At 41.9% G+C, this 122,087-nt stretch overlaps 2 protein-coding genes across 9 annotated transcripts; both read right to left on the bottom strand.

Annotated features, from left to right (window-relative positions):
* Window positions 1–55,350: 55,350 nt before the first annotated feature.
* Window positions 55,351–78,396, bottom strand: LOC110526548 (brorin). 2 transcript variants are annotated; one of them, XM_021607603.3, is made up of 4 exons: window positions 77,750–78,396; window positions 66,373–67,133; window positions 64,521–64,650; window positions 55,351–57,820 (listed from the first exon to the last, which is right to left on the bottom strand). In XM_021607603.3, the coding sequence occupies exons 2-4, from the start codon at window positions 67,051–67,053 to the stop codon at window positions 57,669–57,671; spliced, it is 963 nt and encodes a 320-aa protein (XP_021463278.1). In that variant the 5' UTR covers window positions 67,054–67,133; window positions 77,750–78,396; the 3' UTR covers window positions 55,351–57,668. The 2 variants fall into 2 exon arrangements, with proteins under 2 accessions (XP_021463278.1, XP_090039551.1); XM_090183425.1 differs by lacking the exon at window positions 77,750–78,396 and adding an exon at window positions 67,733–67,869.
* An 8,494-nt stretch (window positions 78,397–86,890) lies between these two features.
* LOC110526533 (poly(rC)-binding protein 3) lies at window positions 86,891–101,722 on the bottom strand. 7 transcript variants are annotated; one of them, XM_090236926.1, is made up of 13 exons: window positions 101,174–101,710; window positions 99,897–99,939; window positions 98,474–98,596; window positions 98,286–98,342; window positions 98,004–98,120; window positions 97,646–97,777; window positions 96,875–97,003; window positions 96,535–96,639; window positions 95,350–95,391; window positions 94,808–94,883; window positions 94,036–94,088; window positions 93,508–93,677; window positions 86,891–88,353 (listed from the first exon to the last, which is right to left on the bottom strand). In XM_090236926.1, exons 3-13 carry the CDS (start codon window positions 98,549–98,551, stop codon window positions 87,987–87,989), a joined length of 1,326 nt encoding a protein of 441 aa, XP_090093052.1. In that variant the 5' UTR covers window positions 98,552–98,596; window positions 99,897–99,939; window positions 101,174–101,710; the 3' UTR covers window positions 86,891–87,986. The 7 variants fall into 7 exon arrangements, 4 of the variants coding, with proteins under 4 accessions (XP_090093052.1, XP_090093060.1, XP_036838097.1 ...); XM_036982202.2 differs by lacking the exon at window positions 86,891–88,353 and adding an exon at window positions 90,325–90,728 and having other exon boundaries at window positions 101,174–101,722; XM_036982169.2 differs by lacking the exon at window positions 86,891–88,353 and adding an exon at window positions 90,325–92,991.
* Window positions 101,723–122,087: the final 20,365 nt, after the last annotated feature.

Genomic DNA, 122,087 nt, shown 5'->3' with positions numbered 1-122,087 from the left:
ATTAAATAGTCACATGTATCTAAAACGTCAATTGGAAAGTGAAAAACTCTTTATTTCAGAGTAAATTAAATTCCCCTCGGCACACTAAAGCATCACTTTCCTTTTGGTAATTATCTGCTGGAATGGATGTGTCACTAGAAGGAGTCAGGCAAGCTTGACATTTAGCCTCTGTATAGAGAAATGAAGACAAAAAAAATGTACATGAGGATAGAGAAATGAATCTCCTGGCTAGGCAGGCATTGAGGAGATTCTGAATGATAGTGGGTGATTCAGTCATTGTGTTTGTAACCCTGTTTTGAAAATGGGACCAATAATGAGATTCAGTCCATTGGCAACCTTGTGGGAAAGGAATGTTGTTTTTATATCTAAAGCACAAATATCAATATGCTCCTTGGCAATGAAGAGGCATGTTGATATTATTTTTTTTTAATCTACATTTTGGAGGGCTTTTATTATCTCAGCACACAGCCTCTCAAGCATGCCTGGGTACATGAAGCCTTAGGAAAGTTGTAGTGTCTGCTGCTAAACTGCTACTATGGCGGTTGGTAACAAACTGCTCAGTAAAAAACTGGGGATGAAAACAGAGTCTAAACTCATTTAAACTTTTCATTTAAAACTTTACATTTCTAGCTGTGAAATTGTGATTGGAAAGCGGTTCTGTCAAATACAAGTAAGACAGACTGATACTTGTGACATTGAGCTATATTGATTAGTCAAAGACGCCTGGTCCCAGGTCTGTTTGTGACAATGACCATAAGAGTTGGCGAGACAAACAGATCTGGGACCAGGCTAGTCAGAGACATCTGATTCCCTCAGTCAAAGACAGGAACAGAGCAGAATCCTACAGTTGAACGGTGGTTAACACATGTCAATTACTGTCCAGCAGACAGGCCCACACCCAGAGTGGCACAGCTATTAACTAACATCAAGCACAGAAGACTGCAACAGAGGAAGACTTTTGCTTTCGCTGTCTCAGTGATCTCTGGCGGACAGACTAGGTAAACATTCTGGTACCTTAATCGAGCATCTGACCAAATTCTGCAAGATCTTAGTTCTGGGTTAACCAAGATTAGTGTCTCAGTAACAAGTATACACAAGGGTGAATGGGGAATGTTGAATGAAAAGTCTATACAGAAAAAAAGTGCTTGAGGTTGGTCAAGCGGTTAAGGCCCCACCCGTCTTCACACTAAGATACATGCGCTACCTCAGTGTGAGCATGATATAGACCAGTGTTTCCCAACCCTGGTCCTCGAGTAACCCCAACAGTACACATTTTTATTGTACCCCTGGACAAGCACACCTGATTCAACATGTCAACTAATCATCAAGCCCTCAATGAGTTGAATGAGGGGTATTTGTCAAGGGCTACAACAAAACTGTGTACTGTTGGGGGTGCTCGAGGACCAGGGTTTGGAAACACTATCTCAGTGAGAATGAAAGTCTTTCCTGGTTGAGGGTTGAGGAGAAATGGACTACTTCCCCTGGAATATTTTTGAAAAACATTTGTGTGTTGAAAATCCCTAACCACTTGTAGAATCTATTTGCATACAATTCAAACAGACATACCCCATCAGACATGACATCATGGAATGCTCGGCCACCAGAGGTTACTCAGGCAAAAAGGAAGTTAATCTTTAAAAAAACCACAGCACTTGTATCACAGCACCTATCCTCTTTCTACACATCTAATAATGTATGAATGTGTTTATATGAATAGTGTATAAGACATTTGTTGTTGTTCTGTCTTGATGCCTTGACAATATACAGTACACTGAGTATACCAAACATCAGGGCATGGACTCTACAAGGTGTCGAAAGCATTCCACAGGGATGCTGGCCCATGTTTACTCCAAGGCTTCCCACAGTTGTGTCAAGTTGGCTGGATAACCTTTGGGTGGTGGACCATTCTTGATACACACGGGAAACTGTGTGCGTTGCAGCAGCGTTGCAGTTCTTGTCACACTCAAACCGGTGCGAGCTGGCACCTACTACCATACCCCATTGAAAGGCACTTAAATCTTGGGTCAGAAACTCGGGCATCATCCTAAAGCCACGACTTCTCTGACCTGAAGGACACCGATGTCAAGATTTTCCCCAGTCTCATCTCGTTTGTTTTCGTTTTGGCTGTGGCATACTGCATAATTTTATAAACATTACGTGCTAAATAGTACGTAGTACAATTAGTACACAGTATGCAGTTTAAGTAAGGAGTAGGCAAGCCAGATTTCGGACACAGTCTGTATGTCACTATGATGAAGGGAAACAGAACAGTTAATTGCATTGAGGAAGTTGGTCTGGTATGACACGACCAATCAATTTCAGACTTACAATGCCACCTCTGTAGTAGCAACAGGCTATGAATCAGAGATTGTGGGAAGTGTTTATAGCCATTCCTACAGTACATGTGGCTAACCATATTGGTCAAGTGTTTTTGCCTACCTACGCATACATTTGAAACATACACTGAGTGTAACAAAACATTAGGACCACCTTCCTAATATTGAGCTGTACCCCCTTTTGCCCTCAGAACAGCCTCAATTCGTCAGGGCATGGGACTGCAAGTTGTCGAAAGTGTTCCAAAGGGAGCTGGCCCTTGTTGACTCCCATGCTTCCCACAGTTGTATCAAGTTGGCTGGATGTCATTTGGGTGGTGGACCATTCAAATCACATTTTTATTTGTCACGTGCCGAATACAACAGTGAAATGCTTACTTACAAGCCCTTAACCAACAATGCAGTTTAAAAAAAAAATAAGTGTAAGAAAGTATTTACTAACATAAACTGAAGTAATAAATCAAGTAAAAAAAATGTAAAATAAGAAAATAGAAAAATAAAAAAATAATTAAAGAGCAACAATAGAATAACAGCAGCGAGGCTATATGGAGGGGGTACCGGTACAGAGTCATTGTGCGGGAGCATAGGTTAGTCGAGGTAATTGAGGTAATATGTACATGTAGATAGAGGTAAAGTGACTATGCATAGATAATAAACAGAGAGTAGCAGCAGCGTAAAAATGGAGGTGGGGGTGGGTGGGGGGGGGGGGGGGGTCAATAAAAATAGTACGGGTGGCGTTTTGATTAGCTGTTCAGGAGTCTTATGGCTTGGGGGTAGAATCTGTCAAGAAGCCTTTTGGACCTAGACTTGGTGCTTCGGTATCACTTGCCATGCGGTAGCAGAGAGCACAGTCTCTGACTAGGGTGGCTAGAGTCTTTGACAATTTTTAGGGGGTTCCTCTGACACCACCTGGTATAGAGGTCCTGGATGGCAGGAAGCTTGGCCCAAGTGATGTACTGGGCTGTACGCACTACCCTCTTTGGACCATGATACTTCGTTGGTGATGTGGACACCAAGGAACTTGAAGTTCTCAACCTGCTCCACTACAGCCCCGTAGAAAGGGGGGATGTAGTCCACGAATAACTCCTTTGTCTTGATCATGTTGGGGGGGGGGGGGGGGGGGGGGGTGTTATGCTGGCACCACACTGCCAGGTCTCTGACCTCCTCCCTATAGGCTGTCTTATTGTTGTCGGTGATCAGGCCTATCACTGTTTTGTCGTCGGCAAACTTAATGATGGTGTTGGAGTCATGTTTGGCCATGCAGTCATGGGTGAACAGGGTGTACAGGAGGGGACTGAGCACGCACCCCTGAGGGGCCCCCGTGTTGAGGATCAGCGTGCCAGATGTGTTGTTACCTACCCTTTCCACCTGGGGTTTCAACCCGTCAGGAAGTCCAGGATTCAGTTGCAGAGGGAGGTGTTGAGTCACAGGGTCCTTAGCTTAGTGATGAGCTTTGAGGGCACTATGGTGTTGAACGCTGAGCTGTAGTCAATGAATAGCATTCTCACGTAGGTTTTCCTTTTGTCCAGGTGGAAAAGGGCAGTGTGGAGTGAGATTGCGTCATCTGTGGATCTGTTGGGGCGGTATGCAAATTGGAGTGGGTCTAGTATTTCTGGGATAGTGGTGTTGATGTGAGCCATGACCAGCCTTTCAAAGCACTTCATGGCTACAGATGTGAGCGCTACGGGTCGGCAGTAATTTAGGCAGGTTACCTTGGTGTTCTTGGGCACAGGGACTATGGTGGTCTGCTTGAAACATGTTGGTATTACAGACTCGGTCAGGGACAGGTTGAAAATGTCAGTGAAGACACTTGCCAGTTGGTCAGAGCATCCTCGGAGTACATGTCCTGGTAATCCGTCTGGTCCTGCTGCTGAGCTCTTGATCACACAGTCGTCCGGAAGAGCTGGTGCTCTCATGCATGCTTCAGTGTTGCTTGCCTCGAAGTGAGCCTAGAAGTAATTTAGCTCGTCTGGTAGGCTCTTGTCACGCGGCTGTGCTTCCCTTTGTAGTCTGTAATAGTTTACAAGCCCTGCCACATCCAACGAGTGTCTGTGTGTGTAGTACAATTAAATCTTAGTCCTGCATTTATCAAGGCACAAGGCGAGACCCAAATGCAGACACAGGAGGCAGATGGTTGGTCTTACAATGTTTATTAATCCAAAGGGGTAGGCAAGAGAATGGTCGTGGACAGGCAAAAGGTCAAAATCAGATCAGAGTCCAGGAGTTACAGAGTGAGAGACAGGCTCATGGTCAAGGCAGGCAGAATGGTCAGGCAGGCGGGTACAAAGTCCAGAAACAGGCCAGGGTCAAAACCGGGAGGACTAGAAAAAGGTGAATGCAAAAAGCAGGAGAAAGGGAAAAAAGCTTGTTGATTTGGAAACATAGAAGACCAACTGGCACAGAGAGACAGGAAACACAGGGATAAATACACTGGGGAAATTAAGCGACACCTGGAGGGGGTGGAGACAATCAAAAGGACAGGTGAAACAGATCAGGGCATGACAGTATTGAGGCTCTGCCTGTTTTATGGTTCATCGGAGGGCATAGCGGGATTTCTTCTAAGCATCTGGGTTAGAGTCCTGCTCCTTGAAAGCGGCAGCTCTAGCCTTTAGCTCAGTGCGGATGTTGCCTGTAATCCATGGTTTCTGGTTGGAGTACCTACAGTCACTGTCAGGACGATGTCATCGATGCACTTATTGATGAAGTCAGTGACTGATGTGTTGTACTCCTCAATACCATCGGAAGAATCCTGGAACATATTCCAGTCTGTGCTAGCAAAGCACTCCTGTAGCTTAGAATCTGCGTCATCTGACCACTTCCCTATTGACCGAGTCACTGGTACTTCCTGCTTTAGTTTTTGCTTATAAGCAGGAATTCGGGGCATAGAATTCTGGGGAGAGGGCGAGGGAGAGCTTTGTACGCATCTCTGTGTGTGGAGTAAAGGGGGTCTAGAGTTGTTTTTCCTCTGGTTGCACATATAACATGTTGGTAGAAATCAGGTAAAACGGATTTAAGTTTCCCTTTATTAAAGTCCCTGAACACTAGGAGCGCCGCCTATGGATCAGCATTTTCTTGTTTGCTTATGGCCTATACAGTTCGTTGAGTGCGGTCTTAGTGCCAGCATCAGTTTGTGGTGGTAAATAGACAGCACTGAAAAATATAGAAGAAAACTCTCTTGGTAAATAGTGTGGTCTACAGCTTATCATGAGATACTCTACCTCAGGCGAGCAAAACCTTGAGACTTCCTTAATTAGATTTAGTGCACCAGCAGTTATTTACAAATAGACACAGACCGCCAAACCTTGTCTTAACGTAGGCAGCTGTTCTATCTTGCCGATGTACGAAAAACCCAGCCAGCTGTATGTTATCCATGTCTGTGTCGGTGAAACATGTCATGTCGGTGAAACAAAAGATATTACCGTTTTTAATGTCCCGTTGGTAGGTTAGTCTTGATCGGAACTCATCCATTTTAATATCCAATGATTGCACGTTGGCTAATAGGACTGATGGTAGAGGTGGATTACCCACTCTCCGTCAGATCCTTACAAGGCACACTGACCTACGTCCCCGATATCTCCGTCTCTTCTTCATGCGAATGACGGGGATGAGGGTCCTGTCCGGTGTCTGAAGTAAATCATTTGCGTCCGACTCGTTAAAGAAAAAATCTTCATCCAGTACGAGTAATCGCTGTCCTGATTTCCAGAAGCTCTTTTCAGGCATAAGAGACAGTGGCAGAAAATTGCGTACAAAATAAGTTACAAATAACGCTAAAAAACACACAATAGCACAATTGGTTAGGAGCCCGTAAAACGGCAGCCATCTCCCCCGGCGCCATTCTTGATACACACAGGAAACTGTTGAGCCTGAGAAACCCAGCAGCGTTGCAGTTCTTAACACAAACCATTGCCCCCTGGCACCTACTACCATACCCCTTTTAAAGGCACTTAAATGTTTTGTCTTACCCATTTACTCTCTGAATGGCACACATACACAATCCATCTCAATTGTCTTAAGTATTTTAAATCCTTCCTTAACCTGACTCCTCCCCTTCATCTACACTGATTGAAGTGGATTTCACAAGTGACATCAGTAAGGGATCATAGGGTTCACCTGGATTCACCTGGTCAGTCTATGTCATGTAAAGAGCAGGGGTTCCTATTGTCTTGTACAATCAATGTATGAATCTTTTATCATATTTAAATGTTTTATTTAATGTAATATTATCTTATGTTGTTCTTGTCTATAACTATTTTACTCTGTCATGTATTTTATGTTTTGTGTGGACACCAGGAAGAGTTGCTGCTGCATGTACAACAGCTAATGGGGATCTAAATAAAAAAACTATCCTTGTGTACTGTTTGATTATTGAATTGAAAAATGTTTTCATTTATTATGGCGCATAACCATGGGTGGTATTGAGGCAGAACATGTGGAAACTGAGTAAAATAATTTTGACCTGTAAAAGTGTGTTGTTTTTTATGGTGAGTTCTCAAATTTTTTAGGGGTGCGTTCCCAGTGATTTTCTTCAAAACCTTCCTACAATTTATTCTACCCCTGTGCAACAGACTGCTTTGGATGATTTGTACTACTTTGGAGACGTAGCAACATGCACATTCGAGTCACTCTCACTTAGTCAAATCCTGGCAAGACGATTTTAAACACAGACATACGGTAGACAATGGAGAAGAGACAGGAAAGCAGCACATCCCAGTTTCCTGTCAACACATGAACCTGCACCAGCACTCTGTCTCCTTTTCATCTTACTGCAGATCTAAGCACGCACTTCAAAAATAACCCCTATCCTTGTATCACTCTTACCCGAATAAGTGGTATGCCTGCATGATATACCCACAGTACAAGTCATCACTTTTTCATTGTAGACGACACACTTCCTAAAGAACTGATTCTTGGTTAGTGTTCTCACTATATATCTATATCAAGTGGTGTGAAAGGAAGGCCCGGAAAATTGTTAGAAGACTCCAGCTACCCAAGCCGTTCTCTCTGCTTCCGCACTGCACGTGGTACAGGTGCATCAAATCTGACACCAACAGACTCCTGAACAGTTTTCATCCCCAAGCCATAAGACTGCTAAATAGCTAACAAAATGGTATTAAAATGGTATCTGAATTGAATTCTCTTGTATTTCAAAGATGATTAAAAAAAAATAAACACGTGTTTTTTCCTTTGTATTATCTTTTACCAGATCTAATGTGTTATATTTTCCTACAATACTTTTACTTTTCCACAAACGTCAAAGTGTTTCCTTTCAAATGATATCAAGAATATGCACATCCTTGCTTCAGGTGCTGAGCTACAGGCAGTTAGATTTGGGTATGTCATTTTAGGCGAAAATTGAAAAAAAGGGTCAGATCCTTATTACGATGAGGGAGGAATATCATTTTTATTAATTAACATGGTCTTATTTCTATTACAGCATATTGGATGACTGTTATTAATATTCCATACACCCAGCTCAATGTAATATTGATAGGTTTAGGCTACTACAATTTTTCCCTGTACCCATTATGAGGTTGCTACAACCTAGCCTATGAATGAAAGTTTACAACGTAGGTGCACAGGTCAAGAGTAATCAAGGTGACAGACACATTCAGTACCGCCTTGCACACTCTTGCCTGCATCTAGCTGATCTAGAGTGTAATCCTTAGTCCAGCAGTTGCAAACGAGAGTTTCTATTGGACAAATTCAGGTATTTTTATCCCTGTTTCAATCCGTTTGTTTCCGTTTAAAAAGCATTTTTCAAACAGAATCGGCGCATCCAATGGTAGATAAGTAAGTGAAAGTGAAAATAAATATACTACGAAATAGGAATCTCTCTCTCTTTCTCAACATGTCAGTTCTTGCTGCAAAAGCTCTGATAAGTTGAAGGATGTCCTCCGGAAGTTGTCATAATTATTGTGTCAGTTTATGGAAGGGGGTGTGAACCATCAGACTCCAAGGTTTTGTATTGAAGTCAATGTACCCAGAGGAGAACAAAAGCTAACTCTCCTCCGGCTATACCATGGTGCTACCCTACAGAGTGCTGCTGAGGCTACTGTAGACATTCATTGCAAAACAATTATTTGGTGACATGAATATATTTAGTATACTTTTATCTAAAAAGGATAAATATTTCACTATTTTTATTTGTATGAAATTCACTGAGGAGGATGATCCTCCCCTTCCTCCTCTGAGGAGCCTCCACTGATATCCACAGTTTCCCTGCACATTGTACATATGGTATTGGAACTGATCCTATATGTAGCTTCTTACTTTTTAGTGTTCTTCTTATTTCTTATTTTTAATTATTTTTGTTCTACCTTATGTTATTTTTAATACTACATTGACATTTATTACTGAGTTGTTGAGTTAAGAGCTTGCAAGAAAGGCATTTCACTGTACTTGTGCACGTGACATTAACGTTTTTTTTCCAATTCTGAGTAGCTGTGTTGACTGTATTTTCTGGATGCCTCCTCCCTGATAGCTAAACAATTGTACCTTCTGCACATGTGCTAGTTAGGCTGCCCAGAGGTGGAACAGGCTACCATGGCAAATTTCAATGAGGTGTTAATCAATGATTCAGTGTTGTATGATCATTGAGTAGGGAAACAACAGTTGCATGTTATTTATGGTTAAAACGCAGATTGTTTTGCCCAAATGCAATGTGTAGACATGGCTAGGCTACATGTTACATGTGATGTTGTCATGATGTAGGCTAAATGTGTCTGGTTTCACCCCACAATTAGGATAAGGAAATTGCAACAACAAAAAAATCTTCCTATTCCTCTCTCCCTCGCTATTATTTTTTCAGACAGACAGACACACGCATTCACATACATACGCATTCACACACACACACACACACACACACACACACACACACACACACACACACACACACACAAACACACACACACACACACACACACACACACACACACACACACACACACACACACACACACAGGAATCTAAGAGGACAATGATAGCAAAAAGCTCACAGCCCTGAATTCACAAAACCACTCATCTAAATCAGGGATATTATGCCAATGAGGCCTCTCATTATTCTCCAACTCAGCCAGAATCAGTCATTTACATCACATCATTATAGATCTATTCACACATGCAGATTGGATGGCATAAAAGAGCCACTGACACCTTCCAAACTTTCTCATATGCTTTGTTAAATATTTCTCGTGTGTTCTTGAGGATGTATTAGATAGGAAACACTGGTTGCGTGGGGTGCATAAATGGGTTTCGTGGAGACACAGTGGTCACCATTCTGGACAGGGGTGCAGTGCGAGCATGAGCGGGAGGATTCCGTCGATCCTGAGTGGTCCTGTGAAACACATCAACACCGAGGCAGTTCGTTTTAGAGCATAAATAATATTAACAGCAGAATGCCAACACATACTCCCTTAACGGTGACTCTTTCTGACCATACAAAATAAAATGTTGCACAATTCAAGAGATAATCAATTGTTATGACGAACGGGAAGCAAAACTTCACATGGAGTTCATCTTAAGTTTTCAGTCCTCACTTCACCAACATTGGACATTGACGTCTCAGGTGTAAGGTCAACCCTGTGACCTGAACTGAACTCTAACGTGGTAAAACTATTCCTTTGTAATTCCTTTTCCCCAAAAAATCATATTGAACATCCAATAGTTAAATCAGTGTAAAAAGCAGGTGAGTTGGTTCTGCTCTTTACACTTTATCGTGTAGTTTTCATGAATGCATTTATGTTTTGTGAAGGCAACTACTGTACATTTTGAAAATGCATTTACTGTTTGGCAAAAAGCCACAGAGTTCTGTGTTTTGAGTACAAAAAAAATCGACAACATTGTTCACTTGTACGCAATTGAGCAAAACTGTAAAAATGAATTGGAGGGGAAAAGCACATCAGAACAACAGTATAGGCCAGAGTCCAGAGGCCTCTGAATGTTGGCGTTGACAATCAGTCATCTGATAACTTTTTGTGGGAAAAAGATGGGAAGCCAGCTTAATCAGTAGAGGAAACAGATCTCACAGGGTGTCGGGCACCAGGAAAATGGATCTGGGTTGTGAAAAAACCACCATTACCACGAGCTGCTCTGGATTCAACCATCTGGAGAGAGGTGCTCCAAAAGCCGGTAAAATTCGCTCAACTGGGGCCCAACTAGGAAACAGGTTTTACATCCTCGACAACACACAAGACTCCCTGACTTTGGGGGGATGGTTTTCCTCTGCTTATTTGTAATTGTAGCCTAAAGTGTGCAATACATGTTCCATTTGATACTTCTATATAGGTTCCAATCCTAATCATTATTTGTGTTCAGGCCTTCTTCTTTTTTCATTTGAGTACAGTTTAAGCTTGTGTACCTACCTGAGTTTCATGTTGATTTCCACATATAAAGTGCATACATGTTTTTGGTCACTATGAAAAAAGTTTGAAAGTATGTATAAGTATTCAAAAACGCTTAAACGTTTAAACAACTTGGATACGTTTGGCAGTATGATGAATGGTTCTTTCTTCCTGATTTTTCTCCCAGACTTCCTTCTTTTCGTGGTGTGGTTCTGCTCCCTCTGTGCTAATGTCAACCATTGTTTTTCCTGTGTCACAACTGTCGTTGTTAGTCTTTTAGGCGACACTGTCATGTGCTAGCCACCAACTGTATTTTCAAAAGCGACACAAATGCTGACAAGTGTTAACTTGTACAGTTGATCTAACAGAAACATGGGAAGCAAAGCTTCACATGGAGTTCATCTGAACAATGGACTATGAATTTTCCTGAAAGACTAATATAGACATTTGAGGAACCCACTTTTGTTTAGGAAATGTTGCAATCGCAGGTTTGCAAAACTCCCGGTAATTGACCATAGTTACAGGAATTGTCAGAAATTATGGTAATTAGCAGGCTACTTTGTAAATCTATTGGAATATATAGGCTACATCATTTTTCTAGATCCTTGATATCCTTTGGTATATTATGGACTGCCAATAAAAACCACAGGTTTTCAATGGGGTTCAAGTCTGGAGAAGGCTAAATTGCCGGTGCAATTTTAGATTTTGTGGTCAATTAACCCTTTCGTTGTGGATTTTGATGTGTGCATGGGGTTATTGTCTTGCTGGATGATCCTCTTGTGGCCAAGCTTCAGCTTCCTGGCAAACACAACCAAGTTTTTGGCTAAAATGTTCTGGTAATGGGTAACGTTCACCAGTGGAAACAAAATAGCCCCAAAACCTCAAAGCTCCACCATATTTTACAGTAGGCATGGGGTTCTTTTCTGTATATGATTCCTCTTTTCAACGCCAAACCCACTACTGGTGAGCTCTACAGTGCCTTGCAAAAGTATTCATCCCCCTTGACATTTTTCCTATTTTGTTGCATTACAACCTGTAATTTAAATTTCTTTTTTATTTGGATTTCATGTAATGGACACAAACAAAATAGTCCAAATTGGTGAAGTGAAATGAAAAAAAAACTTGTTTAAAAAACCTTTTACAAACCCCCCCTGGAAAAATGGTTTCTATAGGTATATTGGGGACACATTAAATGGATAGTGCAAGATTCTTGCAATTAAGCCATTTTTCTGCATACCCAGAGTCAGATGAACTTGTGCATACTATTTGTATGTCTCTGCGTGCAGTTTGAAGAAAGTTGGAGGTAGTTTCGATCCGCAATGCTAACTAGCATTAGCACAATGACTGGAAGTCTATGGGTACCGCTAGCATGCTCTGGATAAGTAGAACAATGGCTTAATTGCCAGAATCAAATCAAATCAAATCATCAAATCAAATTTTATTTGTCACATACACATGGTTAGCAGATGTTAATGCGAGTGTAGCGAAATGCTTGTGCTTCTAGTTCCGACAATGCAGTAATAACCAACAAGTAATCTAACTAACAATTCCAAACTACTGTCTTGTACACAGTGTGAGGGGATAAAGAATATGTACATAAGGATATATGAATGAGTGATGGTACAGAGCAGCATAGGCAAGATACAGTAGATGGTATCGAGTACAGTATATACATATGAGATGAGTATGTAAACAAAGTGGCATAGTTAAAGTGGCTAGTGATACATGTATTACATAAGGATACAGTCGATGATATAGAGTACAGTATATACGTATGCATATGAGATGAATAATGTAGGGTAAGTAACATTATATAAGGTAGCATTGTTTAAAGTGGCTAGTGATATATTTACATCATTTCCCATCAATTCCCATTATTAAAGTGGCTGGAGTTGAGTCAGTGTCAGTGTGTTGGCAGCAGCCACTCAATGTTAGTGGTGGCTGTTTAACAGTCTGATGGCCTTGAGATAGAAGCTGTTTTTCAGTCTCTCGGTCCCAGCTTTGATGCACCTGTACTGACCTCGCCTTCTGGATGATAGCGGGGTGAACAGGCAGTGGCTCGGGTGGTTGATGTCCTTGATGATCTTTATGGCCTTCCTGTGACATCGGGTGGTGTAGGTGTCCTGGAGGGCAGGTAGTTTGCCCCCGGTGATGCGTTGTGCAGACCTCACTACCCTCTGGAGAGCCTTACGGTTGAGGGCGGAGCAGTTGCCGTACCAGGCGGTGATACAGCCCGCCAGGATGCTCTCGATTGTGCATCTGTAGAAGTTTGTGAGTGCTTTTGGTGACAAGCCGAATTTCTTCAGCCTCCTGAGGTTGAAGAGGCGCTGCTGCGCCTTCTTCACAATGCTGTCTGTGTGAGTGGACCAATTCAGTTTGTCTGTGATGTGTATGCCGAGGAACTTAAAACTTGCTACCCTCTCCACTACTGTTCCATCGATGTGGATAGGGGGGTGTTCCCTCTGCTGTTTCCTGAAGTCCACAATCTCGCACTGTCCCTTAAACCAAGTGTCTGCGTCAAACTCAGTGTCTGCGTGTTTTTGCTCGTCCCCTTGTACTTGAATGATGAATTAAGGCCACGAATTACTAACTCACTCCTCTCACCTGGTTGTCTAGGTCTTAATTGAAAGGAAAAAACAAAAAGACGCAGAGACTTGGCCCTAAAAAAATCCAGATTGTGTTCTGTCAACATTACTGTGAAAGCTATAAAAACACCATGAGAACCATTGGAAAACGTTTGTAACATTCTGAAACCCAAACTCTCCTTTGTGCTAATTACTATGGTATAATAAGACTTGAAAAACTTGAGCCAATATACGAATTCTCCATTTGATAAAGAAGTAGCCATGTAGGATCCAATCTTGTGGATTCCAAAAAACTGTGTGATATGACTGGCAGCTAGCTGCTTAGATCCAGTGGCGTATATTCATGGATGCCAAGAGAAGCCAGGCTTCCCCCAAAAATTGACAAAAAAAATAATTCATAATAATAATGTATTTTTCATCTCTCTCTCTCTGTTTCATAATTTATCTTCAATTTGCAAGAAGTTGAATGTATCACAAGAGAAAGCATCCGAGAGAGCGAAACGGCTCCCCTCTGTCTCCCTACTGTACCTGTAGGCCATCTATCTGATGCAGTCTGGTCCAAACGAGTATGACATTGTTGCTACCCATAGCATTGAAGACAAAGTAAGCCAGCGAGCATCTGGCCTCCATTAACAAAACAAGCATAAAAAATTTGACAATCAGCGCTGAGCTGATTGGTCCTGGCACACTAAAACAAAAGTGTCAAGGGAAGCCAGCTCAGATTTGGCATCACTCCTATCAAATCCCATTGAGAGCATACGTCAGTGACAGAAACAGTTGAATTGTTGCATCTCGTTGTGCTGTTGTCCTCCGGTGGTTAACTAGCCAGCTAGCTAAAATTGTCCCTTTCCTAAATTAGCCATGGATGGAGAAAGGGATTTGGACTTGTGGTTTTACTTAATTCTCCGTACTGGCAAATGATTATAACAATGATTCTGATCCAACCATTAATTCATACATTGTTGTGTCCCTGGCCTGAGAGGATGGAAGTTCAATATGTAGCTAGATTTTGAGGGCTAATGTTAAATAGCTAACGTTGCCCATGAATGGAAGTTAGGCTAGCGAGCAAGCATTTTAGCCAGGTAGCCTAGGACAACAAATAATTAAAGCATGTACCGTATGACAGAGTGATAGACCGTTTCGTTAACATGAAAAACATGAAAGAGAGGAGGATGGCATTGGTGTTTCTCTACAAGTAGGTGGAGTCAACATGTTTTCTACTTTCCTGAACACACACACACACACACACACACACACACACACACACACACACACACACACACAGAGAGAGAGAAATCAGACCCATGGAGAGCCACATCATATTTAGCTTGTTTATGGTATCTTTTAGTTGTCACTGTTGTTGAAATGTTGAAGTTGAAATGGTACTGGAATAGTGGAGGCAGCTGCTGTCTGTTACTGTACAGGGTGCTATCCGGTTTTGTGATAAAACAAAGGTGTGGTTGAATTTACTCTGCCACTGTGTCTTCTTATTGTCTCTGCCTTTAGGCCTCTATATATATCACAGTTGCAAGGCATATGAATTAACAGGTTATAGAGCAAACAACGCAATTATCACCACACACAGGTTGTAATATGGCTTTTTTCAGATTAAAAGGAAGGCAGTAAACTCTATTTGAGACATAATTTCACAGTTCACTAACAAACATAAATGTAACTTATTTTCATTTCACGTTTGTTGTTTCTACTTTGGAACTAATTTGGAATCACACCTGTCAGAATAACCTACGGCAGTTATTCATTTATTTCAAGCAGAAAATGTATATATTTTTTGCAGGATTATTATTGAAATAAAAACATAATTTTCTGTTACTTGCTGTGGTTCTGAACTGATATAGCTCAAGGGGGAAACACAATATTAATTTGTGCAATAAAGGTACCATAGGTCCCTCACAAGCTGGTTGTACACTCCTAAAAACGTTCATTTTGTTTTCAAGGAATTGTCAGTGCAATCCCGAGCAAGTCCATGGATGCCCTGGGGTTTACAGTCATAGTCATAGCCTGAGGCACATTATGTTATTGAGTTTAGGATGCCCTCTAATGGATTATAGTGGTAAGCCTTGTCCAATGTGAATGGGGGGGAAAAATACACTTGTTTCACATACACTGAGTATACCAAACATTAGGAACACTTTCCTAATACTGAGTTGCACTCCCCTCTACACGGTGTTGAAAGCTGACCCACATTGCAGTTCTTGACACAAACCGGTGCGCCTGGTACCCACTACCATACCCCAGTCAAAGGCACTTCAATCTTTTGTCTTGCCCATTCACCCTGTGAATGGCACACATACACAATCCATGTCTCAATTGTCTCAAGGGATGGTGGGGTGGCTGGGACAAAAATGCTAGAGAATCAAGTTTTGTACATTTGCACATCATTCATGTATCGCATGTAGCCCACTGTAGGTGTATGCGCCTGTACATCATCTGTAAATAGCCCATCCAATCTTCCTCATCCCCATACTGTATTCATTTATTTATTTATTTATCTTGCTCCTTTGCACCCCAGTATCTCAACTTGCACATTCATCTTCTGCACATCCTACCATTCCAGTGTTTAATTGCTATATTGTAATTACGTTGCCACCATGGCCTATTTATTGCCTTACCCCTCTTATCCTATCTCATTTGCACATGCTGTATATAGATTTGTCTACTGTATGCTTGTTTATTCCATGTGTAACTATGTGTTGTTGTATGTGTCAAACTGCTTTGCCTTATCTTGGCCAGGTCGCAGTTGCAAAGGAGAACTTGTTCTCAACTAGCCTACCTGGTTAAATAAAGGTGAAAAAAAATATATATATATATTGGGCAGTGTGGTGTATAATGATCAGTGAAAGTACATCATGAAGATACATACTGTGCTGTGGGAGTGTATGGGGGCTAGGAGGTCTGCTGCATAGCCAGGGGAAGTCATTTCCCGTTTTATCTATGCTGTACAAGTTCTTGGGACCCGCCTCATCACAGCAATGAAGTAAAGAGGACCCACACCAAAGCAAGCCCAGTCACACTAAGAGACACATTCTCTATTCCATAGACACACTGATTTAGCCTACACATGAACCTAAAAACAAACTGAAAATTATACACACTACTGTTCAAAAGTTTGCGGTCACTTAGAAATGTCCTTGTTTTTGAAAGAAAAGCACATGTTTTTGTCCGTTAAAATAACATCAAATTGATCAGTAATACAGTGTAGACATTGTTAATGTTGGAAATTACTATTGTAGCTGGAAACGGCAGATTCTTTATGGAATATCTACATAGGAGTACAGAGGCCCATTATCAGCAACCATCACTCCTGTGTTCCAATGGCACGTTGTGTTAGCTAATCCAAGTTTATCATTTTAAAAAGCTAATTGATCATTAGAAAACCCTTTTTCAATTATGTTAGCACAGCTGAAAACGGTTGTACTGATTAAAGAAGTAATAAAACTGGCCTTCTTTAGACTAGTTGAGTATCTGGAGCATCAGCTTTTGTGGGTTCGATTACAGCCTCAAAATGGCTAGAAACAAAGAACTTTCTTCTGAAACTCGTCAGTCTATTCTTCTTCTGAGAAATGAAGGTTATTCCCATGCGAGAAATTGCCAAGAAACTGAAGATCTCGCACAACGCTGTGGACTACTCCCCTCACAGAACAGCTCAAACTGGCTCTAACAAGAATAGAATGAGGAGTGGGAGGCCCCGGTGCACAACTGAGCAAGAGGACAAGAACATTAGAGTGTCTAGTTTGAGAAACAAGTCCTCAACAGGCAGCTTCATTAAATAGTACCCGCATTGACCCTTTTAGCACTAACTTTTTTTTTTCATCACATATTCTGCTGCTACTGTTTATTGTCTATCCTGTTGCGGTTTAATTTAATTCCTAGTTACACTCACCAGACAGTTTATTAGGTACACCACCCCGTTCCACGACAATAGATCGCTCCTACAGACGTAGCCGCGGCTTGCTACATAAAGCAGGCGGACAGGCATCGAGGCATTCAGATACTGTTTGATTGAACGTTAGAATGTCAAAATGAGAGGCCTAAACAACTTTGAGCGCGGCATGATCGTCGGTGTCTTGTGCGTCGGATCCCGTATCGAAGAAACGGACACCCTTCTGGGCTTTTCACACACAACAGTGTCCAAGGTTCACTGAGAATGGTTTGACAAACAAAAAACATCCAGTGAGCGGCAGTCCTGTGAGTGAAAACAGTTTATTGATGAGAGAAGTCTAAGGAGAATGGCAAGAATTGTGCAAGCTAACAGGCGGGCCACAAACAGACAAATAACGGCGTAGTACAACAGTGGTGTGCAGAACGGCACCTCGGAATGCACAACCCGTCAATCCTTGTCACGGATGGGCTATTCCATACTACATGGAGTGTCTCGGGATAAAATGAAATGGTTTGAGACCAGGTTGCATAGCGACATTATAGGCTATTAAAGTGTGGGAAACTGTAAGCCTATTTGGCATAAGCTACAGTGAAATGTTGAATGTACATATAATAAAATCTTAATAACAAAAATAAATCAATTTGAGAAATCCTATGGGTAGGTAATTACCAGCCTTATAAGTGTACTTCACATTTAGCCTTAAATTTCTTTAAATTCAAATTTTATGTCCAGGACTGGCCCGAAGAGCTTCGTCTGAGTTCCATGTGTTGTTTTCTGACAGGTCGCATGTCCCTATGATGGCCTGACTGGGGGTGTCTGGGGCCTTTCTCTGGAACCAGGGGCGACCCATAACCGAGATGGAATATAAGGGATATCTAAAAATCGATGTCTTCCTTAAGTTGCCAAATCCACCTCAGCCTCTGCACATCAGCCCAATTTGTTCCACTAATTGGTCTTTTGATCAGCAATCACATCAGATCTTTTCACATTAGATATTTTTTAGAGCTGATCTGATTGGTCAGATTTGTGAGGAAAAAAAAGATCAGAGTTGGGCTGCCTGGGTAAACGCAGCCTTAGATGCCCATCGCATGAATCAATCAGCAAGACCTCATCTCGTAAAGGTGCCAAGAGAGCATTGTCGGCAGATGTCTGGGCCAGTGGGTTGAATTTCAGGAATGTACTACCCGTTTTTTCTAGTAAGCTGTTAAAGTCATATCGTCCCATCGAGGACAAGTTCCTTTGCCTCCGCATCCATCTCGCACCAGGTTAGTTTACATTTGATCAGTCGGCAGAGGATGGCGCAGATAGAACGCACACTCCAGGCATCATTCAAGTCAGACACCGGGTGACAGATCGACAGAAAACATGAATTAGTCCCACTTTCGCTTGAGTCACAGAGCCTTTGTTGGTTAACTATGACAAAGTCAAGGCAGGTATGGACTCTCTTGTTTCCTGGAGACTGGTATTGTTAGTTGCTGGGGTCAAATTACCGACTTGGAAAGATGAGCAGCCTTTCAAGTATTTAATGAAGTCAAGGATAAAAAATAAAAAATAAAATGTAACCTTTATTTAACTAGGCACGTCAGTTAAGAACAAATTCTTATTTACAATGACTGCCTACTGGGAAACAGTGGGTTAACTGCCTTGTTCAGGGGCAGAACGACAGATTTTTACCTTGTCAGCTCAGGGTTTCAATCCAGCAACCTTGTGGTAACTGGCCCAACTCTCTAACCACTAGGCTACCTGTGTTAATCAGAGAGAGATAATAACAATAAGATACAATTTATTTAAATAGTATAATAGTGTAGCTAAAAAACACTTTATAGTGAATTTATAGGTATGGTTTTTAGGCCTACAGTGTATTGGCCTTCAGGGCTGGTTCGAGTGGTGTGTGACATTGAACAAAAAGTATCTATGCCAAGGAAGGGGAATTGGGAGAAAAGACCTCCCCTGTAATTTGTTGGAAGAAAATATGTTCAAAACTAGGCCTGTACTACATGTGATCACATCAGTGTGTCTGCACACTGCACAGTGGGCCTTCTTATTGAATTAACTTTGACTTTGTGCAGCAATACTTAGAAATGATCACTAGATGGAGTCAGGAGCCTGACAGTACACGTCGGCCTACAATTAGGACTTGTGGACATGTGATACTACCAAAGCCCTTCCCTTGGACAAAACAACTATGGATGGGGACAATAATATAATACAGTTGAAGTTGTTGCATGTTGAATATTCAATCAAAGATAGTGCTGACAGTCTGACACAAGAGACTATATATGAAATAGCTGACTTTTAATTTGAAGAAAGAAAATGGATGTCAGTTGGATGCACAAGGATAGCTCATTTGTGAAGGACTTGATCTGGTAATGTTGTTGTGCTGCCTACAAAGAGCTGTTTCGTTGTGTGCAGTGGAGCAAAAATACATCGGATACATCACATACCATTTCAGGTTTGTGTAAATAAATTGAAACTCTTCAATATTAAATGGTATCTTATAAATTATATGGTCATCTCAATCACTATTGTTTATTGTGGCCAAATGTAGGCCTATTGATGCTCTTGCGAGATAATTCATTGTAATCTAGGCTGTCATAGTGATGATGGATGGTTTTTACTCAGACTGGATTTAGCTCATGTAAACACCCCAAGAACAGTACATGTTAAAAGTGCTGTTGATAAAAAAAAAATAGCCTCATTAGAGTGATTCTGATAACCGGTGCTGTGAAAATGACACTGCCTGTCTCTACCAGTGGGGTTCACTCAAGGGTGTCAAAAATAGCCTCATTAGAGTTATTCTGATAACCGGTGCTGTGAAAATGACACTGCCTGTCTCTAACAGTGTGGTTCACTCAAGGGTGTCTCAAATGACGCGTGTGACTTAAAAAAATACTGAATAGGCCTACCTTGATAATACTAAAACCCTTTCCCAGGTCGATATACATAGTAGTATGTCTTTAAAGGGGAAATCTGGAATTTCTACATATATTTCAGGAATTTCTTATTTGTTGTTGGTATAATGGGTATGATGACATATATATAACAATATAACTTAGAAATGCCTAATGTGCCTCATGTGCTTAGTTCAACAGTCGTACTCCACCAGAACCCAAAATGTAAGCTTGTTTTACTCCCATTGTTTGTAAACGACGTAAATGTCAACAAACACTGTGTAGCCCAAAAACATGATTAAAACTATAATTGTGATATCATGGATGGTCAGTCCTTTCATCCATAGATCTGTCAACGAATTTGAGAGTGATTACAATTCTCCAGTCTCATTCCTCAGCTGTTTAATCAAAATGGCGGGGTGGTGTCTTTTGAATCCCATAGTGCCCCTTTAAGGTCAGGTACATTATATCTGCCCTGGCATAGAATAATATTGAAGATTAGTGCAATGTCCATTCCTCCCGAGGTCAAATAATTAATTTCACCCACAGCCCTATTTAGAACTTCACATTCAACATTTCTCTTACATGTTACTCCGTCATTTATTTCAATGAATGTATTTTTTATTCCAGTTTTGGAGCAAGAAAAGCTGGTAATGATTTGAAACCCTCCCCCTGCCACAGGATGAAAGTCCTTTTGGTAGGGACATGGGTATTTCTGGAGTGAGAAATAGTTTCCTTTGGAGCAGTCAGAGTCCTATGTTATTAGTCAGCTTGTCTGCCTCTCTCTCTCCTCCTCTGCAGTCTCGCAAATGATTTAAATCTCACATTTATCTCATGGTGCCGGGCCTAAACACTACCACGCAGCGTTGACTACTCTGAACAGGCTGCATTCATCTGGAAGGAAATACAGCTTTGGAATGTGGAGATGTTATGACGCAGAGGGTCATTAAAACAAAGTCATGATTTCAGTGTTTTTGTCATAGGCAATGTGTGTGGGGTTGATTCTCCTCCTGGGCAGGGATTATTTTCAGCCAGCAGACAACTGGCTGAAGACTGATGTTGACACAGAATGACATCTACAGATCAGGCAATCCTGATCTTGATGCTTGGGTGGACTCCTAGCCATGGCCGGTTGTGACACAGTCTGGGATCGAACTCCGGGCTGTAGTGACGCCACAACACTGAGATACAGGCCTTAAACGCTGCGCCACTCAGGAGGCCCAAGCTAAGTGACTTTCAACGTGGCACCGTCGTAGGATGCCATCTTACCAACAAGTCAGTTCGTAAAATATGTCCTCTGGTTTGATGAATCACTCTTCACCATCTGGCAGTCCGACAGACGGATTTGGGTTTGTCGGAAGCCAGGAGAAGGCTACCTGCCCCAATGCATAGTGGCAACTGTAAAGTTTGGTGGAGGAATAATGTTCTGAGGCTGTTTTTCACGGTTCGGGCTAGGCCCCTTAGTTCCAGGGAAGGGAAATCTTAACCCTACAACATACAATGACATTCTAGGCAATTCTGTGCTTCCATCTTTGTGGTAACAGTTTGGGGAAGGCCCTTTCCTGTTTCAGCATGACAATGCCCCTGTGCACAAAGAAAGGTCCATACAGAAATTATTTGTCGAGATCAGTTTGGAAGAACTTGCCTGGTCTGCACAAAGCCCTGACCACAACCCCATCAAACACCTATGGGATTAATTGGAACGACTGAGAGCCAGGCCTAATCGACCAAAATCAGTGCCCGACCTCACTAATGCTCTTGTGGCTGAATGGAAGCATGTTCCCGCAGCAATGTTCCAACATCTAGTGGAAATTCTTCCCAGAAGGGGGACCGTTGAGATGTTCGGCGAGCAGGTGTCCACATACTTTTGATCACGTACATAGTGTACATAGGGGTAACTTAGCCGGATCATTCTAAAAAGCTGATAACCGAAAGGAAAAAAGGAAATAGTGGAGGAAAAGTTAATTCCAGAAGAAGATCTTGGGTCTCCTGATGGCCTGAGGGAGAAATCGAATCTACTATATAGCCATCCTTATCTTAAGTTTATTCTTATGCATGAGGTACATGCACCATAATTTAGGCTAGAACTAAAGACACTGTCCATATATGGTGTTTTTTATACTGCTTGCTTGGAGTACAGTATGTCCACATGTCTTTCTAAACTCATGAAAATACAGTATATGGCCATATATTTATAGGCTTGTGCTGTAGGTCATAGCTCTTGGGCTTTATCCATCAAACTGTAAAGAGGCAGTGAATTGATCACTGGCCATGTACACTACCAGTCTAAAGTTTTAGAACACCTACTCATTCAAGGGTTTTTCTTTATTTTACTATTTTCTACATTGTAGAATAATAATGAAGACATCAAAACAATGAAATAACACATATGGAATCATGTAGTTACCAAAAAAGTGTTAAACAAATATTTGAGATTCTTCAAATAGCTGCAGTTTTCCTTGATTACATCATTGCACACTCTTGGCATTCTCTCAACCAGCTTCACCTGGAATGCTTTTCCAACAGTCTTGAAGGAGTTCCCACATAAGCTGAGCACTTGGCTGATTTCCTTCACACTGCGGTCCAACTCATCCCAAACCATCTCAATTTAGTTGGGGTGAGGGGATTGTGGAGGCTAGGTCATCTGATATTAGCGTTAACTCAGGCTAACGTGGATGTAGCAGATTATGTCTCATGCTGTGTACAGTACCTCTAACCGTTTGGAAAAATCCTAACAGAATGCTGAGATGAAAACTCCCATGAGCACCAGGGGCAGTCGTGTCCTTTGAGAGTGGCCAAGGGATTTTTGTGCTACTGATTTCCTGCCCTCAGTCGCTCCTGCTCTATACTTGTCACACTTAGTTAGTTCAATGAAGTCATGAGTATGCCTCTGTACATTACAATTTGTAGATTTTTCATCCCCCTACCTCCTTCATGGAAAAATTGTTTAAGGAGGAGGTGGGGGATGAAAAATCTCAAAATTATAATGCTTTAAATTCAGAACTTTTCACACACACTCTCTCCCCGAGACCACCCTCTAAGGAGCTATGATGACGTTGCATGAGCATGATGGTTAATGTTCACATTCCCCAAGGCTGAATATAATTGAAAATCATCATATAGCAATGTCACACTCAGTGAAGCTGTCATTGACTAGAAAACATATAGCACATACAGATGAGGAATTCATGAGTAGTTAGAAGTCATGACAGCCCCCTTTTCAAACACAGTTAGAAAAGTAAGTAACCTACCTACCCAAACATAGGTGAACCTTGCTGGAGAAAATTGAGGAGTAACCTCATGAAGCTTCTCCCGTTCATTCTCATCACTCATTCAGTCTTCACTAAACATACTGCTAATTAAAGCTTGTTGTGGGTGTTCAATATAACCTGGATTATGCAACTGAAGCATGTTGCTCCAAAGAACAATGCACATATACTGTACATAAGCACTGTTCAAAGTCATCAGCAGAAAACCCAACATATTGGTTGATGTTGAGGCATTGTTTTAATAATAGAACAGTAATGACTGCATATGTATAACTGTTTAGGTCAATGGTCTATGACTGAAAAATGTAATTACATTTTTTGGCAAGCGCCTGATATTTACACCCATTTGAACTTAAATAAAACGTGTTTTTAATATGTAGACCATGAACCAGCATTACAAGGCTTCAGAACATATTACGCATAAATGATTCCTCTGAAACAAACAGCATTCAGATGGTTTCTCAAAGGAAGCAATAAGACACAATATGAAACAATCTACCCAAAGGAACAGGAGACACTACCCAAAGGAATTTCAGATTTTCCGTTATATTATTTTCAGAGTAGTCTTTTCCAGAGGTGAGGCAGCTGAAAGAAACAACTCTGGATGTGTCTATGCTCTCAGTCTTTTGAGCAATAATACAGCTCTGTTTTTGAATTAAGCGAGTAAGAGTTTGAACTGAGGGTAATGGACTTTCTCTGTTGCTCAGAGAAACAGGCTTGTCTCCAGAGTCCTCTGGTTCCATTATTAAACCACAACTATTGCATAGCGAAGCTGTTTTCACTCCCACTGAACAAAGTGGAATTACCAGCTTTTGAAACTTAAAGGGTCGACTGCCCCTAAAAAAACATTTATTGACTACAAAGTGTAAATAGGATAATTTTGGTCATAAAGTCAGTCTAGTCTAAAATGGAGTTTGGAACATCAGTGAACTGGCAAGTTAGGTTTGGAATTGGACACTTATGTCCACAAATCATGCCCCCTTGTGCCAAGCTCCACTTGCAAATTGCCCCTCCACCCACTTCGCTTAAATGGGGCTCTTTTGTTTCATCGCCCACAACACGTTCAAATGATCACAGGCATTAAACAGATTGACCATTCTGCCACAGCCAACATTCTATGGTTTGCATGCCCTGCCAAATGACCCTCGTATGCTGTCGAAATAGGTGCTTGGAGTTTGTCGGTCCACAAGTCTGCACCAGTGTCACGGTTTTCATCCTCTTCATCTGAAGAGGAGAGGCGAGAAGGATCGGAGGACCAATATGCGGCGTGGTAAGTGTCCATGGTTCTTTTAATAAGAAATACTCAACATGAACACAACTGATACAAAAACAATAAACGGGAAACAAACAAAAACCTAAACAGTACCGTGTGGTGAAACAAACACAGACACGGAAACAATCACCCACAAAATATCCAAAGAACATGGCTGCCTAAATATGGTTCCCAATCAGAGACAAAGATAAACACCTGCCTCTGATTGAGAACCAATCTAGGCAACCATAGACTTACACAAACACCTAGAATGAACACAACCCAATAAATCAACAAAACCCCCTATACAGTACAAACACCCTAGATGAGACAAAAACCATACATCACCCATGTCACACCCTGGCCTAACCAAAATAATAAAGAAAACAAAGATAACTAAGGCCAGGGCGTGACAGTACCCCCCCAAAGGTGCGGACTCCCGGCCGCACACCTAAACCCATAGGGGAGGGTCTGGGTGGGCGTCTCTGGCCAGGGTGTGACAACCAGTAACACTAGCTTTTGTGCAACAACCAGTCGTGGTGAGGATAACCATAGATACTGGAATATTAATTAATTAATCAATTATTTTACCAGGTAAGTTGACTGAAAACACGTTCTCATTTAGAGCAGATTGGGAATTTAGCCAGGACACCAGGGTTAACACCCCTACTTTTACGATAAGTGCCATGGGATCTTTAATGATCTCAGAGAGTCAAGGCACCCTTTTAACGTTCCATCCGAAAGATGCCTTGGGCTTTGTGATATTTTTTGACCCGAGAATAGTGTGCCACCTACTGGCCCTCCAACATCACTTCCAGCAGGATCTGGTCTCCCATCCAGGGACTGACCAGGACCAACCCTGCTTAGCTTCAGAAGCAAGCCAGCAGTGGTATGCAGGGTGGTAAACTGCTGGCAATATAAGGACCTTTCTGGTATAACTTAGATCGCCATATTTTGATAAAGCGAGGCTGGCTAGCTAATGTTAGCTAGCAAGGCAGGCTAGCTAAAGTTTCGGCTAACAGTAGCATAGCAAGCTAGCTACCTCATTACAACCAAGTTAGGTCGTAGCTCATACAAGATTATTTTGTATTGTCTATTGCAAAGAGAATTAATGGATGCAGCTATGGTGGTAGCTAACTCATGTCTGAGTAATACAGTGAACAACAATTTGTAATGGCGTCACTGGCCTTAACCTAATCAAGTCTGGAGCTACAGTCAGTCCACATATGTAAAGCATAGATTTAGGGTTACCACAGCCATGTGTCAATTAGCTATAGTGTAAAAATGAATGAAAATAAAATGAGATTTTTGGTCTTAATTTAAGATTAGAGTTAGGCATAAGGTTAGTAGTGTGGTTAAGGTTAGGTTTAAAATCAAATTTGAAAACGTGAAATTGTAGAAATAGACAGCCTTTATGACTTTGTGGCTGTAGTATTCGTGACGATTTACAATTAGCTTGACCCGACAACGGTAATGTGTGTTTGTGTTATGTGAATAGCTGGATTGAAAAATACCCCGGTTTGATAAACTAGTAGGTTAATTACCCAGCCAAGCAGAAATAAGTAGTAGAGTCCTTTTGGTCGTGAAGTGCATTTTCAAAAAGCTTTGTCCTTTCTTTATTACAAATGCAATTTACCACGTGGCTGTCTATTGTCTCAGCATGTCACAGTCAACACCACCTCATAAGATTAGGAAGCATATGGTTTACGAGGATTGCCTGCTGCAGTTGTGCGAGAGATGCCGAGTTTGCATCCAAAAATGCAACATAGAGAAGACCAGCAAAGGGAACCTCAGCATCACACAGACATGCCCTCGCTGTGAGTTTATAAATGGAGCAGGGAGGACACTTGAATCAAAGGTCAAAAAAGGTTTGAGTTTTGTCCCAATTCATAATCTAGCCTGGTAGAACCAGCCTGATCGCTGCGTTTACCATTTCAGTTCCCATATCTGAAGTGAAATAGAAAGGTGAACGCAGTGATCAGGTTGGTTCCACCATGTTAATCATAACCACCATTGATAATGTAATCAGTGCTCTGTGTGTGTGTGTTTGTGTGTGACCAACTAGTATCTTTGATGATGGTCATTTTCTCTAGTTGTGCCGTTATAGGCTCAGTGTTCTGTCACTCGAGCTGACAAGGTACAAATCTGTCGTTCTGCCCCTGAACAGGCAGTTAACCCACTGTTCCTAGGCCGTCATTGAAAATAAGAATTTGTTCTTAACTGACTTGCCTAGTTAAAAAAAGGTAAAATAAAAAAATAAAATAAATAAAACTCATGGGGACACTACATCACCGCAAAATCCACAGGGAGAACTCGAAAATTCAAGCCCTTTGGGTGCTGCCATAGATTTACATTAGGAGTGCCCAGTCAAGAAGGCTCAGGGTCATTGGCCACATATAAAATGACGTCAAATCACATATATACCATATATTTGATTGGACTGATGTCAACATCATACTTTCAAAAACTTAGCTAGCAAGCTAGACAAGCAGTCATCGTCATGATTGAAGTCGACAATCTACTGGCAAATCCTTTTCAATCCTTGTCATATGAAGAGAAATTGTGGGTAAAACGTGTTCATCGGTGTTCATCGGCATATGGACATGAACATTACACAACAAGTTGGAAGTCGCAAATTCAAAAATGCAACAGTTGCAAAGCAATCACCAGCCTGCTATTCAGTGGAGAGAGAGTGTGGTCCATGTCTGGATTTAAGACTCTCTTTTCCAAGCTTAAACGGATAAATACATTGGCCATGCTGTCAATCCAGCATGATTTATGCCGCGTTCAAAACAACTGAAAACTAGGTACTGGGAGATCTCAGACTTCAGTGAGTTCAAGACAACTTGGAGCTCCACAAGAAAGACAGCCACTCCACCTTCCTGTTCAAGTGAGAACAGCACAAGGTGAGCCCAAAAATGTATTGTTTCCTGCTGCATAAATTATGTAATATGCCAGGGAGATATGGATACTGTAGCTTAGAAAGTAATGCTAAGTGTATGTTGTGTAGAAAGCTGTTAGTAGCCAATGACCCTCACCCTAATAATTTAGTCCCTTTCCTCCTCATAACTTGCCTACTGTTCTGACTTGGTGGTGCACATGTAGCCTATAGCCTGTTTTAGAGAAATGTCATCATTGAATATTGTAAGAGCTTTCAATGTCTGCTTATATGTTCCCTTTATTTATCCTACGGTTCTGACTTGGTGTACAGGGAGAACCCTGTAACGATGGCCCATGTTCTGAATTCTGACACTGTACTTTTACCTGTACTTTCCCTGAACACAAAGTTATATTGACTACTTCTCTTAGCTCGCTCATTAATGTATTAATCGAAAATTACAGATTGCCTCCTATCCCCTCATCGTTATCTTATGCCATAGTTTGTACATCTCAATTGTCAGTAGAAACCACATTTGTTTAAGCACGTCAGTCATATCAGCTATGTTTTTTTAAAGGCAGTAAAAGAGGCTGAATTAATTGTTTCGCTGCCAGACAAGGCTCTGTTGATAGCCAGGTGTAGCGGTTGTAAGGTGTTGAGACTGCTGTTGGGACAGCTTTATGTAGGCCCCAACAGTTCGTGGGCACCGTTTGTCACCATTATAGTGCAATTAATGTATTGTTTAGCGTTGTGATGTGTAGTGGCTTTGCTGCGATGCATACATTTTTTTTGCGGGTAGTTTGCACCTCCAAGATTTACATGGTAAATCTCCACTGGACGTGATGAAGTCTAGACTGACAGATGGGCTTGATACTAATGTCTCTAAAGAGACCTGGCACTCGGCATAAGGTTTTTTTCTTTTTATTAAATTGAATGGTATCAGTCAATTTGGGGAGGGAGAAACCCTGTGTATTCTGCACCAGGATCAGGGAACTCCTGTTGTATACGGGACACCACACAGGAAGGTATGACCTCTCTGACATGTTCGAAAAGGTTGACATGTGAAAGGTGCACATTGTTAATATTAGCAGAACACTGTGTCTATGGTATTAGGTAAAGGGTTGTTTATTCTACATGGACCTGTTGCTATATGTTACTTTGTGTGTTACTGTCAGCGTCGTGTAGGTGGCAGGGAAGTCAGGCGCAGGAGAGTCAAAATGGAGTGTCAATGGAGTCTTTTAATAATTGACCACGTAACATGCTCCATAACACTAAAATGTACAGACATAAACAAACATGGGTACGAGGACCCGACGCGCACCTATACAACATAAATCTACACTGACAATAAAACAATCTCTGACAAAGACATGAGGGGAAACAGAGGGTTAAATACACAACAGGTAATGAGTGGGATTGAAAACAGGTGTGTGGGAAGACAAGACAAAACCAATGGAAAATGAAAAATGGATCAAAGATGGCTAGAAGACCGGTGACGTCGAGCGCCGAGCACCGCCCGAACAAGGAGAGGCAATGACTTCGGGACGGACGCAGGGCTCCAGCCGGGCGTTGACACCGGCCTCGGGGACAACCCGGAGGGCGAGGTGCAGGGCGATCCGGATGGAGACGGTGGAATTCTGATAACATGGAAGGATCTAACACGTCCTCCACCGGTACCCAGCAGCTCTCCTCCGGCCCGTACCCCTCCCAGTCCACGAGGTACTGAAGGCCCCTCGCCCGACATCTCAAATCCAGAATGGATCGAACAGAGTACGCCGGGACCCCCTCGATGTCTAGAGGAGGTGGAGGAACATCACGCACTTCCGCCTCCTGGAGCGGGCCAGCCAATACCGGCCTGAGGAGAGACACATGGAACGAGGGGTTAATACGGTAATTAGTGGACAGTTGTAACCTATAACATACCTCGTTCACTCTCCTCAGGACTTTAAACGGCCCCACAAACCGCGGACCCAGCTTCCGGCAGAGCAGGTGGAGGCTGCAGGTTTCGGGTCGAGAGCCAGACCCTGTCCCCTGGTGCGAACACCGGGGCCTCACTGCGGCGACGGTCTGCACCAATTTTCTGGCGCCTTATGGCGCACTGAGGAAACCTGGGAGGCAGCCCACGTCCACCTTCAGCGTGCCATAAGGCGCCAGAAAATTGGTGCAGACCGTCGCCGCAGTGAGCCAATTGTCCACCGCAGGAGCCTCGGTCTGGCTCTCATGCCACGGAGCCAGAACCGGCTGATACCCTAATACACATTGAAAAGGAGTAAGGTTAGTGGAGGAGTGACGTAGCGAGTTCTGGGCAATCTCTGCCCAGGGCACGAACTTCGCCCACTCCCCCGGCCGATCCTGGCAATAAGACAGCAGAAACCTACCCACATCCTGGTTAACTCTCTCCACCTGCCCATTACTCTTGGGGTGAAAACCTGAGGTAAGACTAACCGAGATCCCCAGACGTTCCATGAACGCCTTCCAGACCCTTAATGTGAACTGGGGACCCCGATCAGACACTATATCCTCAGGCACCCCATAGTCCCAGAAAACGTGTGTAAACAGGGCCTCTGCAGTTTGTAAGGTCGTAGGGAGACCGGGCAAGGGAAGGAGACGACAGGACTTCGAAAACCGATCCACAACGACCAGGATCGTGGTGTAACCCTGTGAAGGTGGAAGATCAGTCAAAAAATCCACCGACAGGTGCGACCACGGTCGTTGAGGAACGGGTAGAGGTTGTAGCTTACCTCTGGGCAGGTGTCTAGGAGCCTTGCACTGGGCGCACACCGAGCAGGAGGAAACATAAATCCTCACGCCCTTAGCTAAAGTGGGCCACCAGTACCTCCCATCAAGACAGTGCATCGTCCGACCTATCCCAGGATGACCAGAGGAGGGTGACGTGTGAGCCCAATAGATCACTCGGTCGCGGACAGCAGATGGAACATACAGACGACCAGCTGGACACTCAGGGGGAGAGTGCTCTGCACGTGACGCCCGCTCAATGTCCGCATCCAGCTCCCACACTACTGGCGCCACCAAACACGAAGCTGGGAGTATGGGAGTGGGATCCATGGACCGCTCCTCTGTGTCATATAGCCGAGACAATGCGTCTGCCTTAACGTTCTGGGAGCCTGGTCTGTAAGAAAAAGAGTAAACACAAAACGAGTGAAAAACATGGCCCAACTTGCCTGGTGAGGATTCAGTCTCTTTGCCTGCCGGATGTACTCCAGATTGCGGTGGTCAGTCCAGATGAGAAAAGGGTGTTTAGCCCCCTCAAGACAATGCCTCCACGCCTTCAAGGCTTTTACGACAGCTAACAGCTCCCGGTCCCCCATATCATAGTTTCGCTCCGCCGGGCTGAGCTTCTTCGAAAAGAAAGCACAGGGGCGAAGCTTCAGTGGCGTACCCGAACGCTGAGAGAGCACTGCTCCTATCCCAGTTTCGGATGCGTCCACCTCCACTATGAATGGTAAAGAGGGATCCGGATGAGCCAACACAGGCACCGAGGTAAACAGAGTCTTCAGGTGTCCAAAATTCCTGTTCACCTCAGCCGACCACTGCAAGCGCACCGGGCCCCCCTTTAGCAGTGAGGTAATGGGAGCTGCCACCTGACCAAAACCCTGGATAAACCTCCGGTAGTAATTGGCAAACCCTAAAAAACGCTGCACCTCCTTTACCGTGGTTGGAGTCGGCCAATTACGCACGGCTGCAATGCGGTCGCTCTCCATCTCCACTCCTGAAGTGGAAATCCGATGCCCTAGGAAGGAGATGGATTGTTGGAAGAACAAGCATTTCTCAGCCTTGACATATAGATCATGCTCCAACAGGCGACCAAGCACCCTGCGCACCAGGCGCGTGTAGCGGAGTATATCAGAATATCATCATATAGATGTGAGACTTCACATGTATATCGGCGCGTGTAGCGGAGTATATCAGAATATCATCGATATACACCACTACACCCTGCCCGTGCAGGTCCCTGAAGATCTCATCAACAAATTGTTGGAAGACTGATGGAACATTCATCAACCCATATGGCATGACAAGGTACTCATAATGACCTGAGGTGGTGCTAAATGTCGTCTTCCACTCATCACCCTTCCGAATACGCACCAGATTGTACGCACTCCTGAGATCCATTTTTGTAAAGAAGCGTGCCCGTGCATTAACCGTATTAATCAGAGGTAGCGGGTAACTATATTTCACTGTGATTTTATTTAGATCTCGATAATCAATGCACGGGCGTAAACCGCCATCATTTTTCACAAAAAAGAAACTTGGAGAGACGGGTGAAATGGATGTCTGACTGGAACCCCTGACGCAGGGATTCAGAGACATATGTCTCCATAGCCACCGTCTCCGCTTGCGACAGGGGATACACGTGACTCCTGGGATATGCAGCGTCTACCAGGAGATCTATTGCACAATCCCCCCCGTCGATGGGGTGGTAATTGAGTCGCCTTCTTTTTACAGAAGGCGAGAGCCAAATCAGCATATTCGGGGGGAATGCACACGGTGGTGACCTGGTCTGGACTTTCCACCATATGGACTTTCCACCGTAGTAGCACCAACGGAACCCCCTAAACACCTACCTGAGCACTCTCACGACCACCCCGTGAGAGCCCTCTGTGGCCAAGAAACAGTGGGGTTATGACAAGCTAACCAGGGTAGGCCTAGCACCACAGAATACGCAGGAGAATCAATTAGGAAAAGACTAATCTTCTCCTTGTGACCCTCCTGCGTTATCATACACAAAGGTGCGGTGACCTCCCTGATAAACCCTGACCCTAATGGTCGACTATCTAATGCATGAATAGGGAAAGGCATATCCACAGAAACAATAGGGATCCCTAAACTATGAACTAAACTTTTATTAATGAAATTTCCAGCCGCGCCTGAATCTACTAGCGCCTTATACTGGGACGGCAGGGAAAAATCAGGAAAATAGACAGAGACAAACATTAGTGCAACAGAGGGCTCTGGATGAGAATGGTGCCTACTCACCTGGGGTGATGCCAGAGTGCCCTGCCTGCCTTCTCTATTCCCAGAGGAACCAACACGGCACCGACCAGCAGTGTGCCCTCTGCAACCATGAATGAGGCTCCAGCAGGAACCCCCTCCGGTCTCCCTGCGCACCATCCCTCCCAATTCCATAGGTTCGGGAGAGAGGGTGCGGGAGGATGGAACAACCAGACCCCGATCTAGACGTCCACGAGTAGCCAGCATGTTGTCCAGCCTAATGGACATGTCCACCAGCTGGTCAAAGGTGAGGGTGGTGTCTCTACAGGCCAGCTCCTGACGGACGTCCTCGCGTAGACTACAACGGTAATGGTCGATCAGGGCCTTGTCGCTCCATCCAGCGCCGGCAGCCAGGGTCCTAAACTCCAGAGCAAACTCATGTGCACTCCTCGTCTCCTGCCTCAGATGATAGAGGCGCTCACCCGCCGCTCTGCCTTCGGGTGGGTGGTCGAATACTGTCCTGAAATGGCGGGTGAACTCCTCAAAATGGTCCAACGCGTCATCCTCCTCTCTACACACAGCGCTGGCCCACTCCAGGGATTTCCTGGTGAGGCATGAGACGAGTGCGCAACACTTCTCACGGTCCGATGGTACTGGGGAGACCGTGGCCAGATACAAGTTCAGCTTAAGAAGGAAACCCTGGCAGCCGGCAGTATCTCCGTTGTATCCCGTGGGTAGGGATAAATGGATCTTCTTAGGTTCAGGAGGGGAAAATCGTTCAAATCGTTCAACTCCCTGTCTCTCCCAGCAGTCCATGTTCTGGACAATGCGATCCAAGGCGGCGCTCAGACAGTCAATCGCCTCCGCTTGTTCCATGACCCGTACCTCCACCTCCATGAGCGATGTGTCGTCTCCTACTGACTTCATAATTTGGTCAGAGATTCTGTCAGCGTCGTGTGTGTCAGCGTCGTGTGTATAGGTGGCAGGGAAGTCAGGCGCAGGAGAGTCAAAATGGAGTGTCAATGGAGTCTTTTAATAATTGACCACGTAACATGCTCCATAACACTAAAATGTACAGACATAAACCAACATGGGTACGAGGACCAGACGCGCACCTATACAACATAAAACTACACTGACAATAAAACAATCTCTGACAAAGACATGAGGGGAAACAGAGGGTTAAATACACAACAGGTATTGAAAACAGGTGTGTGGGAAGACAAGACAAAACCAATGGAAAATTAAAGATGGATCAATAATGGCTAGAAGACCGGTGACGTCGACTGCCGAGCACCGCCTGAACAAGGAGAGGCAACGACTTCGGCAGAAGTTGTGACAGTTACTCATATGTGAAAAGAACACGTGAAAAGAACACGTGTGAAAAGAACACGTGAAAAGAACACGTGAAAAGAACACGTGAAAAGAACACATGTGAAAAGACACTCTTGAAAAAAAATCACGTCAAAAATGTTATACAAAATCCAAGGTCAGACACGTGGTTTTCAGATACATGTGACGTTTCACATCCATTTTCCACATGTGAACAAAGTCTCACATGGATTTTTCAAACAACTCAGACACATAGTCGTTTCCCAAAATTATACATTTCCCGTGTGCTTTTGTAACTGCTGGGATTCGAACCTGGGTCTCCCATGGGAGAAGCCAACATCTTCACAATTTTGACCAAGAGTGCCAATATTACTTTTTAAGTCGCAGGCGGGGCTACTTCATCGCCGAGTCATGTCCACCACACTGTCATATGTGCATTTTCACATTTTAAGGTCAGCTAGGGCTGTCAAACAAATTTGCTCAAATGGAGCTGCAATTTAAGAATATTAATGGTTAGCGAACTCAGGTAAATTGATAAACACACTTTCTTCAACAGGTTAATATTAGCCCTGTAAGAGTTCATCAGTTAATCCAAGTCCCCCAAAAAATGGCATTGTCTGAAAGTGTTCAAAACACACACAGAAATACATAATCTATGCAGCTAAAAACAACCATGCGATGTCAAAACAAATTGACTGAGAGTTTAAACAGGAGAAACAAGGAGACACGGATAACTCGCTTCTCTGTTCTTTTCGCTGGGCTTCGTCCAACGGTCACTCAACAATGGAAGAAGAAGAGCGGGGTAATTCCTGCATTAGTAACACTCTGAACGGATGGCTCAGAAATAATCAAATAATAAGGAATAAGAAATAATAAAAAATGTAGGCACTTGAATTATTATACTCAGCACAGGTGTCACGTATTAACAAGGTGGGTGGAATCAGGCGCAGAGAGCAGGTGCAGTGAGTCGATAGTTTATTCTCCGGAACCAAACACGGTCAACCCAAAATACAGGGTGAAATAATCCAACACAGGATTAAATATATCGGAGCAAATAACCAAATACGTATTCACGAAAACACATGAAACCAAAACAATCCCGCACGAAACAAGGGCGGGACAACCTACTACATATAAGGACGTCAATAAACTAAAATACACACAGGTGAAACTAATAAGACAAAACCAACAGACAAACGAAAAAGGGATCGATGGTGGCTAGTAGGACGGTGACGACGACCGCCGAGCGCCGCCCGAACAGGCAGGGGAGCCAACTTCGGCGGAAGTCGTGACAGTACCCCCCCCCTGACGCGCGGCCCCCGCAGCGCGCCGCCACCGTCCTCGAGGACGACCCGGAGGACGAGGTGCTGGGCGATCTGGGTGGAGGCGGTGGAAATCTCTCAGGAGAGAAGGGTCCAAAATGTCCCTCACCAGAACCCAGCATCTCTCCTCCGGACCGTACCCCTCCCAGTCCACGAGGTACTGTAGGCCCCCCACCCGGCGTCTCGAATCCAGAATGCCCCGAACTGTGTACGCCGGGGACCCCTCGATGTCCAGGGGGGGCGGAGGGACCTCAGGCACCTCACCTTCTTGCAGGGGACCAGCCACCACCGGCCTGAGGAGAGACACATGAAACGGGGGTTAATACGGTAATACCTAGGAAGTTGTAACCTGTAACACACCTCGTTTATTCTCCTCAGGACTTTGAACGGCCCCACACACTGCGGCCCCAGCTTCCGACAGGGCAGGCGGAGGGGCAGGTTCCGGGTCGAGAGCCAGACCCTGTCCCCCGGTGCAAATACGGGGGCCTCACTGCGGTGCTGGTCAGCGCTCCTCTTCTGCCGTTCGCCCGCTAACCGTAGTGAGTCCTGAACGGCTTTCCATGTGTCCTTGGAGCGCTGTACCCATTCCTCCACCGCAGGAGCCTCGGTCTGGCTCTGATGCCATGGGGCCAGGACCGGCTGGTAACCTAACACACACTCAAAAGGAGACAAGTTAGTTGAGGAGTGGCGTAGGGAGTTCTGAGCTAGTTCAGCCCAGGGAACATACCTTGCCCACTCACCAGGCCGGTCCCGGCAATAGGACCGCAGAAACCTGCCCACCTCTTGGTTTACGCGCTCCACCTGCCCATTACTCTCGGGGTGAAAACCTGAGGTTAAGCTGACCGAGACCCCCAGTCTCTCCATAAACGCCCTCCATACTCTGGACGTGAATTGGGGACCCCGATCAGAAACAATGTCCTCAGGCACCCCATAGTGCCGGAAGACATGGGTAAACAAGGCCTCAGCAGTCTGCAGGGCCGTAGGGAGACCGGGCAACGGGATGAGACGACAGGACTTAGAAAACCAATCCACAACGACCAGGATCGTAGTACTTCCCTGGGACGGGGGAAGGTCGGTAAGAAAGTCCACCGATAAGTGTGTCCACGGCCGTTGTGGAACGGGGAGGGGTTGTAATTTCCCTCTAGGCAGGTGCCGAGGAGCCTTGCTCTGAGCACACACGGAGCAGGAGGAGACATAAAATCTCACGTCTTTAGCTAGCGTGGGCCACCAGTATCTCACTCTCAGACTCCGCACTGTCCTCTCGACGATGAGGTGGTAATTGGGTCGCCTTCTTTTTACTGAAGGCGATAGCCAAATCGGCATATTCAGAGGGAATGCGCACGGTGGAAACTTGGTCTGGACTCTCCACCGTAGTCGCACCAACGGCAACTCCTCTACACCTACCTGAACACTCCTCTGACCACCCCTTAAGAGCCCCCTGTCGCCAGGAAATCACCGGGTTGTGTTGAGCTAACCAGGGAACCCCCAACACCACCGGAAACGCAGGTGAATCTATAAGGAACAGACTAATCTGCTCCTTATGATCCCCCTGCGTTACCATGTCCAGTGGCACCGTAGCCTCCCTAATCACTCCTGACCCTAATGGTCGGCTATCTAAGGAGTGCACGGGGAAAGGTTGGTCTACCGACACCAGGGGAATCCCTAGCCTTAACGCAAGCCCACGATCCATGAAATTCCCAGCTGCGCCTGAATCGACTAGCGCCTTATGCTGTAGAGAGGGAAAAAACCCAGGGAAAGAAATCAAAACATACACATGACCGACAGGAGGCTCTGGGTGAGTCTGGTGCTTACTCACCTGGGGTGATCGAGCAGTGCTCCGCCTGCCCTCCCGACTCCCAGACGAGTTCCTCCAGCACCGGTCTGACGTGTGCCCTCGTCGACCACAACTGGTGCAGGAGGACACTCCTCCTCCGGTCTCCCTCGAAGCTGCCCCTCCTAATTCCATAGGGATAGGGGCAGGAGGGCTGGGAAGTGGAAACGACAGGGCCTGATCCGAACGCCCGCGGGCAGCCAGCAGATTGTCGAGACGGATAGCCAAGTCAATGAGCTCATCCAGTGTGCATGTGGTGTCCCGACATGCCAGCTCCCTGCGGACGTCCTCCCTGAGACTGCATCTGAAATGGTCGACCAAGGCCCTGTCGTTCCATCCTGCTCCTGCGGCCAAGGTCCTGAACTCCAGAGCAAAGTCCTGTGCGCTCCTCGTCTCCTGCCGCAGGTGGAACAGCCGTTCACCCGCCGCCCGACCCTCTGGTGGATGGTCAAAAACAGCTCGGAATCGGCGGGTGAACTCTGGGTAATTATCCCTCGCCGAGTCCGGACCATTCCATACTGCGTTGGCCCACTCGAGGGCTCGCCCAGTCAAGCAGGAGACGATGGCGCTCACGCTCTCCTCTCCAGAGGGAGCAGGACGCACGGTAGCCAGGTATAGTTCCAGTTGAAGGAGGAAACCCTGGCACCCAGCCGCCGTTCCGTCATACTCCCGTGGGAGTGTCAACCGCAGAGCCCCGGAGCCAGATGTGGTCGCAGGAACAGGAGGTGCTGGAGAAGGGGGTGCTAGCGATGATGTGGGAAGACCACTCCTCTCCCATCGATCCATCCTCTCCATCATTTGGTCCATGGCAGAACCAATCCGAGGGAGCACGCTGGTGTGGTGGAGGACTCTCTCCTCCATCGATGGGAGAGGAGACGCGGCTGCTCCTGCTGATTCCATCGTCAGGTGCGGGATTCTGTCACGTATTAACAAGGTGGGTGGAATCAGGCGCAGAGAGCAGGTGCAGTGAGTCGATAGTTTATTCTCCGGAACCAAACACGGTCAACCCAAAATACAGGGTGAAATAATCCAACACAGGATTAAATATATCGGAGCAAATAACCAAATACGTATTCACGAAAACACATGAAACCAAAACAATCCCGCACGAAACAAGGGCGGGACAACCTACTACATATAAGGACGTCAATAAACTAAAATACACACAGGTGAAACTAATAAGACAAAACCAACAGACAAACGAAAAAGGGATCGATGGTGGCTAGTAGGACGGTGACGACGACCGCCGAGCATCGCCCGAACAGGCAGGAGAGCCAACTTCGGCGGAAGTCGTGACAACAGGAGGTTAGTGCCACCTTAATTGGGGGAGAATGGGCTCATGTGAATGGCTGAAGTGGAATAAGAGGAATGGTATGAAATACATCAAACACATGGTTTCCAGGTGTTTGATGCCATCCCATTTACGCCGTTCCAGACATTAATATGAGCCATCCTCCCCTCAGCAGCCTCCGGTGATACTCAGATAGGCTAAGTTGCCTTTTTACAAAATGCCATTAGAGACGTTGCAATTCCATATGTGGAAACATTGCTACGAAACATTTTCACATGTGGAGTTTTCTTACATGTGAAACTGCAATTACATTTTCACATTTGAATGGTTTTCACACAAAAGTTAGATATTCACATGTGAACTATTCTTAAATGTGAACTGCAAACTTGATTTTCACGTGGTCGATTTTCACATGTGAACTTGCAATTACACATGTGAACGTGAGATTTTCACATGAGAAACTTTTTCACATGTGAAACTGCATATCCAACATTCACATGTGAATTTGCAATGTGAAGTGAAAGCATGTTTTTAATCTCACATGTGAAAAGGTGGTGAACACACAATTTAATAATTGTGAAAACATGGCTTCATGTGAAATTTAAGCTCAACATGTGAAAATGCTATGTGTTTTTTTTTGTGAGGGCACTCTCTGAACCCATAATTGCTGTCAGGTATCTGGATGCTTGATAATGCTTTAGGATAGACTAAAAATGGACTAAAAATGTGTCAAGAGTTGTTTGTATTTCATTCTGACACACCCGTGTTGTTCACAACCTGGGAACCCGTGGGAGGATACTACAGAATATGGGCCATTGATTACACTGTAGGCCAAGTAATATATGCACTGTGTGCACTGACAGTGCATATCAAGCGTTAGATTATGAATTACAATACGGGGGCCATATAAAAGGAAAAATCCCCTAGATGAATGGTGTGTTGCAAATGCAAAACACTTGGTATTCGGTCGAGCAAAGAGAAGGGCTGCTTTCCTTACCGTCTGACTGTCTGACAGCTAGTTATGCATACGTGCCTATCAAAACAATGCTCTCCACAATTCAACCCCCTGGAACGCATCCAGTAATCAGGTCACACCGGAGTTAGCTACCTCTCTCTGGAGGAGATTGTGTTGTGGTGTTGTCTTTAGTAGATGTTTAGTCCCTATCTTATCATTCACCCATCTGGACTGAAAACAAGCCATGATGGATAGAGTTAGATTGAATCCCCAATATCCATTAGGCAGGTACTTTTGGGAGAAGGGGAGACAGCGTGCTCATTAGCGATTGATGTTGATATGGGTGAGGTAAAGCATTGCCTGTTTCTGATACCACAGCTTACAAATGGACCCTTTTCAACCAAACATGATGACTGTGACTCCATAATATAAGAAATAACTTATCTAACTCTTATCTCAGCTATGGTAGGTAGGGTATGTTACTGAGATGTTGGCTTTAAAAAAACAATTCACCCCTTTGACTGTGTCCACCTCATCTTTAAGGTAACCTCAGCCACAAATGTGACATTGAAAGTGCGGCTGATGTCAGAAGACGAGATATAAAACCCGAATCTATAAAGGACCCTTTCAGGCCAGTCAGCCTCTCTTGAGCTCAGCATTCAATCATGAAATGATTCACTTAAATTGATCAAGGAGGGCCATAATCACAAGGGAGTGTTACTGTACAAGTTCTGTGATTGTGTTGCTGCAGGACCCGTGTGGAATTTCTAGAGCTGGATTTAATGGATTTGAACGGATCTGGTTGTCTGTCTGGTGAAATGAATGTACAGTGGGCTATATTGCAGAATTCCTTCGAAAATAAAGTGAAGAACACGACTGACAAACGCAAATACATAATAGTTGTTCTCTCTTTACATAAAGCTGAACTGACTGAATCACTGCAACTTTAGGCTTGAAGTCTGTGTTTATCGCTTAATGAATCAGTATTGATATTGATAATGACAGTCACAAATGACAGAAAACAGCACACCAAAATGGACTCACAAACAACCCACATTCCTTTGATTCAGACTGAAATGGTATAAAGGTAGATTTGTATGTGGAAGTGAACTCAGCCAGAAGCAGAAATCCTATCAAATGGCTGGCCTATACAGGACAACATGAAAGCATGCCCTCCAGCTCCCATGCAAGGTACAGGTCAACATGAATGAAGATGGGAAATGGTCAACAATATTGCTTTCAATGTCATATGTAGAAAGAAAGGAGACTCGTAGAATTATAAAAATAAATAAAAAAGTATTTCAACACAAACATTGGTTACAAATATCTGCTGTGAGCACATTCAGAATGCAGCAACGTTACATCCTATTCTCTGAGAACTGACAAGCTGCATGAGACGCACTCCTAACATATTAGCCAACAAAATACTTAAACTCTTCTTGGCACACGCAGGCAGCAGCAAGGACATGCACTAGCCTACGCCTGGGCGGTTTTCAAATCTCCAGTACAGTAGTAAGCTTAACTCTGCATTTCTTCCCTGATTTATCCACTGGGGACAATGATGAATAAAATATAATACAATTGTATTGGTCGCGTACACATGTTTTGCAGATATTATGAATTACAGGACCAGGGAGAATGTGTCTGCAAAAACAAATCATATCTAGCTAGACCTATGATATCATACCTAATTCAAACACACATTGCCATATTTATGCTGCACATAGGTTGTGCGGTTGTACATGTGACCCATATCAGAATTTGTGCATGCACACTGATGTAGCCTCTGAAGTAATACACACATGCAATGCTCATTTCCTGCTATTGTTCCTTAAAAAGGCACGTCATGCGCAAACAATTTTATTTCAGAGCAAAACAAATCTGATCTGTGTCTAGCCAGAGGTCACATATGGAGGATCGGGTTTGTATCAGGAATGAGATACACATATGGAGGTGGTATACATCAGAAGTCAAAAGAACAGATTCCATGTGTTTTTGTTGTTGTTGTTGCTGTTTACACATTAGGGAAAAGATCAGATAAGTTTCTGATGTGCAAATAATTGACAAAATATCTGAATTGGGCTGCCTGTGCAAACGCAGCCTAACATCTCTTGAATTTTTGAGGAGCTCACAGGCCCAATTCTTATCAATTATTGGCAAAAGAGCTGATTTGATTGGTTAAAAGACCAAGTAAAAAAATTATCAAAATTGGGCAGCCAGTATGAATGCTGACTTGTACCTTTTATATAGATTAGCCACATTGGCACCCACATGTAAATGGTATTTATCACGACTTGTATATTCCACACCGGTATGGATATTGTAATTCATTTACAGGTGTAGGATCTTAATTTGATCACCCCGTCGCAGGAGCAAATTCCTGCAAGGCAGGACATTTGAAACTTGTAATGTATTTGAGGTTTAAAAAAGCTTGTCATTTCCACTTTGAAATTTCAGAATTTCAACCCCTACAATGGTCATTATAACCCACATAACGATTGACATTTCCTGTTCCTGCAGGATTATTATCCTACATTATCCTACAGGATTAAGATCCTACATCTGTAGGTAGACATTTTTAACACATTATTATTCCCCGGAGATAGCCTAGCAATGTCCTTCTAATAAAATGGAAATAATGCCAGATGCTAATCTCAGATGGTATACTGTCATTGTCTTAGGTGGTGTCACTCCTAGGCGCCTCTCGTCCCGCTGGCGATTATTTGCTCTATCTGACATAAGAGAATGGGTATAGTGTCTCAGATACTGGTAATATGAACACTTGACTACACAAATGGTCCTTCGACCCTTGCAGGCACTCTTTTCAAGTCCATGGTTGATTGCCATAAATTAATAATGAATTGCATCACTTAATAGGAACAAAGGCAGGCTCACTGATATGAACATTGTCCGGAACTATAGGGATTAATTGCCGAGAGGACCAGGATAATCTCTTGTGTTTTTCCCAGACATATGTCTCCAATTAATGTACTCTTTTTGAAGGCAGGCGCGGCAGTCTGTAAGCACATTACTTTGGGAATTTCCTTTCAAAGTAGAAGGACTCATTTAGTCTCTCTTGAAGTATGTAGAAGTTCGAGATGGTTCTAAATCTTATTTTTCAATTTAAAACTTCATGCCAGACCACAACTTTGACATTTTGAATAGATGACTGGGTGAAAAAAATGACGGTATCTAAAAAGCAATATTTCACTAATAATCTTTCCACCATCATCAGAGATGGAATATAACGTCTCTGCACACATTCATTACAACACACAACAGGCTTCTCCTCTGTTTTGGGAATTACGTCTTTTTTGGAGCGAATCTTGTATTTTTCTCCATTGCTAACTGAGAGATTGAGAGAGAGAGAGACGGGAAGATAGCAAGAGTCCCTTTGAGACCAAGTTCTCTTTTGCAAGGGAGTCCTGCATCTTACTGTTACACAACAAATCACGCATACACTCTGTTTACAGGCCTCCTGGGCCATATACAGCGTTCTTCATTGAGTTCCCTGAATTCCTATCGGACCTTGTAGTCATAGCAGATAATATTGTAATCTTTGGTGGCTTTAATATTCACATGGAAAAGTCCACAGACCCACTCCAAAAGGCTTTCGGAGCCATCATCGACTCAGTGGGTTTTGTCCAACATGTCTCTGGACCCACTCACTGTCACAGTCATACTCTGGACCTAGTTTTGTCCCATGGAATAAATGTGGATCTTAATGTTTTTCCTCATAATCCTGGACTATCAGACCACCATTTTATTACGTTTGCAATTGCAACAAATAATCTGCTCAGACCCCAACCAAGGAACATCAAAAGTCATGCTATAAATTCACAGACAACACAAAGATTCCTTGATGTCCTTCCAGATTCCCTCTGTCTACCCAAGGACGCCAGAGGACAAAAATCAGTTAACCACCTAACTGAGGAACTCAATTTAACCTTGCGCAATACCCTAGATGCAGTTGCACCCCTAAAAACTAAAAACATTTCTCATAAGAAACTAGCTCCCTGGTACACAGAAAATACCCGGAACGGAAATGGCGCCACACCAAACTGGAAGTCTTCCGACTAGCTTGGAAAGACAGTACCGTGCAGTACCGAAGAGCCCTTACTGCTGCTCGATCATCCTATTTTTCTAACTTAATTGAGGAAAATAAGAACAATCCGAAATTCCTTTTTGATACTGTCGCAAAGCTAACTAAAAAGCAGCATTCCCCAGGAGAGGATGGCTTTCACTTTAGCAGTGATAAATTCATGAATTTCTTTGAGGAAAAGATCATGATTATTAGAAAGCAAATTACGGACTCCTCTTTAAATCTGCATATTCCTTCAAAGCTCAGTTGTCCTAAGTCTGCACAACTCTGCCAGGACCTAGGATCAAGAGAGACGCTCAAGTGTTTTAGTACTATATCTCTTGACACAATGATGAAAATAATCATGGCCTCTAAACCTTCAAGCTGCATACTGGACCCTATTCCAACTAAAATACTGAAAGAGCTCCTTCCTGTGCTTGGCCCTCCTATGTTGAACATAATAAACGGCTCTCTATCCACCGGATGTGTACCAAACTCACTAAAAGTGGCAGTAATAAAGCCTCTCTTGAAAAAGCCAAACCTTGACCCAGAAAATATAAAAAACTATCGGCCTATATCGAATCTTCCATTCCTCTCATACATTTTTGAAAAGGCTGTTGCGCAGCAACTCACTGCCTTTCTGAAGACAAACAATGTATACGAAATGCTTCAGTCTGGTTTTAGACCCCATCATAGCACTGAGACTGCACTTGTGAAGGTGGTAAATGACCTTTTAATGGCATCAGACCGAGGCTCTGCATCTGTCCACGTGCTCCTAGACCTTAGTGCTGCTTTAGATACCATTGATCACCACATTCTTTTGGAGAGATTGGAAACCCAAATTGGTCTACACGGACAAGTTCTGGCCTGGTTTAGATCTTATCTGTCGGAAAGATATCAGTTTGTCTCTGTGAATGGTTTGTCCTCTGACAAATCAACTGTAAATTTCGGTGTTCCACAAGGTTCTGTTTTAGGACCACTATTGTTTTCACTATATATTTTACCTCTTGGGGATGTCATTCGAAAACATAATGTTAACTTTCACTGCTATGCGGATGACACACAGCTGTACATTTCAATGAAACATGGTGAAGCCCCAAAACATAAGACATAAGGAAGTGGATGGCTGCAAAATGTCTACTTTTAAACTCGGACAAAACAGAGATGCTTGTTCTAGGTCCCAATAAACAAAGAGATCTTCTGTTGAATCTGACAATTAATCTTAATGGTTGTACAGTCGTCTCAAATAAAACTGTGAAGGACCTCGGCGTTACTCTGGACCCTGATCTCTCTTTAGGAAGAACATATCAAGACAATTTCAAGGACAGCTTTTTTCCATCTACGTAACATTGCAAAAATCAGAAACTTTCTGTCCAAAAATGATGCAGAAAAATTAATCCATGCTTTTGTCACTTCTACGTTAGACTACTGCAATGCTCTACTTTCCGGCTACCCGGATAAAGCACTAAATAAACTTCAGTTAGTGCTAAATACGGCTGCTAGAATCCTGAATTACTCCAGTGCTAGCCTCCCTACACTGGCTTCCTGTCAAGGCAAGGGCTGATTTCAAGGTTTTACTGCTAACCTACAAAGCATTACATGGGCTTGCTCCTACCTATCTCTCTGATTTGGTCCTGCCGTACACGTATGCTACGGTCACAAGACGCAGGCCTCCTAATTGTCCCTAGAATTTCTAAGCAAACATCTGGAGGCAGGGCTTTCTCCTATAGAGCTCCATTTTTATGGAATGGTCTGCCTACCCATGTAAGAGACGCAAACTCGGTCTCAACCTTTAAGTCTTTACTGAAGACTCATCTCTTCAGTGGGTCATATGATTGAGTGTAGTCTGGCCCAGGAGTGGGAGGGTGAACGGAAAGGCTCTGGAGCAACGAACCGCCCATGCTGTCTCTGCCTGGCCAGTTCCCCTCTTTCCACTGGGATTCTCTGCCTCTAACCCTATTACAGGGGCTGAGTCACTGGCTTACTGGGGCTCTTTCATACCGTCGTACCGCACCATGCACAGTGCGTCATTTTACATTTTTCAGTTAAGTGCCTTCACCTGCTGTCCTTTCTAATTCAAATCCAAATGTTTCTGTTGGGCAGTTAGGCTCCTGCAAGAACCCCCACAAACTAAGGAGGTTCCTCGATGAACCCCACCTCCCATGAGGTTCGTGGAAGAACCTTTTTGGGCCATTTTCAGTGCCAAGAACCCTAAGGTTCTTCAAAGAACTTTGAGGATCTTAGAAGAACCCTTGTTGAAGCCCTAATTTTTAGAGAGTAGTAAATGCACCATATCCAACATATTAAATGAACATACTGTACAAAGAGAATGCAAACATACAGAACACACTCATGAAAAACAATCGCATTCCTCAATCAACACTCTGAACTACCTGAAAGACACCAATACTCCCAGTTGCAGGGATGTAAATGTAGACTGGAGTATGCCCAGTGCACACCAGTAAGTGTATTGCATAAGGGAAAAGAAAAAGGGGGGAAAAAGGAGCCTTTTACAAGAGCATGTTGCAAATCCATATATCTTGAGGAAATTGATATGGAGACTGAAAGTGAGCGGAACTCTCAACCCATTGAAAAGATGGAGAGAGAGAGAGAGAGAGAGAGAGAGAGAGAGATGTAAATCAAATGTGGACTGGAGTATGCACAGTGCACACCAGTAAGTGTAACCTACTGTATACGACCAAATAATCATTCATTTCACACAAGCACGTTCCCAATTCATCTGGAGTGAACTGAGAATTGATTGGAAGGGAGCGGAAGTGTATAGGAATAAAGGAACATGAGTAGAGACAGAAGCTGATGTGTGGCATTGTTCCCCTGCTGCTTGAGCGGTGCTCGTCATGTATATGCACATATTTGGGGTTATTTACCTCAATCCTTCAGGCTGGCTCACAGGCACATCTCACTGCTGGAGGCACACTACTGTTGTCTGGCAACCCTGGATCAAAGAGTACTGCTGTGTGGCTCGCACATTAGGGACCGGGCCCCTGAGAACCAAGCTGCAGAGCCGACAGAGACCCTCTCCAAAGAAACAACGCCACATCTGTCCCCGTGCTTCCTTTTTATCATGCACTGTTCTGTACTGTTACTCTGTAAAACCATAATGGGATTCGGTTATTATTCTTTCACCAGTATTGAAGAGGGGTAATTTTTATGAAGTCCAGAACATCAGTGGTAGTATGTAGACATCTATAACAGATAACACTGTGAGTGAGAACGGCTTAGTACAAGAATACAGCTGAACACAAAATCCACCATTACAGATTGTGTCTCCAAGCACCCCTGGAGCTGGTTTGAGTATAATAACCATTGCACTCTCCCTTCATCCTTAGCCTACCTGTATGATTAAAGACAACCTTTTCTCTCTTTCCTAAATATTACTTCCGACTGACATATTCCCAGTCAGCTGCCCTTTCACGGCTGGGAAACGAGCAGAAAATGGGGATCAATGTAATTGGAGCCAAGTCTCCTCCTTATTAATTCAGCTGAAAATAACATGACTCCAGCTTTTGTCCTTTGGCAGATTTGATGGAAATTCAGGATTCTCAGTTACCATTGTACATATATTGTAAAGCAGACAGCTGTTGCATATTAATTGGCACAACAGTTTCATGATTTCATCTATGTCCTTCTGACTGTCTATGGAATATTAACCATTAGCTCTTGCACCAAGCATATGGAAATGGTCTCGTGAGGCATAAAAAAAAAAACATCTGCATGAATCAATATGATATGTCCGATGAAATGTTAAAACTGTATTTGGTTTGTATTTGTATTTGTATTTATTATGGATCCCCATCAGCGGGGGTCCAGCAAAATGAAGGCAGTTATACAATTTAAAAAACATTACAATACATTCACAACAGATTTCTCAACACATTAAGTGTGTGCCCTCGGGCCCTTACTCCACTACCACATATCTACAACGCAAAACCATGTGTAAGTGTATGTTTCGCGCGTATATTATCATGTTTGTGTATGCATGTGCCTGTGCCTGTGTTTGTGTTACTTCACAGTCCCCGCTGTTCCATAAGGTGTATTTGTACCTGCTTTTTAATAAACAAGAGCGGTATAGTCAGGTGAAATTATCACTTTATTTCTATGGCCAATTGTTACTCCCAGGTTCTCAACTGAGTCATTTAAGAAATTGTTAAATGTTGAGGCTATTTTAGCTTGGTTGATAAGACCAATGAAAAAGTTGGCTTTGGCCTTTCTAAACTTGTTTAGAACTTTATTGCACAGATCCTTAAAAATCCTCATGGCAGTACTTAGATCTGTTTTCAGAGCAGTTTTGAGGACAAAGAATCTATGCTTCATGAGACTCCATAACTGCTCAGAGAACCAAGCTAAGTTACTTTTTTTTGCAGTCATTCAGTTTTCTTAATGAATTTGTCCTCTACACCAGTAATTGTAACAATAAAGATTAAACTATTAATCTAAATCTTCAGAGGCCAGCAAGTCACAGAGGCCAGTTTTTGAAGAATGTGTGATTCCAGTTTGTCCATTTTTCATCTTGACTTTCATCAAGTCATATTGACTAGTGATTTCCTTGAGCTTTTTTGTAATTCATTTATCAGCCCAGTTAATTCTTGATACTACCCATCCCGCATGCGGGAGCGTAATCATCGCCTCAAACTAATTAGCATAACGCAGCGGACATAAATATCCCTAGAAAATTTTCCTATTCATGAAAATCACAAATGAAATATATTGAGACACAGCTTAGCCTTTTGTTAATCACACTGTCATCCCAGATTTTCAAAATATGCTTTACAGCCAACGCTAGACAAGCATTTGTGTAAGTTTATCGTGGCATAATGCTATGCTAGGCTCTGCTAGCAGCAGGCAACATTTTCACGAAAATAAGAAAAGCAATCAAATTAAATCATTTACCTTTGAAGAACTTCGGATGTTTTCAGTCAGGAGACTCCCAGTTAGATAGCAAATGTTCCTTTTTTCCAAAAATATTATTTTTGTAGGCGAAATAGCTCCTGTTTGTTCTTCACGTTTGGCTGAGAAATCGACCAGAAAATGCGGTCACTACAACGCCAAACTTTTTTCAAAATTAGCTCCATAATATCGACAGAAATATGACAAACGTTGTTTAGAATCAATCCTCAAGGTGTTTTTCACATATCTATTCGATAATATATCCGTCGGGACAATTGGTTTCTCATTAGAAGCGATTGGAATAATGGCTACCTCAGTACTTTACGCAAGATTTTTTGCGGGAGCCATCATGTGACCACTTGCTCAATGTGGTCCCTTACGGCTATTCTTCAACATAAATGCGTAAAAAGACGTCACAATGCTGTAGACAACTTGGGGAATACGTAGAAAGCGTAAGCTCATTCGTAGCCCATTCACAGCCATATAAGGAGTCATTGGCATGCAGGGCTTTCAAAATATGGGGCACTTCCTGGTTGGATTTTTATCTGGGTTTTATCTGATGTTACATCAGTTCTGTTGCACTCACAGACAATATCTTTGCAGTTTTGGAAACGTCAGAGTGTTTTCTATCCAAAGCTGTCAATTATATGGATAGTCGAGCATCTTGTCGTGACAAAATATCCCGTTTAAAACAGGAATGTTTTTTATCCAAAAATGAAAATATTGCCCCCTAGTTACAAAAGGTTCAAGTTAAAATCACCAAATACAATTATATATTTTCCACTGGTGTCAATAAGTTTTAGTATTGCTTTAAAAATATTCATAGAAGATGTTGTTTGATAATGGTTGGCGGTATATGCCAACAACAGTAAATTACATATGTAGTAACAGTGTTATTGTTACTGGAATACATTCGATTTCCATTGGGAGGGTGAATTCAAGTTGGGTACATTTAATACAGCCCCCCGCCCCACTCATTTGTATTTTTTTCTGCAAACACTGTACCTCTGTCACGCCCTGACCTAGGCTAGAGAGCCTTTATATTTCTCTATTTGGTTAGGTCGGGGTGTGATTTGGGTGGCTATTCTAGTTTTTCTATTTCTTTTTTGGCCCGGGTATGGTTCCCAATCAGAGGTAGCTGTCTATCGTTGTCTCTGATTGGGGTTCATACTTAGGCAGCCTTTTTCCTACCTTTAGTTTGTGGGATCTTGTTTTCGTGTAGTGCCTGTGAGCACTCCGGTCGTTACGTCTCGTTTGCTGTTTATTGTTGTTGTTGGTGAGTTTCATTTTAATAAACATATGGAACTCTATGCACGCTGCGCCTTGGTCCGCTCATTTCAACGAACGTAACCGAAGATCCCATCACCCACGGACCAAGCAGCGTGACCAGGAGGAGTGGAGGACATCCTGGACGTGGGACGAAATCATGGCAGGAGACAGAAGCCTGCCATGGAAGCAGGCGGAGGCAGCGAAGGAGCAACAGCGACGACGCCGGGGTTCGCGGCCACAAAGACAGCCCATAGGACAGCCCAAAATGTATTTGTTAATCCACCTGACATGTCAGATTTCAATAAAGCTTTTCGGCGAATGCTATCCAAGCGTTTATGTAAGAACATCTGTCTCAGTAGACAAAATATTACAAACAGCTAGCCGCCAAGTGGATTGGTCACGAAAGTAAGAAAAGCAATAAAATAAATCACTTGCCTTTGATGATATTTGGATGTTTGCACTCACGAGACTCCCAGTTGCACAATAAATGTTCCTTTTGTTCCATAAAGATTATTTTTATATCCAAAATACCTCCATTTGTTTGGCGCGTTATGTTCAGAAATCCACAGACTCGAGCGGTCACGACATCGCAGACGAAAATTCCAAATTGTATCCGTAATGTTCACAGAAACATGTCAAACGTTTTTTATAATCAATCCTCAGGTTGTTTTTTCAATATGTAATCGATAATATATCAACCGGGACTTTAGCTTCATCAATAGGAGAGAGAGACACAATGGCTGCTCCAAACTGTTGAACAAGCAAAACTCTGGGGACACCCAGCTATACACTGACACAATGTGATCTTTCTCGCTCATTTTTCAAAATAAAAGCCTGAAACTACGTCTAAAGACTGTTCACAACATGGGGAAGCCATAGGAAAAGGAATCAGGTTGATATCCCTTTAAATGGAGGGAAGGAATTCAATGGAACATGGAGCTTTCAAAATAGAGGCCACTTCCTGGTTGAATTTTCCTCAGGTTTTCGCATGCAATATCAGTTCTGTAATACTCACAGACAATATTTTGACAGTTTTGGAAACTTTAGAGTGTTTTCTATCCAAATCTGACAATTGTATGCATATTCTAGATTCTGGGCCTGAGAAATAGACAGTTAAATTTGGGTACGTTTTTCATCCGAAAATCTAAATACTGCCCCCTACACTCAACAGGTTTAACAGATTACAGTTTGAATCGGACAGCAGCCAGCTGAGAAAAAGTTGTGCGTGGCAATGCAGAGGAATGTTGGTGGGTGAATTCAGTCTGAGCCCTTGGAAAGATGATATCCAAAATTATTATTTTTGGATATAAAGACTACACTGTAGTCAACACAAAATGGATTGCAACTTGCAAAACATGCTGGAAGAAAATTACAGACGGAGGCGCAACAACTTCCAACTTTGTTTGACTTTTGAAGCTGCACAAAGAATGGTAAGTCATGGCTAATATAGCCAACAGCTATATATAACTTTGCTGCTGTAGCATGTAGGTTAACGTAACGTTAAATCAATGAGCCTCCACACAGTCAGTCAGTGTAGGAACGTGATCATTGCACCCAAGATTGAGCTACAACTGGCTAGGCAGTTGGTAGCCTAAATCCTGCCTGATGTTACTGCTGTTCCTAAAACCATTGACATACGTTAGCCTACTGTAACCACACACAGAGAGGGTCTGTGTGTGTGTGTGGGGGGGGGGGGGGGATTATGTACAAGCCTACATCGCCCGATTGCACCCCATAGCGATCCTCGATAGTCGATCGCTATGGGGGGTCTTTCTCATGGCTACCCATGTATTTCCATGTAAATATGTTTATGTGGAAATAAATAAATATATATATATATATTAAAGCATTCATGATTTGCATAAATGTAATATACTAACTATTACTCTTGTTAAAAATATGAAATGGTATTACATTTGGTGAAGAGCACATTATGACTTGTTTAGGACTCGAAACTCAAAGTTTAGGACTTGATACTTGACTCGGACTTGCCTGTCTTGATATGGGACTTGACTTGGGACTTGAGTGCTAAGAATTGAGACTTATTTGTGACTTGTAAAACAATGACTTGGTCCCACCTCTGGATATTATGCTGGGGTAACTCCGCCACCGTTGACAGTAGATGATTAACTTGACTGGCGTGAGAACGCCCAGGGAGGAGCGTCCGTCTGTGAGGTCTGGATTCATCAGGTAGGTGAGTAGATGTCTGTAGGGCCGGGCTGGCCTCGCTCGTCCCGCTGTGCTTGTACATTTGGTCAGTGCGATGGTTTGGCCGTTGTTTTGAAAATATGAATAAATAACTTGTTGGCTAGATGAATTTGGAGTAATGCATTGACTGGACTTATGTTCCGGACTCCAACAGTAAACACTGATACAATCAGCAATGCAAACACATAGGTTGTAAAAAAGTATTTTTAGACAAAAATCACCACGATACAGTTGAAGTCGGAAGTTTAAATACACTTTAGCCAAATACATTTAAACTCAGTTTTTCACAATTACTGACATTTAATCCAAGTAAAAAATCCCTGTCTTAGGTCATTTAGGATCACCACTTTATTTTAAGAATATGAAAGGTCAAAATAATAGTAGAGAGAATGATTTAATTCAGCTTTTATTTCTTTCATCACATTCCCAGTGGGTCAGAAGTTTACATGCATTCAATTAGTATTCGGTAGCATTGCCTTTAAATTGTTTAACTTGGGTCAAATGTTTCGGGCAGCCTTCCACAAGCTTTCCACAATACGTTGGGTGAATTTTGGTCCATTCCTCCTGACCTAGCTGGTGTAACTGAGTCAGGTTTGTAGGCCTTCTTACTCACACACAATTTTTCAGTTCTGCCCACAAATGTTCTGTAGGGTTGAGGTCAGAGCTTTGTGATGGCCACTCCAATACCTTGACTTTGTTGTCTTTAAGCCATTTTGCCACAACTTTGGAAGGATGCTTGGGGTCATTGTCCATTTGGAAGACCCATTTGCGACCAAGCTTTAACTTCCTGACTGATGTCTTGAAATGTTTCTTCAATATATCCACATAGTTTTCCATCCTCATGATGCCATCTATTTTGTGAAGTGCACCAGTCCCTCCTGCAGCAAAGCACCCCCACAACATGATGCTGCCACCCCCCGTGCTTCACGGTTGGATTGGTGTGTTTCTGCTGGCAAGCCTGCTCCCTTTTCCTCCAAACGAAACAATGGCCATTATGGCCAAACAGTTCCATTTTTGTTTCATCAGACCAGAGGACATTTCTCCAAAAAGTACGATCTTTGTCTCCATGTGCACTTTCAAATTGTAGTCTGGCTGTTTTATGGAGGTTTTGGAGCGGGGGCTTCTTCCTTGCTGAGCGGCCTTTCAGGTTATGTCGACATAGGACTGTGGATGTAGATACTTGTGTACCTGTTTCCTCCAGCATCTTCACAAGGTCCTTTGCTGTTGTCTTGGGATTGATTTGCACTTTTCGCACCAAAGTTTGTTCATCTCTAGGAGACAGAACGCGTCTCCTTCCTGAGCGGTATGACGGCTCTGGTCCCATGGTGTTTATACTTGGAGACTATTATTTGTATAGATGAACGTGGTACCTTCAGACGTTTGGAAATTGCTCCCAAGGATGAACCAGACGTGTGGAGGTCTACACTTTCTTTTCTGAGGTCCTGGCTGATTTCTTTTGATTTTCCCATGATGTCAAGCAAAGAGGCACTGAGTTTGAAGGTAGGCCTTGAAATACATCCAAAGGTACACCTCCAATTGACTCAAATTATGTAAATTAGTGTACCAGAAGCTTCTAAAGCATGACATCATTTTATGGAATTTTCCAAGCTGTTTAAAGGCACAGTCAACTTAGTGTATGTAAACTTCTGACCCACTGGAATTGTGATACAGTGAATTATAAGTGAAATAATCTGTCTGTAAACAATTATTGGAAAAATTACTTGTGTAATGCACAAAGTAGATGTCCTAACTAACTTGCCAAAACTATAGTTTGTTAACAAGAAATTTGTGGAGTGGTTGAAAAACGAGTTTTGCATTTAGTTTAGTTTTCAAAATGTCAAACTTCTCGCCATAAAGAGCTCGACATAGACCTTGATTTCAGCTCCTACACATGTTAATTAAGAAATGCTAGCAGCTTACAGGCTGTCAGCAATTTATGAACTCCAGGAGATAGTTGTTGTCCTCCTTTTATTTTATTTATTTTTTATTTCACCTTTATTTAACCAGGTAGGTCAGTTGAGAACAAGTTCTCACTTACTGTGACCTGGTCAAGATAAAGCAAAGCATTGAGACATAAACAACAACACAGAGTTACACATAAACAAACGTACAGTCGATAAGACAATAGAAAAATCTATGTACAGTGTGCGCAAACGTAGAAGAGTAGGGAGGTAAGGCCATAAATAGGCCATAGAGGCGAAATAATTACAATTTAGCCTTAACACTGGAGTGATAGTTGTGCAGATGATGACGTGCAAGTAGAGATACTGTGGTGCAAAAGAGCAAGAGGATAAATAACAATATGGGGATGAGGTAGTTGGGTGTGCTATTTACAGATTGGCTCCTAATCTGAGCCAAGACACAACTTCATATGCAGATCGATGTCTCCCATCTATGGACTTCACGTGACTGGGCAGAGGTGCAGCCATGGGTGGGCCCACTGGGGAGCCAGGCCCAGCCAATCAGAATTAGTTTTTCCACACAAAATTCCTGTATTACAGACAGAAATACTCCTCCACTTTGCATGTTGGGTTCATATTTTTGTTCAGTGTAGTGGCAAATAAATCTGGTAAATATCTTGCAGCTCTCATAAAATGAGTACATGCTAAACCAGTTGTAATTTAAGAAGATAAAGATTTTAAAAAAGCGGTAATTAGAAACAATGTGATTAATGACAATTTTAAAAGCTTCTATGAAATGTATATAAATTAGAACTAAACAACATTTAGTTGTCCTATAGCCTTCTTATATTCCATAAATCTGAAGCAATTATCATTAGACAAAAAAATAATCACTAAAAACAGAGATCAACTAAGAATAAATATTAGATACTGTTAAGACATTCACACTGAGAAAAGCACCAGGAATCGATGGCCAACCATAGAATTCTATTCAACATTTTGGCACTAAGTAGCCCCCCTATTTACACATGTCACTTAATTCAGTCCAAACAGTATCAAATGTATCAAACAGTTATTTCAGTTATTTTAAAACCAGGAAAATATGGAGAGTCCCCTGCAGATTATTGACACATAAGTTTAATAAATTGTGACAATAAAATAAAAACAAAACATATAAGAAATAGAATGCCAAATGTCTTACCAGACTTCATACAAATCAATCAAACAAGGTTCATTAAAAAATGACACTTACAAACAAATACAAGAACATGTTTCAGTTTATTACAATACACAAAAAAAATAAGATAAAGATTTATCAAGTGTCTGTTGATGCCAAAAAAAGACTTTCGACCATATTGACAGGCCTTTTCTATTCAAAACTTTGGAAGATTTCAACTTTCCAGCTAAAATAATACATTTAATAAAATAATTATATAAATGTTCTAAAGCAAACTTATACACAAATATGACATTTTCTGATGAAATGACTTTAGAAAGGGGCACAAGACATGGATGTCCCCTCTCCCCCCTTCTGTTCGCACCGGCAATTGAACCGCTTGCAGAAAGAATTAGACAGAACACAAACGTAACAGGTATTAGCATTGGTAAACATCAATAAAGAACAAAACGTATTTGCTGATGATCTCCTGATATACCAGACCAATTTTGAAAACTCAATGCCCCCTTTGATAAAAATATTTTCTGAATACTCAGAAATCTCAGGATACAAAATGAATGGCAATAGGAAAAAGAAAAATAATAACTTACGATCTACAGTAATCCTTTAAGTGGACCACAAAAAAAATGAAATACTTAGGATGCTTAATAAGTGCCAACAAACAACAAATGTGTAAAGATCATTTTATTCCATTACTCAACAATATGAAAGCAGATCTAATTGAATTGAATAATCTTCTCATAAATCTTACAGGTAGAATAAACCTCTTTAGAATGGCATGGCTGCCTAAAGTTTTTGTATATATTTTCGCTAACACCAAAGACATTCTTTTAAAAAGTATACCCGGTCATAACAGACTTTATATGGGCATATAAAATTAATAGAATAAAAAGGAAAGTTTTACATCGTCCTATGTCTGAGGGTGGTTTTACCCTTCCAGACCTGGAATTGTATCAACTCGCTACACAAGGCTTTTACTTACGACATATGGTTAAATGCACTAAAGAGGAACAATGGGTACATACTTAAGCTGCACATGCTCATCCCCAGAGTCTTTCTACGTGTCTATTTTCAAAGGATAAAGCTAAGAACATAAACAACTTCATAGTTAAGAACACTATAACAATTTGGCAGAAAATGAAACGTGTTCTACAAGAACCAATATCACGCCCTAAAAACACAACCTTCTGGAACAATCCTTGGATAGCTTTTCAGAATTCACAGATAAATTGGTCCACATGGAAAACATAAATATAAAGGCACAGAAACTGAAAATTACTTGGTAACAGAAAATACATTATTTCCATGACAGATTAAAAAAGTGATTTTGGACTAACCAATTGCAGACAGTTTCGAATACATACTTAAAAGTTACATATCACAAAATATATTTTGGACATCAGAGCAACCTTGAGGGAATCCTATTTCAGTCGGAAAAGGATGTTCATATGATAGGGAAGATATACAAAACCTTGCAGAGAGCCTATCCAACTGACAATATCCTAGAAAAAAAATTTAAACTATTGGAATTAATACTTAAAAAGAACTGATGTTGGCATAAGAAGGAGGGAAGTTGGAGCATCACTAACAGAATTACAGTTAACAAAAATGTGTGCTTAATCCAGTATAAAATAATATATAGAATTTATTATACAAGATAAATTCAAAAATGCTACAACACAATGGCAGATTCATGTCTTAAGTGTAAAACTAATAACGACTCAATAATCCATGCTTTCTGGGAATGCTATTAAGTTCAGAAGTTGTGGGCGGAACTAGAAAGTTGGTTGTCAGAAAAATTACAATGTAAACTTACTTTTAATCCATTTGCATGCATATTTCAAGACATGGTGTAGTGAGATACCCAATGGACTGGATGATTCTCTTCTCATCGCTCATCTTGAAAAAACAAACTAAAAACGTGCCAAATTAACATAATGGCAAAAATCCAAATATTTACTATTGAAATATTGAAATATTGAAATAGCATGGGCGACCAAGAAAAATAAATTGGTACAATTTAAGGTCAAGTGGCAAACGATAATGCAGGCACTATGGATGGGGGCGTGAGCATGTGGGTCTGGGCAGATGAGAGGTAGTCATCATTTGTGTGTGTCTGTAAGTTGTTGTTCGTATGTGTAAGTTTGTATCTGGAGTTGGATAAAAAAAAATATACAATTGAAAAAAAAAATATATTATACTTTTTTTTAATGTATTTGGTTCAAGAAATTGATTGATATTATCATACAAGCACCTACAGCGCACAGGTTGCTGTTTATTTTAAACGTGAATACATAATACAAAGAGAACTGCTTACAAAAAGCGCATGAAATCAAAACACATTGAAATTGCAAAATACATATAAGTAAATCACAAAACAGTCATGTAATTTCTTACATTTCTTCACTAAGTTATTTTCAAAATTACATACAATTTTCATATTGAAACCTTACAAGTTTTACCCATTGTTTTACTTCAGGTGGTGCATCGTATAAGAATGACACCACCTGTCAGTAGGCTATGGTTTCTACCTCTATGAAACACAGACAGTAAGGATTCTATACATTCCATGATGTTTATTTGACCTCTAACCCAATTCATTGCAGTTTAATAAAATGCAGTGGCTATAAAAAAATATGTTTTGGATAGTTTTTCTCCATAAATAATTCAGTACATAGATAAATAGATATTCTGTATATGGATTCAAACTCTTCATATAAAGCTTGATTTAATAATACTTGTGATTGTAAATGCAGAAATCATACGGTCTGGGGGTGACCTTGATGTCTGGTATAGACTGGGTGAAGGCTGCATTGAGTTAGCCAGGTTAAACTAGACTGAATGCTGCATTCAACATTTTTTGCGCTCACCAGCGTTCAGTCTGGTTTAATCAGGCTAGCGTTGAGTTGCGTGCTGGCTGACATGGACACGGCGAGGGCACCTATGGATCCATAGCCCCTGCCCCCATACCCACTGTCAGGGCCAGTCTCTAGCTCACCTGGCAATCATTCTTGCTGCAGGTAGCCTGATGTTCGATCTGCCACGTGCCCACTTCATACGTGCAGTAGCAGATTGTACACTCATCAATCTTCACCTCGCGCCCAGCTGGGATCACTTGTGTGTCTGCATAACAGTTTGGCCCTGGCAAAAGAAGAATCAAGGTAACTGTTAAAGTGATCTCAGACAATCTCAATGATTTTGTATACAGTCAATCAAAGAGCTGATCTACCCTGAAAAATAGCTTAGTGGGATTGTGAATGGAGTGGATGGGCTGGCTAAAGCCGTCAGCATGCTTTGGTTCGGCTGGCGCCTAGCCAAACTCGGCTGGGCAAACCGAATAAGTGTGCTCGCATACTCCCTTAAAAATACCTTTGTTGAAAAATGAGAAAAAAGCTTCAGTAGTACTGTTTGTCCATCTTGAGATTCCGTAGACAGTATACGCGTCCTCAAAATAGTAATAGATAACTCAATAAATATTTCATTAATTTTAACGTTTTTTGCTGATCAGATCTTAGTTGCGCAATTTTACATATAACTAAGCTGTTTGGTGCTGTATTTCTCAGGTGAAAAAAAATTAATGAAAACAAATTGTCTCTTGTTGAATGACAACAAACACTTAATTGAAGAATCGCTACTGTTTACCAATCACCAATGAAGAGAAGTAGACTTTGGCTGCCGAATTTGGCTTGCCTGACTGTAAAAAAATGTATGAACAACCAAAAACAAACTTGCTGAAGACCAAAACGAACAAAAACGTCACCAAATGTCGTCATAATACACAGTACCAGTCAACAGTTTGGACACACCTACTCATTCAAGGGTTTTTCTTTATTTTTACTATTTTATACATAGTAGAATAATATTGAAGACATCAAAACTATGAAATAATCGCTACTGTTTATCAATCACGCCAATACAAATCGGGAAGAACACTGGACAGTTGAGATTCCACGCACTCCAACAACAGTCCCACTGAGCTGTTTTTCATGGTGCCGAACCCCTGAACAGGTGGTAAAAAGGAAGACATGCCCAAATTTGTTACCCTTCATTGGATTGTCTCTCTGATGAAAAATAATGTTACTAATGCACATATGATCAAAACCACTTCAACATCATGCTTAAATCAGACATACAACTTTGCAAAACATCAATATTCTATTAATAAATGCAGTTGCACTGAAATGTAAAATCTCTGTTCATCAATTTTTAGTTTACATGTAACCTACATTATAACCTACTTAGCTCTGGTTCCCAGTGTGAAACGGTGGCCATTGTCTCAAAAAGCTCCATTTGTCTTCCACAACTGGCTAAAAATATATTCACATAAATCATCCCTTATCGTTCAAGCAGCATGGACCCAAATACCCATTCCTGGAGCTGAGGCCACAACATGACATACAGCTGCAGGCAATGGTTTCTCCTTAAAAAAAAACATGAGCTTGAGCAACACTATTCTGGTATTAAGATGCTGCTCCCACTGATAAGTTGTGAGTCTTTCAGCTGAAGCAATAGGAATCTTCACTGGACAGAAGCACTGAGGAGAGGCATGCTGGCGCATCAATCTATAGTGAACAGTTTGCTGGGGCTGTCAAAATGCGAGCACTCACAGATTTATAACTCTAGATGAAGACTGAAGAAACCCTCCCTGAATAACAACTCACCACATGTCCCGTCTTCTGTCGCAATTGAGTCATTAATAACATTAAGCAAAATATTTCCTCAAGGATAGTCCATCAAAATGATTGAGACAAACTGGTAAACAATGTGTGATGCTATAAAGAGGTATACTTCACCCCAATACAAACCAGGAGAAATGTTGCTATGTAGCTAAGACTTGAGCGACAGACAGCCCCGTCATCCATTTGTGGACAGAATGATTAGCATGACACTCAATCCTATTAATGTATGCACCCATTATGTGCCTCTCTGCTGTGCTTACTCTATGCTGCCACCCTTTCTTTCTGCTTATCACACGAATACCCATCTTTTAGCCACCATGGCTTCATTAACACAACATCTCTCTTCTCTCTGACAGTAGAAAGTGTTTTTTATCCGAAAACATTTAATGGGCCTCAAAAGAGCATTATCCACCATTAATAACCTCAAGCATCAGACTACATCAGAAAACACAAATGGACAGTCCAAAATGTGATTGTGTAATAGGTACTGAAAACTGAGCCGGCGGGCTGAATGTGAAAGAAGCAGCCATTAGCACCTGTGGCTCAACGCTACTGGCGGTAGACGAGAGATAGAAATAAATCAGGGACACATCCTTATAATGTACACAACCTTAATGCTCCAATTTACTGGCTCTGAGAGTTGAGGTAAGGGAAATAGCAGAATAGTGAGAAATCCCTTCCCGTAATGTAGTTCTTTAGTACAAATGCATTATGAATGCAGCAAAATGCCTTGGCTTTGTGAAAATGGTCATAGAAATTGTTTGGGTGTGAGAAGCCTTTGGAGCAGTGATTTTCTATGCTATGAATCATTTACTTCCCAACCTGTTGCACTAGAATGAGTGTGCCGTCTTGAATATGTGCTGCCACATTATTCTGGAACAGTCAATGGTGTAAGACAGTGCCAGGTTTTACCTTCTGTGAATCAGCACACCTTCTATGTTAGGCTTTAGTGTTTATCTAGTAGTAGAGCATTTTCCATTCATGTTAATCTCACAAGCTGTCATTGTCTGTGTTTCCATGTAAAACAAATAAGCTAAAGCAAAGGTGCCTGAAATAAGCCTACAAATATTTCCATCGTAATAGTCTTGCAAGTTGTCTAATAGAGTCTGCGGGGAGCATTATTGAAATAAAAAGAGCAAAATGTTGCACAGTTGAATGGTTATGGACAGCTGAGCTTTTGCATTTAATGAGTAGGAGTAATAGTATCGAGAATGGAAGCCATCGAGAATGGAAGCCATTGCTTTCCTTCATAATCAAGGGTGGTCGAGAGCTGCTTCGAAGTGGGAAATCAATGCAGTCTAATATCCCCACCACCATGTATGTCTCCTACGCCTGCCATTTTGAAAGAGCTCTTAAATATATTTTCACGGCATCTCTAAACTTCTTCAATTAATATTTTTTTACCAATACCTCCCTCATTTTAAACGAGAGAGTTGCTATTCCCCCTAGCGACCAGGCTTCTTCCTCTTGTGTTTTGCCATTTGAAAGGGTTTTGTCTACGGTCTCGACTGTTTATTACAACCTCCTGGGATGAGTGTCGACCCCAATGTCTGAGCCTTTGAGAGCACCACTTGTTTCCTTAAGTGTTGCCAAGGCGATGGTCTGCACGAGCAAAACTCGAGACGGAGGGGCTACCAGTACCACCACTGAGGCATTGAGGACAGAGGGAGTTAGAGTCAGTAAAGTCAACTACTGGATTCTTGGAAGCAGCAGGAAACTTACAGAAGTGATGCTACATTTCCTTAGTATACTTTTAGTCCATTGTGTCGACAGGTATAATTGAATTTGGGCACAAAACACGTGCATGGACTCTTTAGAAGTATTAAGAGGATGAGAAAAGTTGTTTTTGTCTTTCTTCCACACTTCAATTGACTGTAAATGCATTCTGCCATCTGTATTTTAGTTGTTACGTAATACCAAATATGATGTGATGATTGTATCTTCATGATAGATTACCCTGGTTCAATGAGCAGGTAAAAACCTAATGTGAACCTGTTTTAATTTCACAAAGTTGCAATGCCACAGATGTTCTTTGATATTCATGAACAACTGCCTGGGTTGGATGCTAGCGATATCTCTCACTTTCATCTGTCCCCCGTGGGTCTTCCTCAAGTGTCTCTTTGCGTACAGCGTGAACAACACATCTGAGACATGTTGCTCTCACTGACGATCGCGAATGATTAGATAATAGATGAAGTTATCAAACTTCCCAACACGTAGGCTTTTTACAATGTTAATAGAATGCCTACTATCATAATTCATTATAGTAATGTAATGCATGTAAAAATGAGATAAAAGAATGACAGCATTAATGCCAAGTAGGCTATGACTTAATTGACCAACTTCGATTTCTCAGATGTTCTTCTAAAAACATAATTTATATTGAACATGTCAGTAAGGACATCTACTGTAATCTACTGACCCAAGTACAAGTTATTTTTCACAACTAGACAATCTTTTTTTGTGTGTCTTCCATCCTGTCTGCGACACGATGGCCATTAGCAATGAGAGGTGCTTTGATGTCATACTTCAGATGCATGGAGCGCTCAGGAGGTCGCAGCAGCTGTTTCCCCCTTAGACAACATCTGTATGTGAGCCTGGCACTCCTACGATACAGTGAAAAACTTAAGAGACTACCTGAGTCAAACGTATTGGAGAGTGGTTAAGCTGCTTAAGTTTGGTAGATCTGTAATCAACATTTAAGTGCACAGGGACATAAAGATCACTTACTCTAATCAAAAATTACAGCAAAAGTTGTGTTGTCTACCTACACGTTAACATACAAGGACACGTAATGTAAGAAATGTGAATGAGGTGGCAACCCACTGGGCACACACTGTTTAACGGAAGTTGTTTTCATGCCATTTCAATTAAATCATGTTGAACCAATGTGGAATGGACATTGAATTGATGTCTGTGCCCAGTGGGAAGGGACCGTCAAGGGAAGCAAATGAGTATGTACTTCCATCTCTTTGACAGGGTATCAAACACATGAGAACCAGAACAACCTAGTGTCCATAATGGTGCAACACTAGGACACTGAGATCAGAATGAAGATGCTGCCTACTGGCCCAGTAAGACAACTTCCTGCATCAACACTCTTCCTGCGTCCCAATTATGTCTCTCTCCTCCTTGTTCACTTGACTTCACAGATTTTAAAGGAAATAATTGCTATAAGAAATAGGGTGCAAACTCCCTCAGAGCTCAATGCTTTGAGCTCTGTGGGAAGTAGTGAATGAGTGTGTGAATGAGTGTACACTTTAGAAGAAAGGAGATCATTATTGGGACGCACCAATGTTTTTTTTTGCATAGTCCCTTAAAGCAGCTGGATGCGCAACATTAATAGAGACGTATGAGAAAAAGGTTAACTTCTCAGCTTGATTCAGATATAAGTGGCCTTTACAAGGGCTGACAATTGCCCTCTTACAGACGCCAGAAAATGAGTAACATTTATTTTTGTTACAAGACCGTGTAAATGTAGCCTAGACTATGAAACACAATGAAACAATGAAGACACCTAAACCCATGTTGAGGCCCATGAAAAAATCTACCGACCCAAGCACTTCTCAATGGTGTCACACCCTGATCTGTTTCATCTGTGTGCTTGACTCCACCCCTCTCCAGGTGTCGCCCATCTTCCCTATTATCCCTTGTGTATTTATACCTGTATTCTCTGTTTGTCTGTTGCCAGTTCGTTTTGTTCTTTAATACCTACCAGCATTTTTCCCTGCTCCTGCCTGTTTTCCTGCTCCTGTTTTCTAGTCCTTCCCGGGTTTTGACCGTTCTGCCTGCCCTGACCCTGAGACTGCCTGCCGTTCTGGACCATTTATACCTTCTCTGGATTATTGACCCCTGCCTGCCTTGACCTGTTGATTGCCTGCCCCTGTTGTCAGGAATAAACTTTTGTTTCTTCAACGCTGTCTGCATCTGGGTCTTACCTCCAACGTGATAAATGGAGCCATGACAAAATGTGTTTCAAATGTACAGTCAAGTACCACTTTACATTTTTACAGTGCTACTCTAAAACGGGGGGGGAATTGAAATGTGGTAATCTTATGGTAATAGAGGGACTGAAGCTGGCCTTGATTCATTTTAAAACCACAACACTACAAAGCTCTTATTGCCTGAATGAGCGCATAGATTTGTTTGGATCTTTGATATACATGGTTACCAAATACAGTATGCCATATTTCTCCTAGTGCAGGTCCTTGTGCCTCTTCTCTGCAGATTCTTAACTGAAAATGGAACCCACCAAAACATGACTTTGGGGCAAACATTGAGTTGTTCAAATCTCAGCACCAAGGAACTTGTACTAACTTTATCATTCCAAGACATCTCTAGAGAAAGAGAGAGCACTACTGCTGAAGAGACAGGATGCACATGTATGCAAAAAATAGCTATTGAAAAAATATCACTATCAATGAAATGTGTTTCAGAAAACAATTACAGCACTAATATTAAATGGTGGTTTTTCACAAGTGAAGATGACAAAGGTATTACTGTTTGTTGGTATCAGTTTTTGTGTGTTTGCAGCAATAGAGCAAATATGAAGATATTTCATTTCACGTTGACTGCATTTCCCTTGTTTGTGGTACGGCATCGCTTTAAGTGGCCGAGATAAGTTGCATATCACCAGTCATCATTATTTTTTGCTGAAGGAGGCAACGTTGCTGACATTGCCATGTTGCATTAGAGTCACGCCATGAAAAACAAGGGGACACAATCTAGGACATGCTGTCTAAAATCATCTGAAACTATTTCAGATAATCCACAGTGAGCCAGAGAGGCAATCCTATAAGATGCAAGTGCAATGCTTTCAAATCAGAAGGTTCTCACCCTAACCCAGGATTCCCAAATCTTGATTCACCTTTTATTTACACCAGCATATTGTGGCAACTTACCAGGAGCATCTGTTCACGTTGGGAAAAAAATAGGGCTGGGTAATAAAAGAGGCATTCACACTTACACACTATCATATTAATTAATAGCACGGCAACAAACTATGATAAGGCATGATTTTTCTGGCCAATCATGTATGATTTCCCAAAGACAAAACACTCCAATTCAAATGGTAAATGAAATGGCTCAGTGCTGCATGTGCGCATGCTGTGTGTTCCGTATTAAGGTAACGTAAGTGTTTTGAGACAAGCATGATCACTCACCGGTCTTACAGATGGGGCAGCACTGATCAGGCTCATACTCTGGATCGACACACTCTGTTTGAGGGCATGCTGACACAGAGCACAACACCTCTCCACTCCCCTCACAGCGACACGTCTCACACGGAGACACCTGGGGGCAGAGGGAGAAAGACTATTTGTAAATCTCTTTCATGTAAGCACTCACTCGCACACAGACACACACAGACACACACACACACACGCACACACACACACACACACACGCACGCACGCACGCACACACACACACACACACACACACACACACACACACACACACACACACACACACACACACACACACACACACACACACACAGGCACACACACATGTCCGTCCCACCAGCCAACACAATGGAATTGAACATCGAACATTCAGCCGCAAAGCTTAGAACACAGGAAGTTCCGATCTTACAGAACGTTATTGGAAATAAATACTTTATTTGAAGGAGAGGAGAAATGAACTTCAGTGCGCAATCAACCGAAAATGGGGAAATCAATGTGCTGATTGTGTGCTCAGTGGGTAACAGATAGAAGCTTCCAAGTGTATTGCTTTGTGAACAAGAGAGAACAGTTTGTTTGTTTAATGGAGCTTTCCATTTCTGAAAGTATTGGAGAAAAACAGGTCCGAAAGACTGTCTGATGCAGCTTGTGCCGACGATACGCCTTCAACCAAGTCACCCCCCTCGACTGGAGATGTTACCGCTGTAAGTTTTAGTCTGAAGGCACTCGTGGCCATGTGAGGCTTTCCTTTTAATCAGGGACCATAGGTTAATCCTAACAGCATGGATCAAGTTGATTGCAGAGCGTCTCGAGCTTCGGCCTGGCACTCCACTGTGAAAAACGGCAAGAGAGACGCCACTTACTGTACCACCGCAGAACACAGCAATCAACCAGAAGGCTCTGCCTGTTGCTTTGTTTCAAATCCCATAGGCAGGCACCCACAGAGGATAGTGCTATTTACTTCAGTGGAAGTCGGTATCTCTCTCTCTTTCTCTTCTCTTTCTCTGATCTCTCTGACTGTCTCTCTCTCTCTCTCTCTCTCTCTGCAGACTTCTCCCAGGAGAGCAACAAGCTGTGCCTCTCCATACAGAGCTGCTTGTATCACTCTGCGTTAGCAGAAATAAATCCCATATTAGACCTAACCTCTTGGTGTGACCCTCCAGTGCTAGCACAAAGGGAAGCATTATACAGCCACATATAATACATTTTTGATCAAATATAGAATAGAAAGTTGATGGTATAGTAAATCAAGAGATAAGGCCTTTTGAGGTCTCCTGAGCTTGGCTTAAAATAAACTCCACAAAAACTAGCAAGTGCATCAAGATAGGAATATCAAGGGGAAAAATACTCTTAAGCTTAAACCGTACTATTCAATTCAGCAGCGCAAAGTAAAATTCAAGCTTTGTGTGAATAAAATGAATGCAAACTTTGAAATGTGCTTGGCTGCTTTTTTGCTTGCTGCACTGAAAACGATCGTTGTCTTGGTATAGTGCTCACGATTAACCCAGCATACAACTGGCAGGCCATCAACAGTTTCCCTGATGAAGGTCTACTGAGACTGAAACGTTGGTAACAAGATGCATTCAATCTGTGGCGCATGTAGATCACCAGTGTGCTGGAGTTTCTTTTCAACTCAAGAGGTTGATCTCGTGAAGCACAGACTGTCGAAGAGACATTCATGTAGCCAAACGTTTTGCAACGGATAACAAACACAAATGTTTCTTATTGGACATGTTGACGCAATCCCTTCCCTTTTTGGCTTGTTGGCTTTTGTTTGGTTCCTAGAGAATACGACCCTGTAAATCTTTAAAGACCTCATTTCCAGACTCACCTTAAACTCTTGTAGCGTTGCGTAGACTTTCCCCCTGAACTCACAGTAGTTCTTCTTCTCCTTGCACTCTGGACAGCACTGGCTGGTGTCCACCCGGATGCAGCGAGGGTGAACTTTGGGACATTCAGGCTTGGCACACAGGGGTCCCTCGTCGGTGCAGAGGCAAGGGCACGTGGAGGGCCCCGGAGTAAATTTCTCCCCGATGGCAAACACAAAGCCACTCTCATCAATGCAGCCCTTCCCCCTGTAATCTGGATATGCGTACTCGTCGATAGCGTCGAGAGAGAGGTTTGTTTCACTTGTAGGGCCCTCGTCTACTCGACTCAGGCCCCCCTCTTGCTCTTCCCACAACTCCTGTGATGCCTTCCCACCCTTGGATCCACCACGTTTCTGGGAGCTGGAGTTCGTCCTGGATCTGTTGACAGAAGTTCTATTGCTGACCCCTCTGTTGGCCTCCAGGCCCATGAAGCTGATCTCCTTCAGCTGTTGTTGGGTGCTGTAACTGAGCGCCCCCTCCGAGGCCTGCTGCTTGTCATACTTGTCCTCTCTGGCCTGGGTCAGGACACGCTCAAAGCGTTCCCGGCTCACCAACAAGTCTGCCACGGGATTACACTGACTACTGGTCATGAGAAACCACATAACAAACAGGACTTCCGCTGTCATGGCAACAGAGTGCAGCATCTCTCCCCACCACCTATAAGGTGGGATGACACCTTGGCTTCACATAACACACTTCACATCTCCGGTGTGAGCCAGTCCATCTGGAAAAAGAAAATGAAACCGTTATAATTATTTGACAGGATTGTCACATTTAGTATAGACATTTATATTGTCTCCTAGCGTGGTCCAGAATCAGTTGGATAGATGCGGTGAAGAGGTCAATGGAACGCAGACCGTGGGGGATAGAAGAAGGATGCCAGATGATGCACATTTCAACAAATCTGATCTAACAAAGTGAATATTCTTCAAATGCATCATGATAAATGTATTAGGACAGGCCCACAGTGTGGTTACCAAAGTCCGATTTGGATATACAGGGTATTTGGCAGATTTCGCAGCACAACATTTAGAAGTTGCCCCTTTTCAGGTATAGAAAAAGTGACTGCTAAACGCTAACTCCTGTTTTGTATATGCTAACTCCTGTTTTGTATATAGCATAGCTAGCATAAAATAAATTAGAGGTGGTAGTCAAAGTCGTTTTTAACTGTAATACAGTTTATTGCTGACGATGACATGAACATGTATTGGGGTTGACATCCATACAGCATTATACTCTGATGTTTACCTTAACATAGTGTGAAATACATATACAAATAATAGACTAAAGCTGTGTCCGAATACTCATACTAACCGCACTAACCGTACTATTTGTGACGTGAATGAAGTACATAGTATGCTTATTGGTCATAGTATGGATACAGTCAGTATGCTGCCAAAAGTTCCCATATGTCGTACTAAATTCTCCAAAATATAAAGTATACACACAGAGGACACTATTTCTGTACTTTAGGGCCCATAATGCAATTCTTCAGGAAATGGGCGTGGCTTCACATCGTTTTCAGATTTGAAGAAAATGTCGAAAAATATACAGCCCGAAGTACGAGAGTGGATACAAATGAATTGCTTTAACCTATTATGACAAATGTTAAGAAAATGTTGATCAATGTAATAAAGTAACGACTTTTCAAATAAGTTACCTTACACATTCTGTTGGCTGACAATTTGCTTTGCTAGCTGTCCTTACGAACCACATAGTATAACATTACAGCAGTATGTACCGGTATTTTAGCTAGCTACCTAAAGTTAATTGGCTACTTATACATCAAACTTTCCAGTATATTAACTATAAGCTATCTAACTAACTACTAATGGTATATAGTATGTAGTATATACTCATTAAGTATGTAGCATACGGTATGTAAGTATGGGTATTCGAACCCAGCCTAAATGTAGGCTAATTTTGCAGGGGGGCAATAAGAAGATTCAAGAACTTTCCCCCACGCGTATCCATGGCATTTACATTGTTTGGTCGAGTTCCATTGACCTCTTTATGCATCTAGCTGGCTATACAGCATAAACAGATATGACTAATTGTCTCCATGTTAGCCCCAATAACGGTAAGAATTCCGTTTTTTGATTGCAATGTCTGATCCTATCAAAGAAACACCTCACATGACATGAAGAAAAGCCTATTTACTGGGACAATATTGATTTGGCCTGTCAGGAAATCAATAGGCTTTCTTACATGAACGCTTCCTTGCATCAAATACTTCCAGCAGAGATAGACTGAGGAGAAAATGGCTAAAAAATAACTTGAATCTAACCCTCTCACTCCCAACTCAGAACAAAGGAAAAATAATCAATGGATACCAGTTCAAATAAATCAGAGAACTGTATGCAGGGAGAAATTGATTAGAAAAGAGATCATGATTCTCATCAGGAAGAATGATTTTACTGTAGCTTGAAGAAATGACCAGACCAACTTAGATCAGTGAACAGTGTTATTAAGAGCAATAAAATTAAGTGTGTCCTTATACAGTCTATTCTATAACTTTGGCTCCTGTTTTGTGCAGTGGTCTCAAACTCCAGACAGGGCCACCAAACTGCGGCTTACGGATCTGATGTGCCCCGCTGGCCAGGAGTTTGAGACCACTAATGAAAAGGGAATAAAAATTACGCCTTTGGATTCATTATTTATATTTGTCAAACAATGGCCATATCTACCAAATTCAGTAATCATAATCTACCAAATTCAGTAATCAAACAATGGTTGTGTCATGACAGTGTTTGGTTGTCATAACAGACACCAACTGTCATGACTATTTGCTGTATTACATTTTCTATGACAGTCTCATGACACCACCACCCTAGGTAAGTACAGTGCCTTCAGAAAGTATTCATACCCTTTGACTTATTATTTTGTTATGTTACAGCCTGAATTCAAAATGGATTAAATATTTTTTGAAATTCACTCATCTACACACAATATCCCATAATGACAAAGTGAAATAATCAGAAATGTTCGCAAATGTATTGAATATATTATTTACATAAATATTCACACTCCTGAGTCAATATTTTGTAGAAGCACCTTTGGCAGTGATTACAGCTGTGAGTCTTTCTAGGTAAGACTCTAAGAGCTTTCCACCCCTGGACTGTGCAACATTTGCACATTATTCTTTTCTAAATTCTTCAAGCCCTATAAATTAGTAGTTTATCATTGCTAGACAACCATTTCCAGGTCTTGCCATAGATTTTCAAATAGATTGAAGTCAAAACTGTAACTCAGCCACTCAGGAAGATTCACTATCTTCTCGGTAAGCAACTCCAGTGTACAGTGCCTTGCGAAAGTATTCGGCCCCCTTGAACTTTGCGACCTTTTGCCACATTTCAGGCTTCAAACATAAAGATATAAAACTGTATTTTTTTGTGAAGAATAAACAACAAGTGGGACACAATCATGAAGTGGAACGAAATTTATTGGATATTTCAAACTTTTTTAACAAATCAAAAACTGAAAAATTGGGCGTGCAAAATTATTCAGCCCCCTTAAGTTAATACTTTGTAGCGCCACCTTTTGCTGCGATTACAGCTGTAAGTCACTTGGGGTATGCCTCTATCAGTTTTGCACATCGAGAGACTGACATTTTTTCCCATTCCTCCTTGCAAAACAGCTCGAGCTCAGTGAGGTTGGATGGAGAGCACTTGTGAACAGCAGTTTTCAGTTCTTTCCACAGATTCTCGATTGGATTCAGGTCTGGACTTTGACTTGGCCATTCTAACACCTGGATATGTTTATTTTTGAACCATTCCATTGTAGATTTTGCTTTATGTTTTGGATCATTGTCTTGTTGGAAGACAAATCTCCGTCCCAGTCTCAGGTCTTTTGCAGACTCCATCAGGTTTTCTTCCAGAATGGTCCTGTATTTGGCTCCATCCATCTTCCCATCAATTTTAACCATCTTCCCTGTCCCTGCTGAAGAAAAGCAGGCCCAAACCATGATGCTGCCACCACCATGTTTGACAGTGGGCATGGTGTGTTCAGGGTGATGAGCTGTGTTGCTTTTACGCCAAACATAACGTTTTGCATTGTTGCCAAAAAGTTCAATTTTGGTTTCATCTGACCAGAGCACCTTCTTCCACATGTTTGGTGTGTCTCCCAGGTGGCTTGTGGCAAACTTTAAACAACACTTTTTATGGATATCTTTAAGAAATGGCTTTCTTCTTGCCACTCTTCCATAAAGGCCAGATTTGTGCAATATACGACTGATTGTTGTCCTATGGACAGAGTCTCCCACCTCAGCTGTAGATCTCTGCAGTTCATCCAGAGTGATCATGGGCCTCTTGGCTGCATCTCTGATCAGTCTTCTCCTTGTATGAGCTGAAAGTTTAGAGGGACGGCCAGGTCTTGGTAGATTTGCAGTGGTCTGATACTCCTTCCATTTCAATATTATCGCTTGCACAGTGCTCCTTGGGATGTTTAAAGCTTGGGAAATATTTTTGTATCCAAATCCGGCTTTAAACTTCTTCACAACAGTATCTCGGACCTGCCTGGTGTGTTCCTTGTTCTTCATGATGCTCTCTGCGCTTTTAACGGACCTCTGAGACTATCACAGTGCAGGTGCATTTATACGGAGACTTGATTACACACAGGTGGATTGTATTTATCATCATTAGTCATTTAGGTCAACATTGGATCATTCAGAGATCCTCACTGAACTTCTTGAGAGAGTTTGCTGCACTGAAAGTAAAGGGGCTGAATAATTTTGCACGCCCAATTTTTCAGTTTTTGATTTGTTAAAAAAGTTTGAAATATCCAATAAATGTCGTTCCACTTCATGATTGTGTCCCACTTGTTGTTGATTCTTCACAAAAAAATACAGTTTTATATCTTTATGTTTGAAGCCTGAAATGTGGCAAAAGGACGAAAAGTTCAAGGGGGCCGAATACTTTCGCAAGGCACTGTAGATTTGGCCTTTTGTTTTAGGTTATTGTCCTGCTGAAAGGTGAAATCATCTCCCAGTGTCTGGTGGAAATCAGACTGAACCAAGTTTTTCTCTAGGATTTTGCCTGTGCTGAGCACCATTACATTTATTTTTTATCCTCAAATACTCCCCAGTACATAACAATTACAAGCATACTCATAACATGATGCAGCCATCACTAAGCTTGAAAATATGGAGAGTGCTACTCATTAATGTGTTGTATTGGATTTGCCCCAAACATAACCCTTTGTTTTCAGGACAAAAAGTTCATTGCTTTGCCACATTTTTTTGCAGTATTACTTTATTGCCTTGTCGCAAACAGGATGCATGTTTCTGAATATTTTTTATTCTGTACAGGCTTCCTTCTTTTCCCTCTGTCAGTTAGGTTAGTATTGTGGAGCAACTAAAATGTTGTTGATCCATCCTCAGTTTTCTCCTATCACAGCCATTTAACTCTGCAACTGTTTTAAACTCACCATTGGCCTCATGGTGAAAGTTCTGAGTGGTTTCTTACTGAGTTAGGAAGGATGTCTGTATCTTTGTAGTGACTGGGTGTATTGATACACCATCCAACGTGTAATTAATAACTTCACCATGCTCAAATGGATATTCAATGTCTGTTTTTTTTCCATTTGTATCCATCTACCAATAAGTGCCCTTTGCGAGGCATTGGAAAACCATGGTCTTCGTAGTTGAATCTGTGTTTGTAATTCACTGCTCGACTGAGGGACCTAACAGATAATTATATATGTGGGGTAAAGAGCGGAAGTAGTCCTTCTAAAATCATGTGAATCAATATTATTGCACACAGAGTGAGTCCATGCAACTTATTAGGCCATTTTTTACTCCTGAATGTATTTAGGCTTGCCATAACAAAGGGGTTGAATAGTTATTGACTTTAAACATTTCAGCATTTCGTTTTTAATTCATTTGTAAACATTTTCAAAAACATAATTCCACTTTGACATTATGGGGTATTGGAAAAAAAGTCAAGGCGTGTGAATACTATCAGCTTGTGCGAGATGGAACAGCCCATAGAAGCAGGCGCCTATCTCCTGTTTCTGCAGGTTTCAAGTGCACCTCCTAGACAGGACTGTTAGTCTGTCACAGGTCCTCACCGCCATCGGGTCCCATTTTTATAGTCCTTGGTATGACTCATCCAGGGATCTAACTCCCAACCTTCCAATATCAGGGTGAACACACTATCCACAATGCCACAGAGTTGGTCCTAGGTAAGTAGGACGGACGTCAATTACTGCATTGAGTTGGCGAGGTCATGTTGATGACACCCGTATGCAATGTCTTGTGACAGAGACGAAGACACGTTTTCTTTCATTACTAATCAATCTATTTGAGTCACTAAACTATCATAACATGTCATTTATTTTTGTGATTTAATGCCTTTCTGTGTTTTGTTTTGACACTGCAGCGGAATAGATGTGTCTATCTCTGTGTAAAAAGGTAAGATTTCTCTGTATTGACTTTGACCTAACAATGAGCTGTAGACATGTATCGGGACCCATTTAAAAAGAGTCCATGCAGTATTGATTCAAATGTCAACTCCACTGGCACTGAATTAGCTTTCAACAGAGTAGCTGCAACTACCGTTTCCTAATTAGGATTCTCTTGAAAGAATAGAAGCTGTATAAATATTTTAAGCTTTCTCTGAGCAAGTCAGTCTTTAAAAAAAAAATGCTATATAGTAATATAAAGGGAACAAGAAACATATGTTATCAGTAACAACGTTAAAAAAAAAATGTAATTTCTTAGGATATGCCACACTAATAAATGGATGGGCCTGTCCTGGAACCTCGGGGAAGTATATATTGAGATAAGGGCTGCGGTGAATTCAAACTCAATTCCAAACATAAATTGGAAGTCACTTCATGTGTAGTCTCAACACCACGGCCCTAGACTTCCAGCCCGGGGACGAGGTTACTTCAACATCTGCATTTAAGACAATGATAATTTTGCAATACCCGAAAACAATTCCAATCCATTCACAGAACAGACTTGAATTGAAAATGAGTGGTGTGGGATGCCAGTGGCGTTTGTTATTTGTGAGGTGATTCTGTTCTGTTAAATTGTTGTGTATGAGCCAAGAGGCAAAATCAAAGAAGCAAGGCTGAGACTGGGCTCTGAGAGGTGGCAGAACAAGGTGCATACCGATAGTGCCGCAGCAGACAGAGCCAGTGGTTCATTAGTAAAAGGACATCATTTGGCTCTATTTGCCGTAACCTAAAAGCTGCTAGTGCCTGGCTGCGACAGTCCCGCTGCTACTACTGTTGCATGCTAGCTGTCCTCTTTCCCTCCTACTGGACTCTGTATTGTCCTCAGGCTAACCATCAACCAGAATCTTGGTTCATAGTGGCTCTCGTCAACTGTGTGTTCGTCTTTCTTTTTCTCATATTGTTTTTCTCTTATTGCCTTTGATCTGTTAGTTCATGTGGAAGTCAATTGCATATGTGGAAATAATCCCAATGATTATCTAACAGTGGTAATGAGTTATTTCTGTATAATTCAGTACAACAATAGTGGTTGTATGAGCACAGAATGAAAGGTTTATTGATGCCTGTCTGGCTGACAGAAGACTATCAATGTTTCAAGTGACATTTAAAGGTGTACTGCTCTACTGGTTTAGAATGAATGAACAGGTTTTGTCTTTTGATGAGAGCAGGTTTAGGCTAGTCGTTACTGTTGACACAGTTGTGATTCAGTCGAGGTTCAGTCGAAGTTGTCTTCACATCTCAAAATGCCTATGTGACTGAACAATGCAATGTCTCAGCAACATTTAATCGGGCTCGGCAAAATTTCATCTGGCTATGCTATTTAAGAGTGTGAAACTGCCAGGTTCAATAACATTTAACGAGACACTGAAATTGTGACATATGTTATATTATAGTCTTATTCATCAGCCAGCCAGGCAAGGAAGGCTACATCAAAACTTAACTACCGGTCAAAAGTTTGGACAGACCTACTCATTGAAGGGTTTTTCTTTATTTTTACTATTTTCTACATTGTAGAATAATAGTGAAGACATCAAAACTATGAAATAACACATATGGAATCATGTAGTAACCAACAGTGTTAAACAAATCAAAAAATATTTTATACTTGAGATTCTACAAACAGCCACCCTTTGCCTTAATGACAGCTTTGCACACTCTTGGCATTCTCTCAACCAGCTTCATGAGGTAGTCACCTGGAATGCATTTCAATTAACAGGTGTGCCTTCTTAAAAATTAATTTGTGGGATTTCTTTCCTTCTTTATTTGTTTGAGCCAGTCAGTTGTGTTGTGACAAGGTAGTGGGGGTGGTATACAGATGATAGCCCTATTTGGCAAAATACCAAGTCCATATTATGGCAAGAACAGCTCAAATAAGCAAAAAAGAAACGATAGTCCATCATTATTTTAACACATGAAGGTCAGTCAATACGGAACATTTCAAGAAAGTTTCAAGTTTCTTCAAGAGCAGTTGCAAAAACCATCAAGCGCTATGATGAAACTGGCTCTCATGAGGACTGCCACAGGAATGGGATACGCAGAGTTACCTCTGCTGCAGAGGATAAGTTCATTATACTTACCAGCCTCAAAAATTACAGCCCAAATAAATGCTTCACATAGTTCAAGTAACAGACACATCTCAACATCAACTGTCCAGAGGAGACTATGTGAATCAGGCCTTCATGGTCGAATTGCTGCAAAGAAACCACTACTAAAGGACACCAATAATAATAAGAGACTTGCTTGGGCCAAGAAACAAGAGCAATGGACATTAGACCAGTGGAAATCTGTAACTTGGTCTGGAGTCCAAATTGGAGATTTTTGGTTCCAACCGCCGTGTTTTTGTGAGACCCGGTGTGGGTGAACGGATGATCTCCGCATGTGTATTTCCCACCGTAAAGCATGAAGGAGGAGGTGCAATAATGTGGGGGTGCTTCGCTGGTAACACAGTCTGTGATTTATTTAGAATTCAAGGCACACTTTAACCAGCATGGTTACCACAGCATTCTGCAGCAATACGTCACCCTATCTAGTTTGGGCTTAGCGGGACTATCAATTGTTTTTCAACAGGACAATGACACAACACACATCCAGGCTGTGTAAGGGCTATTTTACCATGGAGAGTGATGGAGTGCTGCATCAGATGACCTGGCCTCCACAATCCCCCGGCCGAAAACCAAATTAAGATGGTTTGGGATGGGTTGGACCGCAGAGTGAAGGAAATCAGCCAACAAGTGCTCAGCATATGTGGGATCTCCTTCAAGACTGTTGGAAAAGCATTCCAGGTGAAGCTGGTTGAGAGAATGTCAAGAGTGTGCAAAGCTGTCATCAAGGCGGCAAAGGGTGGTTATTTGAAGAATTTCAAATATAAAATATATTTTGATGTAAATATATATATATATATTTTTTTACATGATTCCATATGTGATATTTCATAGTTTTGATGTATTCACTATTATTCTACAATGTGGAAAATGTTTTTTAAAAAAGAAAACCCTTGAATGAGTAGGTGTTCTAAAACTTTTGACCGACGGTGTCTAATAAAATGCCAGTTTTACATTGAGTGAAGACTGTATAGTTGTTGCTTATAGACTCATGTATAATATTTGAATTGGACTGGTTTGGCAAGGGCTGGCCAATACAAATGATTTAGATGAGCACTTTTGGGGACCTGATCTTCCTCATCCTTCCTTCCTTCTTTGTTGAGAGCCTAGAGTTGTTCCATGGCTGACTGCTCTAAATGCTCTTGTTGGTCCAACACACATCTATGAAGGGTCCATCTCTTATTCTTGAGTGGAGTTCTCCCTTCATGCCAAAATCTTCTGGGGGAAGCGAGCGAATAACGGCCATCATTGTTTATTCATGATTATCATCTCTACGCTATGCTGCTCGGCCTCCTTTGTTAGGGTGGGTCTACTAAATTATCAAATGTAGTCTTATGCAAATGGGAATGTAGTGGAGTCTGCCCTTAACTCCGAGGTTGGATAGCATCAGCAGTTTATAACAGACCGTAGCAGAGTAAGCTGGGAAGAGAATAACTGGCTGAAGCATTTCCTATTTTATGGCTCTTTACACAGTCATGTTGTACAACTGATGTACAACAACACATTTGCCTCAATGGTTGTGATGCTATTGATATTGTTGTGATACAACAGAGAGCTTGACTGAAAAAAAAAAAAAAATATATATATATATATATATATATATATATATATATCCACAATGCTTGTGAATTTATTTTTGTGCAGAAAAACTGTCAACTGTATCACAGTCGTATCAGTGGTACAATTTGAGCGTGTACAGGGCCATTGACTCTTAAATAAGGTAGCAACTGTGTGCTGGAGGTCACCTATCACATCAGCAATGATACCCCATTCACACGATTAACCTCAAGACCAGTTCAACTCCCACACTGGGCTTACACTGGTTGAATCAACGTTGTTGCCACGTCATTTAATGACGTTGAACCAATGTGGAATAGACTTTGAATTGATGACTATGCCCAGTGGGCCATCGTGTAGTCGACAACCAAAATCCCCCAATTAAAGCTAAGCTGCAGTTATTAAAGGGAAAGGCAGTGTTCTCTTAAGGCTTATACTAAGCTCTACTACTACTATAACACAGACACACCATTTTCAGAACGGATTGTTTGAGAGATGTTTACTAAGCACACTGACCTATTGGTTGTTAAATGATTATATGAGGTTTCTATGGTTCAAACCTTTCAACATGACATGATGACAAATGATGCATGTGATAGGAGAATACAATGTTTTATATTGCAATTGCTTATTTCAAGAAGTTCATTTGCAGTATGATCAAATAGATTGTGCTTGGTCTTGACATCCCCACCTCAACATGTTTATTCAGTTTCCAGCACCTGTTACAGCGCTATAGCCTCGGTTATTAAATTGACTTTAGACATTGCCAGACATCTCAAAACAGGAGGTACGAATGTTATTTCGCAGCGAATTCACATTGTTGTCCAATTCAACATAAAATAAAACCTTTCATTATTCTGATTATAGCGACATACACATTTAGTTTATTAGATTGGTCGTCAGATTAGAGCGCAACAGTCATACGCAGGTAGACCGTCTTCGAATGGTTTTATTATGTTATTACTACCTCACCGGTTTCCAATCTGTCCAGATATGCATGCACATTGTATTATGCATTTACTACCTTTAAATCCATTCTGTATACTATAGATGTCAGGGGCGTGATGCTATGAATCATCAGATATTTACACAACTATCTCCTATTGAACAAAGTCAATTGGTATGAATGAAGCCACATTATTTCATATTGGATTAATTGGTGGGGTATACACCTGCATAAATTGCGAACCAATTGAAAGTGGCAGATAATATAAATGCATGTTACCTGTAAGCTTCTGCATGTGTCCTTTATCCGTTGGCTGACGGTTGGGTTGAGGAAGAAGTCGAAGCTTTCTTATTACAGGCTATAAACTGCCCACGGTAACAACATATCACTATCGAGACAGATAAACGGTCGTATATAGCCTACAACAAACCAATAATACAAACACTATTGCAAACACTGATCTAGTAGCGTAGTTCCCAATAAGGATGCTTGATTGTCTAGACGTGTCTTGCACAACTTACGGTCTTCCATTCTACGTGCAGTATAACAACTGTTCTGTCGTTCGTTCGATACACTGTGAGACGAGTGTGACGCCAATGCGCTCTCTCCCTGGTCTACATTGGCACTTTTTTTGGTATGGGTGACCAAAAAAACATTAGGGTCCTTGCGTCACATATTCATGGGGTCAATGAAATAGGAGCGTGGACTTGACCACTAGAAGGGTTGCGTATGGCTTCTTTATGGAGAATTCAACAATAAAGCATGAGTGAGTCTGTGAAGACCCTCGGGTTAACGAACCAACCAATATATTGTTTTTAGTAGGTTATCCTGTTCTTTGAGGGTCCTTGATGTAATGTTTCACTACAGTAATTTCATTTGGCTGATATGAGAAAACCATTGTGAACTGAGACTGTGCCCAGACAACTAAATGCTCAAGTCAAAGAACACACACACACACACACACACACACACACACACACACCTTACCTTTTTTACCACAATAAAAAATTATATAATTCATAACACATTCCAGTACCATAATTAAGCTATTTGGTCAATGTCTTACTCAATGCTCACTCTCGGGAAAATCTAGGCATTTATCAGAGTATGACAACATGCATACTGTACATGTCATAGAGTAGCACTGCAGAGTGATTAAGCTCAAATCTTTTTCATTCCCAACACTGTGGGTACTACATTAATATAATTGATTATTTCGAGAAATTCCATGCCCCTTTTACTTTCCCCTGTGAAAGGGCCAGAAGGGAAATCATTACTCTTACATTAAACAAAAGTCTGTGAACTCCTAACTGCCCAGGGCACACAGCCCAGCACCACTGTTGGCTGTTGCTGCAGTTACCCTTCACCTAAGGTTGAAATGTCTTTACTTGCTGTCATTACATTTCCATTCCCTAACTATTGATTATATTCAACAGCATTTTAGACCTGAATGGAATAATCCACTATTTGGAAATGTAAGACCATGTTATGTATTTCTTGGGTTCTTAGGGGGTTGGATTGTGAGCACAGGGAAATTATGAATCTTTCAATTTATATATAAAAAAAAGTTTAATACAGTGCCTTCAGAAAGTATTTATACCCCTTGACTTATTCTACATTGTGTTGTGTTACACCCTGAATTCAAAATGGATAAATATACAGTACCCGTCAAACGTTTTGCCACACCGACTCATTCAAGGGTCTTTCTTTCTTTATTTTTTTTACAATTTTCTACATTATAGATTCTTCAAAGTAGTATTCTCTCAACCAGCTTCATGAGGTGGTCACCTGGAATGCATTTCAATTAACAGGTGTGCCTTGTTAAAAGTAAATTTATGGAATTTCTTTCCTTCGTTTGAGCCAATCAGTTGTGTTGTGACAAGGTAGGGTTGGCATACAGAAGATAGGCCTATTTGGTAAAAGACCAAGTCCATATTATGGCAAGAACAAATCAAATAAGCAAAGAGAAATAACAGTCCATCAGTACTTTAATACATGAAGGTCAGTCAATCTGGAAAATTTCAACAACTTTGAAAGTTTCTTCAAGAGCAGTCGCAAAAACCATCAAGCGCTATGATGAAACTGTCTCTCATGAAGACTGCCACAGGAAAGGAAGACCCAGAGTTACTTCTGCTACAGAGGATACGTTTATTAGATTTACCAGCCTCAAAAATTACAGCCCAAATAAATGCTTCACAGAGTTCAAGTAACAGACACATCTCAACTGTTCAGAGGAGACTGCATGAATCAGGCCTTCATGGTCAAATTGCTGCAAAGAAACCACTACTAAAGGACACCAATAATAAGAAGAGACTTGCTTGGGCCAAGAAACACAATCAATGGACATTAGACAGTTGGAAATCTGTCCCTTGGACTGATGAGTCCAAATTTGAGATTTTTGGTTCCAACCGCCGTGTCTTTGTGAGACGCAGAGTAGGTGAAATGATTATCTCCACGTGTCAGGTGACCTGGCCTCCACAATCACCTGACCTCAACCCAAATGAGATGGTTTGGGATGAGTTGGCCTGCAGAGTGAAGGAAAAGCAGCCAACAAGTGCTCAGCATATGTAAGGAAATCCTTCAAGAGTGTTAGAAAAGCACTCCAAGTGAAGAGGTGAGAGAATGCCAAGAGTGTGCAAAGCTGTCATCATGGCAAAGGGTGGCTACTTTGAAGAATCTAAAATATACATATTTTTTTATTTGTTTAACACTTTTTTGGTTACTACTGTACATGATTCCATATGTGTTATTTCATAGTTTTGATGTCTTCACTATTATTCAACAATGTAGAAAATAGTAAAAATAAAGAAAAACCCTTGAATGAGTAGGTGTGTCCAAACTTTTAACTGGTACGGTATATTTTTTCTCTCACCCATCTACACACAATAACCCATAATGACAAAGTAAAAACATATTTCTAAATGTTTGCAAATTTATTGAAAATTAAATATAGAATGATCTAATTTACCTAAGTACTAACACCCCCTGAGTCAATACATGTTAGATTCACCTTTGGCAGTCATTACAGCTGTGAGTCTTCTGGGTACATCTCTAAGAGCTTTCCACACCTGGATTGTACAATATTTGCCCTTTATTCTTTTCAAAATTCTTCAAGCTCTGTCAAGTTGGTTGTTGATCATTGCAAGGCAACCATTTTCAAGTCGTGCCATAGATTTTCAAGCAGACTTAAGTCAAAACTGTAACTTGGCCACTCAGGAACATTCACTGTCTTTTTGGTAAGCAACTGCAGTGTAGATTCGGTCTTGTGTTTTCGGTTATTGTCCTGCTGAAAGGTGAATTCCCTTCCCAGTGTCTGGTGTACAGCTGACTGAACCAGGTTTCCTCTAGGATTGTACCTGTGCTTACCTCCACCAGTAGTGGTGCGTGGGTAAAATAACTGAGGAAGCCAAGCCAGTAAAAAAAAGCAATTTTGCAACCTATGTTGTGATAAGGGTGTTGTTTGCGCTATAACCCATTCGTTTATACACCGCCGTGATATACAATAAAGCTGTGACAACAAAAAGACAACAGTCACACAGTGGCAGAACAAATTCAACTACACATACATTTGTTCATCACAAAACCGGAGAGCAATGTCTGTCTGGTGAAGTCCACAAAGCAAACATTGCATGTGACCAACAGTTCTATAATCTGCAGCATGGTCAAGCAAGTTTTTCCCCCGTCAGTTTACTAAACAACTACTGATTTAGAACCACGGCGTTAGCCGCAAGTCAGCACAAAGACAACAGGAGCACGGCCTCCGCTATTCCAGCACCATTTCAACTTAAACATCATCAAATCAACAAGGCTGTATATGCTTAGTTTAATACACTGAAAACAAACATAAAGATACCAACACAATTTAGTCCAATTAACTTTACTAAATATCATGTGGCTGTCCATGGTACTAGATTATGTCTGTGTGTGTGTGTGTGTGTGTGTGTGTGTGTGTGTGTGTGTGTGTGTGTGTGTGTGTGTGTGTGTGTGTGTGTGTGTGTGTGTGTGTGCGTGTGTGTGTGCGTGTGTGCGTGCGTGTGTGCGTGCGTGTATGCATGCACAAGCAAGTAAAACAAAGAATGTTGACTCTCCCTACTTGTAGACTAGTTGAACACCAGTGTCATCCTCCTCTCTTTCATGTTGGCAACACGGTGTATGGCTCTGTCATACAGTACACTTTTAGTTTTTGTTGTCATAGGCTACCTAGCTAAAATGCTTGCTAGCCTAACTTCCTCGCATGGACAACAATGAACTACAGAACCAGATAAATTAGCTAGCTAGTTAGCGGGAGCCTACTGGGCTACATCTAGGCTACATATTGAACTTTAAGCATCTCAGGCCAGTGGTACTAAATATGGATTTATGGTTCGATTAGAATTGCAGTAAATCATTGGCCTGTAAACAGAATTAAGTCAAAACCACAAGTTCAAATCCCCATCTCCATCCATGGCTTAGAAAAGGGCTGATTTAGCAGGCTAGCTACTGAAGGACATCAACACAAGCAGACCAGAAACAGACATGTTTTTCTGAAAATTACATTTTCCTTAGGAAGTGATCTGATTGGTCTGAAGCCCAATCCAAACTGCACTCCCTTGGGGGATGTTTTGTTGCACCAGGACAACCCACAGTTGAGCTCAGCTTGGCAAATAAAGGCCAAATGATTGCTGGCATCAATCAATCAAATGCTACAGCACCAAAATGTTATACGCTTTGGTTCAGACAGCAATCATAACAACAGCTATACATACTGAGACAGATGGGGGCACTGTTCGCTCGCTCTGGTGATTTCTCAGGTGAGATTCAGCCCCTTGCGAAATGACGGAATATTATGGAAACACAGAGAGAGACGAAAGAGAACTTATTTTATAATTTATCTTCTTTTATTGGTAACATTTTTGGTGAAGCCTAGTTTCCCTTGGTATCCATGAATACAGGTCACTGAGCTCCATTCCATTTTAAAATCACCATTGGTGAAATCTTTGAGCGGATTCCTTCCCCTCCGGGTTAGGAAGAATGCTTGTATATTTGCAGTGACTGAGTGTATCGATACACCATCCAAAGTGTAATTAATAATCTCACCATGCTTAAAGGGATATTCAACGTCTGCTTTTTTGTTTGCGAGACTTTGGAAAACCTCTCTGGTCTTTGTGGTTGAATCTGTGTTTGAAATAAATTCGCTGCTCGACTGAGGGACCTTACAGATGAGGTACAGATGGGGTACAGAGATGAGGCAGTAATTCAAAAATCATTTTAAACCCTATTATTGCACACAGAGTGAGCCAATGTAACTTATTTTGTGACTTGCTAAGCACATTTTCACTCCTGAACTTATTTAGGCTTGCCATTAAAAAAAGGGATTGAATGCATGTTGAATGAAGAAATGTAACCTTTATACTTGGTATGATTTGTAAAAATTTTTAAAATAACCCCACTTTGACATTATGGGCTATTGTGTGTAGGCCACTGACAAATTATTCAATTTAATATATTTTTTAAATTCATTCTTTATCACAACAAAATGTGAAACAAGTCAAGGGGTGTGAATACTTTCTGAAGTCAGTGTGTCCAGTGCATTCGGAAAGTATTCAGACCCCTTCACTTTTTCCACATTTTGTTACATTACAGCCTTATCCTAAAATGGATCAAATAAAGAAAATGTACACGCACAATACCTCAGAATGACAAAGCAAAAGTTTTTGCAAATGTATTAAAAATAAAAAAACAGAAATACCTTATTTACATACAGTTGAAGTCGGAAGTTAACATATACCTTAGCCAAATACATTTCAACTCAGTTTTTCACAATTCCTGACATTTAATCAGAGTAAAAATTCCCTGTCTTAGGTCAGTTAGGATCACCACTTTATTTTAAGAATGTGAAATCTTAGAATAATAGTAGAGAGAGAATGATTTATTTCAGCTTTCATTTCTTTCATCACATTCCCAGTGTGTCAGAAGTTTTCATACACTCAAATAGTATTTGGTAGCATTGCCTTTAAATTGTTTAACTTGGGTCAAACGTTTCGGGTAGCCTTCCACAAGCTTCCCACAATAATTTGGGTGAATTTTTTGCCATTCCTCCTGACAGAGCTGGTGTAATGGCGTCAGGTTTGTAGGCCTCCTTGCTCGCACACACGATTATTCAGTTCTGTCCACACATTTTCTATGGGATTGAGGTCAGAGCTTTGTGATGGCCACTCCAATACCTTGACTTTGTTGTCCTTAAGCCATTTTGCCATAACTTTGGAAGTGTGCGTGGGGTCATTGTCCATTTGGAAGACCCATTTGCGACCAAGCTTTCACTTCCTGACTGATGTCTTGGGATGTTGCTTCAATATATCCACGTATTTTTCCATCCTCAAATTTCCATCTATTTTGTGAAGTGCACCAGTCCCTCCTGCAGCAAAGCACCCTCACAACATAATGCTGGCACCACCGTGCTTCACGGTTGGGATGGTGTGTTTCTGCTGGCAAGCCTCCTCCTTTTTCCTCCAAACAGCCAGTATGGCCGAACAGTCCTATTTTTGTTTCATCAGACCACCAGAGGACATTTCTCCAAAAAGTATAATCTTTGTCCTCATGTGCATTTGCAAACTGTTTTCCGGCTTTTTTTATGGGGGTTTTGGAGCAGTGGCTTCTTCCTTGCTGAGCGGCCTTTCAGGTTATGTCGATATAGCACTTGTTTTACTGTGGATATAGATACTTTTGTACCTGTTTCCTCCAGCATCTTTACAAGGTCCTTTGCTGTTGTTCTGGGATTGATTTGCACTTTTCACACCAAAGTACGTTCATCTCTAGGAGACAAAATAAGTCTCCTTCCTGAGCGGTATGATAGCTGCGTGGTCCTATGGTGTTTATACTTGCATACTATTGTTTGTATAGATGAAGGTGGTACCTTCAGGAGTTTGGAAATTGCTCCCAAGGATGAGGTCTTGGCAGATTTCTTTTGATTTTCCCATGATGTCAAGCAAAGAGGCACTGAGTTTGAAGGTAGGACTTGAAATACATCCACAGGTACACCTCCAATTGACTCAAATGATGTCAATTAGCCTATCAGAAGCTTCTAAAGGCACAGTCAACTTAGTGTTTGTAAACTTCTGACCCACTGGAATTGTGATACAGTGAATCATAGGTGAAATAATCTGTCTGTAAAGAATTGTTGGAAAAATGAGTTGTCTAATGCACAAAGTAGATGTCCTAACCAACTTGCCAAAACTATAGTTTGTTAACAAGAAATTTGTAGAGTGGTTGAAAAACAAGTTTTAATGACTCCAACCTAAGTGCATGTAAACTTCCGACTTCAACTTTAATCATTCAGACACTTTGCTATAAGACTCGAAATTGAGTTCAGGTGCACCTTGTTTCCATTGATCATCCTTGAGATGTTTCTACAACTTGATTAGAGTCCATCTATGATAAATTAAACTGATTGGACGTGATTTGGAAAGGCACACATCTGGTCCCACAGTTGACAGTGCATGTCAGAGAAAAAAACAAGGCGTGAGGTCGAAGGGATTGTGTCGAGGCACAGATCTGGGGAAGGGTACCAAAAACATTCCTCAGCATTGAAGGTCCAATAGAACACAGTGGCCTCCATCCTTCTAAAATGGAAGAAGTTTGGAACAACCAAGACACTTCCTAGAGCTGGCCGCCCAGCCAATCTGAGCAATCGGGGGAGAAAAGCCTTGGTCAGAGAGTTGACCAAGAACCCAATGGTCACTCTGACAGAGCTCCAGAGTTCGTCTGTAGAGATGGGAGAAACTTCCTGAAGGACAACCAACTCTGCACCACCACCTTTATGGTAGAGTGGCCAGACGGAAGCTACTCCTCAGTAAAATGCACATGACAGCCCGCTTGGAGTTTGCCAAAAGGCATCTAAAATACTCTCAGACCATGAGAAACAAGATTCTCTTGTCTGATGAAACCAAAATTGAACTATTTGGCCTGGAGGAAACCTGACACTGCTCATCACCTGGCCAATACCATCTCTATTGTGAAGCATGGTGGTGGCATCTTCATGCTGTGCGGATACTTTTCAGCAGCAGGGACTGGGAGACTAGTCAGGAACGAGGCAAAGATGAACGGAGCAAAGTACACAGACCCTAAGCACACAGCCAACTCAATGCGGGAGTGGCTTCGGTACAAGTCTCTGAATGTCCTTGAGTGGCTCAGCCAGAGCCAGACTTGAACCCAATCTAACATCTCTGGAGAGAACTGAAAATAGCTATGCAAGTGGCACTCCCCATCCAACCTGATAGAGCTTGAGAGGATCTGCAGAGAAGAATGGGAGAAACTACCCAAATACAGGTGTGCCAAGCTTGTAGCGTCAAACCCAAGAAGCCTCAAGGCTGTAATCGCTGCCAAAGGTGCAAAAGTACTGAGTAAAGGGTCTGAACACTTATGTAAATTTGATTTTTTTAAATGTATTTTTTAATATAAATTAGAAAACATAAACTGTTTTTGCTTTGTCGTCATGGGGTATTGTGTGTAAATTAATGAGGGGGATAAAAACTATTTAATCAATTTTAGAATAAGGCTGTAACGTAACAAAATGTGTAAAAAGTCAAGGAGTCTGAATATTTTCTTAGTACACTGTATGCAGTGGCACAAGGGTTCATTCTTGAAAGGAAGAGGGCAGAGAAACAGTGAGGACTACAGTATACCTGGCCATTGAAAGCAGCATGCTTGAATAGGCCAGACAAGAGAAAGCTGTTCCTGTAGCACTCGAGAGGACATTTTTATGTGTTGAATATTCATTTGATGTTTTGGGTTAAGCCCAGATCATCAAAACAAATATAGTATTGAAAAAAGTTTGCCTACTGTTTGTAGCTTACAGGTACAGCACATATACTTTGACAGTAAGCCATATTATTAAATGATACATGTTTAATGATCCCAACACCTTTTGATTAGGGTGTTGACAGATACGCTATTTGTGACCAACCAAAAATGCAAATACATAGTACACAAGAGTCAGCCAGAGATAAACAGTACCAGTCAAAAGTTTGGACACAGCTACTCAATCAAGGGTTTTTATTTAATTTGACTATTTTCTACATTGTGTGCAAAGCTGTCATCAGGGCAAAGGGTGGCTACTTTGAAGAATCTCAAATATAAAATATATTTTGATTTGTTTAACACTTTTTTTTGGTTACCACATGATTCCAGGTGTGTTATTTAATAATTTTGATGACTTCACTATTATTCTACAATGTAGAAAATAGTAAAAAAGAAAGAAGAACCCTTCAATGAGTAGGTCTGTAAAAAAAAAAAAAAAAAAAAACTTGAAATTAGTACTGTAGGTGTGTCTAAACAGAGATTTCACCAGTGAGACTCCAGGGTACTCTATTAGCAAAACAATGTGTATAGTATCTTTAAAAGGTTTGCGTATCCAATCATGCGCCAACCTGAACTACAAGTAAATCAAATCAAATCAAATTTTATTTGTCACATACACATGGTTAGCAGATGTTAATGCGAGTGTAGCGAAATGCTTGTGCTTCTAGTTCCGACAATGCAGTAATAACAAGTAATCTAACTAACAATTCCAAAACTACTGTCTTGTACACAGTGTAAGGGGATAAAGAATATGTACATAAGGATATATGAATGAGTGATGGTACAGAGCAGCATAGGCAAGATACAGTAGATGGTATCGAGTACAGTATATACATATGAGATGAGTATGTAAACAAAGTGGCATAGTTAAAGTGGCTAGTGATACATGTATTACATAAGGATACAGTCAATGATATAGAGTACAGTATATACGTATGCATATGAGATGAATAATGTAGGGTAAGTAACATTATATAAGGTAGCATTGTTTAAAGTGGCTAGTGATATATTTACATCATTTCCCATCAATTCCCATTATTAAAGTGGCTGGAGTTGAGTCAGTGTCAGTGTGTTGGCAGCAGCCACTCAATGTTAGTGGTGGCTGTTTAACAGTCTGATGGCCTTGAGATAGAAGCTGTTTTTCAGTCTCTCGGTCCCAGCTTTGATGCACCTGTACTGACCTCGCCTTCTGGATGATAGCGGGGTGAACAGGCAGTGGCTCGGGTGGTTGATGTCCTTGATGATCTTTATGGCCTTCCTGTGACATCGGGTGGTATAGGTGTCCTGGAGGGCAGGTAGTTTGCCCCCGGTGATGCGTTGTGCAGACCTCACTACCCTCTGGAGAGCCTTACGGTTGAGGGCGGAGCAGTTGCCGTACCAGGCGTTGATACAGCCCGCCAGGATGCTCTCGATTGTGCATCTGTAGAAGTTTGTGAGTGCTTTTGGTGACAAGCTGAATTTCTTCAGCCTCCTGAGGTTGAAGAGGCGCTGCTGCGCCTTCTTCACAATGCTGTCTGTGTGAGTGGACCAATTCAGTTTGTCTGTGATGTGTATGCCGAGGAACTTAAAACTTGCTACCCTCTCCACTACTGTTCCATCGATGTGGATAGGGGGGTGTTCCCTCTGCTGTTTCCTGAAGTCCACAATCATCTCCTTAGTTTTGTTGACGTTGAGTGTGAGGTTATTTTCCTGACACCACACTCTGAGGGCCCTCACCTCCTCCCTGTAGGCCGTCTCGTCGTTGTTGGTAATCAAGCCTACCACTGTTGTGTCGTCCGCAAACTTGATGATTGAGTTGGAGGCGTGCGTGGCCACGCAGTCGTGGGTGAACAGGGAGTACAGGAGAGGGCTCAGAACGCACCCTTGTGGGGCCCCAGTGTTGAGGATCAGCGGGGAGGAGATGTTGTTGCCTACCCTCACCACCTGGGGGCGGCCCGTCAGGAAGTCCAGTACCCAGTTGCACAGGGCGGGGTCGAGACCCAGGGTCTCGAGCTTGATGACGAGCTTGGAGGGTACTATGGTGTTGAATGCCGAGCTGTAGAAAGTAACTGACAAAATAAAGCAAACACCAACATAAAGGGTTTTAACAGGGGCACCATGAGACAAAACAGCTTCAATGCACCTTGGCATAGATTCTACAAGTGTCTGGAGGAATGGCATCATTTGGTTGTTGATGGTGGTGGAAAACGCTGTCTCAGCCCCTGCTCCAGAATCTTCCATAAGTGTTTACTTCACATGTGGTGACTGAGACGGCCAAGGCATATGGTTTACATCGTTTTCATGCTCATCAAACTATTCAGTGACCAGTCGTGCCCTCTGGATGGGGGCATTGTCATCCTATGGGGACATAGCCATGGTAGCCAAAATAATGGCCTGCCCATCATTTTATACAGTACATGACCCTAAGCATGATGGGATGTTAATTGCTTAATTAACTCAGGACCCAACATGTGTGGAAGCACCTGCTTTCAATATAGTTTCCATCCCTGATTTACTCAGATGTTTCCATTATTTTGGCAGTTAGCTGTATATATTAGACTTTGTATGGTATTGTTAGGTTCTTATTTTTCAGAGTAAATAACTCACGGACACTAGAGAAGCTTAACAAGGTTTAATTCATCCCAAAGGGTCGTTACAGCTGTAATTCAGACAAAAAAAAAACATTTCACACAAGCACTGATATTTAACCCTTTCTCCTAGGCTGAGTCTCCTCCTCCACAACTGAACAGCCAATGCATCCCTGCTGCTAGACAGAACCTTAGTGATATCTGTTCTTCCTCACTTCATCTGTCCTGACCTCTACCCCAAAGTGCTCACTCCTCCCCAACTCAAGCCTGTCATGGTTATTGATACCAGACTGTGTCTCTCCTCCTCCCAGATGATCCCTGGTGGCTAACAATAACATATCCTGACATAATGTAAACGTTATACATTACCCTCTCACCCCCAGTGCCATTTGTTCATTTCTAAGATCGCCACCCGTCTCCCCATGCCTGCCACATGTAATCGCTTCCCTGCACTCAACACATTCCAAGCTTAGTTAGCACACACTATATGCCTTCCTCCTATAACCCTTGACTTCTGTTTCAGACCCTCAACCTTATCACTCCATCAGTGCAATTAATAAGTAACATTTCATATTCCCAGAACCCAACAGTATGTTCAGAAAGTCTTATGACAAACTCTAGCCAAGATATAACAGTCTTGAAACTCCATATCTTGAATACTGTGTCATGCAACTCTATACAATTTTCCCCCATAGGAATGCTACGGTATATATAAATGTGGCTTAGTTCCTAGAGAAAGGTTATTTTGACAAAAATAACCCAGACGTTAATATACAATGAATTATTGAAAAATAGTCTAGCAAAGTGGAAAGGCATGTCGACTAAATTACCATACCATATCTCAGGCAGACAGGCATGTGCACAGATAGGGCTCTACCTGTGCAGAGCACATGCCCCTTAGGCCTTCCAGTCTCCAAAGCGCCCTTTTGGATAGTGGTATATTTCCCCCAAACAAAAATGTTACGTATAGATTTTTTAACGTTGTTGTTCAGAACCCACCGTTCGCAAGTTGTCGTGATGTCATCATGTTTGCCCTGCCCCACCCAGTCTGTTGGTTGCTCCTGTTGATCTGCCCTGTACAGAGCTCGAGTGCGCCCGGTTGTGCCTGTTTCCCAGTCTGCCCTGCAGGAGATTGCGGGTGCCCAGTATTCAAACATGCATGGCTTGAGACATGTCGAGTGCGTGTAGGTAGCTAGCTACCTCGTTTAAATATCAACAGTACTGTCACAGCAGCAGAACAGTTGATTAACACCTGGGCTTTTTCATTTTGAGCACCTGTCCCCTGAAAGGTCTGTGCACAGCCCTGCCATATCTGAATTATGGCTCACTCTTCATGTGAAGGAGAAAGATACTGTAGATGAAAACAGTAATTACTAATACTGAGGGGTAGTCTAATCTCAAGTGTGTAACGTGTTTGATTTTGCTGTGCAATAAAAAAGGAGAAATGACTAATTTGTATTCGTAAAAAGCTTGATTTATTTAAAAGTAATTTCATGTCTGGGACAAATATAACAAATCATAAGAGCTCATCAACAAAACTAAGAGTAGAACCTAATTAAAAACACGAGCATAAACATAACGTGGTTACAATAGTGTGCTGCATCAACCACAGATATTGAGAGCAGAGTGGAATATGAATTGGACTGTAGAGGTTTGTTCATTTTGACTTCAGTTCTGGAGAAAACCAAGCGGCAAAAAAACAGAACTATAGGAATTAGTTAGGCCAGTCCCACTCTACAGGATTTTTGTGTAGATTCAAAGCCACAAGAATCCAACGCGGCTTTAGAGTAATCCCATCAGCACTGCATGTGCAACAATACTACAGAGCACCCAAGTCTGTAACCACTGACGAGAGCCTATTGGAGGAGGAGGAAAAAACATGACCAAGCGGAAAAACCATTGTTACAGTAAACTTCACTGTAATAACTTTACTTGACAACCAGCGACATAAATGTTCACGTTCGCGGTCATAAACATGTCATAATATGTCATAACAGCTGACATAACTTGTCACAACCTGTTATAATAAATAGATTTAGACCTGTTGTGACATATATTGTGTTATTTTATGGCTGGTTATGACACCTGTCAAAACACTCAAAAGCTACCACACAAGGCAAAACATTCCATTACATCCTGGCCTACGTGTCAACAGTATGTTTATGTATGTGATATAAAAAATATACAAAATGGACCATGTTCAATTAGAATTTGAATTGCGCACACATTGATGTCGGACGTGCACCTACCCCAATGCTCTGTTGCTGATGACTGGGATGAATGCACGATCCGATTGCAGGAGCAGGACAAGACACCCTCTTTTTGATTGATGACTGATATAAGGGCATGTACGTGATAGGCCGATCTGGCTTGTATGATTATGATGGTCGTGATGCTTCGTGACAGTTTCATAAATTGTATTTTCTTAGTCCACGTAAAGTGTCACAGGGAGGTCATCATGCTTCACGGCAGTGCAATAAACTTCATTTTCTACGAGATCGTTTTTGAAAAATGACGATAAAAAATAAGCATGACTGTAACAAAAATATATTACCACAACAACAAAGGATTTAAGAAGGAAACATTCAAACAAAAGGAAACATCTTGGCAGTGAAAAAACTCATTTGAATAAATGTGGGTTTTGACACTCTGATGTAGGTGTCATAACCAGCCATAAAATAACGCAATATATGTCACAAGAGGTGTAAATATATGGGTCATGACAGTGTTATGACCATATTATAACAGGTTATGACACATTATGTCAGCTGTTATGACATATTATGGCATGGTTATGGCCATGTCATAATACTTGACACTTCGGTGTCAAGTAAAGTGTTACCTAACAGTTACCCTACCGATAGAATGCAGCTGGTACAACGTCAATTCTGGTTTGGAACTGGCTTTTTCCTAACCACATCATTGGCAAACTGTTTACAGCGATTCAAAAAAACTGTTCTGCTGGAAGGATCAGCTGTTTCTGTGCATCACATACTGTAAGCTTGAGAAATGCCTGTTTATTGTTGCGTATGTTCTGATACACAAGTAGGTATTTCGCTTTAGTTACAGTTGCAAACAATACTGTTACACTACTGTGACACTACTGTGTGTGTGTGTGTGTGTGTGTGTGTGTGTGTGTGTGTGTGTGTGTGTGTGTGTGTGTGTGTGTGTGTGTGTGTGTGTGTGTGTGTGTGTGTGTGTGTGTGAAACAGCTGAAAGGTTTATCCTGCAAACTAGAGAATAATCATTATGCTTAATTATATGCCAAAAATATGTTTATTTTTTTCAGCACATCTCAGCATACCTCTTATATGCTTTTCTGCTGCTCTGCTAAAGTCTGGGTAAAATATTTAAATTCATGTGAGTTTTATTCAGTACATTTAGCAACTGCTTGCTTTTCTAAGGTGTAGCAATCTTGCCAGCAGGAAACCTTGCACACGAGCTACTCTAACTTTATTTATATCCTGAAATGGCTTCTTGGTAGCTAGTAATGAGGGTAGGAGATTGGGAACCTATCTGTGCTACCTAAAGCCAACTTCATAAAATTGCTAGGTGGCTAGTAGTATCACAGAGAAACAACAACATATTTTTCAACGAGACAAATCTGAGGGGGAACACGCCCCTGTCCCCCCTACGGGCATGAGGCCTCTGCATACAGTCAATATATCTTAATCAAGCTTTGCAACAGGGAACAAGTGTTATGCAGTACTGACCCCAAGCGTGTTTTTGGAAGGGGAATTCAATTCTTATCCCATATGTCAATATGGGGCAAACTTCTGGCGCTCAGGTTTTTTCATGCCAGCAGTAGGAATCTTAGTGGTGTAAGGGGATAGACCTTGCAGGAGCCCTGAGGCAGCTGCTGGGTGCATAGCCAGCATAGGGAGCGTTTTCATGCCAAGCAGACTGGAAACGGGGACAGCATAGTGCTGGGTGGGGATGGACTGTAAGGTGGAGGGGGAGTGCATGTTAATGGTGCCAGGGACTTGGGTGGTGGCGGCCATGACAGCCATAGAGGTGGGTGTGGAGACAGTGGGAGCAGACTGAGAGAAGCTCATATTGTTGAGGTCAACAGATGACGCAGAGGAAGCAGCCTGCATGGTGTATTTAGCCATCTCTAAGCTGTAAACAGATACAGGGAAGGTAGCCATTTTTGGAAAGGATGGGGTTGGGAGAAGATGGGAAGGTAGGGTTCAGCAAAGGAGTTAAGGGGAGGCATATCCAAAGAAAGGCAGGAAGAGAATGGGTAAAGCATGGGAGGAGAGTGAGAGAAAGGGAAAAAAATAATCAAATGAGGAATGTTATGTGTTAAAAGCAGTAAGACAAAAAAGTGTTCATGCTTTTGTGAGTTTGGATCACTAGATTGTATGTAGACCCCAAGGCACTTAGATAATATGTAATGCTTTTCCCTAAAACAAAACAATTCCATCCTTCCTTCCTGTCAACACTGTTACATTGACTATATTGTCTGTTGTTTGACTGTCGTGTCTGTTGTTAGACTGTTTTACGTTGTTTGACTATCTTGCCTGTTTTGTTCTCTATTTTCAGTTGGGTCTTGTCAGTTGCCTGTCATGTACTGTAGTGCCTCATGGGTCACAACTCACAACTGACCTGTTAGAGGTAGTGAGGCAGTCTTACCTGACATTGATGAGGTAGTGTGCCACACTGATGCTGGTAGGAGAGCCTATGATTGTGACTTGGCGCATGGGCGATCCGTCCGTGGCACTGGCTATCTTGATGTGAGCTCCTGACACCTGGCGAATCTCATTGATCTTGCTGCCTTGTCTGCCAATTATGCTGCCAATAAACTGAGGAGGAAAAGATAGGAAAGTGACAAATTGAAGTCAAAAGATGTGTCACACGTTTCTCTCGTGGATTATCAGTCCAATTAAAACATCTGCACCCTCCATAATGTTATCTCCACCATTTGGAACTCTGAAAAATATTCTCGTCAGCTTGGACATGTGACAATTGGAGATCTGTCCTGAAGATAAGAATAGAACATCATGTAAAGAGACAGCATTCAGTTGGCTTCCGTATCACAACAACAACAACAATCCATTTCAGCTGTCCTTCTCTGTTTGAGAGCAGCAGAACCGGTGCCTAAATGACTTCGATCTGTAGTCTGTACCTTGTATGACGCTGATAAGACTGAGCAAGACTTACGTCGTTGGGTATCGCCAGCTCCTGAGAACTTGTGGCGACAGAGGCATCCATTCCTGCAGAGTAGGACATAGCACTGTTTCCGTATGCACTGAAATTCGTGGCATTGCATGTCACTGTATATGTATGATCCCTGAGACATGACATTCAACAATTATTTGGTCACCTTTAATTAAAGACTTCAAATCACATTGCATGTACATCTAACATGAAAGCACAAAGCGACTTAACAGCTGTGATTATAAAATGCATACAATTATACATAATGATAGATTAATAATATACCTTAGCATTTCAATCTGTGAATGTATCCTTTGGAATGCATACATGTTCAGCAATACCCTGTCTTTTTTATTTATTTATCAAACAATTGGAATAATTCAATAATTCTCACTGTTTGAATATTGTGTTTTTTTTTCTCGGTTGGCTGCTTCTTTGTTGTGGGATAGAATACATGGGGTGGTATAGGTCAGGGGGTGGTAGGGAGGACGTTAGAGACAGAGGAGAATCGTTGCCAAGGTTAAGGAGAGGGGTCTGTGAGATGAGGGTTCTGTAAGATGTAGGCTACCACCTCGTCAAAATGGCTCTATCTTTACAGACATACAGTAAAAACCTAAACATGTAAAAGAAGACGTGGTCTTTCCAGAAGCAGAAGAGGGTTTTTGATTGGTGTGATGAGCACAGAAGAAGAAAGAGGAGCAGAGAGAGAGAGAGAGAGAGAGAGAGAGAGAGAGAGGGATAAGATGGACTTTCCCAGGGAGCCTTGGGTACGTACCAGGGAAGGTAGGGTTGCTTTGCCCAAGGGAAGGGAGGGGGATATGCTGCATAGCCAACTGGTGAAGCTTGGTCAACTGCAGGGTAGGAAGGAAGTTAGAACTAACCAATCAAACTGGATTATTTCAGCGGAGCTGACAGCTAGAGCTACAATACAGAGCCAATCTTAAATTCAAACACAGAGTTCAGAATGTGTGTTAGTTTGGTGAAGAATTCGACGTTTGACATCAGAATCAGAATTATGCTGGCTTGTCATGGAAGTGATGAGATTCTTCAATATTAGATGTGGTATTTCTATGAGCAAGAGGTGCCAAGTTACCGTTAGCTTATTTTGTCATGGTCCCTTTCTTTTCTCACACTCTTCTGAAACAAAGCAAGCTGCTATGCTAGTGTTAATAAACACCACAGTACAGGATAGTGTTAATGTTTCCTCCTTGCTAATGAGTGCACTGAGGGCATAGTGGTGGCTTGGAAGTTGGTGGTGGTTGTGGGCAGGAGTGGGTCATTGGGGTGGGTGTTATTGGATCAGACAAATGCACTTACATCTTGATGTGGATACGCATACTGTCCTTGAATTGTGAAGGCCTGCAAAAATGGGATACAGGAGTGGGGTATTATAACTGTTTGACCATTTCTCCTCTTGTCCCGTTATGATTATTTTCTAAATGGTTGCAACACATGAGGATTTGATGTATGTCCCATGCTGCTTTGGTCACATTCCCACAATCTGTAGCTACTACTACGTCTATGTTTCGATCCACCTAATTTAATCGAAAGGTTACCCATTTCATTTTTTTTTGGTTTCGCTTTGCCTAGGATGTCCAATCGGATACACACATTTGTGAAAGGTCATAATGGATTTGTCTGTATGTAAAATGGGAGCCATAACGGATAATGCCACATGGCAAAGCGAGAGGTTTAAGTGCCGTATTTTGTCTAGCGTTGATGCCCATCTGTACATTGCCGTCATTTGTAACGTGGCGATGTGCTTACTAACTGCTGTGTAATTATATGACAGCTCTGACCGGAGACTATAGATGTTTAAAGTCAACTGGCTGTAGCAGCAATTTCACATCTGGCCACTCACATTCTACAAACAGCGGAGAGACGTCAATATATGCGGATGCTTCCCTCTAGTGGTGAAAAGATGCACTGGATGTTTTTGCGTGACATTGCGTGACATCTCCGAATGTTTTTGTAGCCTGAACCCCAATTACATTTCTTAACTTGATTACTCGGAATCAAAAAAGGCCAGGAAGATGCAGAATCTACATTTTAATTGGAATAACAGGAAATGCAATTCATTTCCATGAAATTCCTAGAATGAGCGGAATGAGTGCCTAGTTTGAATTTTTCCCAGAGCTCATTTTAATGACGTCTTTAATTACAAGCAGGTATGGTAATGAATATACAACAACAACATTATGTGGCTAGTAGCTGTCCTTCCAGCCTTCCATCGTCATGTAACAGGTTCTTGTCTATCATTTTCAAGGAATGAATTGGGATATACAGACACATAAACAATTCTAATGGACATGCAGGCTTTTTGAACAAGGTTATCGTACATTTCCTGAACATAACATCATCAACCTTAGAAGGCTATTTGATCACCTGCCATCACTTGCCAATCATCAGCGCCAAGGGGCTGATGTGTATATATATATTTTTATCTTACTGTATTGTATTCAAGTGTAACTTTTGTACAGACAACAACAACAAAAAACTCACTTGTGAAGCATGTTGTTGTTGTTGTTGTTGTTGTTGAAATACTGGATGGCCGGCTCCTGGCATGGTCTTGGGGCGATATGGGATAGTTGCTCCTTTGGGCGGTGACTGAAGACACAACCAACCAACAAACAGCAATGACTGATCAGACAAACACATCACTACCAACTGCAACTAGTTAGATCCCATTGTTTCTTAGGCCCTGATATGGCTGTAGTCACAATTATTATGGTGTAGTTAGATACCATAATTATCAATCCTTGAGTCGTTTCAGGTCTGGATATAAATTTGAACAATTGGATGCTATAATAATACTGTACGTTAATTGTATTGGCTGGCTTACTTCCAGAATGACAGAGCAGATGTGTCTGACACACTGTGTGATGGCCTGAGGAGTGCCTGAGATAGTGACAGCTCTCTCAGTGGATTCTGGCAGCATGTCCCCTGCAACCTGCACCTGAGCACCTGTGGTCTGAACATCACATACAATGGGAGTCAATTACAAAGAGAGGCCATCATTTGTCAAAAGATTCCTTTTGATCATGTATTATTCCTATATAACTGTACAATGTCTGAATTTGTGTTTATTTTTTTGACATGCACAATGTATATGTTGTACAAATTAGTCTCTTGTGACATTGCTAGCCAGTGCACACACAAGATTTGGTTTCTGTGTTCCGAGATTATGTCAACATAAATATTTGACACCCAATTACTTGGAGAGTGCAATCCTCCTTCATAGTTAATGTACTATGTTTACTATGAGGATTTAGCACCCAATTCCATGGATGAATACGAATGTTTGCTTGGCCACATTGTTTGGTACTCCAGGCTTATCAGTCTCCCTGAATAGTGTTGCGTGGTGCTGGTGCTTCATTGTAATTCATTTACTTGAGGCTGTTTCATTGGGTGATTGAAAGGTTAGGATGGGATCATCAAATGTAGCCTGATCCCAGATATATGCTGTATAAACAACTCCTACAGTCATTAGTTGGCTATACAGCACAAACAGATCTGGGACCAGGCTAAATCAAATGAGCTCCCGCTAGGACAAAATTGTTGTCAAGAGAGACAGAAAGTAATTGAGAGATGCTTCGGGCCTAGCTTCTTCTACCTCTCTGATCTCCTTGATCTTGGAGCCTCCTTTGCCTATCAAGGAGCCACACTGACTCCCTGGGAACACAAGGCGGAGTGTCACTGGAGGATGGCTTGTTACCGTGCTGTTTGTCATTGCAGCTGTAATGTCCTGAAATAGAGGTTAAGACGGTTTTCAGGTTATCAAAATATAGGGGGTGAAATCTCAGAAATTCTAACACGTTCCTGACAAAATATTTTGTATTGTATCATTCATTGAAGTCAAAGGAAGTTTTGTGTGAAATGTGGCCCAAAGTGAGGGAATTAAGTGCATTTTTACTTGTAAGATATTAACATAAGGACACACCAGATTACATGGTAGCAGAGTCTTTTGTTACCTCCTCAAACTTCTCAGCGATCATAGAGAAAGCTTTGAAGATGCCCTCTGTTGGTCCTGTGATGGTAACAATCCTCTCTGGAGAAGATCCCTCCGAAATGTTGATGCGAGCGCCACTCTAGAAACACAGTTGTCATTTTAGGTCATGACATGAGTCATGTAAAAAATACCTATTTTCCCGAAAGCATATTCCAATTCTATTGAAATTAGCATTTTATTTCATTTGTTTTGTCAGAAAATATTTTTTTTTATATATATATACAGTTGTAAGGACACGACTTACCTCCTCTCTCATCTTTTTGACGGTTTCCCCTTTCTTTCCAATTATGCTGCCCACTTCCTGTTAACAATGAGACACCAAACAAATATATAAATCAATAAAATGATGACATTCAAACATTTTTAACGTGATCCGACGATCGGAATCATGTAAAAGAATAGAGATATGTTGCAATGACGAGACGTGTTTACCTTCCCATGCATCAGAAGCCGTAACGTGAGGGTAACATTCAGCCCCCCCTCTGAGGCCCCACCTTCCTTGTCAGACATATTCACACTTATCAACGGTCTAGACACTCAGCTTCATACAACACTCTGTAGACATAAAGAGGGACCCAATTCACATGAAACTGGCATAGTCAATTGATTTTTGTTCAGTCAGTCATAAAATTAAATTAGAAAGCCCTTCACGACCCTTGAAATGCATCCAGTGTAACATGCAATCAATACAACTATATGTGGAGGCTTTCCCAGAATGAATGAGACAATGAATTTGTCATTTTACGATTAGAGAGTTGTCCCTACAGTGAATGCAATTGTCTTTGATTTTGACCTCAGGTTTTTGCCACATCACTTAAAAGTGAAATCGAAACCTCCAGAGTTAATTGTGCCCATGTACCGGTAAGCATACATAGTTACATATTTCTTTATCATTATCCCTATGATGCAAGGCTTATCATTATGATCCTGTTTTAGTGGTTGATATCTGTGACTGGGTCAAATTTGCTTTGCCGCTGGTGTGATGTTCACATTGGACTCCCTCATTAGTTCCAGCTAAACAGAACTTGTGAGACTGTTCTTTGATTAGATAGAAATACAAAAGGAGCTGTTTGTGTCCTACAGGGCTGGAGATCAAGTGATGTCTGTGTGACCGTCTCTAATAATACCCTAGTAATATCACACTGTGGGAACACAATGTCCCACTGTTCCCATGTACCCTTCATCCTACACCCAGAACCACAGAGGAATGTCTCTGAATGTAAGACAGACAGGAGTGGGACACTCAAATATGAACATACTACTTTACTCTGTCGGTGAGTGTGAAGGGACAGAATCCTTCTTTCCACAATCCAAAATTCTATCAGAACTTGCCCTAATCTAATCAGATGTAGGATAATTTTTGATCACTATTTTGTTGCTGAGAATTTTAACTTGTAGTGTACTTGAGGTTTAAAAAGGCTTCTAAAGTTTTTAATTTCGATTTAAAAAAAATCAGATTTGTTTTACCCTAATGATAAATGTATCAATCCCTACACCCCCCCCCCCCCCCTCCCCCCTCATTAACTACAATCCATTACAACGCCAACGCTTTAAACATAACTGTATTTGTCTTTTTTGTATCTTATCAAGTGTGTCATGCATGACCTTTGACCAGGAGCGGACTGGCCATCTGGCATTTCGGGCAAATGCCAAATGGGCTGGTCAATTTTTAGCCCAGTGGACCTGTCTAACTTGGGTTTTTCGCACAAAATGATCATTATCTGGCTAATAATGTGGGCCTCAAGAAAATAAATGGGCCGGTGTGGGGTCTCGAGGAAAATAAATGGTCTGGTTTGTTAGAAATGACAGGGCCGATTTCTGGTCCAATTCCACCCTTTGCCCCAAAGATACTTACCTACACCAATAGATGAAGACAACGCTTTGCCGGCATGCCACACCTAAGAAAGACATGGAAGCAACAAGGATTACACACAATGGTGATGGGTAAAATAATGTTTGAGTTTGACAATAACATGTCATTTACATTCAAACAGTACTGTATATGATTCTTTAATTATAATTGCTTCAACATTCATTGCTAAGTCAAGCCTGGGTCAATTCCCAGCAAGCAATGCAAACATCTTCACTCCATATAGAAAATAATATAATATTTCTGCAGACAATAATATTAGGAATTCAAAGAGTTGTTGAGCAGCAGGGTATATATAGCCTAACAAGAGTGATTCCCTTCTCTGTGTCATTATAATTACACTAAATGCATCCAACAAACAGCAACATCCCAGCCTAATCCCATAGGCCCGGATTTGTTTGGTTAATGCTTAAGACCCTTTTGACCCATTTCAGTCACCTCTAGCATGTCAGCACCCACTCAAGACGACAGAACAAAACGCTCCACAGGAGCAGCCATGAGCATGATTTAACAATTGAACATGTACAGTGACAAAAATGTGTTGATAAAAATCTAATCTTTGTAACCAAACTGGAATTACACTTCAGGGAACACAGGTACTCTTGACTAACTGATTCTCAGGACAATATGAGGATTTTGAATTTGATCTTGTCGAAGAAATGGAACGATATTAATACTGAAATTGAAAGCTTATCATGAGACAAGTGACTTTGCTCAGAGGCTATGTTGTGCGCTTTAAAACTCTCCACCCCATAATTGTGTGTGATAGGGCCTACATAGCATTGTATTACATCGGAGCATTTTAAAACATTCCTCTCACATCATGAAATGAGATTAGGCCCATCTTAATGAGTGGATAAAAGTTCCTCCTCGTATACAAGGGCATAGAACATTGGCAAATATATGTATACTCAAACCCACAATATTTGACCAAAAGCCTTGCTTGAGTTTCATCAATTAAATTCAGTACTGTAGATTCAATGGAATTGCATTGCATCTAACAATAAGGGTTTAGAAATTCAATGACATGGGTAGCTAAGTCTGTGTCAACTCAGGGCAACCGGCTATTGGGCAATTTATTTGTAAGTTGTTAAAAGAACAGGGGATTAAGGTCTACGGTTGAATAAGACTTCTGTAGTTTTCTTATTTGCAATATTATTACCAAGGGAAACATGAATAGCTGCAAAGCCTAATCCTCTATTAGCTACATTGGTTGAGGAGCCTGTAATGTAAAAAAATAACTATTAGTATAAAACACTAACCTGCTGTTTTAGTATAAATATTTGTTCCTCTTCCTCTCTTCTTTGTCACTCCAGAATGAATAGTCCCCTAGTTTTACAGTCCTCGTTAAATGTTTGACCCCCTTTGTTGTCAGTTATTGCACAGAGAAGGGACAGATGGCTTTCTGTGCCCTTAGCCCGGCTGGCTGGATTGAGGCTGGCTTTGCTATTTGTCCGTCCCCCTAGCTTAGCCCTAGATAAGCCCCTACGCAGGGCAAGTGAACCTGCATCTCTCCATGTCAGTGACACAAGGGAGGCATCGCTCTGTGGAGTGAGGGCAGAGCAAAGTGGCTCTTCTGCAGGACACTGTCCTGAGAGAGGTATAATTACAGTGACTGTATGGAGGACATTGTAGAAGTCTAACAATTTACGGTCAACCAAAGAATTAACGAGAAAATCCCGTAGAAACTCTTTGTAAACTACATCATTAAATTGTTGGTTGTTTAGATTCTCTGACAGATTAGCAAGCTGCTCCCTACTTCAATAAAGTTAAACACATCACATCAGAAAAATGAAGACAGAACTGACAATGGAGAGTGTAGTTATGTTTGGAGAGACAACCATAATGTCTTCATGGGGTGCTTTACCCTCACTCTGCCCCTCCCCCACGCCAAGCCCTTACAACCAGTAATGAGGCAATAATGGCTACAATATAGCCCTTCTGCCCATAAAGCTGCATTCAGCTGAGCCACCAAATTGTGAAGGGAAATTAATCAGTGAAGCATAAGTGGCATATTTAATTACTGCTGCATCGCTGCATGATAGGAAGACAATAATGGCCTCTGTGAACTTCTCACATCACATGCTTCCAGACCATGTGCTTTGGTCTCCCTACTTTAAAAAAACACAATTTGTCTCCAACAATGTCCCATGAGTTGGTGTAAATGTGTGTATTACAGTTTTTTTCAATGTTAGTGGTATATCTTCACAACTCTAAGTACAAATCTTTAAACTGATAACACTTGACGTGTACCATTTTTTAAATAATTTGTATCCAATGGCAGGTTGTGAGCATGTTGAGAAATATGTCAGTCTTACAGTTTCATTATACTGATACAGTACATGCAGGACCATGACCCAGAACACACCTCCAGCCTTTGTAAGGGCTATTTGACCTAGAAGGAGAGTCATGGAGTGCTGCATCAGATGACCTGGCCTCCAAAGTCACCTGACCTCAACCCAATTGAGATGGTTTGGGATGAGTTGGACCACAGAGTGAAGGAAAAGCAGCCAACAAGTGCTCAGCATATGTGGGAACTCCTTCAAGAGTGTTGGAAAAGCATTCCAGGTGAAGCTGGTTGAGAGAATGCCAAGCATGTGCAAAGCTGTCATCAAGGCAAAGGGTGGCTACTTCGAAGATTCTGAAGTATATTTTGATTTGTTTAACCCTTTTTGGTTACTACATGATTCCATATCTGTTATTTCATAGTTTTGATGTATCCACTATTATTCCACAATGTAGAAAATAGTATGTCATTTCTGCCACATGCACCATTGTACAAGATCACCTTTTCTACATAACTTGTCAACTGATACAGCATCGCCTGTATCTCTGCTTGAAATTCATCAGCTTACAGTGTAAAAAATGTAATATTGTTATACACCAGGTTATACAACCCAGGTACTTCAGCAGTGCATTGTACACTACACAATAATTCCAAATGGTAGCCCATACTGTACAGTGACTACACTTTGTCCTTTTGAAGCACACTGGCTGATGGGAATGGTGATGTAGTATTTACATTCACATCCTTATAGGATTTGGTTTTACCTTCTAAGATAAATTGATGTCAAATTGATACATTAAAATATAGAACTTTTTCAGCAGTTAAACTATACACATTACAGTTTTGTTTTTTTTATCACCTGGAATTTTCAATTCTCTTCGTACAAAACTCCAAACAGTTAACACATGTGACGCAGCAAGTGTCATATTCAAAACGTTTTATTGTGCATTCATTTTATTTGAAGACATCTTTCACCACCATTGATCATCCAAAATACCGGGGGAACATTGATTTAATCACCAAAACACAACATAATGAACATCAATTTAGTTATTTTAACAGCCAGTTAATTCAATAGAATAAAATGCAACATGCTGTACATGTTTCAAAATTGGCCTTTGAATGTAATATGCAACAATACAGAGCTGGCGTTATGGGCGGATCGTCGTAAGGGGCTGGCCTGCCCTACATTCGGGTGGGCCAAATCTGACGTAACAAGCCACAGACAGAAAACTCGACGAGTGGTTGCTAAAAACGACTGTCACCAAAACAGTTATGGACATGGGGATCAAGTACGACGCACGTGAACTTGCCCTACTGTCCGAGTGCTTAGCTTACAGAAACGTAACGCCTCTATTCATAGGCACCTGAGCAATGGAACAAACAGAGCAGCTGCACCCGCACTTTCAAAGCAGCGGAGCAAACTCATGATCCATTGGGTAATTTGTCATTTTCAATCATTAGTAATGTTTTGAGCACGTCTGTATTCAAATAGATAAATCTGTAGCCTAAGATATGTCGCCTATTCAATGTGGTGTGTTGTTTAACCCTTGTGTGGTGTTCATGTTTTGGTTATTCACCAAATGTTCGCGGGTCTGATGGACCCACATTATTGGGTTTTTAAAACGATACAGCCATAACAATTTACGTAAAAATACTTAGATGTTGACTTAAATCAATTACAAGCAGTATAGACAGCATACATGGTTAATATTTGCCATTTACCTCTGCCAGATCACATTTAAATCAATAAAAGCGCAATTATCAAGACATGGGTAGAAAGAAAATCATGTTTATCTTGAACATGTTTATCTAGAACTGAACAAATTGGAAGGACACATTTTAGATACAGTATTTTATGGAAATGATAAATGAGTCCCACCGAACACAAAAGAAGGCCGGTCTACACACCACATGAGGGACAGAGTTTTACTGTGTGTGTGTGTTGCAAATGTATTTCTTGCACTTGATGCATGTGTACTGTGTTTTCCTGTCCTTCTTGGGTCCACACACATCGCAGCCCTTCTTCGTTACGTTACCGGCTAGAATGATGAAAATCCTTAGTTCGGGAATTTCACTAACATCTCACTCACACACATATATAGTTACAGCAGGCCAAGGTAGGAGATTCAGACAAACACACACACATGCAACATCACTAAGTTCTTGGTTCTGTGGGTCAGGCGGATGGGGCACCAACATCCTCCTCACGGTGGCTTCAGAAGCTGAGGTCCTTGGGATATGTTGCCTCCTCTGGATTTGAGGTCTTACCAATGCCTTGCCCAGCTCCTCAAGAAAGAGCCATCTCCTCTGGAGCTTCCCTCTGTTCCAGTCTGGGTTGAACGCCATCCAGATGACAAACGCGTTGTACACTGAGATGTCCAAGATGTTGAAGAATATCAGCGTAGGGTTCTTCTTTTGCAGCTGTAGCCAGTCACCAGCTAGTCTAAATTGTTCACCCCTTCTTTTGTGGCTTTGTAATTCATTATGATTTATGGTTTTTGATGTTCCTGTTCACAGATTCTCTCATCCCTATGCAGCGTACTCATGAGTACCACATTTTTGCCTTTCTTTGGCACGTAGGACACTAGTGATGAGTTGGCCGTGAACACAAACTTAGAGGAATTAATAGGTGGGAGTTCTGGCTTGTTTTTTTGTACTGTTCCTGACATCGTCAGCTTCCTCTTGAGGAGCTCCTGTCCCAGCTTGTGCGAAGTAAAATAAGTTATCATGTGATGTTGTGGCCACGGAGTCCCTGTGTCACGTCCAGGACAACCCGCATCCCTTGGTTCTTCTCAGGGGCTCCTCCATCTGGCTTCCCCGTATACACTTGCAAGTTCCACACATATGAAGCAGCAGCATCACAGGCAGCCCAGATCTTGATTCCAGATTTTGCGGGTTTAGACGATGGCATAATCTGCTCATAAACAGTAACGTTGGGCCCAGGGTTGTAAAACAGGGGAAGGCGGTCCACCCACTTATCCCACACGGACCTGATTGCAGGTAGCTTGTCCTTCTGCCGCCGAGCTGGTCTGGTGTCTCGATTATCGAAGCGGATAATCCTGGAAATAATGTGAAAGTTTTCCAGAGACATTGTTGCGAGGAAAAGTTATCTTCCTGTTTCTGCATCCCACAGGGATTCTGTGGATTCCCCATTGCATCTGAAAATCTGAAAACACCAGCAAGGATAAGAACCCCAAAGTATGAATGTAAATGAGTTTAGTCCATCTCCTTCCATCTCTCTCCAAAAACATACCTTCCCTCCAAATTAGTGCAGTCCAGGATGATTTTGTGGATGGTGTCTGGGATGAACAGTTCAAAATGTATGTCCTGCACATGAGTAACCGCCATCCAAGTCGGCCCTGGTTGCATCCTTATCACATAGGCAGCCATGCGGGGTGGCTCATCCCTTGGGCAAGAAGACCATTCAATTCCACAATTTTTTTTACATCCATATTTCACCTCCTGCAGGCTGCTGATGAGCTGGTTGCTGAAGGGATGGTCCTGGGGCTGGTTGCTGACGGACTGGTCCTAGGGCTGGCTGAGGGTCAATCTCATCCTCTTCTTCCAACTCACTGTCAGACTCAGAATTGTCAGAGACAAGATCCTCATATTCTGAAAATTCTTCATTTTCCAAAGTGGAAGACGCTCCTTCCACACTAGCTTCTCACTCTGCAAAAATAATTTGTAAGGCCCTCTTTGCAGACATTATTTTTGCCATACTGATTGGTTGTGGTAAGGAGCCACACATGCAAAGCTATTTATTTGTTGTGCCCCTCCCACAATTTGCACCTGGCTGTGGTAGTGTGGGAAAATACTGAATTTTTTACAATGTATCGAAATAACGTATTGTAATAACATTGTGCAAGTTCCCGCAAGACATTGTGTAGTTTCACATACTACAAAGGGCAAAGAGTGATAGAAATGTGGGAGACAGACAGGTTATTGGTGCTATGTTGAAACAGCACGCCAAGGGAAGTGGAAGACAGAGTGAAGGCACACAGCAAACCTTTTTGCACATTTTTACTTGTTTTCACCTAAACACACACACACACACACACACACACTTTTCCAGTGGACCCGAACACCACATATGTAATGAAAATGTGTTATTTTACATGTTCTTAAAAGAAAATGAGCAAAGGCCAATGAGTCTCAGGTATCATTTTTCTTTTAGTAAACATTGAAAATGATTCCCACAAACCCAAACACGGGTTAAAAGGCCACTACTAAACAGAATGACAATTTAAAAAATAACTGGAAAATCATTTATAGTAGCTTAGTCCTGTAATTGAAAACTACAGATTTGATAAAACGTAAAATCATCTCAAGGGAAAATTATTTTTGTTCAAAATGTGTGGTTTTAAAAAACTTCTTAGGGCTGAGATCCCGTTAACGGGATAGATATGACAACAGCCAGTGAAAGTGCAGGGCGCCAAATTCAAAACAACAGAAATCTCATAATTAAAATTCCTCAAACATACAAATACCTTATACCATTTTAAAGGTAATCTTGTTGTTAATCGCACCAGTGTCCAATTTCAAATAGGCTTTACAGCGAAAGCACCACAAACAATTATGTTAGGTCAGAGCCATATCACAGAAAAACACAGCCATTTTTCCAGCCAAAGAGTAAAAGAGTAAAAATAGAGATAGAATTAATCACTAACCTTTGATGATCTTCATCAGATGACACTCATAGGACTTCATGTTACACAATACATGTATGTTTTGTTTGATAAAATTCATATTTATATAAAAAAATGTCAGTATACATTGGTGCGTTATGTTCAGTAGTTCCAAAAACATCCAGTGATTTTGCAGAGAGCCACATCAATTTACAGAAATACCCATTATAACATGTTGATGAAAATACAAGTGTTATACATGGAAATACAGATAAACTTCTCCTTAGTGCAACTGCTGTGTCAGATTTCAAAAAAGCTTTAGGGTAAAAGCAAACCATGCAATAATCTGAGTACGGCGCTCAGAAACCCAACAAGCCAAAAAGATATCCGCCATATTGTGCAGTCAACAGAAGTCAGAAATAACATTATATTCACTTACCTTTGATGATCTTCATCAGAATACACTCCCAGGAATCCCAGTTCCACAATAAATGGTTGATTTGTTCGATAATGTCCATCATTTATGTCCAAATAGCTACTTTTGTTAGCGCGTTTGGTAAACAAAACTCACGAAGCGTGTTCACTAGTTGCAGACGAAATGTCAAAAAGTTCCGTTACAGTCCGTAGAAACATGTCAAACGATGTATAGAATCAATCTTTAGGATGTTTTTAACATAAAACTTCAATAATGTTCCAACCGGAGAATTTCTTTGTCTTCAGAAAAGCAAATGTGACGGGAGCTACCTCTCATGTGAATGCGCGTGACCAGCTCGTGGCTGCTGGCAGACCTCTGACTCATTCCCCTCTCATTCAGCCCCCCTTCACAGTAGAAGCCTCAAACAAGTTTCTATAGACGGTTGACATCTAGTGGAAGCCTTAGGAAGTGCAAGATTACCAATATCCCACTGTATCTTCAATAGGGGCTGAGTTGAAAATCGACCAACCTCAGAATTTCCACTTCCTGGTTGCATTTTTTCTCAGGTTTTTGCCTGCCATATGAGTTCTGTTATACTCACAGACATCATTCAAACAGTTTTAGAAACTTCAGAGTGTTTTCTATCCAAATATCCTAATGAATATATTAGCAACTGGGACTGAGGAGCAGGCAGTTTACTCTGGGCACCTTATTAATCCAAGCTACTCAATACTGCCCCTAGCCATAAGAAGTTTTACGAACCAAAACGCAATTACATTATGTATGCAGACAGTGCTGTTCTATGTTCTTATGAGAGAAAAGGTTGGAGACCCCTGCTCGTCTTGCCCAAACAGTTCAAATTTGACCCATATTAAAGGAGATACATTTTATTATTTTTATAGCAGAGGGGCAATTTCAGGATATACTGTATATAGCGTCCCCAAAAAAATCACATTGGATAATGCTAATTATTAATTAATAAGTATGCAATATTGTTTTTATGTGAACATAATCAATTACCAAACTTAAATGCAAAACTCCAGTTTGCATTTTCAAGTTGACAGTTCTTGTTCAACGCCCTATCAGATAACACTGCAATACTGAGAAAGTAAATTGTTAAAAGTGTTAAAAGTTCTGTATTTATTTGCTTAGTGAACCTTGTGTTCTGTTTCGTTGTGTTCTTGAACGTAGCCCTGTTTTTTTTGTGTTCTTGAACGTAGCCCTGTCTTTCATTTTTGTTCATTGATTTCACCAGTGTTAGTTACTCACCTGGTCTCATCAGCTCCTTATTTAGTTCAGTTCATTCTGTTTGTGCCTCCGTGAGCCTCTGTGAAGCTTTTTCCTAGCTCGTTTGTGAGAACCAGTTATACCCTTCAGTCCTGGTTTTGATTCACTTGCCTGTTTGCCTACCTGCGTATGACAATTACCTGCCTGTGACTACGATTCCTGCCTTCTGCGAAGGCGAAATCAACACCTGCCTTGCTCTGCGCGTGAATCTACACCTTTTTCTCCCTGAGAATTCAATAAAAAATGATCAATCAAAACTCTAATTTGTAATTGTACTACATGAGTATCATTTGTGACAAAAATAAAATGTAACAAAAAAAAAAATCTTAATTAATTTACCAAGTACAAAATTGTAATTCTTAATGGGTAAAACATTATTCCTCCCATTTTATTTCCTCATTGTCAATACGTTATTCAATACGTTATTCTTAACAATTTCACCTGTCAATCTATCACTGTGGGTGGGACTGTCAGGGGAGGAGTAGGATATTTTAGAGCCACGGAGTTGGTTTGGGTTTCAGACCTGTCAATTCATTATTGGGGGTGGGATTTTCAGGGAAGGAGTAGATTAGTAATCTAGTCATTAAAGGGACATTTCTACTCTTTCACTGTGTATGTCCATTAATGTTATTTACGTGTCATAAAAATGTAGAATTTCCTCACTACATGCAAATATGAGAGTTTCTGCATCTCACCGTCGCCTGGTTGTAAGCAAACCACAATATCCAGAATTCATGTAGATTGTTCAAGACGTTAAGGACCGCCCCTTGTGGAGGTGTGACAAATATCAAAATGTCTGTGTTTGTAGCCAGAACTTTCAGCCAGAGGATTTTGAAAAGGAACGGAAGTCTTAACTATGTTAACTTAACTATGTTGTCGGACATTGAAAAGTGATGCTATTCTATTGATTTTCCCCTTCACTTCAAAGAGGGAGCTGTCCGATCAATCAACATCAGCAGAGCAGCAGAAAATAAGTCAAGCGGAGGTAATGTAGCTAACTAGCTAGTTAGCGAACAACAATTGTTTACCTAAAGCTAAATCTAGCAAGCTAGCTTTCATAATACGCTGGCTAGACATTCCAAAGCATATCAATGTACAGTAATTAGGCAGCTGTTACCGGAGACGATACCGGGGAGTCGGTGTCTGGTGGTGGTCCGCTTGTTGTCAATACCTGGAGGTGGTCTTGAGAAGAGCCGGCCGGGCTCCTATCCAGGTACAGCAAGAGCTGCCGACCTCTTCCTCTTGCTCTAGGAACAGCGGGGGCTAATACCTCAGGGAACACTTGAAAGGCGAAAGCCCAGTGGCAGAGCAGGGGAGGGTGTTGCGTGTGTATTCAGCCCACTCAAGTTGCTGGCTCCAGGTGGTGGGGTTGGCAGAGACAAGGCAGCGAAGAGTTGTCTCCAGATCTTGATTGGCTTGCTCCGACTGGCCTTTGGACTGCGGGTGAAACCTGGAGGACAGGCTGGCCGACGACCCAATGAGTGTGCAGATCGGCATGATGCATCATGAGCTGGACCATCTCTTATGCAGAGAGTAGCTTGGGGAGAGGAATGAAGTGGGCGGCTTTGGAAAACCGGTCCACTACTGTCAGGATGGCGGTGTTGCAATCAGATGGAGCAAGACCTGTGATGAAGTCCATGGATATGTGAGAGCAAAAATGGTGAGGGACAGGCAGTGGTAGACCAGCCAGAAGAAGACCATTCCAGGTTCTTGTGGTCCATCCACACAATGAAGGATGTTCCACCCCCTCTAACTAGTGTCTCCACTCCTCCAATGCCATCTTCACATCGAGAAGCTAGTTCCTCTCTGTGTTCCTCTCTGTGGCATTGAGGCGATGGGAGAAGAAGGCGCAGGGATGTAACTTGAGGTCCAGGGCAGAACACTGGGACAGGACAGCTCTCACTCCGACATCAGAAGCATTGGCCTCCATCACGAACTGATGGGAAGGGATAGGATGAACCAATATGGGAGCAGTGGTGAAGCGGTGCTTGAGGTCCCAGAACGCACAGTCAGCAGCTGGGGACCATGTGAACGGAACCTTGGGAGAGGTGAGTGCAGACAGGGGTGAAGCCAGGGTGCTGTAACCCCGGAAAAAAGCAGTGATAGAAATTGGCAAACCCCAGGAAATGTTGCAGTTGCACTCTGGATGTAGGCTGGGGCCTATCCACCACCACTCTCACCTTCCTGGGATCCATCTGTACATTCCCTGCAGCGATGATGTAACCAAGGAAGGGGATGTTGGAGCGATGGAATTTGCTTTCACAAAAGGCTGGTTTTCCAGGAGGCGCTGGAGGACCTGTCGGACGAGGAGCACATGTTCTTTGGCTGAGTGGGAGAAAACGAACTGGTTCAACATGTCGCGGAGAACCTCATTAACTTCTTCAGGCTAAGGTGCAGTATTTGGAAGTTTGGATGAATGAGGTGCCCAAAGAAAACTGCCTGTTACTCAGGCCGAGAAGCATACAATAGAAATGCATACAATAGAAAACACTCTAGAGTTTCCAAAACTGTTAAAATAATGTCTGTGAGTATAACAGAACTGATATGGCAGGCAAAAACCAGAGGACAGTCCATCCAGAATTATTTTTTTTAAAGCTCATCACTGATTACAATGGCTGGGAATGGGAATATAAAAGGAATACCTCCCAGATTGCAGTTACTAGGGCTTCCACTAGATGTCAGCAGTCTTTAGAAAGAGTTTCATGCTTGTTTTTTGAAAAATTTGCTAAAATTTGTAGTTTTTCTAAGTGGCTCGCATTTTGGCTGTGTGTTTGTTGCGCGTTCCGGTGAGGGCGCACACTTCGTCATTTATCTCCAGTAATGGTATCCGGTATTCTCCGTCTTAAATCTTAGCGTTTATTTACATATTAGGGTACCTGAGGATTGATTAGTAACGTTGTTTGATATGTTTGGAAGAAGTTTATTGGTAATTTACGGGATTCATTTGTATGCATTTTGAACGAGGGAAACCGGTGGATTACTGAGTAAAGTGCGCCAATGAAACTGACTTTTTTGGGATATAAAAGGACTTTATCGAACAAAAGGACAATTTGTTATGTATCTGGGACCCTTGTGATTGCAACCGGATGAAGATCTTCAAAGGTAAGTGATTTATTTCATCGCTATTTCTGACTTTCGTGATGCCTCTGCTTGGTTGGAAATGTAATGCTTTTGTGTGCGGGGTGCTGTCCTCAGATAATCGCATGGTGTGCTTTTGCCGTAAAACCTTTTTGAAATCTGACAAAGCGTCTGGAATAACAAGAAGTTAAGCTTTTAACTGATGTATAACACTTGCATTTTCATGAATGTTTAATGTTACGATTTTTGTCATTTGAATTTCACGCTCTGCAATTTCACCGTATGTTGGCCAGGTGGGACGGTAGCGCCCCAATGATCCGCAAGAAGTTAACCACGGCCTGGAACACAGCAGGAGCGTTGGTAAGTCCAAAATGGCATGACCAGGTATTCTTAGTGGCCGATGGCCGTGTTGAAGGCAGTCTTCCACTCGTTCCCTCCCGTATCCGCACCAGATGGTAGGCGTTCCGCAGGTACAACTTGGAGAAAACGGTGGCTCCCTGGGTTGGCACAAAGGCAGAGCTTATGAGTGGTAGCGGGTAGCAGTTCTTCACTATGATGTCATTATGGCTACGGTAGTCGATGCACGGGCGTAGGGTTTTGTCCTTCTCCCCAAAGAAGACTCCCTGAGCTGGCTGGGGAGGCAGAAGGACGGATACACCCTGCAGCTAGGGAGTCCTCAATGTAAGTCTCCATAGCCTTGTACTCCGGACCCGACAGAGTGTACAGTCATCCCCGGGCAGTGTGGTGCCTGGGAGAAGGTCAATCCAGCAGTAATAGGGTAGGTGTAGAGGAAGTGAAGGGGCCCGCGCCTTGCTGAAAATCTCCCATAGGTCCTGGTACTCTGCAGGAATGGTGGAGTGGTCCGGGGCAACTTCCGAGCCCACAGGAAGATTTCCCGGGGCAGGTTGCGCTGACTTCAGAAAATGGGCATGGCAGAACGGGCTCCAGCCCATAATGACATCAGCAGTCCAGTCTATGATGGGATTGTGTCTCTGGAGCCAAGAGAATCCCAATACCACGGGAACCTGAGGAGACTTAATCAGCATAAGTTGGATTGCCTCACTGTGGTTCCCTCACACTCGTAGGTTGATGGGAGTGGTATTGTGAGTGACCAGGCCTAAAGAGCACCCGCCCAGCGTTCTAACGTCCATGGGAATGGAGAGGGGCTGAGTGGGGATGCCCAGCTTGGACGCCAGGGTAGCATCCAAAAAAGCTCTCATCGGCCCCAGAGTCGATGAGTACCCAGAGAGATTGCTACTGGTTCCACCACAGCAGGATGGCATGGAAAGGGGTGTGAATAAGGGGAGAGGAAACGTTATCCATATGGCCCACCAGAGTACTCGCACCTTCTTGATAAGCCTGGGTTGTTAATGGGCATGTAGCTACGAAATGTCCAGTAGCTCCACAATATACAGTTGAAGTCGGAAGTTTACATACTGTACATCTTAGCCAAATACATTTACATTTCAAGTTTTTCACCGTTCCTGACATTTAATCCTAATAAATATTCCCTGTCTTGGGTCAGTTAGGATCACCACTTTATTTTAAGAATGTGAAATCTCAGAATAATAGTAGAGAGAATTATTTCGTTCAGCTTTTATTTCTTTCATCACATTTCCAGTGGGTCAGAAGTTTACATACACTCAATTAGTATTTGGAAGCATTGCCTTTAAATTGTTTAAACAGTTCTATTGTTGTTTCATCAGACCAGAAGACATTTCTCCAAAAAGTACCATCTTTGTCCCCATGTGCAGTTGCAAACCGTAGTCTGGCTTTTTTATGTCGGTTTTGGAGCAGTGGCATCTTCCTTGCTGAGCGGCCTTTCAGGTTATGTCGATATAGGACTCATTTTACTGTGGATTTAGATATGTTTGTACCTGTTTCCACCAGCATCTTCATAAGGTCCTTTGCTGTTGTCCTGGGATTGATTTGCACTTTTCGCACCAAAGTACATTCATCTCTAGGAGAGAGAACGCGTCTCCTTCCTGAGCGGTATGAAGGCTGCATGGTCCCATGCTGTTCATACTCGCATACTATTGTTTATACAGATGAACGTGGTACCTTCAGGCGTTTGGAAATTGCTCCCAAGAATGAACCAGACTTGTTGAGGTCTACAATTTTTTTTCAGAGGTCCTGGCTGATTTCTTTAGATTTTTCCATGATGTCAAGCAAAGAGGCACTGAGTTTGAAAGTAGGCCTTGAAATACATCCACAGGTACACCTACAATTGACTCAAATGTAAATTATCCTACCAGAAGCTTCTAAAGCCATGACATCATTTTCTGGAATTTTACAAGCTGTTTAAAGGCACAGTCAACTTAGTGTATGTAAACTTCTGACCCACTGGAATTGTGATACAGTGAATTATAAGTGAAATGATCTGTCTGTAAACAATTGTTGGAAAGATTACTTGCATCATGCACAAAGTGGATGTCCTAACCGACTTGCCAAAGCTATAGTTTGTTAATAAGACATTTGTGGAGTGGTTGAAAAACTTGTTTTAATGACTCCAACCTAAGTTGATGTAAACTTCCGGCTTCAACTGTAGATAGCTCTTTGTGTGGAGTCTGCGTAAGCGCTCAGCCAGAGTCAATCTAGCCCCGCCCAGGTGCATGGACTCCGAAGGAGACAAGTCGGCAGCCCTCTGTGATTCCCTAGAGAACTCGGGTGACGTCGGGTTCTCCGGCATTCTTCGGGGGCGAGTTGGGAACCGATGCCGAATGAGGGCAACAGGGCACAGATTATCCCTCCTACATTCTCAAAGCCGCACATCGATCCAGATAGTCAAGGCTATGAGGGAGTCAGGGTCCATTGGCAGCTCCCGGGCTGCGAGCTCCTCTTTGATCACCTCCAATAATCTGTGAAGGAACATGTCGAACAATGCTTACGGGTTCCAGGCACTCTCAGCTGCCAATGTGCGAAAATCCACCACGTAGTATGCCACATTACGGGAGTCTTGAAATAGCTGGAGCAGCTTACGAGCAGCCCCTCTCCCAAACAACGGAGAATCAAACACCTTCCGAAATTCCGCCACATACTCCTCCAGACTGAGGCAGACCGCGGACTGTTGCTCCCACACCGCCGTGGCCCAGGCAAGTGCCCTCCCGGACATCAGATTTATGATTACGCTATCCTTAAGCGGTCCGAGGGGAGCGAAGAAGGCTGCAGCTCGAAAATGAGGGAGCACTGGGAGATTAAAACCCGGCAGGTTCTGCAATCTCCTGTGTTGCACTCTAGACGAGGTAAGCGGGGTTCTCGGGACACTGGGGTAGGCTGGGAGATGACAGGTGTGACCCGCTGCCCAGTGGGGAATCTGCGGAATTGCTCCAGTAGGGTATCGAACGCCTGGTCATGGCGCTCTGCCAGGTTATGGAGTCCCTCCATAAGACATTGCAGTAACTCCTCATGTCATCCAATGGTGACGCCTTGCAGAGAGACAGCATTGTGGAGCTGGTCTGAGAAATCTAGGAAAAATAATATGAGAAAGCAGGGAGATGGGAAAACACGCTGGTAAGACCGGAAAAGACCAGACGAACTGGCAAACGACAAACCGAGAACACAGGTAATACACTGTGGATAATGAGGAAGATGGGTGACAGCTGGAGGGGGGTGGAGACAAGCACAAAGACAGGTAAAACAGATCAGGGTGTGACAGAGACAGCCTACAGGGAGGAGGAGAGGGCTCTGGGAGTGTGGTGCCAGGAAAATAATTTCTCACTCAAAATCAACAAAACAAAGGAACTTTCATGGACTTCAGGAAACAGCAGAGGGAGCACCCTCTATGCACATCAACGGGACCGCAGTTGAGATGGTGGAAAGCTTCAAGTTCCTCGGCGTACACATCACTGACAAACTGGAATGGTCCACCCACACAGACAGTGTGGTGAAGAAGGTGCAATAGCGCCTCTTCAACCTCAGGAGGCTGAAGAAATGTATCTTGGCACCGAAAACCCACAAACATTCACAAAATTGACAATTGAGAGCATCTTGTCGGGCTGTATCACCGCCTGGTACGGTAACTGCACCACCGACAACTGCAGGGCTCTCCAGAGGGTGTTGCGGTCTGCCCAATGCATCACCGGGGGCAAACTACCTGCCCTTCAGGACACCTACAGCACCCGATGTCACAGGAGGCCCAAAATATCATCAAGGACAACAACCACCCGAACCAACCTGTTCACCCCGCTATTATCCAGAAGGCGAGGAAAGTACAGGTGCATCAAAGCTGGGACCGAGAGACTGGAAAACAGCTTCTATCAGACTGTTAAATAGCCATCAGACTGTTAAATAGCCATCACTAACACATTAGAGGCTGTTACCTATATACATAGACTTGAAATCACTGGCCACTTTAACAAATGGAACACTATTCACTTTAATAATGTTTGCATATCTTGCATTACTCATCTCATATGTATACACTGTATTCTATACTATTCTACTGTATCTTAGTCTATGCCGCTCTGACATTGCTCATCCATATATTTATATATTCTTAATTCCATTCCTCTGGATTTGTGTGTAGTGGGTATATGTTGTGAAATTGTTAGATATTACTTGTTAGATATTACTGCACTGTCGGAGCTAGAAACGCAAGCATTTCGCTAGACCCGCAATAACATCTGCTGAAGACCTTGTATGTGACCAATAAAAATGTATTTTATTTGAACATGGTCCGTGTCTTATTGGTGTGTAACTTCTACTGTAGTCCCCTCTGTATTATGGAGGCTTAGAAGATTGTTCCAATTGAAGAAAAGTAGGTATTAGTAAAGAGGGGATGGTGTGGGTGACTGACTGGTGTCTTTTGAGAGTGGGTAGTGTGTGTGTTGATCTATTAGCATGAGGGGGGTTGGTGGATATAGTACTTTGGATGAGTGTGCTGCAAGTCCCCTGGAAAGACATGAAGACTGATGTACGTGAGGCATGTCCACCTGGCTGTGCAGTGCAGAAAGGACCAAAACGGTTGTCTACAAGGAGCCAGAGTCACAACCCCTCAAACCCAACATCCCTGCCAACATCGCCTTTCCCCAACACAAGAGGTTCACCAGCTGAAGAACATTCTGGAACCTGCCTGGAGCATTCAAACAACACAACATCCATATTCAGTTAGACTGATGTTGTAGTATAATATAGAATGCCTAGGATGTTCACAACTGCATTGTGGTACAAATATTGCTTGCTGTTGTACATATAGTATTCAGACCCCTTGACTTTTTCCACATTTTGTTACCTTACAGACTTATTCTAAAATGGATAAAAAAGTATTTATTTCTCAGCAATCTACACACAATACCACAATTACAAAGTGAAACAGGTTTTTCGAAATGCTAGCAAATGTCTAAAAAATACCCTATTTACATAAGTATTCAGACCCTTTGCCATGAGACTCAAAATTGAGCTCTGGTGCATCCTGTTTCCATTGATCATTCTTGAGATGTTTCTACAACTTGGAGTCCACCTGTGGTAAAATGAATTGGACATGATTAGGAAAGGCACACACCTGTCTATATAAGGTCCAACAATTGACAGTGCATTTCAGAGCAAAAACCAAGCCCTGAGGTCGAAGGGATTGTATCGAGGCACAGATCTGGGAAAGGGTACCAAAATAATTTTGCAGCAGAGAAGGTCCCAAAGAATCAGGCCTTTATGATATTGGCCAGACGGAAGCCACTCCTCAGTAAAATGAGAAACTGGTCTGATGAAACCAAGATTGAACTCTTTGGCCTGAATGCCAAGCGTCACATCTGGAGGAAACCTGGCACCATCCCTACAGTGAAGCATGGTGGTGGCAGCATCATGGTGTGGGGATGTTTTTCAGTAGCAAGGACGGGGAGACAAGTCAGTTGTGAGGCAAAGATGAACAGAACAAAGTACAGAGAGATCCTTGATGGACACCTGCTCCAGACCGCTCAGGACCTCAGACTGGTGCGAAGGTTCGCCTTCCAACAGGACAAAGACCCCAAAACAACGCAAGAGTGTCTTCGGGACAAGTCTCTGAATGTCCTCGAGTTGCCCAGCCAGAGCTTGGACTGGAACCCAACCGAACATCTCTGGAGAGACCTGAAAATAGCTGTGCAAAGACACTCCCCATCCAACCTGACAGAGCTTGAGGATCTGCAGAAAAGAATGGGAGAAACTCCCCAGATATGTGTAGCGCCATATCTACGAAGACATGAGGCTGTAATCTCTGTCAAAGGTGCTTCAACAAAGTACTTAGTAAAGGGTCTAAATTCTTATGTAAATGTGATCTGTTTTTTATTTTTTTTATTTATATATTTGCAATCTGTTTTTGCTTTGTCATTATTGGGTATTGTGTATAGATTGAGGGGAAAAAATATTTAATAAATTTTAGAATGAAGCTGTAACGAAACAAAATGTGGAAAAAGTCAAAGGGTCTGAATATTTTCCTTTATGTACTGTATGTCCACCCACGCTCTGACACTGGAAAAAACACAGATCAGGCCTGGCTAATACTTATACACTTGAGAGAGTATGCAACGGACCGAACTGGCCAGCGATGGGCTAGTTAGGAGCATCTGACCAATCACAGGATGCATGATCCCTTACCAAAAAGTCACAGCATTCCTGCACAAAAATAGGAAGTCCTGCAGGATATCCCAAACTGTTTTCAGGGCGACTTCCTGTAGGACAATTCCTGCAAGAATCCTGCAGGATCCTTTAGGAATCATGCAGGTAGTATTTCAGGAAAACAATCCTACAGGAATCCTCCAGAATATATATCCTGCAGGAATAGGAAGTCCTGCAGGATATCCCACAGGATTTTCAGGGCCACTTTCCTATAGGAAAATTCATGCAAGAATCCTTTAGGATCCTGTAGGAATCATGCAGGTAGTCTTTCAGGAAAACAATCCTGCAGGAGTCCTGCAGAAATTTCTCAAATAAATCCTGCAGGTTTGTTTCCTGAAGAATGATTGTCTGACATGCAGGAATTGTCCTACACCAAAAGGGACCCAAAATCCTGCAGGTAATTCTACAAGGTTTCCAGGGTAATTTTCCTGTCGGAAAACCTGCTGGATTCCTTTCTCATCCTTCAGAGAATTTCATGTCGGACAATCATTCTTTCAACAGAATGGACAGATTGCACAAGATAAGATTGCATGGCAATTATATTATCCAATGAAGCCAACAGCTGATGTGTTTGATTGTCCATTTCACCCGCACTGCATAAAATATTATTTGGAATAAATATGGTAAAAGCATATTTTGTAACAAGAGTGAGAGTAATGGTGACATCACATGAACAGCTTATGTGTATTAGTGTGAAGGGAAACAGATGACTGCAATGGTAAACTTGGTGGTAGTTAGTTTTAATGTGGCTGGTACACCAACAACATTGTGAGTATCCATGTGTGTTTAGCTATGTTTTTTAAGGGAGAAATGAGAGGCTTAAACTGTGTGTGTTGTTACTTTTGCCTGCAGTCTCACTGTTTACCGGCTCTGTCTTAACTGGGAAGAACAGGAGAGAGATGAGGCAGAGTTCAGAATATAACTGCAGAACATCTTGTGTGTTACATGAAAAACAGCAACAAAATAGTGTACATGATATATTGTAAAACACAACCTACACACCTTTATCTAGTAGACTACTGGACTAATTTATCTCCAAATTAGACAATTGGAAACAGATGACTTCGTAAATGTACTATTTTCTTATGCACGTAGCAACTCTAATGTTCTGTGGTGGCCTTCTGCTAAACTGTTAGAAATACAAGGTAAAGAATTACAGTGAAATACTAGGTGTGTGTGTGTGTGTGTGTGTGTGTGTGTGTGTGTGTGTGTGTGTGTGTGTGTGTTTTCTGTGCTCTCTGTATTATAAGTTGTAAGCGAAAAGAAGAGAACTCACATGGTGGTGGTGAAACTGTTCAAGCAAAAAGAAAGAAAGAGAAAGTCATGTTAAAATGATCCATTCCTATTTAAATCAAACTATTTGTATATTCAATTGACTTAATATATTTCATTGAAAATAATGTGATACTTCATAAACATTGTCTCTGTTCCACATTGCATAGTTGTTCTATCTAGAGCGTATAGCTAGTACTAAAGTCAACTGTCATTTTTCAACTGCGATTGCAAACCTAAGAATGCGAAATGGCAAGTATGTACAAGGTTTGCCGGAAGTTCTATAAGCATACTTGGGAGGTCTGGAAAATAAAGCCTGCATATGACCATACATTTCCGTTCCCTTCGCCAGGGACGCTATCCCATAACCCCTTGCAACACAACGAATATTCCCCCAACTGCTGAATTAATGGCAGACTGAAGTAGGGTTGCCAACTTTCTCACTACCATATAAGGGACAAAAGGTCACGTGCCAGTGCACGGTGCCACGGCGGTATGGGTATGGTGTTGTGTGAATGAATACACAGTGTATATTCATACTCTTATTCAATTGGAAAGGCAAAACATTTGTATATTCCATTTAGTTTATAGCTTTACTAAAACTGTATCATTATGTAAACTTGTGAATAAACCTTAAAATAAATTATCAAAGAAATCACAATTTGGACCTTTACAGCAACAAAAAAAAACTTTCCAAATGCAAAAGAGGAAAAAAGGGGCATGAGTCACTCACCAAGTCTACTTATTTTTTGCTGCTATTGACTGATTCAAGCAGTCCTTTCTCATCTTGCATAGCCAGGGAGAAGTCATTACATGACAAGTCACAGTTCACAGATATTTGATGTTCTTTTTTGATCAGCTCTCTGCTACATCTGTTTCTTGACTCTGACCATTTAATACCTCTCTAGGGTAGGGGGCAGCATTCGGAATTTTGGATGAAAAGCATGCCCAAATTAAACCGCCTGCTACTCGGGCCCAGAAGATATGATATGCATATAACTGGTAGATTTGGATAGAAAACACTCTAAAGTTTCCAAACCTGTTAAAATAGTGTCTGTGAGTAGAACAGAACTAATTTGGCAGGCGAAAACCTGAGACAAATCCATTCAGGAAGTATTTTTGGGGGGGGTTTGTAGTTTTCTATTCAATGCCATTACAGTATCCATTGACTTAGGACTCAATTTGCAGTTCCTATACCTTCCACTAGATGTCAACAGTCTTTATAAATTGTTTCAGGCTTGTATTCTCATAAATGAGGGAGTAAGACCAGTCTGAATGAGTGGACCCTGACGTGTCACATAGTTTTTTCATGCGCAATCCCGAGAGAGTGCATTTCTTGTTTACATTTTATATTGACAACATTATTGTCCGGTTAAAATATTATAGAACATTTAGGCAAAAAAACACCCTGAGGATTGAATATAAACATCGTTTGACATGTTTCTATGAACTTTACGGATACAATTTGGATTTTTTGTCTACCTGTTTTGACTGCGTTTGAGCTTGTGGATTACTGAAGAAAACGCGTGAGGTTTTTGGATATAAAGAGACTTTATCGAACAAAAGGAACATTTATTAAGTAAACGAATGTCTTCTGAGTGCAACCATATGAAGATCATCAAAGGTATGGGATAATTTTCTCTCTCTTTCTGAGTTTGTAACGCTTCTGCTTGGCTGGTTACTGTTTGTAATAATTTGTCAACTGGGCTATTTTCTCAAATAATCGTAAGGTATGCTTTCGCGGTAAAGCATTTTTAAATCTGACACCGTGGTTGGATTCACAAGAAGTTAATCTTTAAACCTATGTAAAATAAGTTTTGTTTTCTGAATTTTTACAATGAGTATTTCTGTATTTGAATTTGGCGCTCTGCAATCTCACTGGATGTTGGCCAGATGGGACACTAGCGTCCCACATGCCCTAGAGAGGTGTTAATGGTCATCAGACAGAAAATCCTCTCTACAAAGGCATTTGAGCCTGGCACACTGAGGACAAATGAGACAATCCTGAACATGTTTATCAAGTTGGCTTTCCCTAGGTTTTGGAAAACTGCCATCCACTTCTCACTGGTGGATTTTGTGGTATCCTGTCTGACTTTCTGTATTTCCTCCCGGCTAGCACAAAACTCTTCATAGAATTGGTCCATACTGACCGTCTCTGTCATTTTGAGGGCAACCACCACCTGCTCCAGGAGAGCAAGGAGAGCTCCTCATAGAGGTGAGAAATCAAACCACTTGTCAATGAATGTAATGACAGTGTCATAGAACTTCAAATCCTGTTGCTGCTTGGACCTTTCTGCTGACAATTGTTTGTCCATCAGCTGCTTGGTCTGGTATCAGATTTTTTTTCTTCTCCTGTTTCAGCTGAAGCATCTTAATTTTGAACTTTTGGACTTCCTCGTAAACATCTGTGATGCAGAGCGTTGTTTCCTCCAGCTTTTTTACGAGTTGGTCAAAAACACACCCACTTTGTGGGAAAAGCACAGATAAATCTCAGCAGCTTCCGTTTTTTCTTCATACTCAAAAATACTCTTCAGTGTCACAGGACAGGTCTCCCCAAGGGACCTGAAGTATGATGTAAGAGCTGGCCAACTTTGCAGGAGACAATCCACAGCTGGATGAAG

This window comes from Oncorhynchus mykiss, chromosome 1, assembly GCF_057628025.1.
Source record: "Oncorhynchus mykiss isolate SJ-2025 chromosome 1, ASM5762802v1, whole genome shotgun sequence".
NCBI lineage: Eukaryota > Metazoa > Chordata > Actinopteri > Salmoniformes > Salmonidae > Oncorhynchus > Oncorhynchus mykiss.
This window is presented reverse-complemented; position numbering and strand designations above follow the sequence as displayed.

Bases quoted from the DNA above. Each gene is read 5' to 3' on its own strand.
- LOC110526533 (XM_090236926.1), bottom strand. From the start codon at position 98,551: ATGTCTGACAAGGAAGGTGGGGCCTCAGAGGGGGGGCTGAATGTTACC. The intron at 94,089-94,807 runs GTACGTACCCAA...CCTACTCTGCAG, and splicing joins AAGCAACCCTACCTTCCCTG to GAATGGATGCCTCTGTCGCC. The intron at 88,354-93,507 runs GTAAGACTGCCT...TTATTTTGTCAG, and splicing joins CACTACCTCATCAATGTCAG to TTACTTTCTACAGCTCGGCA.
- LOC110526548 (XM_021607603.3), bottom strand. From the start codon at position 67,053: ATGCTGCACTCTGTTGCCATGACAGCGGAAGTCCTGTTTGTTATGTGG. The intron at 64,651-66,372 runs GTGAGTCTGGAA...CTCTGCCCCCAG, and splicing joins CAACGCTACAAGAGTTTAAG to GTGTCTCCGTGTGAGACGTG. The intron at 57,821-64,520 runs GTGAGTGATCAT...TTCTTTTGCCAG, and splicing joins CTGCCCCATCTGTAAGACCG to GGCCAAACTGTTATGCAGAC.